Source organism: Geotrypetes seraphini, chromosome 13 (assembly GCF_902459505.1).
Source record: "Geotrypetes seraphini chromosome 13, aGeoSer1.1, whole genome shotgun sequence".
NCBI lineage: Eukaryota > Metazoa > Chordata > Amphibia > Gymnophiona > Dermophiidae > Geotrypetes > Geotrypetes seraphini.
Genome location: NC_047096.1, coordinates 2,961,467 through 3,072,553, shown reverse-complemented (window position 1 = coordinate 3,072,553; position 111,087 = coordinate 2,961,467). Strand labels below are relative to the sequence as shown.

Genomic DNA, 111,087 nt, shown 5'->3' with positions numbered 1-111,087 from the left:
ACTCATGCACATTTATATTACGTAGGTATTTAAACGTCTGTATCATATCTCCCCTCTCCTGCCTTTCCTCCAAGGTATACAGATTGAGATCTTGTAGTCTGTCCTCATACGCTTTATCATTTACTCAATCCACCTCAACCACACAATATTCACACACCCGCCAACCAAAAATGTCAAACGAAGAAAAATGTATGACAACCTACTGGCCACCAGAGCAGCGAAATTGGACCGACAACTCATCAATCTGTTGACTTCGACCACAGACTACAAAACCTTCAAAAAAGAAACAAAAACCCTACTCTTCAAAAAATTCATAAAACCAATATAACACAACCAAACATGTTCCCAACACCTCCGGCCATTGCCAACTACTCCTTAGCAAATAGGAAAATGTTCTAACCATTCCTTAAGTACTTCTTAATATCTTAACAATATGTACTTCTTATCAGCATAGCAATTCTTATGTAATCCGCCAGTACTCAGCGTGGTAATGGTGCCAGTGACAGCAGCTTGATGTGCTGTCACTGTCTGCCCACACTTCTTCACAGGTACAGATTTGGAGATCCCTGGCAACTAAGGTGTTTTTATTTGAACTTTTATGGGGGGGGGGAGATAAGAAAAGGGAAAGGAAGTGATAGATGCTAGGGAGAAGCAGAGAAAATGGGTTCTGTGGTGCCTAGTATTCCCTATGTTAACTTCTGCCTACTCACCCCCCATCCCCCCAAAAAAGTATTCAGTTCTGGCTGTGCCACTGAAGAGCACATTGTCCATAGTCTGTTATTGAGAAAGACATGGGGGAAGCCACTGCTTGCCCTGGATCGGTAGCATGGAATGTTGCTACTCCTTGGGTTTTGGCCAAGTACTAGTGACCTGAATGGGCTACTGAGCTTGAAGGACCATTGGCCTGACCCAGTAAGGCTATTCTTATGCTCTATGGAAATCTATCAGATGTAGCCATAAGATCTGTCTAGTTCTTCATTCTTCCAAGGGTTTTAAGCATCGGAATGTAACCTCAGAGCCCCCTCCCCCCAGACCATAGGGCTTACTTTGAAGTTAATTTGGGCATTCAATGGCATCTTTGTGACAGCTGAGTAGGGTCCAGCAAGGGTCCAGGAAGAGAACGAGAGTGCCAAAAGACCCAGTCAAACTGGCCATACAGAGAATGCAAAGAGCTCAAGAACGCCCAGCAAATGAGCTCCCCAGGTGGGTGATGGACCCTGATGTGAGCAAAGGACTTGAACCTCTCTAAACCTGTGAAGCAGCTTCCAAGAGCTTAAATGCCCTCATCTGCCCATGTGGGTTGACTCTCAGCTGCATCCCCATCCCCACAGAAAGATGTGCTGGAAAGCAGCAAGAAGTCCCCAAAGGAAAACTTTTATTTGTTGGCCCTCTCCTGACTTTCACTCTATCTGAGGCAGAAATGCAAATGAGCAAAAGAAAAATCCAACGACAGCTGATTTCATTACAGCCCACGTCCTGCTAAAAAGAGAGGAATTAGCCAAGATTTTTAAAGCAACACTTTGTGCGCTGGGTGGGGAGGAGGCGGAGAAGCAGGGGAGGAAGGACTGTCTTCTAGCACCTTCTTTCCATAAATACCTCTGAGGAACATGAACAGCTCACCCCAGTGACTGCATATTCCCAGCTGTTCTAATTAAAATATGTAAATTATCTAAGAAGTGATGAGCTGGATGAGGGGCTAAGAGCAAAGTGACGGATGTACCTTTACAGTCAGCAACTGTCCCATTCTTGGTTTTTCTATACAGAGAGCTCAGTATATTTCTGCCCTGGGTTGGCCACTGCTGGAAACAGGAAGCTGGGCTTGATGAACCTTCGGTCTGTCCCAGGACAGCAATTCTTATGTGAGCCAAGTATAGGATAATCAAGCAATTGTGACATCACTGATGAGGTTGATCTTAGGCATTGGTGGAATGAGGCATTATGACATCACAATAATAATAACAGTTTATATACCGCAGGACTGTGAAGTTCTATGCAGTTTACAATGTAATGTAATGTAATGTAATTTATTTCTTATATACCGCTAAATTCCGTTAGGATTCTAAGCGGTTTACAGAAAATAGACAATAGGGTGCATTAAAATTATAAGTAAGATAGGTACTTAGAAATTCCCTTACTGTCCCGAAGGCTCACAATCTAACAATGATTAAAGATGCTACAAATTGAGTAGAACGAACAAAGTTAGAAGTTAGTGACTAACAGTTCTAGAGATCAGTTGGTGTGGGAAAGGTTGTGCAGATTAGCTACCTAAGTACTTCAGGAATAGATATGTTATGAGGTGTCTCCTAAATTCCCCATAGTTATCAGCATGCATAAGCAATCTCAGATCTAGAATGTTGCTACTCTTTGGGTTTCTGTCTGGTACTTGGGCCCTGGGTTGGCCACTGTTGGAAACAGGAAGCTGGGCTTGATGGACCTTCGGTCTGTCCCAGCATTATGTGAGCTGAGTATAGGACAATCCAGCCATTGTGACATCACTGATGAAGTTGGCTCTTAGGCATTGGTGGAATGAGGCACTATGACATCACAATCTCAGCTCTGGAATGATTTTACTCTTTGGGTTTCTGCATGGTACTTGGGACCTAGGTTGGCCACAGGATCCTGGGCTTGATGGGCCTTTGGTCTGTCCCAGTATTTATGTGCTCCGGGACCCTCTGTACTTGGGAAGGAGATGATCCCTTTGCTCACTGTTTACATCCTGATAAGCAGTGGCGTATTAACGGGGGTGGGGCAGTCCCCCATCCCCCCTCTGCCCACCACCTCTTCCCACTCCTCCAGCCGCATCTCTAGTTGTTCATCACCGCAAGCAACCTCCTCGCAACCGTGGCGGCTCCCACTGATGTCACTTCCGGATTGTGGACGTATTTTTGACATAGGTGCCGTTGTGCACACAGCTTAGGTGCAAGCATATAGGCCACGAAAACCCTGTTCTAAATAGGGTGTGCCGAGATGTTGGGACACATTGTGGCGCTTAGGTGGTTCTATGCACAGTCCGATACAATGTGCAGAACTTTTATAGAATTGCACTTAGTCAGCACCAATTTTTTGGGCGCGTTAGAGAATGACATGGGAACCGAATTTGTCCCCATCCCTCTGCCCGTGACCTCCAAATGCATGATGTCCCTTTGCGTAGGGCTGCCTTATTTGGGGCTTGATATATGAGTAGAAACATAGATAATGACGGCAGAAAAGGCCCACGGCCCATCTAGTCTGCCCACACTAATGGCCCACCCCCTAACTACCTCCATGAAGAGATCCCACATGCCAATCCCATCTTTTCTTAAAATCTGGCACGCTGCTGGCCTCAATTACCTGTTGTTTAAGATTATTCCAGTGGTCAACCACCCTTTCGGTGAAGAAATATTTTATGGTGTCGCCATGAAATTTCCCACCCCTGATTTTCAATGGATGCCCTCTTGTTGCCGTGGGTCCTTTAAGGAAAAAGAGATCCTCTTCCTCCTCGATACGGCCCTTGACATATTTGAACATACTGTGGTGAGGTGGTCCGGATATAAATCTCAGTCTTTCACAGAACATCAGACAGGACTCGCATGGATGGATTTATAGGCAGCAATAAACAGCTGCAACTTCACTGCTGTTTCCAGAAATAACTTGGGCTCTTAACAAAAAACAAAATGTCAGAGGGCAGAGGAACAAACAAGAGGAATTAAGAATGACAAACAGAAAAAGCCCTGAAATCTCATTATGCAGTCTGAGATCCTGGAGATTGAAAAGAGCCCAGGACAGGCAATGGGATTACCCTGCAGTGAGAGTTCAGGGTGAATCTCTTTCTATAATACATAAACCCACAGACACAGGAAGTCTACGATCGCTAGGAAAATATGCCACCTGTCATGTTGCCCTGTGACATCAGAGTCTGTAACAAGAAATAATCGAATTTGCGCACCCCAGAGCAAAAGCGGTGGCTCTTTCAGATTAGGAAGATGTTAAAGGCACAATTTGTTGCTCAGGCTTTCTTTGCTGATTGGAGAGACGCCTGCGTGTGAGCTAGTGCTGTTTTCATAGATTTCATTATATATTACATTACATTAGGGATTTCTATTCCGCCATTAAATTGCAGTTCAAGGCGGATTACAAAAGAATTATCCAAGATGTATTACAACCAGAACTTACAAAAAAAAAAAAATTGGTCATTTTCAAAGAGAGTGAGAAATGGGTAAGGTTATTTGTTTGGGGTGGTTGGCTTTAGTGAGAGGTGGAGTTTGAGACTTGCGGTATTATTTCTTTTTTCAGAGTTTGGTCTTTATTTCTTTTCTAAAAGTCTTGTAGTCGAGGGATGCCGTCAGTAGATTGGCGATTTGGTTGTCTGGTTTGGCTGCTTGAGTGGCCAGGAGGCCATCATATAGTTTTTTCCGTTTGACCTCCTTAATATGTACACCACTTAGATTTTAGGTGGAATAGAATTTTTTTAAAGAAATAAGAGGAAAAAAAAATATGGCCCTGGGTACAAAGTAGTTGTGGTATTTGCATCTGGAATAGTTTAAATGAAAATCTCTCTCTCTCTCCCCCCCCCCTCCCTCCCCAAATGTCTCCTGTCCAGAACCCATGCAGGAGTCTTAGATGCCTTGGGCGTCCGTCCCGCTACTAGGGATGGGTGTTTTCCCCTATTGAAAAATGGTTACATTATTACTTAACATTTATTGCTGACGCTTCTGCCTCATCCAACATCCTCATAGCTATGAGTATTCTGGACATATCGGCAGTGGCGTAGCGAAGGGGACAGGCGCCTCTCCCTCACCTCCACCCCCCTTCCTATCCCCGGCACCTCTAGTAGTTCACCGCCACGAGTAACAATTTCAACATGCTCTTCGTGATGCGATCCCGGCAGTTCTCCCTCTGATATCAAGTCCTAAGCACAGCACCCGGAAGTGACATCAGTGGGAGAGCTGACGCAGTCGTGAGAAACACATTGACGTTGTTACTCGCAGTGGTGAACAACTAGGGGTATGGGGGAAGGGTAGGGGCTGTGCGCATGGTGAGGGGAGTAGGAAGAGGCGGAGGGTGGAGAGGAGGAGGAGGGGAAGCCGGCGCCCGGGGCAGATCACCCCCTTTGCCCCTCCCTTACTATGCCACTGGTATCTGGTTCCCCAAAAGTCTGCAGAGATCAGGAGGAGCAAGTGGATCAAAAATGACCAGGGGACACACGATGAAGTTACAGGGAAATACTTTTAAAACCAATAGAGGAAATTTTTTTCACTCGGAGAATAGTTAAGCTCTGGAACGCGTTGCCAGAGGATGTGGTAAGAGCGGATAGCGCAGCCGGTTTTAAGAAAGGTTTGGACAAGTTCCTGGAGGAAAAGTCCATAGTCTGTTATTGAGAAAGACACGGGGGAAGCCACTGATTCATTTCTGCTGTTTAAATAGCCATTTTGTCTCTGCCTCTCTGACTCACTAGCGGCGCCACAGATTCTCCCCGAGGCTTACTTTCCTCTCTTGACAATTAAGGACATCGTATTTTAGTCCCTTATAACTGGTTCCTGAAGAAGGGAACATTCCTGAAACTGGGCACAGTAGAGCAGTGTATCGTGCCGGGAACAATTATGGGGAGAGTTACTGCTTAGAGACCCATCAAGTGATTGAGGACTAGTGCGAGCACCTTTTGGGGTTTGGTGGGTTCCAATTTTGTACCATATTGCTAAATAATCACTTTGTAACACTTTGGTGTGGGATTATTATTATTTAAAAGCACCAGATGTATTCCTATGATGGTGCTAAAGTGGTTTGAGAAATAGCCCTTTTCACAGCGTATAAGCCTGGAACTTGAGTTTCCCAAGGCCGATAGCTTTTAATTTTGCGCTGAGGTTACATCAAAATCACCCCCCCAAAATTTCTCAAAATAGTCTTGAATGCGGCTTTTTGCCTTATCTAGATTGGACTATCTTGCAATCCACCTTTTCCAAAACAGAATAGAGGGAAACTATCATTGATACCCTGTATCGGTAGCATGGAATATTGCTACTCCTTGGGTTTTGGCCAGGTACTGGGGACCTGGGTTGGCCACCGTGAGAATGGGCTACTGAGCTTGATGGACCATTGGTCTGACTCGGTGAGGCTATTGTGTTCTTATGACAGGCACAGAGATTTGAAACCAAAATAATTGTAGCAGTCAGGGGGGGAACTTGTTGAGATGCTCAGAAGGGAAGCAGCGCCCTTCAGAAACCCTTTTTCCTACAACATCTAAGTGGACGGCATCATGGCTATATTATACTAAAGTAATATGCTCAGACGTATTTTATCCATACTTGAAGAACAGAATGAGAATAATTGACAACTGAGAAATAGTTATAATTATATGTTCTAAAGTAACCTATATGATGTCTAGAACGCCTCAGAAAACTGAGCTTGTTCACCCTTGAGAAGAGAAGACTGCAAGGGGATATGATAGAGACTTTCAAAATACTAAAAGGACTCGACAAAATAGAGCAAGAAGCATCATTATTGACGTTGTCAAATGTGACTCGGACGAGAGGTCATGGACTGAAATTGAGGGGCGACAGGCCCAGGACGAATGTTAGGAAGTTCTGTTTCACACAGCGAGTGGTGGACGCTTGGAATGCTCTCCCGGAGGAGGCAGTGACGGAAACCTCCATTATGGGATTCAGGTGCAAGTTGGATGCACACCTCCTTGCAAATCACATTGAGGGATACGGGAAAATAAGGTCTTCATCAGGGAACACCTGGATTGGCCTCCGCGTGTGCGGGTCACCGGACTAGATGGACCAAAGGTCTGATTCGGTGAAGGCATTTCTTATGTTCTTATAGCAGGGCACTGAAAACTAAGCCAACCTTCCTTCCATCTTTTTTTTTTTTTTTCTTTTCTCACTGGTCTTGGCAGTATCCCACCTATGAATGTCAGTGTGGCAGGTGGTGCTGGCACGGTTTGTGCAGTGGGTGATCTTGGACTGGGAATTTATCCGTAGGCAGAACCGTCATGCCAACGTTCAGCCCACTGGCTCAGCAGAAAGAGATGATGTTTGTGCCAACGCCGCCCCATTTATAGGGAAAGAAGCGGCAAAATGTATCTGCTGCCAAAGTAAACTCCACTCTTTAACCTGGAGAGAAGTTCCCTTGCCCTGACAAATTTCTCATTCTAATAAAAAGAACTGCATAAGCCTTAGCCCCGAAGGCCTGCACCAAGAGCTAAAATCCCAAGGAACGTAAAAAAGGATGAAAAACAACAGGTTTTATCCAGATAAGCCTGTTCCACACCCACCCAACATACTGAGTGGTTGGGAAGATGACAATATAGGGATTGCGGAGGAGATGCAAGGAGTAAAGAGGCAGGAACAGCATTTTCTAAATCTAGCTTCAATGTTGCAATATTAAATTGTCACCACTAGAGGTCACTTTAAAACCATATCTCTAGCAGCCTCTGTTCCTCTTGGGACTTTTCTAGTTCCTTTGGCTTCCTGGAGAGCATCTGAACCTTTATGTCCTGCCTTTCTTCTACATTTTGTTCTCAATAGGGTTCCAGTGGTCTTGGTGTTGAAGAGAAATAAAATTGCCTGGAGAACTGGCTCTAATGCCCGGAGGGAACCCAGAATCTGCCCTCCTAACATTGCATTTCATTGATCAAAAATGTATGGTGCTCCTCACCCATTCCCCCCCCCCCCCCAAGCTCTTATTTCTACTTCATTACCCTGATTGTGACTCTTAGTTCTACCTTCAGATGGTTTGGGAAACCAGGAAAAGCAGTAAAGTGTAGTTACTTACCTGTAACGTAGGTTCTCCGTGGACAGCAGGATAGTCAGCCACATATGGGTGTTGTCCCAACAGCTCCCAATTTGCGGATAAACTCTCCAATAGCTCAGAGAGATTTTTTTTTTTTCTCTGAGCACGTGCAGTTCGTACTTGCATGTGAGAATTCATACTTGCCTATTCCACATTCAGTCTAGGCAGGAGTGCTGGAAGACCTACTTAATCAATATCTATAACACCCTACTTGATCAGTATTTGTCGATATTTATAACACCCTACTTGATCAGTGTTTGTCAAGGCTGTGCTAGTGTTTGCTGTCCCTCCCGGGAGGGAAGAGCCACTTCCAAGACTGCCCAGCCGAATGCATTTGGAGCGTGGAATGCTATGTTGAGGCAGTAGTGCTTGGTGAAGGTGTGCATGGAGGACCAAATGGCTGCATTGCAGATGTCCCCTATTGGTGTGTGGTGCAGATGAGCCGTTGTGTTGGCTATGGTTCTGCGCAGGTGGGCGTTGGCTCCCACCTTGATGCTGCGCTTTTCTATAGGTGAAGGGGATGCACTCTTATATCCAGCGCGAGCGCCTGCGTTTGGTGGCCGGAAGTCCTGGTCTGTTTTGGTCGTAGGAGACGAACAATTGAGGCTTGTCTAATCTGCTGCATAGTCAGGGCCCGCATACAGTCCAAGAGGTGTTGCTGAGATGGCAGTGTGCCTCCCTGTGGGGAGATGTAGAGTGCCGGGAGGCACGCTGAAGCCACCTTCGGCAAGAATCGGGGGTGGGTTCTGGGTACCACCCTGTTCTCATGGTGGAGTGTGTCGGCCGACACGATGGTCAGGGTTTTCCCGGCCAGGAATACGAGATCTGCCTCCCCCAAAGGTTTGAAGGGGTCGAGGTGAGCTGATGTGGCACCAAGTTGAGGTCCCATCCGGGCGGTGGTGGTCTGACTGGTGGGTGCAGATTGGACAGTCCCTTCATGAAATTTTGTGATTCCTGGATGCCTCGACACTGGTTTGTTGTCTAGGCCAGCGTTGTATGCTGCGATTGCACTTAGGTGGACCTTGATGGAAGTGGGTTTTAGGTCCCTCTGAGATAAGCTCAGTATGTACTGCAGGATGTCCGGTATGGGGCAGTTGTAGGGGTCTCGCTGCGTGTCTGTGCACTGGTAGCGGAACCTTCTCCCTTTCAACCCATAGCGTTTTCTGGTTGAAGGTCTTCTGGCTGCCATAAGTGTGTGCTCCACGTCTTGTGGTAGGTTCATCCTCTCATCATCCATGCGGTCAGGGCTAAGGAACGCAGGTCGTGGTGGAGGGTAAGGTTCCCGCATTGTGTTATGAGAACTGCACTGATCGGGAGGGGGGAGAGGTGGGTGAACCACTATCCCTTGCCGGAATGGGAACCATGGTTGCAGGAGCCCGAACAGGGCAATCATGATCACCGTTGCTCTGTCCTGAAGAATCTTCTGCAGGACTTAGGGTGTGGCTGGTAGGCATATAAGAGTCCGTGGTTCCAACTCACAAACAAGCCGTCGGGGCTGAGACGGCGATGTTGATCTCTTTGCGCAGAAGGTCGAGTATTTTGAGTTCGGTTCGGTTGCAAACAGGTCGATGCTCGGTGTGCCCCAGGTGCTGAAGATCTTTGTAATGGAGAGCTGTAGAAAATCCGACCGATGGGAACGGGCGGAAACTAAAGGGGATTAGGGGGAAGCAGGGGGAAATGGGTGGGGCTCGGGCATGCCCAGTGGGGCCCGGGCACTGCACGTGCTCAGAGAAAAAAAAAAAAAAAATCTCTCTGAGCTATTGGAGAGCTTATCCGCAAATTGGGAGCTGTTGGGACAACACCCATATGTGGCTGACTCATCCTGCTTGTCCTAGGAGAATGGGAATACTGCTAATAACTTTCATGTCTCTCCTAGTTTATACTGTCAGCTCTGGGTCCTGGATCTCTACCTGCAACCAATAATGTTTCTTTCAAGCAGAACATCTTTTGGCCTAAGACAGTCAGTCCTACAAAGTATGTTGTGACCCTCACCGCAACCTCTTCAATGTTATGTAGGAGAAAGACATGGAAGACCTGTGGCCCATCTGGATTATTGAGTTCCTCAAGAAGTGATGTCCAGATTTTAGCTCTGGTGGACTCACCGACTCCAGCTACTTTTTTAAAAAGTGGTTTCACATCCATGTACTTTAGTAGCAGCAGGTTTACATGACAGCATTAGCACTGTGAAGCTAATTGGAGACGGAGAGGGTCAAGAATAATAGCTCATGTATTATTAAATTAAGGATAGATTATATCAGGGTCTACTCTCTGTTTATAACAGAGTCTCTGAAACTGTGTGGCAGATTTGCTTTTAAGAGAGATGAGGTGTGTATTAGAGGTCTGCATGGGAATGGTGATTGTGGGAATCCCGTAGGTCCCGCAGGGGTCCCATGGGAATCCCCCCTAACCCACGGGACTCCCACGGGGACCCCACTCTGGCCCATGGGACTCCCCCGGGGATGGAAGGCTTTGGAAGCAGGGTTCATCCATATAATATAATGGACATGTCAGCCTTAGTAAAAGAGGGGGTTTATAAGTTAATTACCTGAACAGAAAACAAAAAAAGGGTTCCACCAAAGAGATTGCACATGGAAAACAACAGCGCAAACACAAAAGAAACTGTGGAATTGATGATCCTGACTGAAGTAATTGCTGCTTTTTATGGGGACGGGTGGGGATGGAGGTAATTCCTTGCGGGGATGGGTGAGGACGGAGAGGATCCTGACGGGGACGGGTGGGGACGGAGAGGATCCTGACGGGGACGGATGGGGACGGAGAAGATCCTGGCGGGGATGGGTGGGGACGGAGAGGATCCTGACGGGGACGGATGGGGACGGAGAAGATCCTGGCGGGGATGGGTGGGGACAGAGAGAATCCTTACGGGGACGGAGAGGATCCTGGTGGGAATAGAGAGGATCCTGATGGGGATTGGTGGGGACGGAAAGGGTCCAGGTGGGGATGGGTGGGATTTCTGTGCCCGCGCAACTCTCTAGTGTGTATGTTAGGCTACAACCGCCCATGATGTGATTTGTCCTTGAAGATTAATGGCAAGTCGTTGTCTTTTTATTATGAGAAGGCAATTGTAGTCTAGGAGCAGAAGAGGAAGTGCAGCTCTCAAAAGCACCTGAGGCACTGCAGGAATGTTTAGGAACACAACAGTGTTAGATAAGAAGGGAAATGCAAACGAGCCCGAGCTGGGTGTGTTTAGCCGCTGAGCGGAGCTGAGCGGAATTGCCCTGGGGAAGGGGGAGGAGCTGAGTCATTAAGGATCAAGCGCCGCCAATCGGAGCCGGGGGCGGGGCCGCCAGCTGGGAACATTGTCCCAGTCCCCGAGCGTTCGGCTTGGCAAAGTGGAAGCCGGCGCCCGATCAGCTGAGCCCCCGCCGCGCGCATGGATCGAGCCCTCCTGCCCGGCTGCTCCTCCGCCCTCAAGAAACAGGCTGTGAAGAGGCACCACCACAAGCACAACCTGAAGCACCGCTACGACTTCCTGGAGACCCTGGGCAAGGGCACGTATGGCAAGGTGAAGAAAGCCCGCGAGAGGTCCGGCAGACTGGTAAGAAGGGGCAGGAGGCTGCCCTGGCACTGATCTGCAATTGCATTTTGAGGGGGAGGGGGTGACATCTGCAGCTGGGGCTTGCCACTCGATTGATAGGCTAGAAATGTTTGAAGCACTACAAAGAGCCCAGAGAAGCTAACTGGGTTTCCCTGGCTGGGGGGACTTATAGTCAGGTATACTAAATGCTGTGGAGCCCATTTGATTTCTCTGGGCTCCATACATTAGCACGCCTTAGTGAAAGGAACCCTGGAGGGGGGGGGGGTAGATTTTTAGTACCCAAAGTGATAGAGGGCTAAGGGGCCCTTTCGCCAAACTGCACTCCCTTACTGAAATCCGTTTTTGCACAGGATTTGAAGTGGGCTTTCCCAATTGTCAAGCCAGTGCTCTAAGCCACAGGGGGGTGTCTGGGCCCCCTCGTTTCTGGCTTGGGGGGTTCCCTCCAGTGTAATGGCTGGCAATGATGTGAGGTCTCCTCGCGAGTCCAGCCTGTGCTGTCCAAGCAACACTAAGCAGGTGCATTTTAGCCTCCGGCTGTCTCGTGCCCACTTTAGCCTCCGGCTGTCTCGTGCCCACTTTAGCCTCCGGCTGTCTCGTGCGTGCTCAGTGCAGCAACTGAACGGGAATGCCGGAATCAGAGACTGCAATGTACATAGGCAGAGCTTGCGGAGGAGACCTCTTCAGCTGGGGGGGAGAGAATAGTTGGCCCATGAGTCCACCTCAGGGTCACCAGGAGCCATGCTGGATTTGAACCCACAACCTCAGGATGCCGAGGCTGTAGCTCTACTGCATCAAACACCCTTTTCCATCTGCCAGTGTAATGTTTCCAGCTATAATGTGCAGAGACTCCGGGGGGGGGGTGGGGGGGCAGGTCTAGCCTTTTCTTCCTTCCTGGTAAAAATGGCACAAACAAGGTGTTCTATATGTTTGTCTTCCACCTTGCATAACTGGAATTGATCAGAGCAAAGGGAGGTGCAGGAGACTGTGTGCGTGTCATTGTCTAGGCTCCTCCCACAGCATGATTGAAACCCAGGACTTGGAGGTCTCTAGGGCCATCGGCGGGAAATATCCTGGAAGCTTAAGAAACAAACTATCTCCCTGTACCACAATGGCAACTTTAATTCTGAAGGCAGATAAAAACCACGTGGCCCACCCAGTCTGTGTATCCATGCCATTTCACTCCCTTGGCGAGCTGATGTGCTTGTGCCAAGTTTCTTGAATTCAGACACACTTTTTATCTCCACCAGGAGGCCATTCCGAGCATTCACCACCCTTTGCGGGAAAAAGGTAGTTTCTGAGGTTATTTTTATCTGCCCTTTCACCTTCATCCGATGCCTCTCATTCCAGAGCTTCCTTTCAAATGAAAAACTCGCCTTATGCACATTTATGGCACATATATATTTAAACAACTCTTATCATATCTCCTCTCTCCCACCTTTCCTCCAAAGTATACAGATTGAGATCTTTGTCCCCATACGCCTTATCACGAAGACCACACACCATTTTAGCAGCCTTCCTCTGGACCGACTCCATCCTTTTTATATCTTTTTGAAGGTGCAGCCTCCACAATTGTACACAATATTCTAAATGAGGTCTCACCAGTCTTATACAGAGGCATCAATACCTCCTTTTTCCTACTGGCCATACCTCTCCCTTTGCAACCTAGCATCCTTCTAGCTTTCGCCGTCACCTTTTCAACCTGTGTGACCACCCATTTGCCCACATACAATTGCACCCAAGTCCCGCTTTTCTGTCATGCACATAAGTTTTTCAGCCCCTAAACTGTACTGTTGCGTTGGGTTTTTGCAGCCCAAATGCATGACCTTACATTTCTTAGCTTTAAATCCTAGCTGCCAAATTTCAGACCATTCCTCAAGCTTCGCTAGATCCTTCCTCATGTTATCCATGCCATCAGGGTGTCTGTTGCAGATTTTGGTATCATCTGCAAAGAGGTAAATCTTACCAGTCTGCCATTCGGCAATATCGCAAACAAAAAATGTTAAAAAGTGAAGGTTGTGGGTGGCTTGTGAAGCAGATGTACTGTACATTTATGGAACCTGATTCCCTGAGCTTACCTATGTCCTAATTGAGGGGAACCTCGTACCCTGTTATGCCAAAGTACCTTATTCTTGACCTGCGGCACCTTCAGCTTGTCTACACTTCATTGTTCATGTGGTGACTCACCTGCCCTGTATCTCTCACAAAGTGTCTTTGCAAATGCATTCTGTACTAGGCTGGACCTTTTGCTATCGTGTTTCCTTGTAGTGCGTGAAAAGAGATGGGTTCGCTTCACAACTGTCCTTAAGCACCGGGGAGAGGGAAGGTTTACCTGCTACACCCAACAACAGAAATGTGTGTTTAGCTGCAGAGAGAATGAGGGGGTGGATAGAGAAGCCAGAAATAGCAACTGCCATTTCCTGGTACTGCGGTTGGCAGATGGACACGGGTGATGGGAATTTGGCACTGTGCAGCTGAGCTCTTTAACTGAAGGTATTATATCGGGTACAGCACCCCTGGAGCAGGAAGTAGTGTGTTGTTTTTTCCTGTAAAGTGTAGTTACTTACCTGTAACGTAGGTTCTCCGTGGACAGCAGGATAGTCAGCCACATATGGGGTGTTGTCCCAACACCTCCCAATTTGCGGATAAGCTCTCCAATAGCTCAGAGAGATTTTTTTTTTTTTTTTTCTCTGAGCATGTGCAGTGCCCGGGCCCCACTGGGCATGCCCGAGCCCTACCCATTTCCCCCTGCTTCCCCCTAATCCCCAGGATGTTCCTAGCTGTGGCCGGGTGGGTTGTGTGGCTGACTATCCTGCTGTCCACGGAGAACCTACGTTACAGGTAAGTAACTACACTTTCTCCTAGGACAAGCAGGATGAGTCAGCCACATATGGGTGACTCCCTAGCCGAGGGATGTACCGACTGGACCTGCGCCTATTGGAGAGCTTATCCGCAAATTGGGAGGTGTTGGGACAACACCCCATATGTGGCTGACTCATCCTGCTTGTCCTAGGAGAACCCTGAAATCACTTCTGCCCCCCCCTCCCCAAGAGTTAAAGCCAGATAGGGACTGCTATGCAGAAGACATTATTTTCATGGGTTGCCATTGGTTACAGGTTAACAACGTACATAATATACAGTTAAAATTTGCCATAGCTGCAGTACAAGTTTATTTCAATTTCTATCCCGTTCTCCCAGAAGCTCAGAACGGGTTACAAGTTTGAAAACAGACTAGTCATGACAAGAAATAGGGTACAGTAGACAATAATGAGCATATAACGCTGGTACTGAAGAGTCTCCACTGGTTGCCAATTCAATGTAGAATTGAATACAAGATTTTGATGGTTATTCACCAAGCGATCTATGGGGGTAGCACCGTGGTATCTAAAGCAAGTATTGAAACATTATATACCATCTAGAATGTTACGAGCTGAATCTGCCATGAAGCTATCAATAGAGGTGCTTGGTGAAACCCAAGAAGATGCAAGCAACGGCCATTTCTCTGGCGGATGTTTGAGCTTATTATATACGAACAAGATGCCTTTTAAGAAGCAACTAAAACCACATCTGTTTGTAAGAGCTTTTTACTAGGTTAGATTTCGATAGCCTACTTTACTGAAGTTTTACTAATTTTAGGATGTTAAATAATGTTGTCTTGATTGTGTGTTTGCTTTCTAAACCGCTTAGGTTTTATTTTTGAAATAAATAGATAAGCTGACAGTTACTTGAGTATCTGCATTTTCTATAGCTGGATCGTATCGGTGGAATTCTTCTCCTGAGTCCTTGCAAGCGGAGCTGAGTTTTTGTAGTTTTGAAAAAACTGAAAGGCTGCTTTTTGTGTAATTCAGGTTTTGGTTTTGGCCAGTTACTTGGGACCTTGATTGGCCACCATGGGAACGGACTACTGGGCTTGATGGACCACTGGTCTGCTCTTAAAGGCGAGGGTTGGTCTTGCCCTGCTGAGGCTGCTCCAGTTTGGCATTTCTGAACCCAGTTCTACGGTCTCTCTTCCAGGAAACATGAACCACTCACTGTCTAGCCTCCCTTAAAAAATCCCTTCAGAGGAGCTTTCAGGCATTCCATGCAGGAGTCCTGGGGCTGGGGGTAATGACTCATTATAGCCTGTTCAGTGCCTGTGGTGAAAAGCTTTTATCATGAGGATGAGAAGAGTTAATGAGTATCGTAAAATCAGTAGGAGTCGAGCTATTTGTAGAGTCTCTAATCCACCCATTTGCCCACATTGTTAGGGAGGTAAGGATTAATGTTTCAACCCTAGAAGAGGGAGATTATTCCCCCAGTCCTGAGCTCTGCTCTCCATCTTTCTTTCTGTTCATTTTCTTTTGCACACCTCACTTAAGCATCCTGATTCTCACTGTTCAACTGGGCGATGGGGGTGGAACACCAGTTCACATCCGCCTTGGGATACTCGCAGCTTTTTCCCCCCAACTTGTTCAGAGCGAGATAATTTTTTTCAACTTCATAGCCCTAGTTCCACTGCGTAATATAGTCTTGGAGCAGTAGATACCGTGTTGGGTACTGGAGAATAGGAAGGCATGTGAATTCTTAGGGTTAGAGCTGAAGCCTTGCCAGGGTTCTGCTGTACTGGGATTGTGGTCTCTGGGCTGTGTTTGGACCATTTGTGTTTCAGGTTTTCCACATTTGTGGAAGTGTGGAGATGTTTGCTGCAGGTCTTAAGCTTGATGTGGCCACACAGGGCCCCTCTCTAGGACTTAACTTATTTGTAATTGATAGGAGAGGAAGGGCAAAAACCCATGTTGATCAGGCAAAAGAGAGTGACTGTAGCTGGTCTGGCAACTCTGTGGTGTAGGGAAGACAAGAGACAGGCCCTGGCATCTCGCCAAGGTGACTATTTTCAGTGGTGGGTCTAGATCAGTTTCTTGAAACTTAGCTGTCTTCACAGATTATATTCTAGGTCTCCTACCTCACCTCACTCTCTGTGGTATCCCAGGTTGATGCAGCCATGTTGATGTGTTGGAGGAGCCCAAACCATATGCTCCTCTTCCCTCTCCCCAGAGCTCAGTCTTCTATAGCAGTTAAAAAGTTGGTCCTTCGCTGTCTGAGGCAGTACAAGGCATACCTGAGATGTCTCGAGTTTGGCCTCCTCTGCTATCCAGGCCTTGGGGAGTCAGTCCTCCTGAATGCAAGATTTTTCCACCACAAACTAATGTTAGAACGTCATCCCCTAGAAAGACAGATGATCAGAGATTATGTTTTCAGGTCTCGGGTCCCTTCAACTGACTTATTTCATCATCTTATTCCCAAAGTTTACGAGATTACTAGAGCCCCGATCATCGGGGTGATTGTGGTGGGCTGGGAACGGTTTTCTCTAAGGAGGAGGAAGGAGGGACTGTGTGTGCACTGAACCCTCTTCTCTTGACTCCTGGGAACCTCTTCTCCCTTTCTCTATATCGTGTCGCAGTATTTCTTTACAGGATTACCTCAGTTCCGCATTCTTGCCCCCTAAAAGAAAAGAGGCCCGAGTAGATTCATTGTAGATTGGAACCTGAATGTATTATTTTTCTCCTAGTTTGCAAATCCCTTTAGAGAGAGAAAAGGGATTGGGTGCAGTTGTCCTCTTGAATAGAACGTCTCAGGTTTGTTTGGTCTGAAATTTGAGCATGTTCTAAGGTGTTTAGCAGCGTCCTTTGTGCTGGGACTCTGGTTCAAACGCGTCACGTTCACCCTGGTTTTAATTATCAGCAAAGTACTGCAGCTGGGGCTCTGGACATCATCTTTGTAGGGCCTCACTCAGCCTTCTTCCTCTTTTGTCTGACTTCTCTCTGGTGGGAGCAGGAGGCTAGAGGGCTTGGAGATGGAATGAACCTGAAATCCAAGCCTGAGGTGAGGAAGAAATGGGTCTCATCGTAAGAGCTTGGCTGGTGCGACAGCAGTGGTGGCCCAGAGCCCGTCTACAGCTTCTGCCATGGCCTGGCTCTTGCTCTTCTATTTCAATATCGGAAAAAACACAGGCTTTATAAATACCAGATATATGTCTAAACATGCACAACCAACAAATAAAAAGTGCTCAGATCTGCAAACCTACGTGCTTTTAAATAGTGTCGTAAGCAGAGGTCGCTACCTGGGACCATCATCACGCCATTACAGTCCCGGTTTGCCTTCGTCAAACATCACGTAATGCTCAATGTCATATACATGGGTTTGATTTCAACTTAGCTGACAGACGAGGCAGATCTTTAGTCCTGCTTCCTGCTGCTTAAATTAAATAATATAGAAACATAGAAATTGACGGCAGAAAAGGGCCTCAGCCCATCAAGTCTGCCCACACCAATGACCCACTCCCTGACTTTTATTCCCCTAGAGATCCCACGAGAATATCCCATTTTCTCTTAAAATCTGACACGTTGTTGGCCTCAATCACCTGCTGAGGTAGCTCGTTCCAATGATCGACTACCCTTTCGGTGATCCCAGTCAGAAACTTTGCCCCCAAACCCTCGACTCGAGTTTCGCATAGGCGCGTCATCGGGAGGGTGTGTGCTGGGATTAGCGCATAGGGACGCACTGAAGGCTTGGATAACTGCGCTGCATTGTCGATCCACTGCACACACAGGTGGTTGGTTTTTTATCCTTATTATACCATGGACCCCTGAAGAAGGCGTGTTTTCCGAAACATGGACCGTGTTGGGTCTTTTGGTTGGTAAAAAGGTGGTATTAAGTTACCGCATTTAACACTGAGTAAAATAAACCTTGACTGCATCTTGTACATATCAGTCTGCCGTTTCTTTTTTGTTTCTTGCTTGCGGTTTTTATACCGCAGACACTGTTGGGTTTCTTTTGTTGTTTGGCAGAATAAGCAAACCATTTGTATTGGTCATCAAATAGAAAACGTAAAAATGAGAAATTACAAATATAAATACAACCACCTCTTAGGGCAGGGGTGTCAAAGTCCCTCCTCCAGGGCCACAATCCAGCCGGGTTTTCAGGATTTCACCAATGAATATGCATGAGATCTATCGGCATGCTCTGCTTTCATTGTATGCTAATAGATCTCATGCATGTTCATTGGGGAAATCCTGAAAACCCGACTGGATTCGGCCCTCAAGGAGGGACTTTGACATCCCTGTCTTAGAGCAATGATAATGATACTGAAATCAACAAAGCCATTTTGGCTCACCCCACCAAAGGATTCCACCCCCCCAAACACACACACACACATTCCAACAGTATAGAGCTGGGAGTTAACATTTTCAGCCCAAGTCCTAAAGCTATTCCGATTCTGAGAAATCAATATAACCGAACAATTGGGTAATCTTGAGGCATATAACCTAGATGGTTCCCCGCCTCCATCCCCCTAGTTAAATTCCCTTCCTATGAACCTCAGCACTCCTGAAGCCTACCAAGCCGGAGAAGACTTGGGCTCTTATAGCCCAACTGTACCAGAATCACCTATAGTGGAGCCCGAGAGCTTGTCTTGATGGGCAAAAGATAATGGGGGGCTAGGAGATCCGCATCACCCATCAAGCAAGCTGTAGGGGGGGGGGGGAGATAGAGGGAAGGGATTGGGCAAAAGTTTTCCCACTGAGAGGTTTTGAAGGGATTGGCTGGGAGAGGGGAGAAATGGGTGCGGGGAAGTTAAAAAGCATTGGACATTGGAGGACCCGGCTCCTTCTGGAGTCCTCCAGGGCGGCTTTTCTCTAGGTAGCTGGTAACTTGGGATAGTGGGGCTACTGGGTGCTGGGTCTCATCCGGCGATGAGTGGTGGGCTGGCTGAGAGCCGTGCCTTGGGTCAGGTGACCTGGATAAAGGGGTATGGAGGGACTTGCTACCCCCTGGGCTCTTGCTGGTGTGGCGGGGTCAGGGGGCCACAGAATATTTGTGTGCCTGGTAGCTTGGGGGGCGGGCTGTTATGTGCAGCGCTGCACGCGTCTGGTAACGCTATAGAAAAAATTAATAGTTGTAGTAGTAGTTATGTTAAATTTTGCTATGTTATGAGAATTGGTTATGGTTAATATCGGTCAATAAATAGAATTGCAGCTATTTCACCATTTCAGAATCGTGTGGTGATTGTAAAAGTTGGTGTGGGAAGTTTGTAAAGTGGGTGTGGGGGGGGGGGGGGGAGATGGGGAAGGTGGTCCTATCCAGATCCTACTGTTATGGAAACATGGCCGCCCTGATAGTCACCCATCCTTCCCTTCCAGCTTCTGCTGTTCTAATTAAGATTGTATAACATATGGTTAAATGCTCAGACTCGTACCCGATCGCTAACATTTACATCCCTTCTAACACGTAGAAGTCTCCGCAGATCCCCCCCCAGGGCACAGGGTAATTTCCAGAAATTCAAAATCAATAACAAACCCCATAAACAGAACTGGAAAAGCAGCAGGTGTAAGGATGGAAATGACTGTGTGTTTACCTCCTTCTCATTCCGCTGGCAAATCTCCAAACTACACAACGGCCTCTCGGAAATAAAAAGCTGGATGACTCCAAACGAGCTACAGCTAAACACAGCTACAAATTCTCATGCTATGCCGACCACACAATATTTGCCATCCCATGTCTCCCACGCTAGGTTAGCTGGACTTCTACACTATGTTTGCCATGCTGTGCTTCTGTATATAAAACCGTGGATGCCAGGCTATGTCATACAATGCTCGTCACGCTACGTCTCATTGTACTGTTTGTCATGTTATGTTTAACCCTGCTTTAACTATATTCTGCCATCTTGACATGCCGTGTTTGCCATCACCTCGCATGAATTCCCTTCAATACGTAACCCATTCTGAGCTCTCCAGGGAGGACGGGATAGAAACCCAACCAAATGAACAAATAAAAAGGGCGCCTGATCCTCAAACTGCCCAGGAGCTGCCAGGATCCAGCTATGGCACTGGCCCACGAGATGGAACGGAGTTTGTGATGTAATGTGGAAAGCTCATTGGCCCGGTGGGAGAAGACTGGTCCTGGGGGTTTCCCTGTTGGTGCTGGCTTATTCTAGCTCTCCTTTTGTCATTGTGGGTTGTGGTTCTAGGGATTCTGCCATCTCGAGTGATTTGCTACCGTTTCCTTGTACAGCGAATGAGACTGATTGGGAATTCTCTATCTCTGCTTTCAGGTTGCCATAAAGTCCATCCGGAAGGACAGGATCAAAGCTGAAGAGGATCTCGTGCATATCCGGAGAGAGATAGAGGTCATGTCCTCGCTATCCCACCCGCACATCATCTCCATCTATGAAGGTGAGTCAACTGCAGTGGGCAGAATTTGGGGGGAGGGGAAACTCACAGGGCCCTCTGAAATATGGGCTCTACCCTGTGGGGTTTAACATTGTTTTCATTGGATCCTGCCCGTTGGCAGGATGACTCTTGAAATACAGACTCGGCCATCTCTAGCCAAGTAGTGCAAGAGGTCAGTCTTTCTGGGGGGGGTTCTTGGGGTGATCCAAGACTTGGCATGGATAAAAACCCACAGAGGGTTGCCAAGCTTGCAGGAGAATGTTTGGGAATGATAGGATGGGAGCATGCTGAGAAAATGGCTCCTGGATGCCGGGACCTGGGAAGACTGCAGGTCTTTGGACCTCTTCTGCACACCTCACTCTCTCTTTCACTTGTTTACATTCTGTGATATTTGGGGCTTTTTCTCTTCCTGGTATCACTGTTGTCTCCATATGAGCTCAGGAGGAAAGAATGTGCTCTGTCTTCAAACGTTGCATCACCTTTCCCTGAAAGCACTTCTGTGGGGACTTTAGGGGAATGTCGAGATGAGGGGGGACAGAGCAAGTCAGTGTTGATTGAATATCCTATGTTGTCTTCTTTTTAATGTAGAGATTTTAGCAATGTGCTGTATTTTAAGAACATAATAGCCTTACTGGGTCAGACCAATGGTCCATCCAGGTCACTGGTCCCTGGCCAAAACCTAAAGAGCAGCAACATTCCATGCTACCAATCCAGGACAAGCGGTGGCTTCCCTCATGTCTTTCTCAATAACAGACTATGGACTTTTCCTCCAGGAACATGTCCAAACCTTTCTTAAACCCAGCTACGCTATCTGCTCTTACCACAACCTCTGGCAATGCGTTCCAGAGCTTAACTATTCTCCGATTCACAGATGTCATACTGGCAGGGGAGGCTATGTATGTAATATACACCCGGTGCGGCCACAGACTTCAGTTTCTAGGGTTTTAAACCGCTGTTCTCTGGTCTTAATGTCTCTGGTGTTCTTCTTTCTTCCTAGTGTTTGAAAACAGCAGCAAAATCGTCATTGTTATGGAGTACGCCAGCAGAGGTGACCTGTACGATTACATCAGCGAACGGCAGAGCCTGACGGAGCAGGAGGCCCGACACTACTTCCGCCAGATTGTGTCGGCCGTGTATTACTGTCACAAGGTTAGTACCCCTAGTTCCTGAAACGGAAGTATCAGTGGGAGACACGCTGGCCTCCAGTGACCACAACATGGTATGGCTCAACCTCAGGAAAGGCTTCTCTAAATCAAACACAGCAACGAGGGTCCTCAACTTTACGGAGGCAGACTTCGACCACATGAGAGACTTTGTCCATCAAGAGCTACAAAACCATGTAGAAACTGACAATCCGGAAACTATGTGGACAAATCTAAAATACATCCTGAACGAAGCATCTTGCCGCTACGTAAAAACAGTAAGCAAACGCCGGAGAAACAAAAAACCACAATGGTTCAACAAGGAAATTTCGGACCTCATTAAAATGAAAAAAGAAACATTTATCACCTACAAACATCTTGGGAAAAGGGAGGCAAAAGAAGACTATCTGGCCAGATCTAAGGCTGTCAAAAAGGCAGTCAGGGAAGCCAAACTTCAAACAGAGGAAGATCTAGCACGGAACATTAAAAAAGGGGACAAATCCTTCTTTAGGTACATTAGCGACAGGAAGAGAAACAAAAATGGAATAGAACGCCTTAGGCAATCAGATGGAAACTACGCAGAATCTGATACTACCAAGGCAGAACTGCTAAACGAATACTTCTGCTCAGTATTCACCTGTGAAGCACCGGGAGATGGTCCACAACTACAAATAAGAGACAGCCAAAATGACCTGTTTCGTGATTACGAGTTTACACCTAGTAGCGTCTACCACGAACTTTCAAGATTCAAAGTAGACAAAGCCATGGGGCCAGACAATCTACACCCCAGGGTACTCAGAGAGCTGAGTGAAGTTCTGGCTGAACCACTATCCGTACTCTTCAACCTTTCCATGCGCAAGGGAAAAGTACCCCTAGACTGGAAAACAGCTAACGTAATTCCACTCCACAAAAAGGGCTGCAGAACAGAGACAGGAAATTACAGACCGGTGAGTCTTACATCCATAGTATGCAAACTCATGGAAACACTGATCAAACAGGAACTTGACAAAATTCTAGACGAAGAAAATTTACGTGATCCACATCAACACGGATTTACCAGGGGAAGGTCCTGCCAATCTAATCTGATTGACTTCTTTGGTTGGGTGACCAGTCATCTGGATGCCGGTGAGTCCCTTGACGTGATATATTTGGACTTCAGCAAAGCTTTTGATAGCGTTCCACACCGCAGGCTGTTGAACAAACTAAAATCGATGGGATTGGGGGATACATTCACTACATGGGTAAGGGATTGGCTAGATGGTAGGCTTCAAAGGGTGATGGTAAACGGTACCCCCTCGAAAACGTCAGCAGTGATGAGTGGAGTACCTCAAGGCTCCGTCTTGGGGCCGATTCTATTCAATTTATTCATAGGAGACTTGACCCAAGGACTTAGAGGAAAAGTATCACTGTTTGCCGACGATGCCAAACTATGCAACATAGTTGGCAAAAGCAGTGTGCCTGACTTTATGACGCAGGACCTAAGACAGCTTGAACAGTGGTCATCCACTTGGCAGCTAGGCTTCAATGCTAAAAAATGTAAAGTAATGCACCTAGGGAAAAAAAATCCACACAGAACTTACACACTAAATGGTGAAACCTTGTCCAGGACCACGGTGGAACGTGATTTAGGAGTGATCATTAGCGATGATATGAAGGCTGCCAATCAAGTAGAGAAGGCTTCGTCTAAGGCAAGACAAATGATGGGCTGTATCCGTAGGGGTTTTGTCAGCAGAAAACCTGAGGTCATAATGCCACTGTACAGATCCATGGTGAGACCTCATCTCGAGTATTGTGTTCAATTCTGGAGACCACACTACCGAAAAGATGTGTTGAGAATTGAGTCGGTTCAGCGAATGGCTACCAGAATGGTCTTGGGGCTCAGGGATCTCACGTATGAAGAAAGGTTAAAGAAACTGCGGATGTACTCGCTGGAGGAGCGAAGAGACCGAGGGGACATGATTGAGACCTTTAAGTATATTACTGGGCGTATAGAGGTGAAAGATGATATCTTCAGTCTTACAGGACCCTCGGTAACCAGAGGACACTCACTGAAAATCAGGGGAGGGAAATTTCGGGGTGATGCTAGGAAGTACTTCTTCACCGAAAGGGTGGTCGATCATTGGAACGAGCTGCCTCAGCGGGTGATTGAGGCCAGCAGCGTGTTAGATTTCAAGAGAAAATGGGATATTCATGTGGGATCTCTAGGAGAGTAAGAATCAAGGAGCGGGTCATTGGTATGGGCAGACTCGATGGGCTATGGCCCTTTTCTGCCGTCAATTTCTATGTTTCTATGTTTCTATGAGAGGAAGTGGGGGTCACACTCTTATGGGAGTTTGAATCTAGAGGAAAGACGTGACTTCTTGCTAGGTCATTTGCTTCGAAAGGGTGTTTCAGACGCTGTGGACTAGTGGCCATCCTCAGCTTAACTGAGAAGCTGAAATAAAGAAAAAAATGTCTTCCTCTGGAGCCTGAGCTCATATGTAGGTCTGGCTAGGTGTCCCTGCGCATTCCTCTTTGTCTCTCAGGGGTGCGGCTGCGTTCTCTAGACACTTTTGCTTAGAAGACAGTCAAATTATAAGAAATCTGCTGGCTGTGCACCAGGGTAAACTAAAAAAACAGTCCAGTAGGGACATTCATGTGGCCTCTCCCCAGCCCAAGGGTATATGTGAGCAGAGGGCTCTGGGAAGTTAAACCTTTTTTTTATAGTGTGTCAGTAGTGGTTGAAGCTACAGCCTCAGCACCCTGAGGTTGTGGGTTCAAACCCCACCCTGCTCCTTATGACCCTGTGTGAGCCCACCGGGACATTCAAAAAATGTAAACCGCTTTAATATACATTGTCAATGCAGTATATCAAATCCCATTCCCCCCCCCCCCCCCAAATAGATAACTGAAACAGGGTGCCCTCTGGCCGCTTAATAAGTCTCCTGACCTGTCTAAATGAAATCTCAACAGACTAATAATTAAGCACAGAAACATCCATGATTTTTTCGCCTTTGGATAACTTTGTGTTGGTGGAATGTGAAGAATTGAACTCGGCACTCGGAAAATGGGAGAGTAGCTTTTCATTTATTTAGGGTGCCCTCTCCCCACTCCATAGCTCCAAAACCAAGCCAAAGCACCCATCCCTCACCCACGCAGAGCTCCTGGACCGCCCTCGCCACACTGCCAAAGCTTTAGCCCACCAAGAGGAATGAGACCCAGCCTGCTCACACCCAAGCGCATGTCTTTGGCAGGGGTAGAGGTCGGTTCTTCCTGCAGCTGCTTCATTTCTTAAACCAAGATTTATGAAATGAGGAAGGGATAGACCCTCTTGGAATAAACCCCAGAGGGGCCTGTGTCTGCTGGTCAGAGAAAGGAAAATGGTAAAACCAGAGGACATAATTTGAGGTGGAGGGGTGGTAAACTCGAGAGGAATGATAGGAAATTCTTCTTTACGGAGAGGGTGGTGGATGCCTGGAGTGTGCTCCCAAGGGAGTTGGTGGAAAGGAAAACGGTGACCGCATGGGATGAACACCGAGGATCTCTAAACAGAAAAGAATGGTTTATATTGAAGAACTAAGGCGGTCCTGGGCAATATATAAGAGAAAGGACACTTGAAATCATTAATTTAGAGAGCGTGTATGGTTAGGCAGACTGGATGGACCATTTGGGTCCTTATCTGCCGTCATTTACTATGTTATATATAACGCTCTTATCTCTGCCTGCTCATGAATTTCTACTTCTGCAAGAGCTCAGAGCTGATTAATTTTTTTGCTGTGTGCTTGTTTTTCAGAATGCCATAGTTCATCGAGATTTGAAGCTGGAAAACATTCTTCTGGATTCAAATGGCAGTGTAAAGGTGAGAGTTGTCTGTCTCTCGGCTCTTGTTCCTGGGCAGTTTTAACGTAAAATCCCTCTCTGTGCTTTTACTGTTGATATTGATACGTCGCATTTTGTCCGCTCTCCCCTCCCCCCCCTCTCCCCCCATTTAACCATAGTGTGGAGAATTTTATATACTATATTTTGCATATATTTTCTGACTAGCCAAGTTGGCAATTTTTGTCTCCATCCTTTTTTAATAAATATTTTGCTTATTTATCTATCACAGAAAGTCTAGGGTGTTCTACGTTTCATAATTTCCTGAGTGCAGCCCGCTAGGGATAGCCTTGACGTTCACGTGGCCCTCTGTATAAAGTTTGTTCACTCCTGTCATAGGATGTTAACCCCCCCTCCCCTCCCCCATCAGAGTTCTTCAGTTGCCCCATCCATAGCTGGGTACCCCCTTTCTTTCTCCATAACCATTTTCTGAACCCCTCCCTCCATGTTCATTTAATGCCATCCCTGGATCTAGTCCCCAGTGTAGCAAGTTCTCATTGGCGCCAACGCCTTCTGTGTTGTAGGTTGGATATCGCATCGGTTACATTCTCCTCCTCAGGTCTGCCTACCTTGTCATCCTATGCAGCCATATATCTGATTGATTGCTAGAAGTGTAGTGAACCTTCCGGGGGGAGGGGGGAAGGGTTGTTCTGTATATGACGACGTATTCCTCTGGTCACCTTTCACGAGGAGAATGTGTCTATATCCATGACAATATAGCATTCTTGAAATTGGGGGAGGGATTGTTCTATTCTGGGGGTCCTCAGTGAACTAGTAGGCAGACTCTCTGGGCTTTGACTAATTCGTCTACCTTCAGCTCTGAAATCGTGAGTTCTGTGAGCTGCCTCTAGGTAACTTGAAATTGAGACTTTTGGGGACACTTCAGGTCTTTGTCCTTTGTCCCAGGAAGGACAGAAGGTTCAGAGCTCTGATTTCTGAAGTCGGCATCACCTGAGCCCAGGGACACAGCCTCTGTAGGTGGAAGGGAGGAGCTGTGCTGTTTGGGGATTCCCCTTCCTTAGGAATGTCCCGAGCTGTTTGTGTTCTCAGTTTCCATTACAAGCTGCTGGGTGCAGATCTGCCCTTCAGGTGCACTCTAGAAAATGACACAGAGACAAAGTTTTCCCCCTTCTCTGCAGGAACTCAATTTTCCCATCCCGTCTCCGTGACTTTTGTTGCTATCCCTGCCCCATTCCTGTAAGTTCAGCCTTAGCCACACAAATCTCGAACACATGATTTTAAAGTGTCTGAGGCTTGTGCAGATGAGGACGGAGCTTAGGCATTGGTGGAATGAGGCATTATGACGTCACAATCTGAGCTCTAGAATGTTGCTACTTAGGATTTTAAAGTGTCTGAGGCTTGTGCAGATGAGGACGGAGCTTAGGCATTGGTGGAATGAGGCATTATGACGTCACAATCTGAGCTCTAGAATGTTGCTACTTAGGATTTTAAAGCGTTTGAGGCTTGTGCAGATGAGGACGGAGCTTAGGCATTGGTGGAATGAGGCATTATGACATCACAATCTGAGCTCTAGAATGTTGCTACTTAGGATTTTAAAGTGTTTGAGGCTTGTGCAGATGAGGACGGAGCTTGCAGGAATGGGGCAGGGACAGGAAAAGAACTTGTGAGGACAGAAAAATTAGTTCAAGTTTCAAGTTCAATAAAAATTTGATTGATCATTGGGCTAAATAGACAGCAGGCTAAACTCAAGGCAAGTTGTTTATACAGTTTAAACAAGGTATAAGGATTTATATCTAGTATTTAGGATAGGTTCTGTAAGTCCTGATGCTAAGCTGAGCCTTCTCAGTAGGCCATGTGGATCTGTGCACTTCAGATCTTATTAGAAGATGTTATCAGGGTGTTTTCTGCTCCTCCAAATAACAGCTTATATCCAAAAGACCATGCAATAGACTCGCCAGCTCTGTCTGCATGTCTTGTGGTCTAGGAAGGTACCCAGCATCTCTGTGGGCTCAACGTGAGGTTGTGCCCTATGGCAGTGTCATGTCTAGAACCAGTCTCTCTGCCGTGCAGCCTTCCCAGAAGAGATTAGCACAGCCTAGGCTAATAACCAGCACCAGCTTTGTCGTAGATTGGATGTTGGGCCACACTGGTGACTCGGTTCCTTGGTCTCAGGATTTAAGGACAAGTTCTGGCAAAACCAGAGAAGCTTCCGCATAGGTGGGGAGCGGATGGGGCAGAGGGAGGCTTTACTCCTGCCTGCGTCTTCCAGTCTTGTCCAGTGTGTTCGTGTTTTTAATTCAAGTTGATATTCCACTTTTCTGGGATCAGCACAAAGCACATTGCAAGACTAGAGAGGAGAAAAGTGGAATATCGTGTGAACCGTTCTAAGACAAATGAGTTTGAATCCTGGAATCTGATAGGGGCTTAGGTGTTAGGTTGCCGTTTCATCTGGGAGTTGCTCTGTGGTGAAGAGGGTTTTGATTTCAGTTACACGGGCATTTTGGATCTGATGAATCTCCTGCTCTGCTTCCCAGTTCCTAGATGTGGCACTCCCAGGGAGGTAGGAGGGGTGGGAGCTATGTTACTGGTCACCAGTCATTCAAAGAGCTACTGGATCCCACGCGGGGTGGATGCAGCTTATTTACAGAGCTGGTTCTGGGAGTCAGGAATTCTGTTCCAGACGGGAAGCACTGTTGGCATAGGCTGAGGTGTTTGTTTTTTTTTGGGGGGGGGGTTTCAGTTATGATCTCCCACATTGAAATGAGGATGAAGCCTAAATTTTAAAGCTTAAGAAGAAAGTTAGGATGTTACCTTACATTAGGGGCTGATTTATAATGTGTAAGATGGGGGAAGTCCTCGTCCGTACTAGATGGAAATTCATTTCTGCCTTCTGTGATGATTCTTGGTGAGAATGGGGAGGGGGGGGGGTCACTTAAGGATATTAGCAAAGTGATCAGAAGGACAGAATGTAAAGTCTTGAATACTGTTAGCTTTATACAGTCTGCTGTAATTTATGTTTGCTTAATGTTTTAATTAGATTATTTTGTAGCTGTGGTTCTGGAAGGCAGTATATTAGTTTTCCAAAAATAAAATATTGTGGATGTGAAGTCCAGAAGCTGCTGGTACAAATGTAGTCTGCCATGCAAAATACCTTCCTTTGCAAGGAGATAGTGGTTTGGGGGTTTCGTCTTTTCCTTCTGCATTGAATCCTCTTATTTTGCCTCCTAGATAGCAGATTTTGGGCTCTCCAATGTCTACCATCATGACAAGTACCTTCAGACCTACTGCGGAAGCCCTTTGTATGCTTCACCGGAGATTGTGAATGGCCGACCCTATAAGGGCCCAGAGGTGAGGATTCTCTGCTCTCCTGCCCACCTCCTTTCAAGGCAGATTAATTTTTTATTGTTTTAAAATAAATCAGGCCCTCTAGGTATTTTCCCTAAATTAACCCCTCCCTTTTACTAAGGAGCAAAGGTTTCGACTGCGGCCCGGAGTGCTAAATTCTCAGACACACTTGTAGAATTCCTATGAGCGTCGGAGCATTTAGTCCTCTGGGCCGCAGTAGAAACCTCCATCGCAGCTTAGTAAGAGAGACCCTAAATGGCTGATCAGTGCAGACCCCGCCCCACAGAAAATAGCTAGGGCAGGGAGTAAGGTTCCCATTGCTGTAAGTTAGAAACTAGAGAGTGGCACTGGGACAAATTTTTCCCTATACCCACAGGAACTCAATTTCCCTGTCCCTATCCCGTTCCTATAAGCTCTGCCTTAACTGCACAAGCCTCGGACACTTACGCTTTTAAAGGGTTTGAGGCTTGCGCAGATGAGGACGGAGCTTAGGCATTGGTGGAATGAGGCATTATGACATCACAAGCTGAGCTCTAGAATGTTGTCACTTAGGATTTGAAAGCGTTTGAGGCTTGTGCAGATGAGGGCGGAGCTTAGGCATTGGTGGAATGAAGCATTATGACATCACAAGCTGAGCTCTAGAATGTTGCCACTTAGGATTTGAAAGCGTTTGAGGCTTGTGCGGATGAGGACGGAGCTTAAGCTGGAATGGGGCAGGGACAGGAAAAGAACTCGCCAGGACAGGAAAATGAGTTTCCAGGGGGTAGGGGAAAAATTTGTCCCCTTGCCATTCTCTATTAGAAACCCCTCTGAGAATGACCTAAAATGGGCCGAGGGACCAGCTCGTCTGCTGAGGCTTCCTTGTGTTTTCCAACGCTCCAATCAGTGCTAGGAGTCTTCATTCTCCTGAAACACTTCATCCTGGATCCTTTCGTAGAGGGTTCTGGTGTGCACATTGCTGATTGGTTTAATATGCCAGTTTTCGGTGTGCTTCCTGCTGTCATGAAATAATGCCAAATATTTTATAGGTCCATCCTTGTTCTCCCTTCTCCTCCCTCCTTTCTGGACTTTGTGCATCTCTTGGTTCAGGGAGGTCTCTGATGCGAGAGGAGTTGGCGTGGCATTAACGGACATTTCTCATCTTCCTTTGGGGCAGGTTGACAGCTGGTCTCTGGGTGTTTTGCTCTACATCTTGGTGCATGGGGCGATGCCTTTTGATAATCAGGATTACAGGAGCCTGGTGAAACAGATCAGCAGTGGGGAATACAGAGACCCAGGCAAACCTTCAGGTAAGATGACCGACTGAAATCTGGAGGAGACAGAGGACCTGATGCAAAAGTCACCTGATGAAAAGGAGCTAAAGGAGGGACTTTTGGATGATGTCTGCTGCCTCTCCTATGAAATTACCTTTAGTTCATCTGTATCGGCGCTCCGTGTGATGTTAGACAGTTAACCAGCTTGACACCTTGGTCCTGTCTGCTTTGTTTTTGCTTTTTTGCACCGTTACCTGCCCCACATCTGATATCGTTCAGTACAAACCAGGATGTAGGCCCTGGTGCTGTATTACTGATCTGTACTGAAGTATGATAAGTCCCTGATCCAAAGACCTTCCAGTCTAAGTGGGTACTGGAGACAGCAGGAGTCTCTTTGAATTGCCCAAGATCAAAGTATCAGTGGGGGAAATTGTATTTTAAACCTATTTTCTAGGTCCAGGCCAAAGATATCTGAGGTCTAGGACTAACTTTTTTTTTTTTTTTTTTAAATGTAGAGAGCTTTGCCAGCGGTACATTGGCATTGGCTTGCCAACAATCCCGCACCAACATCTGCGTGCAGGACCAATGCACGCCACCGGTTCCACCACTTTCATGCTTTAATGGTAGTGTTCTGAGGGGGTGGTACACTTAGAACTGGTCGCACTCCCGTTGGGGGGGGTGTTGGGAAGTTTTTCCATTCTCTCACTGTTCAGGAGTTTTCAGTGTAGTGGGGGGTTCCTCACCACCACCACCACAAATCCTCAGAACGCTAACGGTAAGGCGTGAAAGCAGCGGAACCGGTGGCATGCATTGGTTCTGCGTGGGATTGTCAGCGCGCCAATGTCTGCGCTTTTGACGTGCCACCAATGATAATTGTATCCCCCCCTCCACAACACCCCTTTTTTACCTGCGTACAGAAAGGCTCAGAGCTGGGGCAGGGAGAGAGACTGGAGAGGGAAAGGCCGAGATGGCTGGTTTTGAACATATTATGTATCTGATTCAGAAACTAGGTGGTTCTGTTGGGCCCATTGTCTTCCTAAAGTGAAACCTTGTACAGGTAGATTCCCTGTGAATATAAAATGCCACCCGACTTCCGCTTGAGCCGTCTCCCTCCCTAGGCAGCCGCCTAATGGTTCATTTCTTGGTTTCTTTTTGATCACAGAGGCCTGTGGGCTGATTCGCTGGATGCTGATGGTTAACCCAGACCGCAGAGCCACCATCGAGGACATCGCCAACCACTGGTGGGTGAACTGGGGCTACAAAACCCCAGTGGGTGAGGTGGAGACCCTAAGGGAGAACGAGTCCCCGTTGGCGACCGTTGCCGAGTGGCTTCGGCGCTCTTCTCGGCCCCTCTTTGAGAACGGCTCGAAAGTTCGCTGTTTCTTCAAGCAACACATGGCCAGCATCACCCTCGACAGGCAGCGGTCGCTGAAGAAGTCCAAGAAAGAGAACGATATGAGCTCCAGCACAGCGGAAGGACCCTCCACTGTCGCTGCTGTAGGTCCGGTGAAGTCCATCCTGAAGCGTCCCAAAGGCATCCTGAAGAAGAAGCAGCAGCCGCCGAGTGACTGTCCAGAGATTAAAAAAGAAGAGGTTACAGCCTGTGCTAATGACCCACATCCTGGACTGTCTGCACAAATGACGCCCGTGTCCACGGCAGTCGGCGTGTCCATACCCAAGAAGAGCATCCTGAAAAAGCCCCAGCAGAGGGAGTCTGGCTATTACTCTTCATCTTCTGAGCCCAGTGAGTTTGGGGAGGTTCTGGACTGCGAGTGCGTTGATCAGAATTCCTCCGTCTTCTACACAGACACCTCCCTGGCTCAGGTCCCCCCAGAAACACCTTTCAGGAGAAAAGGGATCCTGAAATACAACGGACGGTATTCCTCCAACCCTGCTTCTAGCCATCCTGCCGTCCAGAACTATGGCTCTTTGGTCGAGCTGGCTTTCCCTAAAGTCCCACTAACCCTGCCCCGAAGCCGTCCAGCCACTGCGGTCAGTGAGGACAGCATTCTCTCCACGGAGTCCTTCGACCAATTGGATCTGCCCGAGAGCCGGGGCATGCGCAACTGCATCTCTGCGGATGATCTCCTACAGCTAGAAGAGACGGAGGATAGGAATCTCCCTCCAGGACTCCAGCGTACACACTGCTACCAGGGTCACATAGCGGACAGCTGCTTCTCCCTGACCGATTGCGAGAATGTGACGGAAATGTACAAGAGAGCAATTTGCATCAGCCTGAAGCTTAGCTGAGAAGAAGCCACAGTGGGACTTTGACCATTGATGCACGAGAAAGGAGGGACTCGTAGAGTGAGGGTCCCTTTATACAGGCAGCAGGTACAGATCCCCCAAATCTGCTGCTACAACAAGGCTTCCGGAGCTGGGGCTGTGTTTGTTGGGTTTGCAGCAGGCTGAGCGTGGATTTGAGAGGACTTTTGGACATGTTGGACGTGTTATCTGCTGTAGCTTCTCTCTTCCACGTTGAGATGGCTCGTTGGCGAGGATTGAAGATGAGCCAGTTGTATATCTGAGTATGTTGTAATGTTTGAGCAGAGTTAACTGAGCTGCATGGAAGGCGCTCGGTGAGAGTTCAGAAAGGGATACTTTTCACTTTTCCCTGTTTGTTGATATAAAATGCAACCCACTTCACTCTTCCTACTGACAGAGGTATCAAATGTAGACAATCTTGCTCCCTCACAGTAGAAACAACTCCAGGTTGCATTTCACCTAGTCTGGGATTGCAGGACACTTTATGCCATAGGAAAAGGACTGGGCTCTGGGAAGAGGGACAGGAAAGTTTGGGGACTATGGTGAGGTGGATGTGATCTGGCAACGCACAAGAGGTTATTGTTTTGTCAAAAAAAAAAAAACAAACCCACAACCAATCTGTACAGTTTTCAGTCCTGAACAGAGATGGCCATAACCAGATGTACTGGCCCAGTTAAGTGCGATGGGCTAAGGTTTGTTCAGCCCCTGGGAATATAGAGAGAGCTCTTGCTTTTGGGTCTGGATATAGTGGGGAAAGAGCTGGGCTGTGACTTCTGGGAGTTGTAGTCTAGCAGTCTGTTCAATCAAAACTAAGACTTGTCATGCTCCTGGTAAGGCTGGCTCAGGGGAAGAGGAGAGGATTGATACTTTAACCAAGAGATGGCCTTCACCAGTGACCATTCCTGCTGGTCATCTAGGAGGCCAGTGGCCAGGAGATGAAGAGCTAGGCTTTAGTGGTGTTAACTGGAGAGACTGGGAACGTGAGTGTGTACCAGCTCTTAAACTATACCACAGATGTTTGCGCTAACCCTCCGGCTGGCTACAGAGTCCACGTGGGCAATGCACCTGCTTTTCTGAGGGCAGAATTTTGCAAGAAGTTGAAAATGCCACCCGTGTGTGCTTTCCTCCCCTGCCTCAAACACGCAGCGATTGTGCAGTGTGCTCGCCTAGACTTCCAGCTGCAGGGAGGGAGAACTGACTTAGGGCTCCTTTGACCAAGGGGTAGCCATTTCCCTCATGGCAAATGCACCAAAGCCTATTCGAGGTCTTGGCAAGGGGCAATTTGCTACCATGGCTTTATCAAAAGGGTCCTTAATGACTAAAATACTTTGAAAATTGAGCCATCTTTCATTCTAAAGGGCACAAAATCCGCTGGGAGGTCCCAGCAGGTCTGTCCTCTGAGCCTTAGCCCCAAACTGTATGGAAAAATGAAATTGTTAATACCTTTTTTTCTTCAGATGTTGTCTTTGTATTTAATATTGTTCACTGTTTCTTAGTGATACACACTGTGACTGTGCAGAGGTTCAGGAATAAAAATTAGCAGCAGGTGACTTTTCTTGTTTTGCCACAATGTGGTCCACACAGGTTCACTTTAAATAAAGTTAAGTTATGGCTGGAAACATCCCACCGCCTCTGTCTCGCTCCATGTGTTCTAGGCCTCCTGGAAGCAGCCCACTAAGCTTTGGCTCTCTGTACACACCCTTTCATTGAAAAGTGCAGTAGTCACAGGGCTAGAATGACTAGCACAGGAGGGGCTTTAATGTCTGGGCCAATCAGAGCCTTTGGCCCTTCCCCAGATGCACCGAGGAGGGGAAGGATCACCATTTTGAAGAGGCAGGCTTGCTGGCTGGAGATGGGAGGCATCCCTCTGGCAAGCCTTCATAAGCTAGGATGGGAGGTTGTCAGAGGGATGGGGGGGGGGTCGGTGGGATACGATGGTGGCAGGAGGGAGTGGGCATCCCTCCTGCTGCCGTGGGGGAGATTGCTTGACGGCACCAAACTTTTCTGGCAGATCTGAGCTGTCAAAAAGTGCAAAGGAGTGGTATAGTTAGGACGGAATAAGCCCTGGACTAAAAAGTTAAGACAGGCCCCCTATCATACCCTCTCTTCCTAGAGAGTAGAGACCAGAATAGATACTTCTCCCCCAGTCCTTGATTTGCTTTCGGGAGTAATTGAGGAGTTTCTGAGGACACAGTATGTGACCAGAACGTAAGGCTAGGACAGTTCAGACTTGGAGGAAGACTTTGCTCGGAAATGTAGGACAGCCAGGTTAGGGAATCACTTGGTGCGAATGCTTGCTGAAATATTAATGACCTTGTTGTAATACGTCTGCATGGCAGAATCAGAGACTGCAGACCACAGGATGCCATTTTAATAATCCACTACTAAAACACCTGAACGCTAAGCCAGCTGGAACCGGTTCAGCAGCCGCATTCAAGGTTTGAGAATCCTCCCCTCCGAGTCTCAACTTGTGAAGAGAAACGTTTTAAGTTTAACCTTCAATTTAAGAAAGGATGTGTGTATAAGACAAAAGGACTTAGCTAGAGGAGAATTAGAAACCTTGGAAAACTCTAAACCTGATCATAGCCAAAATCATTGGAGTTGCTAAAGCCAAAGGACAAAGCAATGACCACATCCCCTGCTTTGTTAAGCTGGGGGCCTAGATCTGGCTGTTACTTCACAAATTCTCAGCCTCTGTTCCTATTAAAGAGGTGCATTTGAAAGGACTGTTTTGCTGACCTGTTGCCCCTCCTCACTTACTTAAGATGAACATTATTAATTTGAATAGCTTCTGCGTGGGGGGGGGGGGTGATATAGGAGTCGCCAGGGGAGCCTCGATCATCTGATCGCAGTTCCAAAATTGGCAGGGAAAGCTGCGATTTAGCTGAGCCAGCAGCCGCCGCTCTCCCCTCTGCCGGCCTTCAGCTGATTACGGCTCCAGAGCTGCCGTCGCCTGGGCAGAGGGGGAGAACGGTGGCTGCAGGCAGAAGGAGGAAGTTCGGGCCCCAGGCACAGATCTTCCCCTCGTTTACGGGGCTGCGCTGCAATTGATTTGCATTCTATTGCGCCAGCAAAACCCAGGAAAAGTCAATTGCTCCCAAAATGGTATTTATTAGTGTCCATCCTGCCCTCAGTGACACTGCTGTAAGACTTTACTAATGCTGTGCGTTGTAAACACTACAGAGAGAGGGAAGTCTAGCTATTGTGCTATGGTGATACCTACTGGTTAGTTTTTGGGTGTACATGTGCCAGATTGCTTTAGGATGCCCTGGCTGAGGAGGAAGAGCATTTCAATGGGCAGCTGTTTAGACAGGCTCAGGGTGCTGTGTGTTGCACATAGAACTCACCATCAACCCAGAAGAAATTAACTTATTCATGGATGGAACCCTGGAAGTCGTTGCATGTATTGAGATAGAGTTTGGATCAACCTGTGGATGAATGAAGCAGCGGGTGAGGGGCTTGCAGTGGTATAGAGGGTGAGAGGCGCCTGGGGTGGGGGCACCCCTCCCCCACCTGCCACATGCTTGCCGCTTCCCTTCCCCCGAACCTCTATAACGTTCCTGGCGCAAGCGTCAACTCTTCCTATGATGTCACGTACTAGGTGCAGGAAGTGATGTCAGAGGAAGAGTAGACGCTGGCATGAACATTAGAGGTGGGGGAGGCTGGGAAGGAGCGGGAAGGTGTACAGGCAGACGGGTGCCTGTGCCCTCACCAAGATGGCGTCCAGGGTGGACTGACTATCCTGCTGTCCACGGAGAACCTACGTTACAGGTAAGTAACTACACTCTTCTCCCCCTTTGACTTCAACGTGTTTCTTTCAAAATAGCCAAACAAACCTCATTCAGTGCATCAGTTCACACTGGGTCATGTCTCAAAATGGCCTACGACATGGGGCGAAAGTTGATCACCAGGAAGCATCCTTCGACTAAGCTCAGGCCCCAGGGGCAAATGTCTGTGTGTTTAGAGGGTCCAGAAGCTGGGGGCACTCGGGGAATTCAGGCACCGATATCACTACACCCCGAAAGAAAGAGGGCTAAAGCTTCAGCCTTCCAAAATATCTCCAGGCAACTGCATAGCATCTTAAAAGGGGAATTTGGATCAGAACCCCCAGCACCTACAATTACTACTTATTATTTCTACACGCAGTAAAATGTGAAAGTCCAACGCAAGAATCTCATTTCATTCTTCTTTGAAGGTGTTTTTATTTATTAACATTTATTGCCTGGAATGACGGAGCTTGTTTTGCAATTCCAGTGGCTACTTTTGAAAGGAAAGTTTTGGAATGTTTCCCTGTCCCAGCCAAAGGTGATTAGGTGCCCCCGCTGCTCTCACCCCCTGCAGAGAATTCCCCACATTCCTACGAAGGTCAGCCAGTTAAAATAAATCCTCAGAGTAGAGCGTTCACTGGGGGGGGGGGGGGATTGGGAAATGGGGACCGGCCAGTGATTCTCCAGCAAGCCAGATCCTGAGAGAGAGAGGCAGTCTGGCACAGGGAAAGCAATATGGTGTCAGCGGGCACATTATGGGCAATTGATTTCATGTCACTGGGGCTGAGCCATTGCATTTTGGGACTTGCGCTGGGGGTGGGGGAAAACCTGTGCCTCCTGGAATGGAATAGAGCTATCTGATCACCTGTATACTTTGGAGGAAAGGTGGGAGAGGGGAGATATGATAGAGTCATTTAAATACCTACATGATGTAAATGCACCTGAGTCTCGTCTCTTTCATTTGAAAGGAAACTCTGCAATGAGAGGACACAGGATGAAGTCAAGAGGTGATGGGCTCCGGAGTAATCTAAGGAAATACTTTTTTACAGAAAGGGTGGTAGATGCGTGGAACAGTCTCCCGGAAGAGGTGGTGGAGACAGAGACTGTGTCTGAATTCAAGAGGGCCTGGGATAGGCCTGTGGGATCTCTTGCAGAGAGAAAGAGATAATGGTTACTGCGGAGGGGCAGATTGGATGGGCCATTTGGCCTTTATCTGCCGTCATGTTTCTAAGTTTCTGCACGTCTTTGTCTCTTGATTTTGTGTTGCTCCTCTCCTGAGACTCCAGGTCTGTAATTCATTTCATGCACACCACATTGGTTTGCTTTGATCTGGTTTGCATTCTTTTTACAATATCGACAGAGGAATGCTTTGAGGTGTTTTACTTCGCCATCACTCATATACCTTCTCGGTGCACCCAGAACACCCCTCCAGACCTGGAAGCACTGGGGTGTCATTTCTACCCTGATGTGGTCTGGGGTAGTGGCCAATGTGTTATAGCGACCTTTCTAAATTCTACTTGCACATGTAAATAGTGCAAATGACCCTTAACCCTTCCAAACTGACCTCCATAATCCATTAACGAAGAATAATTATATCTCTACAAATCAAGAATTAACCAACAGCCACTACAACTAACCCCACCTGCACCAAACTCTATCACAGAGGCACCGGACTCTTTCTGAGACAGCAGGTTAGCTTTTGGACATAAGGAAGCCCTGCGTCTCTTTTGTATTTTTATCAGTATTATCAAATCCTTCGTCTCTATAGTTCTCAAGAGGAATGTTAACTTGCTTCACGCTTCCACAGCAAGGTTACTTACCTGTAACAGGGGTTCTCCATGGAGAGCAGGATGAGTCAGTCACACAATGGTGACATCATCGGAGGGAGCCAGAAATAAATCTTTAAAAAGATCCCTCTGAGCTGTGCTTTCAGCTCCCAGCCCCACCCCCCTACCAGTCCACGCACTCCATCACCTACCTGTTCTCCATTTTATCAGTCCACTTCTGGATGCTGAAGATCTCTACCATACCACAGACAATTTATGTCCTTGTGACAGGTAGTGTTAGAGGGTGTGAGTAGCTGCACATAGCAGATGTTGGCCTGAACATTTGGGCTTTGGCAGGGCCGGGCATTGCTTCGATTCACCCACCATGTAACCCCCGTCAGTGCTTGTACTCTGGACATTACGTTTGGTGCTGTACTTACTGGGTGGTTTGATTTGTCACATGGCTGTGTCCCTGCCTTCTCCCACTCTGCGATGCCATGCCATTAGGGGCAAGCTGTGACTATCTTGTGCAAGTTATATTCCACACAACCTGCATTAACCCTACAAGTGATTTCTAGGTTCTTTAGAACTGGTGACACACAGGAAGGTGTGTTAGTGTAATGAGCGGCCTAGGTGTGCCCAGAAGCTCCAGTTTGAGGCATCCTGAACGATGCTGGGAGCACTGCAGAGGTTCCCAAGCCGCTCCTTCCATTGTCACAGCTGCAGACACACTGTGCTAAGGCTAGCCATGACAGTGCCATGGGATCGATGTTCAAAGCTTATTTAGTTAAAAAAAAAATTATATTCCACTCTGTTGTACACTTCTAGGCAGAGTAAAGGGTTATGATTTAGAATGGGAGTGCAGTGGTTAGAGCTAAAGTCTCGGCACCCTGAGGTTGTGAGTTTCAATCCCACATTGCTCCTTGTGACCTTGGGCAAGTCACTTAATCCCCATTGTCCCAGGTACATTAGATAGAGTGGGACAGCTAGAGGAAAATGCTTGAGTACCTGAATAATTTGTAATCTACATAGAATTGTAGGATATGCAGAATATAAATTATATTTAAAATATATATATAAAGCAGAACAACATAAAAATAACCTAATAAAAACGGAGAACCAAATCATAATCATAGCCAACACATCATCACTAAAATACAGCCATATTCTTTTCTCCTGCCAATCATTCTACTAAAAACCAAAATCTGTCATTCAGATACCAATTTTAAATGGCTCCCAAAACAAAGCAGTTTTCAATGTGCCCTAAGCAGCTTTTAAATCTCTAATAGCAGGTACCCTCTCCGAAGGGGCATTTTCATAACTGTGGGCCTTTAAGAAAGAAGGTGGCAGAGTGGAGGTCTTGGCACTGCAGAGTAGGAATGAGGTGGGTTGGCAAAGCTGGAGGGGGTAATATAGGCTGGCAGAGCTCTGCGTGTCGTAAGGGGAAAATCCCTTTTTTTGGGGTGCTGCAGGGTAGGTGTTTGGGGGGGCCTCAAAACTGGAATAGCAAGAGGCATGGGTATTGGCAGAGCTCTGTATGGGTAGGAGGGGGTGATTGAAGACAGAACAAGGTACATTGACAAGATTGGGGCTTATGGTAATTAATTTAGAAGCATCCATTATTTTTCTCGTCATGACTCAGTCTGAAAAGCAGCAGCAGTGTCGGGGCACGAGGAAGATCTCAGCCACTCCCTTCACAATAATAATATGTTTGTCTCTGGAATTACCACGCTATTACGCAGAATTTGTCTACAAAACAATGAAGCCAGTTCACGTGGGGTCAACATGAGGAAGAAGGACGGGGGAAGAGTTCTAGGCAACAGCCAATTCCCCCCCCCCCCCCAAGACCAAACAGGTGTCTTCTCTTAAAGTGTGACCCTATATCCTACAGACAACATTAATCCTACTGTTTATCATGTCACATTTCAAGGTTCTGGTATTAACTTTTAAAGTCATTCATTATAAGATCTCTCGGTATCAAACCCAATCGATGAGGCTTTATCAGCCGAAGATCAGAGAGAAAGCTACGACTATCAACAGATGGATTAGCGAAAGTGCATTATGCCACTATGAGAACATCTGTAATATCAATTGGAACATTTAAGAAACGACTGAAAACAGCTTTGTTGGTGGAGGCATTCTCTTGATTGAGTTACAATCTTGACTGAAGACGTTTTCGATATGTTTGTCTACTTAATTGTATGTCGGTTATATGATGATTGTAAACCGCTTAGGTTTAGGCGGGTTAGAAATTTTCTAAATAATTAAATGCAATTCTGTTCTCGGGGAGAGGGGGTAACGCACCCCCACACTCCACCACCATATTCCACCCCTAGGCACAAAACCAGCCTACTCCCACTTGCACTGGTAAGGGCAGAGTTAGGTGGCACAGAAAAGGGCAAATCTTGCTCTTCCTCAAGAAGGCTTCGGAAGGCACTTTTATATACCTGGTTTCTCCAACTGTCAGACCAAAATTTCACGCAAACAGTACAAAATGGTCCTCGGATTTGTCCAACCTTGTTCTTCTGCCAAATGTACAGCTTTTCTACAAGAATGCCACATTATTCACAACGCAGGCAGTCCTCGAGTTACTGCCACCTGACCTGACTTAAGTTCGACTCATACTTAAGAACGCAGTTGCTGCTTCATTTGATTTCACTCCTACACTTCTCCTGTAGCAGATTCAGGAATGATGCAAGACCACATTAAGAACAGTGTGTGGTTGTGCGCGCTGTATCTTACAGGGAACGCTGGAAGGGACAGTTGGGAGCAGAATTTTAAAATCTATAAGTTCTGACTTAAGAACAGCTTTAAAAAGAGAACTCATTCTTAACCTGGGGACTGCCTGTATCTGCCCCCCTTTTCCACATCTGCTCTCTCCCTAATATCAATCATGAAAGTCTTCCAAAATGCAATGGTTCTGTCGCATGGCAAATGTACATAACCCCTGCATGCCTTATCCCAGGGTTCAAACATCGCAAGTCTCCACTCTTACCACTAGAAGACGTGAGTGAGGAGAAAGTCCAGAGAAGCAGTTTGCCAATGACCTGGGGAGCCCTGGGATCCTTCTCTAAGGATTTAGACCCATCTATATCACCGATTCCTCCTGGCAGAATCCCACATAGTAGCAACAGTCCATGCTACCGATCCAGGGTAAGCAGTGGCTTCCCCCATGTCTGATAGACTTTTCCTCCAGGAACTTGTCCAATCCTTTTTTAAATCCAGATACGCTAACTGCTGTAACCAGAGTGCTGCTGGATAACACCAGAACTAGTGACCCCACTGCTAACAACAGATTTTCCAATACCAGAAATGTGTGAAACTATTAAAACAAAAAATCAGCCCCTCTCTCTTAAACCTAACCCCCCTCCTTCCTTCACACCCATTATTTGGGGCCTGTGTGACTCTTAGGAGTCCATGTAACAAGCGGCTCCTGAGTGTTTGAAATGTTTCCAACTTATCATGCTTCGTTGCAATTTCTATAGTATCTTTGTTTATAAATGTATGGATTTGTTAAACTTTCTATAGCCAATCAAAACAAAACATCCATAAATCAGAAGAAAGCAACAGCCACCCATCCCATCATATTAGAAAATGTTCTGTTCTGGCATAAGAACCTACGAATAGCCTTACTGGGTCCCCATGAAGCCCAGTAGCCCATTCTCATGGGGGCCAATCCAGGTCACATGACCATTTGGACAGGGGAGGGGCCAATCTTGTAATGGACTGGCCACCCAGACATGACAGAGCAGTGGAGCACCTTTGAGGGCACTGCTGTGAACTTCACAAAAAGGGTGCCACATAAAAATCTTACCAGAACTCCCTCATAGGTTATGATGAGCCCCCCAAACCTTACTATACCCACCTGCCTACAACCCCAATAGCCCTTATGGCTGCAGGTGGCACCTATATGGCAGTACAGTAGGTTGGGGGGGGGGTCACATTTTCCCCCATGAATGCAGTGGTCAGTGGCTTATGGGCCTGGGTCCTCCTCTGTATGGTTCACTAGCCTCCCCCCCACCCCAGACTACTTAAGCCACCTCTGTGCCAGGTGCTGATGTTCCAGAGGCAGGTATGTACGTTTTTATTCCGATATTTGTAAGGGGGTCAGTGATCACTGGGGGAGCGTGTGGGGGTCTTTACATTATCTGGTCACTTTGGAGACCTTTTGGGCACTTACTCACAATGTTTACATTTTGCGATTATCCTTGCAGGACAACTAAGTCTAGGTCGGCCTCCGTCCCGCCCATATACCACCCTGACCACTCCTCCAGATACGCCCCTCTCAGCTCTGGGCGCACAGCAGCATCCCTGGATACGTCGTCCAAGTGCCCACTTAGGCGGGTTTTTAGACGTGTTTAAGTTTTATGAGCCTCAGAGTTTGTGGGGTTTTAAAAAATCAATTGTCGTTTGGTTTGGTGACCCCTGTAATTGCACTGCACCATGTGATTGAGTGAGATACCAAAATCACTGAAACATCTGGGGAAGGGGGAGATACTAGAGGATAGAAAGCCCTGAGGATGGTTTTCACCATGGGATGCAGCAAGACAGAAGGAAGGACCCTAATGAACAGACACCCTCATTTTTAACCCTTGCATATTTCAAAGTACTTTCTAGTGTGTAAAGCCAATGCATTTCCCGGGATGTCCTGGGTCTTTTTCATCTGGGGTGGGTGCATCACTTCCGGGCGTGTGTTTCAACGCTGCCAAGTTCTTTCATGTGGCAACGAAAAGGAAGCAGAGATGAGCCCCCCTTGCCATGGAGGTCCCTGACAAACAGCTCAGACACTGCCTGCAGCCAACAGCTGTTTGTCAGTGACCTCCAGGTCAGACTGACTCAAAGCATCTCATGCTGCCCCTACATCTGACCCTCCTCTTATCTCTGAGCAGAGGAGAGAAGGGGCGAACGTCTCCCACTCCCAGAGGGCCTGTGCACTTCTAACACAGGGGGGTCAGGCATCCCACTTTTCGGATCGGATTCTCAGCTTCAAATATCCTACTGTGGGCAACTTGGCCGGGTCCCCTTTGCTCCCCCTCCCCTTGCTTACCCCGGGGTACCTGGATGTGGGATCTTGGATATTGCTGGGGAGGATTGAATTCTATGGCTGGCGCACATCCATGAAGCACACCTAGCAGCTGGCACATGAGAAGTAGGCAGGGCATCTTCCTGAGAGTGCCCATGGGCCATAAAACAGCATTCCTACGAGATCACCTGACTGACTTTAAAAGGAGAGATTTTACAGCAAGAAAGAAAAACACAGGAGGACTTTGAACAAAAGCTGAAGAAAGGAGAAGCATGTGCAGGGTTATATAAGTCAGTCAGGAAAACAGAGTGAAAAGGGGCTCCTGGGAATCTGGAAATCCAGCTGTGCTTTTGTCTTGTGCCTTTCCCATCCCCCCAAGAAGCGTGCCATCACTTGTATCAGGTGGGGAATTCCAGACAGACAAGCAGACAAGCCCTAAGTCCTCAAGGCAGTGACACAGAGGTGAATCACTCACCTCTCCCTTCTTCCCCTTAAAAGCAAGGGGAGCATGCACTGTATTTAGAGACAGCCCAAAACAAATGGAGTGGATTTTGCCTCTGGTTGGCTTCAGCCATGGAGGTTAGTTTACATAAGAGATTAGGGAGTGCCAAGCAGCTGGTAGATGGTGGGCAGCAACCGCCAGGCAATTAATCTGCTTAACCACCTGCCACTCACTTTCTTGAAACTCTGATGAACTTTTGCATTTTGGACCTCGGAGAGATCCCAACACCTCCAGCTGCGTGTTCCATAGGTCCCAGCTCTGTGGGTGCAACAGAAGCTTTCAAACTCCCCACAAGAGCCAGATTCCCAGCTGCAAATATCAGAGAAGCCGAGTTACCCAGCTCCAGGCTGGAGATTTTGTGACAGTCCTGGATTTCGGACCAACCTCATCCTGTTGCATTATGGGACTTGAGGTACTGGATTTCAATAGGTAGGATCTGACACTGAGCTGGGACACGTTCCAAATCAGGACCAGCCCAAAAGTCTCCAGCCTGGAACTGGGTAGCTTGACATCTCTGAAATACCCCCATATGCAACTTAACCTTCATAGTGCACAATGGAGGCGGTACCTGAGTGGAGTAGAACGGGTACAAGTGGATCGATTTATCGCTCCATCAAAAATTCCACAGACCAGGGGACACTCGATGAAGTTACAGGAAAATACTTTGAAAACCAATAGGAGGAAATTTTGTTTCAGAGAATAGTTAAGCTCTGGAACACATTGCCAGAGGTTGTGGTGAGAATGGAAAGCGTAGCTGGTTTGGGGGGATTCCGCATGGAATGTTGCTACTACGTGGGATTTCGGAATCTTGCTACTCTGAGATTCTAGAATGTTGCTACTCTTTGGGTTTTGGCCAGGTACTGGTGACCTAGATTGGCCACCGTGAGGATGGACCAATGGTCTGACCCAGTAAGGGTAACACCACTCCTCAAAGAGGCTCATTGGCTCCCTGTTAATTACAGAATCACTTATAAATTGTGTTTAATTATCTTTAAGACTTTGATTAATAAGACCCCTGCATTTTTATATCGATTTCTTGTTCCTTATTCTACAAAGAGAATACTACGTTCTAGCGAACAAAATCTGCTATCTGTCCCTTCGTTAAAAATTATCAATACAAGGAGACAATTTATTTTTTCATGTACTGCACCGCAGACATGGAACGCCCTTCCTATTTTTTTACGAGAGGAAAAAGAACTTGGAAAATTTAAAACTGAACTTAAAACCTTCCTTTTTAAAGATGCTTTTATAACATAATTTTAGTTTTAGTATCATGTTTTCCTATATGAAGCCTGTGTTAATTATTCCCCTTTGTGTTTCCCCTCAATGTCTCTTCTTTACTTTATGAATTGTAGTTCATCCCTCCTTTCCCATGTTTATCAATGTTAATAATTACGAGTTCTTACCCATTATTTAAATAATTGTATGTACTGTATTGTTTGTTTTATTTTTATATTTAATAATTGTTAAACTTAATTGTACATCGCTTAGAATATTTGATTAAGCGATTGATCAAGTCATCTAATAAACTTGAAACTTCATATGTTCTTATGAGAGGGAGTAGGGTTACCATAGAACGCCAGAAAAAGGGGGGCTTTCAGTGGAAGTAAAACCCCTTTTTCTGGAGCCAGGTGGTAACCCTAAGAGGGTTGTTCTGGAGAAGAGCAGAGGGGCTAGAATGCTCACCCTAGGCCTTGCCTATGGATTTACACACGGCCTTATCTAAACTGACCGCAGGCTTTCCCAGCACCCGCTCTTTCCAGCAGATTTGGGTTTCTTGGGCCTTTTTTTTCCTTGCCCAGTAATGGTGTGCACCTCAGTGGTTAGAGCTACAGCCTCAACACCCTGAGGTTGTGGGTTCAAATCCCATGCTGCTCCTTGTGACCCTGGGCAAGTCTCTTAATCCCCATTGACCCAGGTATGTTAGAAGTTAGATGGAGCGTGAGCCCACCAGGACAGATAGGGCCAAATGCTTGAGTACCTGAATGTGAACCACAAAGAGGCCCATTTTCAAAGCACTTAGACACAAAGTACCATAGAAACCTCTGGTACTTTGTGAGTCTAAGTGTTTTGAAAATGAGCCCCTAGACTATAAGAGGTATTGAAATAAATAGTGCTCTGCTCTTTGCTTCTCCATTATTTGTCTGGCTAGGTTAAATGAATGCTCCTGGACAGGTTCAGATCCACCACCTTCAAGGTTGGTGCTTAGCTGCTCCTCTGTCCTTTGGGTCTCACAACAGAAGCCCCTTCTCCCCCTTCCCACCCTGCCAGAGGGCAGTTCAAACAATCCAATCCCTCTTCAGCTGAAATCTCCTTCTTGTTTTCTGCTGGCTGTTTCTCTCTCCTAAACCATCTTCATCACTGGGACATAAAGCAGTTAAATGCTGGAAACATCTTGATATTTAAAGAAAGCTATATGTGAGGTGGGGGGTTCCAGGAGTCATCTCAGTTAATAATAATAATAACAGTTTATATACCGCAATACCATTAAGTTCTATGCGGTTTACAGAAGATTAGTGGAATACAAGTTGAGTTGACGTGCAAGTTGAGTTAACTTAAGGGATGTGGGAACAATGGGGAGAAAGGGCAAGAGAGGGGAAGGAGGGAAGTGGGTCAGCTGTCTAGGTATTTCAGGAATAGGTGAGTTTTGAGGCGTTTCCTGAATACCTCATAAGTGGTGGGCAATAGGAGTTGTTCTAGGTCTTTACCCCATAGAGCAGCCTGATGTGAGAGAAGATGCTCATGGTGTTTTTTTAGTTTGCATCCTCTAACCGGGGGAGAAACGAAGTGCGAGTGGGAGCTTCTCTTGTGTTTGTTGGCTGAGAAGGAGAAGAGGTCAGTGATGTATTTAGGGGTTAGACCGTAGAAAACTTTAAAACAGAGGCAGGCGAACTTAAACTTTACACGAGCTTCCATCGGCAGCCAGTGTAGCTGTTTGAAGTATGGCGTCACGTGATCGAACTTCTTTAGACCGAAGATTAGTCTGACCGCAGTGTTTTGCATTAGTTGTAAGCGTCGCATATTCTTTTGGGGGATTGCTAAGTAGGCGATGTTACAGTAGTCGAGTTGACTTAATACGAGGGATTGTACCAGGATTCTGAAGGCAGAGTTATCAAAGTATGCTTTAATGGATTTAAGTTTCCAGAGGGTGAAAAAACCCTTTTTGATTAGAGAGTCCACCTGGTCTTTCATGGTGAGGCATTGGTCCAGAGTTACACCCAGTATTTTAATGGTGGGCTGTATGGGGTAGTTATGTTTGTTGATGTCTAGTGGAGTTTTGGTGTCAAGAGGGCGTGGTGAAGCGACAAAGAATTTTGTCTTCTCAGTATTGAGCTTGAGTTTGAAGTCTGTCATCCAATGCTCCATCACGTTTATGGCTTCTGATGCTTTTGGAATTGTTTCCGAGATGGAGTTGGCAAATGGGATGATGATCGTAAAGTCATCAGCGTAACTGAATAATTTTATCCCCAAGCCTTAATGTTTCGGCTATTAGCCCTGAAGCAGTGGACTTACAATATAGCCCACGAAACGCTGGCCGCGTCGGCAGCATAGCCACTGTATAGGCATCATACTGCTATTAAATCTTCAAGCCATAATGAAAACTGCTTAAGATAAGTAATTTAGTTGCCTATAACTTTTCTATCTCTGAGAATATTGCAATGCTAAACACTATTTAGTTATAGTAGGGTTGTAACAGTAAATTACATTCCTTAAGGTTTTTTACAGAACGATTTATGAAAACCTTAAGATTGACTATAATAAAATTTGAAATGAAGATTTTAGTACGGACTTTAAGGTTTAAACAATAATTTAAAAAATTAAAAAAATTATAAAATAATAATAAATTAAGAGATTTTATAAGTTCCAGGTTTTTCTGGCCTATGATTGGAGCGTGGAGTGGTAATACTACGCTGACAGTTCAGTCCATGATAGTACTACGCGTAGGCTCCAATTCTGAGGCCTTTTCCTGGTCTAGTATATAACTTTTGATGCACTTCTCGCATTTAGTGGGATATAGTTTTTTATATATGAGTAGTAATATGTAGCCCATCAGTGCAATATAACTTCTTGTCCTTCCATGTATTTCCCCATCCTCCTATGAACCTGAAGCCTTTTTGATGACACCAGGCTCTGAACCATCTATTAAAGTCCTCTGTGTTATTCACTCTTTGCTCTCCCTTTCCATATGCAGGCAGTATTTCAGAAAAAGCTAAAGTCCATCCTCTCCTGCTTACATTTCTGCAAACTGTTTCATAGAGGCCTCCCATAAACCATCTCTCTCTCTCCATCTCTCTGTCTCCCTCCCTCCCTCTCTCTCTTTGAATCTATTTAAAATTCTGCTGCACGACTTACCTTCACCTGTGTCCTTGCACTCACATAACCCCTCTCTTCAAGGCACTTCACTGGCTCCCTATTGCTTTCCTTATGCAGTTCAAACTCCTCTGACAAGTGCATTCATTCTGAAGCTCTTATCTCTCCCCATATCCCTCCCCAGAAACTCTTGTTTATTTGCTAGGTCATTCTTATCTGTACCTTTCTCTTCCATTGCCAGCTCCAGCCTCTGTGTGCCTGGAATAGATTGTAAGCTCTGTGTCTAGTAGCTCTATAGAAATGACCTGCCCGAAATTCAAAACAGTTTAAGTGGGCAGGTGAGACCCCCATCCTCTTAAATTGCTTGGAGCCGGCTAACTGCCCATATTCAGTAAAACTTAAGGGGGTAGTGTCTATGAATGTCAATGCTAACCAGCCATTTTGGAGCCAGGCTGCACATGGGTGTTACAGGGGAAGAATTGGGGAGGAGTCAGCACCCAGGTAGATGTGGTTCACTTGTTTACTCTTTCTAAAACTATAAGGATGAGGAGGCATGCAATGATACAAATAGTAAGTTCAAAACAAACTGGAGAAAATGTTTCTTCACTCAGTGTGCAATTAAACTCTGGAATTTGTTGCCAAAGAATGTGGTGAAAACAGTTAGCTTAGCAGGGTTTAAAAAAGGTTTGGATCATTTCCTAAAATAGAAGTCCATAAGCCGTTATTACAATGGATTTGGGGAAATCCACTGCTTATTCCTAGAATATGTAACATAAAATTTGTTTAACTCTTGGAATATTCCATTGTTGGAAATTGAATGATGGACCTTTGGTTTATCTCAGTATGGCAACTCTTTTGTTAGCTATGCAGTTTGCCAGCAATGAATATCAGCCCAGCACATTTCCAATGTCCTCCTCTTCCTCCCACCTCTCCAGCAAGATCCAGACCTCCATCCTTCCTCCAAAGTAAGAGCCTACCCCAGCCCCTCCCCCACAGGTCCAGACTCCCCCTCCCACCCACCCCAGTCAGAATAGGCCTCACTAGGTCTCCCAACTACCTGAACTCCCTGCTGGGACAGAGGCACTACAGGGGCAAAAGCGAACCCCACTCACTTCTGTCCTTCATGGCTCCATGAACCCTCCAGCCATCAGGCTTTGGTGCACGAGAAGGAATCTGAAAGCAGGAATTGTTGATGAGATTCCAGTTCAGGAAACTCTCTGTGTTGCCAGAATCATAAATTAAATAGTTAAAATGAAAATATGTAATAATAATTAAGCAAAATAAGATTTCAGAATAGGGAATGAGAGGGGCAGAACAAAGAACCTCGGTACTCCACTGAATGAAGGAAGAAACCAAAAAGAAACAACCGGTAATCCAAAAACCCGGCAAAAGCGGAGTTGATGAGCTGGAAACACACAAGTTTATTAATGATATAAAATGAAACATAATATAACCAGAATAAAACAATAACAGCAAGTGATACTGTCAAATAGTCCCAGGCTAATGCAAATGATTCCACGATATCAGTTCGCCAAAGGTCTGGTGTTGCAAATCAGCTGGCAGACAGTGAAAGTGAAATACGGACACAACTGGCAGGTGGTGAAACATAGATGGAACCGGTTAGAAAGGATCTTGGTCATATCTTTGGTTCAACTGTATCTGCTGTGCACTGCCTTGAATGAATCTCTTCATAAATAAATATTAAGGTCAGCCTGAGAGTTGGTTCTTCTGCATTGCAACCATGGGAGGCTCCAAGTCTCATAGGCCCAGACGGACACTCAGACATTCACTGCCTCCAGACATCTTCTGATCTCAAGTGTGTCATTTCTGGCTGGCTGGCCATTGCCAGTCAGCCTCTGCTGAGGGGTGATTGGAACAGAGCTGGGCAGCTGGACTGAGCCAGAGAAGCCATCAGGTCCTGGAGTTTTAACCTTCCTGGGATTAATAGCGCTGGAGCTCTAGCGCCCCCTGGTGCTTCCGTCTCAGCATTTAAAACTGCTTGTTGTAAGGAAGGTAGAGACAGTTTGTCTCCGCTACTTCAAAATGGATTAAGTTAATCCAATTTCATTCACTTTATTTTCAGCCTTTTTGATAGATTCATTCAAGGTGGGAAACAACAAATAAAAAGACAAATCCTATAACTTCTTTGTTGAACTTTATTTCTGGATAAGTAGAAACTGTTAAAATTAAATTAAATGTAAGTGGACTGACCAGACGCCCTGCTGTTAAACAGAAAACACAGCCTAAAATTGCTTAACTTGCCATCAGTTTTATAGGGAAATGATTGTACAGACATTGTCTGTCATTTAATATTTAGTGATTTACGTGCGTTGATTCTGTAAACGGCTCAATGAAATGAAATGAAACTACATGCAGAATGCTAAAATCTAATGGTGACGTCTGAGGATCTCAAGGTAGCTAAACCAGGGAAGGAGACATGGGAGTGAAGGTGCTTCAGCCCCTGTGCAAATCGTCAGTGAGACGTGAAGTGGTTCAGAGGGAGGCAACATAGGCCTGGATTCACTAACCTGCCCGAATTGGAACAATCCATTTCCAATTCAGGCAGGTCCAACGAATTCACTAACTTAAAATATGCAGATGGGGGCGATCGGAGGAATGCCACCATCTGCCTGCACGGATCGCACATGCGCAGACCCGTCCTAGCCGTGACTTTTTTTTTCTTAACTTTAAACTTTTGCGAGCCCGTGGGTTTAACCTGCTTCAGGTTAAAACCACGGGCTTGCACAGGCAGTCAGGACAGGCATGTTCGGGGCCCTCTTCCTTTCAGTGTGAGCCCGTGGGTTTAAAGCTGGCGCTGCACTGCGGTGTGCAGCCCCGCTTTAAAACCATGGGCTTGCACTGCGGGGAAGGGCGGCAGAGAGCAGGAGAGATCAGGGCAGGCAGGCAGGGGGTTCGGGGCTGACAGGTTAGAAGGCAGGGCAGTCGCAAAGGGTCCTGGTCCTGAGCAGTGGCTTTTTGCGAGCCCAGTCGGATCGAAAAAAAGTTTAGTGAATCGCGTCCCTGCCTACTTTGCATGCAGTTCCCCTCATTTGCATGCGCACACCGGAAGAGGATCGCTACACAGGTTAGTGAATACTGCAGGAGGGAAATCTAGTCACTAAGGGCTCGCAAACACGATCGGTTTGCTTAGTGAATCTAGCCCATAGAGACCTAGGAGAAAAGGAGGGACAGGAGAGATATGGGGAGGAGTTATCAACATGTGTTATTTTAGCAGTGAGACCCATTGGGTTAATAACCCATCTTACGAGCAGCCCATATCGATAACTTCCCTCCATAATAAAGAACAAAGAAACCATTGCTCTATGGAATCAAAGTGAGCCGTTGTGACATCACTGATGAGGTTGGCTCTTATTGGTGGAATGAGGCATTATGACATCACAAACTCAGCTCTGGTTACCATTACACTGAGGGGTGAAGCTAAAGTAAAAACGGGTTCCTTTTACTAAGGCATGATAAATGCTAATGTGCCCATCATAGTCCATAGTCAGACAAGGGGGAAGCCACTTCTTGCCCTGGACTGCTGTTACCATTTGGGTTTTTGCCAGGTACACGTGACTTGGATGGGCCTCTGTGAAGATAGGATACTGGGCCATACTCCCTAATTCTAGAAAGCTGTGTGATCAAACTTGGAAATAGCGTGCAGATTTGCGCATGCAAGTTCTAGAATAAACTCAATTGCATATACAAAAATGTAATAATGAGCTGTTAATTGGTCTTATAAAGCAATATCTATAACTGGCAGCAACCGCCCTTAATCGGTATTCCATAAGTTTTGTGCTCAAATCCCAGGATGCACAGCTGCAATGGAGACCTGGACGTGGGAGGAGTCTGGGTGGGCTGAGGCCTACAGTTAGGGGTGAGCACTTAGGTCGGCCATTAGGCTATCATAAGCGCTTATGATTAAAGTTCCAGGCGCAGAATTTACACTCAGAGCACATCATCCCATGCCCAACTCTAGGCAGCCTTACTGGCAGCAAATGGCTATTCACAGAGGCCTCTCTTCCACTTTTTTCTCTTCCTCCTTCATGTTTTTATAAAAGGAAACTAGCCAGGCTCTTTTTCCATCGATTTAGTTTAATTTTACTCTATTAATTTACGCTCCCACAACTCCAAATACTTTCATGCATTAATGATGCTGCCCAGTGGGCCTCTTACCTTGTAAACCGCCTTGAACCTGTACTGGATAAGTGGTCTTAAGAAATCTTGATTAGATTCGATCTACAAACTTTCATTCATAGCAGCCGAAGCTACTAAATCCTCTGCAACAACATTCGAAAAATAAGGCACAACCAACACTTTATTGCCAGATCAATCTTGTAAAGTTTATTACCTGGTCTGGACATTTATCACACTGGTATTACACAAACCTCCTTTCCTGGCTGGTGGCAGATACCCTTACCACCTGATAAATAAATAAATTAATTAATAAATTAAACCAAATTTGCAATTGCAGCAAATGAGACACTCACATTTTGATTTCAAGGACCTGAAAAGTCCCTCATACAAAGAATAGAACCATTGCGCTGAAGAGAAAAATTCTGCTTCCGAACATGAAATCCAACGTAAGCAGGCCAAGACGCTCCTTTCCCCCTATACGAGCCCCAGAACAGAGGGTCACCATCACAGATAACAAGCAGTGGCATAGCGAGGGGGAGAAGCGCCCAGGGCAGTGGTGCCCCTCCCCCCCCACCTCTAGGTTGTTAACTCCCATGAGCAACGAGAACTTTGACGTGCTCCTCGTGACCCCGTCGACTTTCCCTCTGACATCACTTCCTATGCGTGGCATAGTTGTTTCTCACGGTGATGAACAACTAGAGGAACAGGGGAAAGGAAGAGTGGGATTAGGCGGGGGCAGAGAGAAGGGGTGCCGGCACCCTCATCAACATGGCTCCCCACTCTGCCCCTTACTATGCCAGAAAAAGTCTGTGGACAACCTGAGCTAGTTATGTTCTTTCAAATGATCCTGACAGTGTCCTTTTAACCAAGGGAGGGGGGGGGGACACACTGGAGCTTGCTTTAAGCCACTTCCGACATCCCAAAAACTTACCCTCTAGGAATGGAATTTGAGAGTCATGTAGGCGCTGTTCCTTCTAAGCTGGGCAAGAGTCCTCCAACTGCATTGCTGCCAGTGGAGGGCGCTGCTTCAATATTGTGCCTTCAATCAAAGGGACAGGCAGGTTCCCTGGAGTTCTGCAGAGCTTGCCTGTCATTATTGACAATGTGATGGTGAAACAGTGCCCTCCCCTGGCAGGACTATAGGTAGATGACTCCTGTTCAACTTAGAGCAGTGGTCTTCGCCAATTTTTAAGCAAGGACTGTTTTGGGTCCAAAAGGGCTGAAGAAGCACTGACAAATGTCTTCCTACTCGGGGCTATAACACCAATCATGCTTCATGACATTCATTCCTACCAGAACACCTGGCCTTGGTCACCCTATGCAAATATAGGACCAGAATCTAAAAGCACAAACAAAACCTTAAGATACCAGACTCTGCATGCAGTACAGAACCAGAGAAATAGAAAGAAATGCATTTCTTCCTGAACAGTGCAAAATATAGACAGAAGATGTACATTTTGTAAACTGACACATTCCAATCATTAAATTGAAAATAAAATCATTTTCCCTACCTTTGTTGTCTGCTGATTTTATTTTTCTAACCATCTTTTTCCAGTCTCTGGTTTAACTTCTTTCTGTCTGTGCTCTTAACTGTGTTTCCAGGGCCTTCTTATCCATTTTCTGTTTTTCTCTCCTTCATTTTCTGTTCTATATCCATCTTTGCCATTAATTTTTAACATTCAACTTTCTTCCATTATTCTGCTTCCTCCCCCGATCTATCTACTTTTTCATGTCTTCCCTTCCCATCTATCCATGCACACTCTCTCCTCCCTCTCTCCCCTTCATCCCTGTGTACCATCTCCTCCCTCTCTTTCCCTCTCCCATGGTCTGACATCTGTAGTCCCCTTTCCCCTTCCTATGGTCTGGGATATTTCTCCTCTCCTTCCCAGAGTCTGGCATCTCTCTTCACTCCTTCCTCTCCCCCTCCCCCCCTTTGTGGTCTGGCATCTCTCTGTTTCCCTCCCCCTTCTTTAGTCTGGAATCTCTCCCTCCTTCTTCCCTTCCCCGGCATTTCTCTCCTCCCCCCATCCAGTGATCTGACGTCTCTCTCCTTCCCTTCCCCCCCTTTCTGTGGTCTGGTATCTCCTTCCCTTTCCTCCCCATTCCCACAGCCCAGCATCTTTCCAATACCCTCCCCAAAGGATTCCCCCCACACACACACGGGATCCATTCTCGTTCCCAGCACTGCTGCTCTTACGCTTCGGGCCGCCAGCAGCACGAGTGAAGCAAACACGCTGCCTTCTGCCCAGAAGCTTTCTCTCTGCTACTGCTTCCTACCTATGCTGGGACAGGAAGCGGTAGCAGAAAGCAAACTTCCGGCCATCGAAGGCAGTGTGTGATGGATGGATGAAAAGATTATTCTCATGGAATGTAACAGCGGTGGAAATTATGTTTTGAGGTCTTTCTGGTGTTGGCTAATACACACAGACCACTTAAAGGATTCATTTTCATTTCATGCTGATGAATTCTTAGAGCCATATGGCTTAAATTTCTCTAATTGTTCTGAACACAGGAAAATTAGGATCATCCTTAGAGCCTGTCACTGGTACTTGAAGCATACGAACACAATAGAGATCTGTGAAAGATGGGCAAGTGATGACCGGAAATATTGAGTCCAAAATTCAAAATAACATATCATCAAGAGACTGGCACAACCTGCTCCAGCTAGCACCATGGCTTTAAAAGCCTTTCCCAGACCATCCGTGCCTTCAGACCAACCAACACAACGTTTTGGATGCCACTGACACTGCATGACTTCACTTCTTACAGCCTAAAATAAATGAACGTGTCACTGATTAACTCTATGCTTTCCAAACTATTTCCAATATGACCTCTTTTTAACAACAGCAAATTCACAGGACTTTAGATGATGATGCAAACAAAATAGCAGGTCTTCATCCCATCAATGGCACCCAGAGGTTGTGAAAGCAAATCCTGGTGCCGCTCCTTGTGACTCTGGGCAAAGTCACTTAATCCTCCAGTGCCCACCGCTTTGAATGCCAAAGACACAAAAAGGCCCTTTTCCCTCCTCCCCCTCATCTAAGGCATGAATGGAGAAGTCGCAGGGCCTGTGGGTCAGCAAGCACTCTCTGTATGGTTTCCTTTTAAAAGGAAGCCTCCCTACGAGGGGCCAAACCCCCACCCTGGCTTGTCATAGCATTAGTCCAGAGAGAGGGGGAAGGGCCCTGTTTCTGTGATCCCCCTCCCATCCACTGACATTGTGAGCCCATTTGAGGTCCCAGCCCCCTATCTGAGAAGCTCTGGGTTAATGGCTTCCTTCTCCCCATCTCTTACTCGTAAGTTTAATTCAGTTTCTTAAAGAAAATGCAGCACTTCAATAACCATAAAAGTCCCATTGAAAAGGATTAATTACCTCACTTAACATCTACAGTACTTGTAAAACCTTTTGCGTTTCCTTTCCAAAACAGACAAGCAGGCTGTACAAACCCTCATTGTACCAGTTCATGCAGAAAGACACACCCAGAGACCAACAAAGCCAGCACGTTTTCAAACAGCAGAACCAGCGCAGAAAATGTTCTGTTCAAGTCATCGGAAGTTAACATAAAGAAAAAATCATTACAATCCCCTCCAGACCTTCTCTCTTTTTGTCAGATATTAGTATTTTGAAAACTCCACCTGCTTCTGCTCTACAGGTGTCAGACAAATAAAGCTAAAGCATGAATACAGCACAGACGGCTGAAAAGCAGATCTTCATCAAAGCTCCCTACAAGTGCCACACTGATGCAGTTCAAGTATGAATACAGCACAGACGGCTGAAGACCAGATCTTCATCAGAACTCCCTACTGATACATCTAAAGTATAAATACAGCACAGATAGTGGAAGAGGGGACTCATAAATAGAGACTTATATTATCACAACCAAAAAAGGAAGCAACAAACCAGATGTTTCTGTGAACTGCAGCTGTGCTGGTGTGCAGAGGTTCTTTGAGAAATAGAAAAAAATTAAAAAGAAATACAAGAAATGTTCTGTATATCCCAAAAGACCAGCTCAGAGTGCACTTCACAGGGGCCTGAATGTGGCTCCCAGTCGGTCATCTGTGCAAATTTACATTCAAAAGAAATCATTCTACATCTGGCCAGAAGGTTTTCCGGCATTGCACTCACATTTTTCTCTTATTTGATCAGATTTTGTGTTCCTTGTTACATGGCCTTTGAATTTGAGACACACCAGCTGCTTTTTGTTCCTTGAGAAATTCTTCGTCTGTCATTTGCAAATTATTGAAAACAAACTGACAAAAAACATGAAACAAATTCTCCACCCCAAAAAGTCTGAAGTGGCAGGTTTCTTCCATCATCAATCCTTATGAGAAGCAAAAATCGCCTCCCAAATTACAGCATAAAATAAACTGATCTATCAATGACACAACAGTTCCACCTAGTGGCTCCAGTTGATAGCGCAGTATACAAGTTCTAGAGGTGAAGGTCTTGTTTTCGGCTTCAATTACCTCACGGACTGGCTGCTCCCTCTCCTCTGTCCCACATGAGCATCCGTTACAAGCAATGAGGGAAGGGAACCAGAACTTTCTCATCTTTCTGGATAGGAAATACAGGCTGAGGGGTACAAGCCCCTCCCCCTCCTCCTCCCACCAAGCGCCTGTCAGCCAGGAAGCAACACCTGGTCCAGTAGGTAAGAGATGGTGTCCCAGTGTTTCCACAGGAAGGCAAGGAATAGGAGCAGGAGAAGGGACCCGAGGAGGCGTAATCGCGTCTTCATCAGGGGTGTGACAAAGTTGGCGATGGTAGAGACAAAAACTAGCAGAACAGCCATCAGAGCTAGCAGGACATTGATGAATTTGCCCAGGAGGGCTCGGGCGTTGGCGTTCTCCACTCCCTCCAGCTGGACCACCTGTTGCTGTTGCTGCTGGAGCTCCAGCTTGGTGATGCGGGTCAGACAGGACTCAACTGCTTCCTGGGGACACAGAAGGAAGAAACACTTTAGCCATGGGTGTCAGAACGGGGTGGCCCCAGGGGCCTGGCCCCCCCAAAATTAGCAGTCAGTCAGAAGAGATGGCTCAACCTGCCTCCTCCCTGGCCGTTCTCATTTTAAATCTTCGGGCAGTGGCAATGAGTGAACCTGCTGTCGTCGGCGTGCCCCAGTGTCCAGTTGCTGCAGAATGAAGATTTCCAGGGCCGGCTGATGGCAGCATGTTCATTCGGCTATTTAAAATGAGAACGGCTGGGGAAGAGGTAGGTGAGGGAGCCAGAGAGAGAGGTCTAGGGCGCAGCTTTTGGGCCCCCTCCAAACAAACTGCCTATGACTTTAGCCAGTGACCCCCCTAATATCAACAGGGCAGATTCGATGATCACCTCATCCTCAGACAGTGAAAAGCTGTACAGAATTCTCAGCCAGTCACACACTGGCTCGGGGATCACCATGTGCCAGTATTTGGGGACCCTGGGTTCACTCACAAGGGTAGTGAGGTGCCACTGTGTCCAATACGTGGCCTCATAGGAGTATTCCTGTTTGTCCCAGGCTTGTTGACAGGACTGCTCAAGGATCGCTTTGTGCTGGTACCTGGATGTCTCGGGCTCGTTCGTAGGACTGGTAGGCTACTTTCTCCTCCATGCTGGCCAGCTCCTGCTTCAGGTTTGTCATTTCATTCTGGTGCAGCTCCGTCAGGTCATTCAGCTGCTCCTCCAGGCGCTCGTACCTTTAGAGAGAGGGGGCACACGGGATTAGGGAGGGTCAGTGTATGAGATATATATTTTAAACCTTTATATCCCGCACGTCCAAAGTTCCAAGCGGGTTACATAATTAACATACATTAAAAAAGTCATAACATACATCAAGTCTTGAGTCCCTGAATAAATTCATGTAAACCATTCTGAGCTCCCCGGGAGAGCGATATAGAAAATTGAATCTACAAAGCATGTCATTTCTTCAGTTTTCATCAAATCTACCACTTAAATATGATGAAAAATAAGCTTTCAAACTCTTTGGAAAAGTTACTGATAATTGTGTCTCAAAATCTGGTTCTCAAGGGCTGCAAACCCGTTGGACTTTCACGTTATGTAAATCTCCTTTTCGCATATTCATGAGGAAATACCAAAAACCCAACTGGTTTGCTGCAGCCCTTGGGGACTAGAGCATGAGACCCCTGTGGTTTTGGTCCCTGGGACACACCAGAGACCAGTTTGTACCACCAAAGGATCTTAAAGACACCTCGTATACCTGTTTGTGAAAAGAGGAAAGTTAAAACTTTCAGATCGACTACATCAACACAGCCGATAAATCAAATTGTAAAAGAACCACAAAATGCTTTTTACTTAAGATATTTTGAATCTGAGATAAACGAGAAAGAAATAGCGTCTCGGTGCTATAACATGGACGAAAGCCATGTTGAAATAGATGTAATAGTGAAAATTTGTCTAAAAAGTCTGAAAGTTATTTTCAAACTTTGATTCCAATAACTTGGTGGTATAGGGATGTTAGCGATTGGATGATAAAGGGTCTATTGTACTAGATTTCATTAGTGGGGTAAGGAAAAAAAATCCATGATTTAAAAACGGATTCGTGTTAACTAATGCGCAGACTTTATAGGTAAATTCTGAAAACAGTAGCAGGATACGAGTCCAAAGGACAAGAAGAAAGGCTCAATCTATCAATGAAACAATTTGGGGTTCGGCAGCATGAGAAAAAGAAGTTCAATATTTATCTGCAGGAACAAAATCATTATTGGCTGAATATAAAGAGATAGAAAATACATCTTTGGATAGTTTTCATCTTTTCCAAGAAATAGCTAAATCATTGGCATTAGGAGCTTGAGGATGTTGTTCATTCTTTAAAGGAGCTGAGAAAGATCTCCAGATTTTAAACAGAGTACATCATCCGGGTATGACCCCCAGTTAGTGGCATCATCTGGGTATGACCCCAGTCAGTGGCATTATCCAGGAATGACCCGTCAGTGGCATCATCCAGGTATGACCCCAGTCAGTGGCATCGCCTGGGTCGCAGTATGTCCTGGGCAGATTTGTAACTCTGAATATCAGGTGGGAAGTTTTTGCTCAGGGTACAGAAGCTCCTATGTTCAAAATGAATGCCCAGTCTGCCCTGGGCACAATGTTGGTGGGGGCACCAACCCCCCTCCTCCTCTCCGCCCCTTGTCTCTTCCCTACCGCCGCACCTCGAGTTGTTCACCGCTGCGAGCAACAACTTCATGCTCCTTGCGACTGCATCGTCTCCCCTGCTGACATCACTTCTGAGTGCCAACGAGGTTGCGAGGAGCACGCTGAAGTTCTTGAACAACTAGAGCTACGCCCCTTACCATATGCCCCCTCCTCCGACAAAGGAATAGAAGAGAAGAGGGAAGCACAAGGTTCTCTGTGGTCAACAGAGCCATCCTTTCCCCCCCCCCCCACCCTGAGTCATCCTGCGTGGGTCTATGAGCCCGGATGACACCATCGCTGTGCTCCAAGGCTCCAGGATTCATCCCGCAGTCCCCCACTCACCAGCTCATTCCTATTCGGGTCGAGATCTCTGCATGCCCGGGAAGGGAGTGTTCAGCCCTACGCTGGCCATGTGACACTGTGGTTTGTACACACTGTGCGCTGACTCTTTTCCCACCAACTGCACTGGGTTTTCTCTGCTTTACTTCTGCCTTATTTTGACCACCCGCATATTTTTATTTTAAAATGGCACTTTTTAAATGTTGTGTCTTCAAGGGCCTGATGCTACCATTCAAAACCTTGCTACGTGATGGCTACGCTTCCTGCATACGTCCGTTCCCAGGATGAAATGCGCCTCAAAACACCCCCTGGTCGTGCCCTTCAAGTGCAAACCGCCAAACGACGTTCCTACTCCCACTTCATACCGAGCCACTGGAACCAACTGCCCCCACAGATCAGATCCCTCGAAGGACTCCTCAACTTTTGGAAAGCAATAAAAACATCAACCGATAGATTCCAAAGAAATATTAACGTATATCGATTGCACTGTGCAATAGAGGTTTTGGGGCATGAATTGTAGTGATTTGCGGGTCGCTCAATTCAAAACTGATCTTAATTTTTCAGTATAACCATGACTTTTGGCAAAAGAGCATTATAAGCAAAAATTAACACTTTCGCTATACTTTCTAAGCTTGAAATAAATGTTATAACAATCTCTGAAATATTAAAACAGTTTGCCTCAAATTAGATTTTTTCCCCCTGATAATCTTGGTAGTGTTGGTGATGAGCACGGGGAAAGGTTTGACCAGGACATTGCTACAGCGGCGAAACGATGTCAGGGCAGCTGGAATTCATCAACGCTGACTGACTATTGTTGGACATTAATTGGAGATGCTCCTAATCTCATTTATAAACGCACTTCAACAGCAAAACGATTCTAGAAAATAATAACTCTTCAATTGGCACAATGCATTACATTATGACTTCTCATGCTATAAATATTTGCAATTTGCTCAAAAACTATACGTGACAGGAGAAAACTGAGGACATTTTCACACACAGGAGCTCAAATTCTATAAAGTGAACCTCATTTTCTTCTTTAAAATTTGTTGTGCAGTGTTATGTGCCATGTTATATTGAAAAACCTTACACTGGAACTATGGCAAATTGTAACCCGTTCTGAGCTCTTTGGGGAGGACAGGATTGGAAATGAATGAATTGAATCAGATGCCTTAATCGCAGAAGGAGTCCTAAGCAATCACCTACCCAAACTGCAGAGTAGAAACGGTTCTGAATTAATAAGTAACAGAGGCAAGGATATTTATAAGTAAAGTGAATTTCAATACAACACCAGAATAGTAAAAACTGAAGTAATTATCTTATTTCTTGACTGCCCCTTGTAAGACGTTTACCCTTCCTAAGGGACGTTCCACGGAGCAACCTCATATTCCCAGCTTCCTGCAAATGCCACTGACCCCTGGTGAAGACTCTGGGACCCTCCGTAACTTCTGTAGGAAGGAAAGCAAAGCTATTTGTTCAAGAATTGACTGGTTCCCTTCTAAAGAAGCCAAATAATCTTCTATGCTGGGATCATGCAACTCCCATTGGCTTCAATCTCATCTCGTATTCTTACGTTGCTACCTCAAATTCAATTGCTCGTACCTTATACACCCTCATGTGCCCTTCCATCCCAACTGCAGCGTCTTCTTATGGTCCCCTTGTTCAGGCAATAAGGTTTCATAGAATTTGCTCATCCATATTCAGCTTCACTAGGCTGAGCCTGCAATAGTTAACCCTTCTTATGGCTTGGACTTTGTTTCCAGAAATTTAAAGGCTGTGTGGATCTGGAAAATGTAAGGATTAAAAACTTAGAAGTCGATTGCTTTTGGCTGGTTATATCTCTTGTGGTAGGCTTTGTGGCATAGTAAGGGGGGTCAGGAGGGGCAGACAACCCCAGGTGTTGGCACCTCACCTTCCCCACTGGACCTCTAGCTCTTGACCGGTGCAAGTAGCAGCTCGCTCCGGCCTTGGCTTTACCTCTGAAGTCACTTCCTGGTCACAGGATCAGGAAGTGATGTCAGAGGGAGACCCGAGGCTGGCGTGGGCAGCAGGTTGGAGGTGCTGCTCTTGCTGGGGAAGTTAGAGGTATGGGGGAAGGGAAGGGGCATGTGTGTGCGGCGGGGAGGTGGAGAAGGGTGTAGGGGTGCCAGCACCCCGCGGTTCATGCCACTGAATATCACCACACACGGCTAAAATGAAAGCTGGTTAATTTTGAGGCAATCCGGAGGCGCAGGTGGCACTTCTGCATTGGTTTGGTGCTTCAATTGGATTGCGTAAGGGACAGTCCTCTCTTTAGGTGCTCAATTTACAATGAACCGGATATTCCATGCTGATGCTTGGATATGTCCCGGCATGGAACAGCCAGGAATAACACCGCTGCCAGCCAAATAGCTACTCCTTTGAAAAGGCATTTGGATCCTGAAATCTTTCTAGATGCACGGGGCTTAAAGTTCAACCTGAATGCATGCAATGGAAAGTGTTTGCCCCCTCTCTTTTGATTTGTCTATTCCAAGATTTTTTCTGTGAACAAAACATTAGTTTCTAATCCACATAGATCAGTGGTTCCCAACTCTCTCCTGGAGGACCATCAGGCCAGTGGGGCTTTCAGGCTAGCCCTAATGAATATGCATGAGAGAAATCTGCATATAATGGAGGTGCCAGGCATGCAAATCTGCTCCATGCATATTCATTAGGGCTATCCTGAAAACACGACTGGCTCCTGCTTGTGCCGAGACGCTGCGTCAGGACCTGTAAGGAAGGCAGCAGTTAGTGGTTAAGCGCCCCCTGGAGTTCTCACCTGTATCGCTCCTCCTGAAGACACTGAGTCATGTATGTGTAATCCCTTTGCAGCTCAGTCTTCAGGTCTTCCATGGAATCATCCAAATGAGACTGGCTGGCCTTGATTTCCCGAAGCTCCTCCAAGATCGTGTCAAAGTTATTGTGGTGACTGTCCAAGGTGTTTGACTTGGGGCTGCCCATCCCCACAGGCCCTGCCCCTGAGTTACTGCCCCCTGCTGACCCAGAGGTGGCACTGGAGCATTCATCATCGCTGCCGTATTTGGGGCTGGATACTAGAGTGGCACTCCCACTCAAAGTCCGTGAGGCCTCTTCCGGGTGGGGGTCTTCCAGTGTGTCTTTCATGTGAGCAATGTTATCAGCACTTCCGAACTTGTTCCGGATCAAGCTGGCAAACTCCCGGGGCTTAGATACAACAGCTGTGTGGGTGACCTGGGAGAGCCCTGACAGCCCTCCCTTGACGCCTTCCACTACACCGCCACCGAAGCCACTAATTCCGGCCCGGACGTTGGCGCCCACATCCTTGAGGCCCTGCTGCATATCCCGGAGCACATCCTTGGGCTGCCTCGAGAGGCCATTCTGCTCGATCTCACGCAACTTGCGATGGTAATGCTCCAGTTTCTTGTGCAGGTGGGAGATGGTCTGGGCAGACTTCTGGTTCTTCTTCTCAAAGACCTGCTTGATGCGAGCACTCTGCTGCTTGTCTGCATTGTTGGCCAGTTTTAGGTACTCTGCTACATTGTCGTCTCGGGCCTCTTGCTCCACTTTTATCTGCTCCGTGATCCTCAGGATCTTCTGATGGAGGTGATCAATGGCAGCCTTTGTCCTCTGAGGGTCTGGGGCCCCTTCAGGAACGTCCAAGCTGATGTTGCCATCTGAGCCACCATGGGTGGTGCTGGGGGGAAGGCCAAGAGTATTCACATCTCCTTTATCAAGCTGTAAGAAAGAACAGAGAAATAAAAGTGCAAGACCTCCATAGTCAACCTAGTAGCAGAATATTATGAAAGGCAGTGGATCAGGAATCTCAGAACATACAGATAAAAACCATGTGGCCGATCCATACCATCAATTTAGGGTTTCCAGATTTTACTATTGGACCCAAGGCCCTGCCCCATTCTGCTCCAGCCTCGCCCCCCTCAACCTATTCTCATGCTCAGAGCTATGTCGGGAGGGCAGGTGTGATGCGTGTGACATCACTGCATTCAATCCGCACATCCGCAGATGCTCTTGCTCTCCTGACGTGATCCTGAGCTGGAAGCTTTTCAAAACCCGGACAAAGTGCTGGGTTTTGAAAAGCTATCCGGATGCCCGGACATGTCCAGGTAAATCCAGACATCTCCTAATCTCTACGCTCCCTTTCTACATGCCTGTCCTACGCTTTCTTGAATTCAGACCCAGTCTTTGTCTCCACCACCTCCACTGGGAGGCTGATCCATGCATCCACCACCCTTTCCGTAAAGAAGAATTTCCTCAGGTGATTTCTGAGTCTATCCCCTCTCACCTTCACCCAAACATCTCTCCAGCTTTCACCATCGCCTTTGCTATTTTGTTTGGTCACCTCAAGATCATCAGATACGATTTCCCTGAAATCCCGCTCCTCTTTTATGCTCAAAAGGTCTTTGCCCCTAAACTGTACTGCTCCCTCAGGTTTCTGGAAGCCCAAATGTAGGACCCTGTATTTTTTAGAATTAAATCTCAGCTGCCAAATTTTGATTTTGGTATCATCAGCAACAAGGCAAACCTTACCGACATCCGTTCTGCGATACCACTCATAAAAATGTTACAAAGAGCCAGCGCATCATTGGTAACGTCCTTTCTTCAGAGGGAGCTCCTTTCCCCACCACCAGTTCCTAACCCATACCAAGGGCGCTTGGTTTATTTAGAAGTCACCTGTCTTCTCAGTCATGCCACTTCCCACTTCTTAAAGCTGCCAACAGCCCTTACCCACCTCCGGATCAATGAAATCTCTTAAGCACACCGCTGCAGCTTTTTACCACTACAGAGAAAAACAAAGTAGCTTGGACCACAGACTGCAAACAAAAACAGGAGATCCTCTACAACAATCAATCAGTGTCGAAAAGTGATGAGATAAGATGTTTAAAAAAAGAATTTGGTAAATTAGCTCTGGAGATGAATGTCTGGCACTTAAAAAGCAATACAGGGAAAAATAAATGAAGACCACAGAGATCCAAGGATGATCAAGCAGATGCTTTAAAGCATTTCCTTGTGGGGTAATTCCCCAATAATGCAGGGAGCATAGCAGGAAATTTATTTAAAATATTTATATCCCGCAAAAATATAGACATAATCAAAAACCAAAACAAGACAAAATCACAAAATCTACATAACAAAAGCGAAAAAAACAATCAATTTAAAACGTAATAAAACTAAAACCAGATCATACAAGTAAAATGAAGAACATGAAGCCGTAAGTAGAAAAGAGCTGTACAAGGGGCCGCTGAAAAGTTCTCAGCCCAACCAACAAAATTGGGGCCGTCTCCATCGAAGGCTATACACTTAGGCACGCTGACACGTCCATAAACTATAATGGATGCGTAAGCGTTTAGTGCGCACTAGAACGGCGAATGCACCTTAGACCAGCGATTTTCCACTTTTTTCATTACCATATTTTTCTGACGGAACAAAAAAAGCGGAAAATCACCGGACTACGTGTAAAGCCCTCGATGGAGACGGCTGAGAACGTTTCAGCGACCCCTCGTATCTTTAAACCATTTATAACCCATCTGTATCAAAAGTTCTTGGCCAAGACCAAACTCCACACTACGGAAGCACCACTTATCATTTCTAGAACGCTACTAGGCGTTCGCAGTCTGTGCACGTTCTACGCAGGTACTTTCTCTGTCCAGTACAAAACAACAGTCCAAAAATAAATACCAGCAAAAGGACTAATCCCCTGCTCACAGCTCCGTTGTCTGTCTCGCTGCCTTTTCAGACTCAGTCCATTCTCAGAGGAAACATGTAATTATTTTTCGGTTATATTTTAACAATATTTTATTTCCCTGGTTTCCTTAACATTGCCAGGATTAAGCACCTTTACTGATTTAATTCATAGGCTAGAAAGACACTTTTACCTCAGTCTCTCATCATTCTCCTCAGAGCATTAACAGACTGTCCCGAGACAGACTCATATGAGAGACAGAAAATAGATCCACGGCACCACTCTGACCTGATATCAACCTCTTATCTCAGGAAGAAATGATTTTATTTTTTGATCATGCATCAGGGGAGGGGGATTGATATCTTCGTGCTGGGTGCTGGGCTTTCCTTTTCACTAACCTGCTCTATTCTGATAGCCAGCAGGGGCAGGTCTCAAGCCACTATTAGGCTAAGAACTGGATTAAAAAACCCAATCAACCTGCTCAGTGCTCTGAAAACTTAGATAGGTAGGAGAGACAAATGAGCAAGAAGGACACGGTACTACTCAAAAGGATCCAGAGAAGAGCAACTAAGATGGATAAGGGGCTGGAGGAGTTGCCGTACAGCGAAAGATTAGAGAAACTGGGCCTCTTCTCCCTCGAACAGAGGAGATTGAGAGGGGACATGATCGAAACATTCAAGGTACTGAAGGGGATAGACTTAGTAGATAAGGACAGGTTGTTCACCCTCTCCAAGGTAGGGAGAATGAGAGGGCACTCTCTAAAGTTAAAAGGGGATAGATTCCGTACAAACGTAAGGAAGTTCTTCTTCACCCAGAGAGTGGTGGAAAACTGGAACGCTCTTTCGGAGGCTGTTATAGGGGAAAACACCCTCCGGGGATTCAAGACAAGGTTGGACAAGTTCATGGTGAACCAGAATGTACACAGGTAGGGCTAGTCTCAGTTAGGGCGCTGGTCTTTGACCTAAGGGCCGCCGCGTGAGCAGACTGCTGGGCATGATGGACCACAGGTCTGACCCAGCAGCAGCAATTCTTATGTTCTTATGTTCAGTCTGTTCTACACAGTGGATTCACATCTTCAGTTTATCTGGACTCGGAGAAGTCATGAGCTCGTCCCAGGCTGCGAGAAGCCCAGTCCTGCTACAAAGTGTTCAGGGAGTTTCTCAACAAGAAAAGAAGCTGACCACGGAGTAGTGAGGACGGATGTTCCTCATTATCAAGCGCCAAGTTTTTTGCCCTATGAGTTAAGACTCTGAGGAGGGAGAAAGGCAGGAGGAGCCCCTGCTAGCTTTTCCATCCAGCCATTGACATGTCTGTCCAAGGAGTAGAACGAGCAGGGGCTTAGCCACGGGTGGGCTGGAGGGGCTCAGGCCCTTCCTATTCCCCAGCCTAACCTTAGTCAGAATGCATTATCATGGCTGGCACCAGAATCCCAAAGGTTTGCCAGCAGTAGATATCTTCAAGCCATAGTTTTCCCAGTGTTTGACCAGCTTGACACACTCGTTATGATCTTACAGGTGGCACATCCTGGTCAGGATTTTGATGTGCTGCCTGCCAAGGCTTTGAGGAGCACACGGTGCACATTGGAGAAGGAAGGCAAAGGGGTGACACGATGGAACCCATTGGTAACATAGTTATATAGTAGATGACGACAGATAAATATATCATGTCTTCACTATCATTCTTGCTATGATAGATTCAACGTCTCCTTCTCCAGTAACTACCACACACGAATCTGTTTTCCTTATGTTTACTGTTACACCTCCTAAACATTTTGTGAAACTCTTGTATTGTAAGTCGCCTTGAACCTTGATAGGCAACGAGAGACCCAGACATTATAGATTAGATTGAAGACCTCCATGGTCCATCCAGATACTCTTGAGCTGTCTTTGCCCTTTTCAGGATGGTGCAGACATCTTTCTGGCACTAAGTAGGGCTCCCAAACATCCGGATTTCCCCAGACATGTCCTCTTTTTAGAGAACATGTCCAGGCGTCCGGAAAGCTTTACAAAACCTGGCACTTTGTCCAGGTTTTGAAAAGCTTCCAGCTTGGGACCCCAGCGGGAAGGCATCTGCGCATGCGTGGATGAAAGACGGAGATGTCCTGACATGGCTCTGAGCACGAGAACTGGTTGATGGGGCGGGGCTGTTCCACTCCATTCACTATTTTCTACACCCCTATCATACTCCCTCTCAGCTGTCTCTTCTCTTCATTGCCCTTCTGTTGGGGTATATTAGCAATTCATAAATATTTATGTAATGTGACCTGAAGAGCCTGAACCTCTTTGGCCTTCCCTCATATGACAGTTATCAATGCCATATTTTGATGGTGGGGAGAAAAGACATTCTAGACTTACTAACCTCCATTTTGCTAAGCAGCGGTAGAGGTTTCGACCACAGCCCAGATGCTCATTGAATTCCCATGAGCATCGGAGCATCTAGCGCCCCGGACTGTGGTAGAAACTAGAGAATGACACGGTGACAAAATTCATCACCGTTCCCATCCCCGCGGATAACCGCGGGAAACCATCTTCATGTCATTCTTTAAGGAGAGAGGGAAGAATCAGAGTATGAATGGCCACAACCACTGACCCGCAAGCTTTGCTTTGAAGAATGCTGGTGTAGAAGGATTGAGGTTGAAACAGACACTACAGAATGACAGTCTCTGGTATCCAGAGCAGATATTGTGATGTCATAATGCCTCATTCCACCAGTGCCTAAGAGCCAACCTCATCAGTGATGTCACAATGGCTTCATTATCCTTGACTCACATAAGAATCAGAGCATGAATGGCCACAACCACTGACCCACAAGCTTTGCTTTGAAGAATGCTGGTGTAGAAGGACCGAGGCTGTAATAGACACTAGAAAATGACATGGGATTATTTCCCGCGGTTATCCGCGGGGACGGGGACGGTGACGAATTTTGTCACCGTGTCATTCTCTAGTAGAAACCTCTACCGCTGCTTAGTAAAAGGGTACCTAACATGGTTTAACCAAATGCCTCCAATCCAGCTTCTATAGTGTGTGGGAGTCTTACAATTGGAAGGGCAGAGCTGCACATGTGTGTGGGATGAGGGTAGGGAGTAAAGCACCAGAACAGCAGGGGGTGCTGCAGAGCAGGAGTGAAGTTCGTGTGGTTGGGACAGAGGGTGACTCAGGACTGGAACAGCATGGGGTACTGCAAGAGTGAGGGGGGGAGCTTTAGTGTTGGAACAACATAGGGTTCTGCAGGGCAGGAGTGAGATATGTTAGTACAACTGTGTGATGGGGTGGGGGTGGGGGTGGGGGGGTCAGTTCATTACTGGAGGTGCTCTCATAAGATTTTGAAATTTGAACCACTCCAGCAGTCTTGTTATGCTAAACCTCATTGGTTACCTGCGAGAGGACACAGTTCAGCTTAGGTGGAACCATCTTAAAATCGTAAGAAGTGATGCGTCTACCTACACGTTAGATTTAAAAACTTTGTTACAAGGATCTGCTGTAAGATATCAAACTCCAAATCTCTTTCAACTGAGATTTCCAGTGTTCAGCAGGTTAAAATCAGTTAGACGGCTCTCTCTTCCTATTTAATATCAGGTGGACAATTCATGGAACCAACGTCCACTTAAGATCATGTGTTCACTATTTTAAATTTAGAAAGAATCCGATGGCTTTCTTGTTTTGTAGGTTAATTAATTGATACTGTGGAATGTTATAACTCTCATTATAATCCCCAGATTAATTGGTTCAGTTTTTTGTCCTTGAACGGAACATAAGTACAACCACAACATAACACAACCTGTAAGTTTGTGGTGGGGGGTAAGTTTATGATAAAGATCTATGCGGATTACAAAGTACATGCAAATAAAATAAAACAAAGAAGCAGACATTAAAATTACAATTAAAATTGCAATAAACACCAGAAATACGTTTTTGTTGTGCACTTTTCCCTTTCCTACTTTAGTAAAAGCTTCCTGGAAAAAAAGAAGCCTTCAAGGCTTTTTGAAAAGAGAGAGACAGTGGGATCTGACCTATCACAACCCTGGACCCTTAACGCTAAATACCCTGGATCAGATTGTAGCTTTTGTGATACTCCGCAAAGGTGGAACTTCCAAAAGATGCTGGAACATAGATCGCAAAGAGCGAGATGGGACATACAGCCTCAGGGCCTTCGGTCACATGTCTTCAAGAGCCTTAAATACCAACACTAAGATTTTGAGCGTAACTCTCCATAACATTGGAAGCCAATGGAGCTCAGCCAACAATGGAGTTATATGCTCAGTGCGAGGAAGAGCGCCAATTACCCTTGCTGCTGCATTTTGTGCAACCTGTAATGCACGCAACGCTTTTATGGGCAAACCACAAAACAATGCATTACAATAGTCCAAGTGGGGCAGCACAAAACACTGCCGACAATTTTCTGGAGAAAGTAACTTGCGTAATCTCAGTACCAGACGAATCTTTAAAAAGACTGTCCTGACTACTGAAGCAATATGTCCTCCAAAGGATAAAGAGGAGTCCAACAGAACTCCCAAACTCTTGATTTCCTTTTGCAAAGGAATTGTGACTCCGTCATAGATAAAACTCACTGGAGTGTCAAGTATTCCAGCAGATGATAACCACAAGATTTTCGTTTTTGCTATTTTTAATGCGGCCCTCCAAAAGTCACCTGAAACTGTTTGAGTCCAAATGCACCGCAGATGGTAGCCACCAGCAAGCACTGCCATGGCTTGTACCCAGGAGTGAGGGGCGCTGCCAGGAACTGTTCCATAGAGCAGAGCGCTCCCTGCTATCTACCTCGGCCACCTCCCAACATATAATGTGTGCTGGGGGAGACTGTGGTTCTGTACAGGAACATTTGTTTTCAGCAAGGAAGAGGGGCAGGACATCACATACTTACAAAGAGGCTCAACAGAGAGTCTAACAACACAATCCTTCTCCCTGAGCAGCTGTCAGAGGGAGGCATCTCGGGCACAGGAGGAGAGCTGGCGCCAAGAGTCTGATTGATGAGTCCTCCTTCCACCATGGATTTCAGGTCATTAAGGAACAGTACATGCAAAAGAGGTCCAGATTCTGGTCTGTTTCAGGGTCTGGGAGCTGAGTGTTACCAGCCCAATCTCATTCCACACCCACAGATAAAGGGGATGAGCTGTGAGTCCTGGGGTAGGTGAGTGTCTGTCTGCATGTGTGCATGTTTAATTGTAGATTTATTTAACACATGAAATAAATCTTAAAAACAAATCAGACCTTGCAGTGAGTCCATGTGAGCAATAGGAATGATGCCAGACTCTTCCTTTCCATGGGTTCAGTGAGTTGGTGCTATCAGATGTATTTTATGGGTGATCAAAGGGAAAGGAAAGTGCATGAACCCCTTCCACTCCACGCTAATGAAAACATACTAGTCACTCCCCATCTGCCTTTTCTATAAAACTCGTGCGTCCCAAAATAAACTCTCCCTCCAATCTGACAAAAAGAAACACTTCACGAATCATATCACTAAGGCCCCTAATTCCTCCGCTCTATATTCTATCCTCAAATCCCCTCCCACCTTGACTCAGTTACCAGACGCAACCACTTTACCATCAGCCCAAGATCTGGCTACATTATTTCTTAATAAGGTCCTCAGTCCACTCTGCCTTCCCCACCTCAAACGTAACCATTTGTACAGTCCTTGGATGAAGAACCAATACCCGTGACAAGTACTCTCGCCACATTCAATGGACCATCCCTTGCCAAAATTGCCGCAGTTCTTTTGAGGATGAGACCGAAAACTGCCCCGCAGGACTCTTTCTGTTCCCTGCCCTGATCCATAAACGTTCCCTTTCGGTACTTGGTCCATATCTCCACACCATGTTAGTCTAGCCCAGGGGTAGGCAATTCCAGTCCTCAAGAGCCGGAGCCAGGTCAGGTTTTCAGGATATCCACATTGAATATGTATGAGATGGATTTGCATGCACTGACTCCTTGAGATGCAAATCTATCTCATGCATATTTACTGTGGATATCCTGAAAACCTGACCTGGCGCCAACTCTCGAGGTCTGGAATTAACTACCACCGGTCCAGCCCATGGTCTAGTTCCATCTTCAAGGAAATCCTCGATCGTTTGACCTAAACTGAAAGGCAGCAAACTCTCCACAGCCTCCTGCTCGAACTACTACCCTATTGCTAATATCTTTCAGGCCAAGATTACTGAGTGTATCTTCTTCTTGCATCTACCTGACTTTATTGGGAAAACCGATGTCCTTCGCCCAAATCAAACCAGCTCGAGACAACACTACTCTACGGAACATTCACGTTCACACTTTACTATTTAGATCATCACAATCCAGTACTTCTCTATCTTGGCCTCACAGCTGCTTTTGGCACTATCCATCACCCTCTTCTTCTTGACAGGCTTTGTCAAATCGGTATCACCAATACAGCATTTAATTAGAAACATAGAAACATAGAAATAGACGGCAGATAAGGGCCCACGGCCCATCTAGTCTGCCCAACTTTATGTCCCTCCCCTACCTTTGCCCTGTGAAGAGATCCCATGTGCCGATCCCAATTGGTCCGCTTCTTAACTGACCCAACGCACCTGCTAAGTTTACTTTCAAGGAACCTACTCAGATAGCTACTCTCCCCCAGTGGAGACCCTTAAGCCTCAGTTCTGGCTTTTCTTCTTTTGAATATTTTCTCTGCACCACTCCTGACGCTAGCACTGGGATTTACCACATTCACCTGCACCGACGACATCCAACTATTCCATCCCTTCGATCCCTCCAGCACCACCAACATTCTGCATATTAACTAATCCTTAAGCCAAATCGCTGACCGGCTCTAAGACAACAAAGTATATCTAAATCCCTCCAAAGCCCACCACCATTGACACTAGCAATGAGGTGGTCTTTAGAGCAATTCTCCTTAATGCGGTAGCAGTCCCAACCGTCTGCAGTCTAAAAATCTTGGGTGTCGTACTGGATGATAAACTAAACTTTCAAAGGCAGGTCTCTGTTATCCAACACTGCTTTCTAAAATTATGTATGATACGCTCTATACAACTCTTCCTAGAACCAGCAACCCTTAACATATTCATTCATTCACGTGTAATAACACACTTAGACTACTGTGAGTCACTTTACCAGGAAACAAGACAAAAAGATCTAGAACGCCTTCAGCTTATACAAAATACTTCAGTGAAACTATTTATTTATTTAAAAAATTTCTTACCTGCTTAACACCTAGGTGGGTTACAAAAAAAACATACACAATTAAGTCTTAATAAAACAACTTACAAACATACAAAAAAAAAAAAAAGTTTCATATTTAGTATCACATTCTATCCTTCTTTCTTAATGTCTGTAGTCAACTGAAGTGCTCTGAAAACCTTGCAAATATGATCACGTTGGCTTCCCATAATCCATAGAGCCACCTACAAAATTTGCCTATTTACCTTGCTCGTTTAATTATCCCTTACACTTCTCTTCACTCATCACAACTAAATCTTCTCGTGGTTCCAAACAACAGGCAAATTGCCTCTGATACCACTCGCTGGGCAATTTTTTCAGGTGTTGGCCCCTCCCCCACTTTCAAATAGAACCAGCGGCATAGCGAGGGTGAGAGCACCCCGATGTCAGCGGGAGAGTTGATGCGGTCGCAAGGAACACGCTGAAGTTGTTGCTGTGGAGGTCCGGGGGAAGGGAAGGGGGTGCACTTGTGGCAAGGGGAGGAGTGGTAAGAGGCAGAGGGGTGCTGACACCCCCACCAACATAGCACCCGGGGCGGCCTCCCCCCCCCCCCGACAAATTCAAGATTGCCTTAAAAACCTCACTACATCTTCCTTCAAAGCTACGCTTAATTGCTGCTCTTTGACTCCTCGCAATCGATCTGTGGTGCCAACCCTTTCTCTCCCTTCCCGTTCACCTCTTTCTTATCAATTGCACTTCTCCCTCCGTATTTGCTGTGATAGGAGATTAACAGAAACACAGATACAGAAAAACCGCAAATAACTTTTTCAGATGTTATTCGCTGTTTTCTATTAAAACCCATCGTGAATATGGCGAAACCGTAAATAACATGGTGGGAGACCTGGCCTGTTCCGGAAGGAGAGGCAAAACACGGTGAAGTAAGTGCCGGGAATCAGCGATTTTCTCTGTAAATGCTTGGAATTAGCGATTTCTCTAAGCAAGCTGACGTAATTTGGGGGGAGGAGCCAGAAAGCTAAAAACCGCAAATAATCGAAACTGCGATTGCTGAAACTGCGAATATGGAGGGAGAAGTGTATTGAATTTAATTCTTCAGCCTTTATTTTGTCCCTTACCACATTCTCAGTTCCTTTATTTGTTCTCTACCTCCCCCATTAATTATATTTAATGTTCACCATTTAGTATGTCCACAATGAGCATTATATTGAGTATCAATTGTTTATTGGATGTTCCTATACTGCTTCTTATGACTGGGGAGTCAATTTGAAGCAGTTTGCGTGAGCTTCAGCGAAGGTGTTACCTGATGGGACATGGAAGGAAAGAGATTTAGCAGGTCAGTCTTCTAAAGGCCTTATCGAAATAACACATCGATCTTCTAGCCATTAATTTTCAGCAGCACTTGACTGATTATGTTCTCTGACTGCTCTGCTACTTTCTGTTTAATGCTGAGAAAGAGTGAGAACATTCTGCCTAACTGTGGATAGCGACAATATTCACCTGCTGTCTGTTTAATGAAACAGTCCAGGTTAGGCCAGAAAAAAAGCCATCCTAACTTAAACCAGTTTACTGTATTGACATCAGCTGAATGTCACCACTGTTCACATAGTTGCCAGCAGAGAGCGCTGTTTATTCACAGCTTTTTTAACTCTGTAACTGGTATATAAAAAAAAAAAAAAATACCCCAAAACAAAACGCTTGCTATCCTAAACTAAACTAAACCTTAAGTTTGTATACCGCATTATCTCCATAAAGATAGATCTCGGCACGGTTTACAGGTAAATTCAATAAATGAGGGAAGGACATAATAAGAAATTAGAGCATAAGAATAGTCTTAGTGGGTCAGACCAATGGTCCATCAAGCTCAGTAGCCCATTCTCACAGTGGCTAATGCAGGTCACTAGTACCTGGCCAAGCAGTAGCAATATTTTATGCTACTGATCCAAGGCAATCAGTGGCTCCCCCACGTCTTTCTTAATAACAGGTTATGAAGAGGATAGCTAGCTTTACATTTTAAATAGATAGCTTTATGTTTTGGAGAAAAGCCAGGTTTTCGGATGCTTTCGGAATAACTGGAATGAGCCCAGCTGAATATTGAGCTGTAAATGTCCCCAAAAGAGGGATCTAGAGTAGAGAATGACACAGGGACAAAGTATGTCCCCATTCCCGCCCCGTTCCCCCAAACTCAGCCAGATCTCATCTGCACAAGCCTCAGTTATGATTTGATATTTTAATCATTTTTTAAAGTATAAAAAGAAACAATATTCTGTACATCTGTTGTTTTATAAATCACAAATACAGTACTGAAGAAGGTTCAACAAAGCCTGTCTCCCCTCACAAATGGATTTTGCGATCAAATCAAATATTTTAAATAAACTTGAAAACTGAACAAGCCAAATTACTACAGAGTGCTAACAGAGCACTTCAGTCACACACAGAGAACACAAATGCCAAATCCATAATAGCTGACCAAAAATGAGAAACATAAATTAACCCAATAGCCTAAGAAGCCACACCTTCCATGTAGTACAACATCAAAGAAAGATCCATTTCCTCCTATACTGTGCAACATATAAAGATTACACATGCAAGGGATAGTGTCATGAGAATGCAACTACAACAAATGGGAGACCTCATTTAGAATATTGTGTACAATTCTGGAGGTCGTACCTTCAAAAAAATATAAAAAGGATGGAGCCTGTCCAGAGGAAGGCTACTAAAATAGGTCTTTGTCGTAAGGCGTAGGGGGACAGACTTAAAGATCTCAATCTGTAGACTTTGCGGGAGAGGGGAGATATGATAGAGACGTTTAAATGCCTACGTGATGGAAACTCTGCAATGAGAGGGCATAGGATGAAGTTCAGAGGTGATGGGCTCAGGAGTAGTTATCTAAGGAAATACGTTTTTACAGAAAGGGTGGTAGATGCCTGGAATAGCCTCCCGGAAGAGGTGGTGGAGACAGAGACTGTGTTTGAATCCAAGAAAGCCTGGGATAGGCACGTGGGATCTCTGAGAGAGAGGAAAAGATCATGGTTACTGTGGATGGGCCATTTGGCCTTTCTATGCCATCATGTTTCTATGACTGAAACTGCAATATTCCTGTAGATTTTCAATGGTAGGAAAGCAGGTGGAGGACCCTGTGTGTCAAGAAGGAATGTCGCTGGCCATTGAGATGGGGGTAGGAAAGAAAGAGGAGAGAGAGTAGGAGCAGGGAGTGGAGGGGAAAATACTGGACATGCTGGAACCATGTGGGTGACAAGCAAGTTAATGAGAGGATGATGCAAAGAAAACAGCAGAAGAGAGGGAATGAAAGAACCTGGGCCAGAGGAAAGTAGATGAGGGCAGGGAAGAGAGTGAGTCCAGAGGATGGAAGTCTAATCGAATTGAATGAGGATTTCTTAATCCCACTTCTCCAGAATAGCTCAAGGCGATCTACAAGGTTAAGAGGTCCATGCGACATCCTGGGGAAAAGTTACATCACAAAGAAGGAGAAGGTAGAGCTGTCAGAAAAGGGATCATCCAAATGCTGGAGAAAGTCTGAGAACCATCCACAGCTCAACACTCAGGGCAAATAAATGGCTTATGGGTGTCTTACCAGCTGGAGTTCATGTGTCCCCTGATCTGCCAATGCCTTTAAACTCACAGCAAGGATCCTGCACACTCCCAAATCCCCCCCTGCCGTGAGCCAATTCCTTCAAAAAGGGGGTCCATAAATCCTCCCTGCCAAACACCCTTCCACATCTCCCAATGCTCTCACACCCAAAAGGATACTGCAGAGTTACTCCGTCTGCTCCACTCACAGATTCCGGCTTTTTTTCCACAGACGAATCGGAATCAGACATCCAGCTCTCTCTGTTCCTTCTGACAGCAGTTCTCCTTCCCTTCCCCTGCCAAATGTCCCAGGGAATGCGCCTGCCCTTTCCTCCCTCTACCGCTCTGAGCTATCAGGTCTCAAGTAATGACTACAGGGATCTCCAAAGGGCTGGGTCACAGGATCATTTTGAGAGCAGGGAGGGATCCAGGGCCTGCTCCTGTGACTAAGCCGGGTTTCTCTTTCCATGTCATCCCTCCCTAGTCAACTTTGCCCTCGTTTTAGAAGTGGTTTACATTCAGGTAGTCTAACATTTGTCCCTGTCTGTCCCGGCAGGCTCACACTCTATCTAATGTACCTGGGGCAATGGGGGGATTAAGTGACTTGCCCAGGGTCACAGGGAGCAGTGGGGATTTGAACCCACAACCTCAGGGTGCTGAGGCTGGAGCTGCACCACACACTCATTTAGAAATAAGAAAATTTTAAAAACCTGGACTCTGAGAAGGGGAGAGAGCTAGGGTGGAAGTGCAAGTTCACGTTTCAAGTTTCTTTATTTGCGATATACCATTTATCACATAGGTATCTAAACGGTTTACAATAAAGAAGAGATTAAAACAGAAAATAAAGGAGGAGATTGCAAGGACCGATGCACACGAAACGAAAAGGGAAAGGGGAGGGTAAGTTATTAAATACTTTGAGATAAAAATAAAAGGGAGGAGGGAGAGGGGAAGGCATGACTGGCATCTGGCACAGCCTCTGCTGTACCATGTGCTTTTCTGCCCCCCCCACCCCCCATGCAGCCAGACTGGGGCTCAGGGAGTGTGTGGTGCAGTGGTTAGAGCTACAGCCTCGGCATCCTGAGGTTGTGGGTTCAAATCCCGCACTGCTCCTTGTGACCCTGGGCAAATCACTTCATCTCCATTGCCCCAGGTACATTAGATAGAGTGGGAGCCCACAGGGACAGGGAATAATGCTTGAGTACCTGAATAATTTGTAATCTGCATAGAATTGTAGGATCTGCGGAATATAAATTAAAAAGTAAAGTCTTGGGGACTTTTCTAGTACTGAGTGGCACAAGTTTAAAGTTCCAAAAACCTGAGTCCAGCTTTTGAGCAGGGGGAAAATCCAAACTCAAGGCCTGGTCTCTGAGCAGATAACCCCCCCCCCCCCCCCCAGGGACATCCCGCAATCCCTGACTGGTGTGGGGGCACTGAATCAACAGCTCCCACCTACGTAAAGCTAGAGTCCACCATGCCTTGCACAGGGGAAGTCATCAAAGGATGATGGAGACGGTGGAAGCAGAAGCAAGGCAGCTCTGTGAAGATCCTTAGATGTCGAGAAGCAGAAAAGATGGCGACGGCGTCCTTTAGCTCCCGCTCTGCGAATACAGCTAAAGAGAAGGCATTCCAGAGAAGGAAGTTATGGGCTGTAACCAGTAGTTTGTCGCCAGTCCTGTTACTCAGTTTTTAGTGCCTACCGCCTTCTCCAGTGCCCTAAGGTGGGGGAGGAAAGGAATCAGCTGCTCCTGTCACTTCTCCTTCTGTAATTTTAGCCTGCCAGGGCTGCATGGAAGCTTACCAAAACATTTCAACCCTCCAAACCCACGCCAGCACTGCTCCAACAGAAGTGGATACAGACACACAATGCCTTCCTAAAGAGCTTAGTCTGACCCTGGGCACTGAGTGTGTGCGGACTCAGTTACACTGGGGGATCTCTTGCTTCATCCAGACAACCCTTTGCTACATCTCTCTGCATCCACAGGTACCAGGACCATCTCAGTTGAACAAAACAGAACTTTGTTTTCCTACATGTGGCATCCCCTTAACTCTCTTTAAAAAACTACTTTGAGCCATCTCCTTCAGACTTGGGCAAAGTGTGGGCAGACGTGCCAGGCACTGGGCAAGCCAATGGAAACACAGCCAGTAGCTGAACCACCTATGGCCATCCCCAAAAAATCATGATTGTTGCAGTTGTCTGGGAAGGTCGAACTGACGTTTCAGCCATCATGCCAAGGCTTTCTTCAAGTGGCCATCAAAATTTACAAAGACTAGTCTGCTATTGAGACAGAAATGGGGAAGCCATTGTTTGTCCTGGATCGGTAGCAAAGAATGTTGCTTCTCTTTGGGATTCCGGAATCTTGTTACTCTTTGGGATTCTGTTTGGAATGGTGCTACTATTTGGGATTCTGTTTGAAATGTTGCTACTATTTGGGATTCTGGAATCTTGTTGTTCTTTGGGATTCTGTTTGGAATGTTGCTGCTCTTTGAGATTCTGGAATCTTGGTACTCTTTGGGATTCTGTTTGGAATGTTGCTACTATTTGGGATTCTGTTTGGAATATTGCTACTATTTGGGATTCTGTTTGGAATGGTACTACTATTTGGGATTCTGGAATCTTGTTATTCTTTGGGATTCTGTTTGGAATGTTGCTACTCTGAGATTCCGGAATCTTGTTACTCTTTGGGATTCTGTTTGAAATGTTGCTACTATTTGGGATTCTGGAATCTTGTTATTCTTTGGGATTCTGTTTGGAGAAAAAAGTCCAAAAATTAGGTGGAGAAAATGTCCATTTTTGAACCCACAAGATGTCTAGGTTGTTTGTTTTTTTTGCCATTATAAAAAATAATGGCCAAATTAAAAATATGCAAAACAAGCTATTTGCATGTAGAAGGGTCCAGCATTTTTAATGGACTGGTCAAACAGACATGGTAGCAGAACTTAGGGGGCACTGCTGTGAACGTCACATTAAGGGTGCCAGATATGGTGAGCCCCCCCCCCAAACCCACTGTACCCACCTGTCTACTACCCCAACAGCCTTTTTGCCTGCAGGTGACACCTATATGGCAGGACAGTGGGTTTTGGGGTGGGTTTTAGTGGGCTCACTACAAGGTGGCATCTGGGTCTGGGTCCCCTTCTCTGACCACCAGGCTACTCCAAAGACCTGCTTTCAGCTCTACTAGGGATGGCCATAGTATCTGCAGCTGACATAGAGACAAATACGTACTGTTTCATGCAGATATTTGGAGGGGGGATGAGGGGTCAGTGACCACTGGGGGAGTGTATGGAGACCATGTTTTCATGCCTCCATTGGTCTTCTGGTCAGTTTGGGTACCTTTGTGGCCCTTATTTCTTTTAAAAACAGGCCAGTCTAAAATGTCCAAATTGTGCCCTAGACATTTTGCAAAATATTTGATTATCATTGTAAAACGTCCAAGTGTTAATTCTGCCCTAATCCCCCCTCCCAACACACCCCCTTAACATTTAGTTGCACTTGAGACAAAATGATCAGAAAGACATCTAAAAAATCTGTTCTGAAAATGCCTACTTTTGACTAGTAAAATGTCTAAGTGCTGGAATATACCGTCTTTTGCATGTCTATCTTTTTTGAAAATAAGCCTCTATGTGACCTAGAGGAAACCAGCCTTTGAGCAAGGAAAGCTGCCAGAGCCCAGGGACAGGGACTCCGTTTGCCACCAGCGCTTCACAACCAAGGCAACGCCTCTCAACACCAGATATCCCTCGGGGAAGAATCAGCTGTGTGACATGAACCAGAAATCAAAATCCAGTGCAAGAGTAACAGAGCTCCTCTTCATTCCAAGCATTCCTCCAGCGTTCCATCCGTCTTCTCCAACAACACAGTAGACCCAGGTCCAGCCACAGTCCTTTGCTCAGATGATGACCTGGAGGAGGGAGCAGCAGGTTCTAGGATGTTTCACAGTAGAGAATGACACAGGGACAAATTTATGCCCATCCCATTCCTGAGAGTTTTGTCACTGTCCCTGTCCCTGCCCTATTCCTGTAAACTCGAACAAGCCTTGAACACTTATGATTTTAATGTGTTTGAGGCTTGTATAGATGAGGACGGAGCTTAGGCATTGGTGGAATGAGGCATTATGACATCACAATCTGAGCTCTAGAATGTTGCTACTTATAATTTTAAAGTGTTTGAGGCTTCTGCAGATGAGGACGGAGGTTAGGCATTGGTGGAATGAGGTATTATGACATCACAATCTGAGCTCTAGAATGTTGCCACTTAGGATTTGAAAGCGTTCGAGGCTTGTGCAGATGAGGTTGGAGCTTACAGGAATGGGGCAGGGACAGGAAAAGAACTCACGGGATGGGAAGGGAAAATGAGTTCCCATGGGGATGGGGAAAAATCACAGGTAGATGTTTCAGTGGGTATAATCCCCTTGTATCAGGCACTTAAAGTATGGAGGGATTAGCTCTGAGGGCAGACTCCAGCTGTTGCTGCTATTAATACTTCATTGGCTATCTGTCACTTGCTGTAGCTGAATCAGAGCCTTTGGTAGGAGACAGGACCGCGGTAAGGGTTACTGCTTTCTCAGGTTTTCGTGTATTGGGGGAGAGGGGCCCTCATCTACTCACTATATTATACTATACCATCAATGAGCTTATATTCTGCTTATTTTAATAAAATTCTAAACAGATCCCAATAACAGAAGACTTCAACAATTAGAGGGAAAGGACAAAGCAATAGGGTCCTTTTACTAAGGCGCGCTAGAGGGGGAAAATTAATACACAGGTAAAAACCTTCATAAAATTAAGCAAAACATTTAGAAAATAAAAAAAGAATTCAAGCTTAGTGAAACATAAAGGGCCCCTTTTATTAAACTGTGCTAGAGGCTTTTGGCGTGAGCCAGTGCAGTAAATGCTCCGACACTCACAGGATTCCTATGACCATTGGCGCACTTACATAACCGTCCAGCGCTAAAAACATTGATAAAAGTGGGGGGGGGGGGGGAGAAATAAAGTAATTCTCTAAGAAACGAGGGGAGTTAGTCCCCTGAAAGGAAAAGAACTCTAATTGTAACCTATATCCAATTTTTTTCGTGATGGAAAATTAAGTCTCATTTGGTTAATGCAGTGCAGGACTGTAACTATGTTCTCAGAATTTTGACCTTGGCAAGACTTAAAAATCAATTTTAAACTTGATTCATAAGTAACTAGAAGCCATTGCAATGACTTTAAGAAAGGAGCTCTTTCACCCTTGCCCAAAATATAAATCAGTCTATCCTTTCTCAGCTGACCTGAAGAATGTCTCTAAACTCACAAAAAAGTGTCTTAATTGCTATCACACAGACGCAGTAGAGGTCAGAATTCAGAATTACCTCAACCCCCCCCCCCCCCCCCCCGTCACTGAAAAAACATCTGGTCAGAGATGAGAACATCTTCTTCCACCAGTGACTCCTCACAGAGCTGCTAAGTTCCCCATCCTGATGCATTATGGGACCTGTAGTACTGATTTCAACGTTTCATTTATGTATTCAATTTTCGATATCGTTCTCCCAGGAGAGTTCAGAATGGTTTACATGGATTTATTCAGGTACTCAGACATTTTTCCCTGGGGCAGTGGAGGATTAAGTGACTTGCCTGGGGTCACAAAGGAGCAGGGGGGGATTTGAACCCACAACCCCAGGGTGCCGAGGCTATAGCTTTAACCACTGCACCACACTCTCTCCAGGTAGAATTATGGACTACAAATCCTACATTAAGCTGGGATTTAAGTGCCAAACCAGGACTGGCCATAAAGTCTGTCTCCTGGAACTGGGAAACTTGGCAGCTCTGCCCTTCCTTATCTCATTGCATGTTTCCAGACAGAAAGTCTAGCTGCCCATTCCAGCCAGTCACTGTTTGTGTCTGTCTTGAAGAAATGCAAAACAAACATGTGAATCGTGGAAAGTGAGGGGGGGGGGGGCAAGAGGACTGCTGTACTTGGATGTAACTGGCCTTGAACTTTCAATGAACGGGTGTGAACTAAGTCTGAATCCCCCCATAAAGGCAGTTAATAAATACCAAGAGAGAAAAAAAAAAATAGATCAAGGGGATCCAAGAAGGCGCTTAACTGAAGAGCTTGTTCTGTCCGTTTCCCTGAAGTTCCAAAGTCTGAGTCTATCGGTTCTCTCTTGCCAATATTATGGCCAAGAGGAAGGGAACAGGGAAGGCTCGAGTCCCGGTGGCCAGCCAGGCAAAGCGCTTTGGAGGATTTCCAGTCCTCGGTCTCTCTTCTGCTCAAGCGCTGCAAACTCAGGCAAGCAGCGGCAGGATCACGCAGCACCCCTACAACCCAGAAGGAATCCTTTGGAGGGAGAACAGCAACGAAAGAGTTCGGAGAAAATTCGGACCTCTTCAGGAACTTCTCTCCGATAGAATTGTCCCCACCCCCCACCCCCCTTTGAAGGTATAACATCGAAGGTGTCCACTCTACAAGAACTCTTGCCATCTAGAATTGTGAGTGATGCATGTTGGGGGATTGAGAAAGCAGCCATTATCACTCTACAAGAACTCTTGCCATCTAGAATTGTGAGTGATGCATGTTGGGGGATTGAGAAAGCAGCCATTATCACTCTACAAGAACTCTTGCCATCTAGAATTGTGAGTGATGCATGTTGGGGGATTGAGAAAGCAGCCAGTATCACTTTACAAGTACTCTGGGAGGCCATACAGAATCTAAATTCCTCTTTTTCGAGAACTGTGGATAAAATGGTGAATTAAAATGTTTATCTGAAAAAAATTGCTTCCCAGTCCCAGACTCAGTTCAACAATTAGAGAAAGTATCCCTCTAATTGTTCCTGGAAGACAAAGGGATTGAGGGGTACAGATAAGAGCAGTGGAAGGTTTAGAGATAAGTGTAGAGGTAGGCATAAAATTAGTCAGGGACCGCTGACCAGGCAATATGCCTGATGGGCCGCCGCGTGAGCGGACCGCTGGGCTGGATGGACCTCTGGTCTGCCCCGGCGGAGGCGACTACTTATGTACTTATGTATCATCTTTAGAGCAGAAAGGTGAAGAAATATAAAATCTTGCAGTGGCTTTAGTGAAAGATAAGAACTTAGTTCAAAGGAAGACTGAATATCTGGAAAACCAGTTAAGGAGAAATAATTTACGCTTTTTGAATTTTCCCAAGTCCAAGTGGACTTGGTAAGAAGATATTTTAAAGAGGTTCTCAATAGGTTTCTGGAAGATCTGACCGGTTGTAGATTTAACTAGCTTTCTTGAATCTTCCCTCAAAATAGTAACACAGAGACTAACTTTAATTGTAACATTTGCTTTGGAACTTATCGCAATAATATTTCCTGATTTATCTTGTGATATGCCAATGAGGTGGCAGGCATTCGTGACCTATAGACAGACCAATTTTGTACTGAAATTTCCTTGGATTTGTGTTATTCTTTTGGAAGGGGTTTCTTACAATTTCTTTTAGCTAAAGAAGAACTTAAAGTGACTGTATAACTTTTCTAGAACTCTTAGAAAATGGGCTGAGGTACATGAGTGGGGTGGCAAGCTTCCAGATTTTTCTTTTTTCCTTATTGAATATTTTCATGGATCTTGGATCCTATTTCTTTTTTACAGTGGACGGTTTAGGATTCTATTTTCCTAATTTGGATTATTAACTGAGTTAGTTTGCTGAGCTTTCTTGATCCTGGATATATTGACGTGATTGAATTAATAGAAAAATAAAAGTAAACAAACAAAGGATTTAGGGTAGCCTTTTGTGGCTTTCTCTTTCTTCACCACCAGAGGGCCTGCTCACTGCCCTTTTCATGATCCCTCAGGCTCTGGAACTTATGGGAGTCTATTTTTATATCTCAAGAACATAAGAAAATGATGTTTTCAAATGTTTGAATCTATAATTCTTCCAGTGATCTATAGGAACTTAGCAAACTATCTGGACCTTATGGTTCTTATCTGCAGTCACATTGTTTTTTGCATATATATTCAATCTTAGAGGATAAGAATTTTGTTGGGGCTGAATTTATTTAATTAAATACTGGAGACAGCACTGCAGCCCAGAACTTCCAGTTCTCTGGGGACCATCCCCACCCCCACTGGGTGCTTAACCTTTAGCTTTCCTTCAATTATAACCTCTTTAGCCAAGGAACTGTGACATATGTGATACCGTTTCTTCGGCTTTATGTGTCTTCTGAAGGCTGAACACTCCGGAAAATGTCATCCCCAAACTCATCCAAGAAAGGTAGAAGAGCAGAGTAAGCAATCCAGCAGGAATCACCCATTATAGTTCCATCAGCTCAGCAAGACTGAGCAGTAAATGCACATTTATGTTGCACCTACATAGACCGAAATCCACACAAAAAAATGTTCTACTGTGCTGACATTCTAAGGATCACATTTCTGTAACACACCGCAAATGTTCTTCTGTGCTACTTCCTTCACACCCTGAGCAGCCAGAGTGTCCTGTACAATCTGTAGAAATCCAGTGTGACCAAAAGTCATTCTTATACCAAAAACTGAAGTCCCCTGGTGACAATCCCAAAACACACGCTGAGGAAAGAGCCTACGCAGTCCTCCAAGCTGAACCCATGAAGACCTGCTGAGTAAAGGATCATTCCTGCCTCGCCACCTTTCATGGCTCTTAAACTAGTATTAACTAGGGAAAAAAGCATCCACTGTCATGGTTACACTTTCTAATCCTTCATGCCCTGTTTGTTGTGTTATTTATTTCGGACTGGACGGGGCCCGTATCCCTCTGGGATTGAAGGCGGTATTGTCCATCACATCCTATAACGACAGTGCAGACTCCCATCCACGATATCCAACAGATTGTAACATAGTAGATGACGGCAGATAACGACCCGAATGGTCCATCCAGTCTGTCCAACCTGATTTCAATTTAAAATTTTTCTTCTTAGCTATTTCTGGGCAGTTTGTAAAGAATGTTCTGAGCATCCTGGGAGTAATATCCTACTTATGCTGTAATGCCAGAATTAAATTACAGATTAGTTGTGCAGGTGTGCTGATGCCGGCTAGATGCTACACTATTCCAGAACTCCCAGCATGATTTTAGGGCTATTCAGCTGTCTTCAGACAAGGCAATCACAAAAGAGGCTGAGAAATGCTTGAGTACCTGAATAAATTCATGTAAACCACTCTGAGCTCCCTGGGGAGAATGGTATAGAAAATTGAATAATTAAATAGTGTGAAAAGTTTCAGCCTCTGGTAACCAGAGCTAGTATTGTGACATCATAATGCCTCGTTCCAGCAATAAGTGATGTCACAATGGCTTCATTGGCCTATACTTGGCTCACTTTTACAACACTTTGATTTCTAGAGTGGTGCAGTGGTTAAATCATGTTGAGGTTGTGGGTTCATATCCTACACTGCTCCTTGTGACCTTGGGCAAGTCACTTAATTCCCCATTGCCCCAGGGACATTAGATAGAGGACAGACAGGGAGAAATACTTGAATAGCTGAATATACACCACTTAGATTATAAGTGGTATATAAATGCTAAGAATAAATAAAAATTATAAATAAAAGGTAGGACACTGAAATTCAAGAAATCTCCTCAAATGGGAAACCGTGAATTCTGATTGGCTGGCTCAGCTGCACATTGCCAGTTCCACATTCCTGTGACAAATGAAGTCACTTCTCAGAGGAGAGATATGAGACATCTTATCCCATCTGCTCAGTCCGCAGAATCAATGCTAGCAAGGCAACGGAAGACCGCAAAGACCGGCTGATAACCTAGGTGGTGACATCTTCCAGTGCATGTGGCGTCAAGTCTCCAACTCTGGAGCAATCATCAGATTAAAAACAAACTTCTCTCGCAATGCATCTCCGTTAATGCACCTTGTCCTCACACCTGCCTTCTGCGGATCCAGCCCCGAGATTACTCCACACATTCACAGCTCACTTCTTCTCCACAGTGCCTCCTGCTGGTCACCCACGTCTGCCAAGGCATCTCATTCCTGCTCCTTCTTTTCCCTGTCTCATAGAAGGTGACTTGATCCTATACTGAGCCTATCATTTCTAGGAGACTTCTGTCCGGCCCTCATTCCCTACCCTTAAGGCAGAATGCCACTCACGTGTCCCATCTCTTCTCCGCTTCCCTACACTCTCTGCACAGCACAGCCTGACAGAAGGGGAAGAGGAGGAAGAGGCAGACGTAGGAGGGAGGTTTGAGCACTATTCTAAAATCAGTCCTCAGTCCCTGCATAAGAGGCAAATGGTGCTGAGAGGGGGCAGCTGTCTTGCTGAAAAGGTAACATCTGCTTTCAAATAAAACAATGACGCAAAGTTTGCTTTTCTGTGTGTTCGTTGCAGCCTCTGGCACTGCTATGCAAAGCACCTCATTAGTATTAAAACGAGGTCATTGCTATTCAAACCAGCACACAAATCGATGCCCTAACAAGCTGACTTTCTAACCACCCCAAATAACTGACAGGCAGTGACGTAGCAAGGGTGGGTGGCGCCCCCTCCTCACCTTCTTCTCCGCCTCCCCCTGCCACGCGTGCGCTCCCTTTCCCTCCTACTGCTTTCATTTTCCCGGCACAAGCATCATGACGAACTTGCTGCCCGTGTCACGTCAGCTCTACCTATGCGCGGGACCTGGAAGTGACGTCAGAGAAAACCAACACCAACACTTTCCCAGTGAGAGCAGCAACTGGGAAAATAAAAGCGGTACGAGGGAAGGGGAACGCACGCGTGGCAGAGGGGTTGTGAAGGAGCGGAGGCAAAGAGGAGAGGAGCTGGCGCCCAGGGCGAACTGTCCCCCCATCCCCTAACTACGTCACTGCTGACAGGTCTAGACCAGTCGTACGAGTGTGTTACTTACAGGTATGCCCTGAAATCAAGATATAAAATTTATCACCATATGCCCGTGTGTTATAGACACATTTTAAGTGCGTATATTGAAGGCGCCGAAAAGATGCGCCCCCAACCACAGAACTTGAAAATTCCCATTCACTGGTTCAATCCCGAATGAAAAATGAACGAGCCGGGGGCCAATATCTTTTCAGCGCCCCCTCATTTATGTTCTGCAAAAGCAGTATTGGTACCTCAAAATTCAGAAGTGAGCATTAATCTAACACAGACTAAGAAAATTTTGTCAGATACAGTCTGTGAGCAAAGGTCTAATTTCAAATTTAGGACAAACAATTTCAAACAAGAGAATTGAATGACAGAAAACTTAAAAGACCCCTGAGGCAGGCCAAGTGTCGAAACACTGCCAGTGTCGGGTCTTTGACTTAAATAAAGAATTACTGCTCCCAGTTCTGTAGGCGTTTACACTTCTTTGTGGCTGGTAAAACCTCAAAATGACCAGAAAAAAATAGTGCAATCCCTTTTGATAAAGGGCACACACCTTCTGAAACAGGGCATACTCTTTCCTCATGAGTGTGCCATTGCGCAGGTGCAAACAATGCACCTGTTATCAGCAAGGGACGGTGCAGTGTTTGAAAAAGAGTTTGCCCTTTTTCCAAAGAGTGTGCCTTCAACGACCTAACTCCTGAGGCCAAAAAATAGCCAATCAAAACAAACATTGCCAGAAATGATATGGAAGCAACTCAAAACGAAAATGTTCTGGATCTCCATCCCCCGCCGGCTACAGTAAGCTGCAGAAGATGACTTCAAACGAAAAGTGCTGGTCCTCAGTTTGGGACTATGATCACTTACAGTAGGAACGGACAAAGTATTTATCACGCTTTCATCTTCAAAGGTTTATTAAAACCATCCGGTATCTTCAACTATTTTAAAAGTACAGTGAAAGGAATAAGTGTCAGTGTGTTATCCACATGCTGAGTTTTAGGCAGGATAAAAGCCCTGACAGCACAGGAGTGAGGGAGAAGAGACTAGGTTCACTAAACAGAGGCCGAGGGTTGGATACTAGGGGGCAGGAAGGTATCCGCTAGGCTACCTCCTAAATCCGAATCAAGGGGAGAGTTTTTCTCCAGTCCAGCATGGTGTAAGAAGGTGGAGACAAGAAATCAAGAAAGCACGGGACAAGGATGGAGGAAATGTAGAGCTCTGTAGCTGATGTTTTGGGGCCACATGGTCTGTCTTTGACAGGTCTCTGAGATGCATCTGTAAAGTTGACCTCAAACTGCTCTGATTGTTACCAACTCTTAATCTTGCACAAAGTGTCCATTAGAAGAACCTCCCTCCCCTCCCCTCCCCAGCACAGCACAGCACAGCACAGCTCCTCAACCTCAGCACAGCACAGCACAGCACTGCTCCTCCCCTCAGCACAGCACAGCACAGCACTGCTCCTCAACCTCACCACAGTACAGCACTGCTCCTCCCCTCAGCACAGTACAGCACTGCTCCTCAACCTCAGCACAGCACAGCACTGCTCCTCCCCTCAGCACAGCACAGCACAGCACTGCTCCTCAACCTCAGCACAGCACAGCACTGCTCCTCCCCTCAGCATAGCACAGCACTGCTCCTCAACCTCAGCACAGCACTCCCCCCCCCCCCTTTCTTTCTCAGCATGTCTTAGTGCCGCTTCTTCAGGGACACAATACTCTGCTGAGATATGGGAGTGTTTTCTTGGCTAAGTCCCGTTCTTACTAGTTTGTATCTATTGCACTCTGACTCTAGCCACAATCTTCAATCCCTGGTTGAGTCTTTCTTTGCCCCAGGGGGCCAGAACCTACCTAGAAACCCTCATTTCAGTGGAGTTGTCAAGGGGTTGAAAAAGGACAGGGAAAGGTCACTGGGGGTCAGAGTGGGGAGGCTGGAGAAGAAAGAGAATCAGGAGGGGAGAGAGGTGCAAATCCATTCTTGCTTCTAGCTATGGGCTGTAGTCATGTCCTTCCTTGCTCCAAGCTGTCAGGTCTTATCCCAGCTAAGGCTCCTTCCCACCCGGCTCCTATCCTACACCCCTGACTTCAATCATGTTCCTCCTTGCTCTGGCTCTTACCTTATCAAAGCTTTTCTCGGTTTCATCTGGCAGCAGAGAGCTGGTTGCAATCTCTGTAATGAGAATACTCGTGTCTGTGGTAGAGGAGGACCGTGGCCTGCCCTGATGCTGGTGCAGGATGGCTGTGAGGTTGCAGTCCTGGGGGGTCTTTCGGAGCAGGTGGGGGCTGCTCCCTCTCTGGGGTTCAGAAGGCCCACTCTTACTCCTCCGACTGCTGCCACTATAACTGTACAGGCTGCTGCCTCTCTTTATGGACGGGCGGGAGCGGATCTGTTGCAAGACCCTGTTGAAGGCTGTGGGCCGGGCGGGCAGATCGTGTAAGGACATGGCGTAGGACACACGGTGCATCTCTGGAGAGCGTTCTTTTTCATCTGGCGAGTCCCGGTCTGACATCCCAGGGTGCTGCTGCTGCCAGATGTCCTGAGGGTTTGGTTGTTCCCGCTCTCGAGACCGCCGGCGGCTATGGAAAAGGTGCTTCAGACCATGGCCGAACATAGAGCCCTCCGAGAGCTGCTGAATTTTCTTTCGGTGGGGGAAAAAGATTTTAAAAAAGATATGTTATATAACCAGTGCACTCCACTCCAGGACACAGTTGTACACCAGATAATATAATACAGGAAGCCTTACTCAGCCAATCAGTAGCTTCTCAGCATCTAACATTTGAATCGAAGATAAGACTAGACCATCAGTGTCACAATTTGCTTGTCCTCCAAAATCTCTACCTCCTCCAAAAACTGGACATCAGTGCTTGACAGATTGGGAAAATGTCTTAGGCTCAGTCTACCTGCATCAAACTAACTACGCAATCAGCCCCCATCTTGAATTTAGGGATTCACATCTTAGTTATAAACTGCTTTTCTCCGTTAAAAGCTTGAATACTTTGTATAACGTCATCTTTTTCATAATATTCAAAAGGAAACCAGTACTTAGTTTTCCTATGAAAATGAGCTACAAGCGCTGAGGTACTTTAGGATTATAGGAAAATGCACCCTTGCAATCTCCTTTCCGGCTCTGCATTTGTCCCTGTGGATCCCAAGGAATTTATTTCATTCTCTAAGATCTACCATAAACCAGCCTTGGTTTGAACTAATTTGGGTCGCCTTAACTTACGTTCGGTTTTTGGTTTATAGTTATTTCTCACTTTGTACAAAGAGGGTTCCAAATGTTACATACATGATTAAAAACAGCTTCACAGACAACACAAACAAAGCAATCAGTCAAAACATATCAGCAACCAGCTGGAAAACTTAAGAGTAATTGATAGAGGACAAATATCATGTTTGAACTTTTCATGTTTGGAGGTGAAAAAGAGAAAGTGGAGGTTTTTTTAGACCTATGAAGACAACTGAGGTCTTTTGTCTCCACTTTCTATTTTTGCCTTCAGGTCTTCAGATAAATTAATTATCTAGAGTCTTAGGCTCCCTTTAGTGTGGATTGTGGAGGGTCCAGCATCCTTATCACACAACCTGAGCACATATTGATCTCATGGCTATGAATGTAACCTTCACCTTGGGTAATCATCAGGTAGACTGCATGCCAGGAAAGAAGTCCTAATTCCAGTTTTTCTTCCTGTCCTAAGGGGCTCCCATGCTACCCCGAAACACTGGATTCTTCTCTTCTTTGATCAGTTTGGGCAAAGGGATTTTTTTCTTCCCATGGCACAGCTTGAAAATACTCTGGAAAGATTATATCCATTCTTTAGAAGCACAGTGAAAATGCCTGCTCTCTCTGGATCACTTATATATTATTATGTTATTTAGATTTTAGTTTTTAATAGTCTGGGTTGAACTCCTTCATATGCAGAGAGTATTTGCATTCTGTGAAGGGTTTTGTCCCCATTGCACTGTTTATAATTATTCTTGCAGGATAAGACTGAGATGTCGTGCTCAATGCTCCCTCTAAGGAGTGGCCCAGGTGCAAACTTTTGTATCGTGTGATCAACAAGTTTTAAAAACCAACTACAGTATTTGTCATCCCAGTATTAGCCAGTGCATTTCTGTATATAGCACAAAAAGCCACCATACCTATGGAAATGCTTTAGTTTAGTTTAATTTTGTTTGAAAGTTGGGTGGAGTCAGTATTTTGGTGAGTGACCACGTAATGACCATGCAAAATGTAAGGGAGCTTGCTCACGCGCTCCACTTCGAGGGAACATAGGTGGTGTTATCAACTCCTGGAAGTCAAACAACATTTTAGCTTCAGTGAATTTTGCCATCACCTTTGGCAAGATAAACCTGGCTTAAAGAATGGTTCATGTTGACATAAATTAGAAAGGTACCACAATCCCCTATATAGCAGGGCATGCATTTGCCCTCCCCCCACCCCCCAATTTATCAAGTCGTGGCATCCATAGGATCAGTGGCAGAGTAAGGCCCCTCCCCGCCCTCTTCCCCCATCCCCCACCCCCTGCTGCACATGCGTGCCCCCTTCCCTTTCTTTTTTTTTAAATACTTTCTTTAATATTTGTTACAATCAAAAATAACAAAATACAGGAAAAACCCACAGTGAAATCAAACGAAAATAAATCTTTTTCTTCCAAAGGCATAGTCCACATTATTGGATTCGTTTGACACGCCAGCATAAAGCAAATATATGAATTAAATCATTTCTCCATCAGGACTAGGCATAAATTGACCATTTTCTTTTCTATCTGTCACAAATTATCCTCAACCAGAAAAAAAAACACTTCTATGAAACTTTCAATAAAGGTTTATCTTTAAGGAAATCTTCTAACTGAATGGGATCCGTAAATACATGGCAACTTAAGAAAAAAAGTTGTTCCCACTGCTATAACCTTAGGTTTAAGCTGTAGGAACACCCCCTTCCCTTTTCCCGTACCTTTTTACGTCTCCGGTGTCTGCAGCATGCTCAAATTATTAATATGAACGCTGAATAGCTCTACAAATGCTGGGCTTTCAACAGCTGCTGAATCTTACCTGTCCCGACAGCTTATTCCAGCTACAGAAAACATCTCAGATTATGTGGCTACATATCTGACATTTCCTTCTGTAGTCTCATGGCACCCGCTATTAAAGACACCTGCAAGCCTTCACCCAGCCCTCCCTCACTATTGCACTGGAATATGAACCTGGGTGTCCTGGATTAAAGTCCACTGCACTGACCACTAGGCTGCCCCTCTGCTCTGCAGGGATAGGGTTACCACACCCGGACATGTCCTCTTTTTCAAAGGAGGGATTTCCAAAACCTGGCGGTTTGTCCAGGTTTTGGAAGTCCTGAGCGCGGAGGCTGCGTCTGGAAGCCTTTCCGCATGCACGGATGATGTTATACGCACGTGCGCATGCGTAAAGGCTTCCAAATGCGGCCTTTAAGCTTGGGGAGGTTCGTGTGGGGGCGGAATGGGACAGGAATGGGGGTGGAAAGGGGCGGGGACAGGCATCCTTTTTTTTTTCAAAGAGGAAATCTGGCAATCCTATCCGTATGGCTCCAGAAAAAAAGAGGACGGATTGAGACATCCAGGTTTTACTTCCACGGAAAGCGATGTCTCAATCCATCCTTCTTTTTCTGGATCCATATGGTAACCCTTTGCAGGGACATCTGTGTGGCCATTTTTGAAGAAATACTGCAACACAGATATCCTTGTCCCTGTTTTTTTGGGCATTCATAATTTTTACATTTTATTTTGGAAAATGGTTATTCATTTTGGACATTGTCACATATTTTCAAACAGGAAACCCCAACATTTTTCCTGTTCAAAAATGGTTGTAAAATGGTCTTTTTTTTGGCCTTTTTTTTTACACTGCCCCTCAAAATTTTATTTTTATTTTTTACACATTTGATGGTTGTATAGTTCTATTGTTTGTTCACGGTTTTCCTTTTTTTCTCCTTTACTAAACTTCAGTAAAATGTATAAACTTAAAAAAGGCTCACATCTCCCAAAGAAAAGCCTTTTTTGTCTGAAGAATGTAAGATAGTCTGTGATTCTCAACACATAAGGTCTTTGCAGGTCCATTTTCCCCTGCCCCCCTTCACAGGGGTATATTGAATATTCTTACACCCAAGTACCCTTGCATCCACCCCTCTAATAAGTCAGTCACCTACAAGGGATATCAAATCCAGTCCAGATCTGGTTTTCAGGGTTAACTGAAAAAGGCACATTAAGTAAATTGAAAATGAAGTAGGAAGAAGTAGAAAAACAGTGGGCAAAACTGAAAGGAGCTATTATAAGGGCAACAAACCATTTTATAAGTAAGTAAGAGAAAAATAAGACTGTTTTGGTTCTCAAAAGTAGTAGCTGAGAAGGTAAGGAAAAAGAGATTAGCTTTCATAAGTACTTGTGCACCATAGTATGGCTGAAAAACATGTGTCACCAAAGCTGCTGCTCAGGTTACAGCTTCTGTCTCTGTGCAGACAGAAAATGTTACCCAGGCAGAGGGAGTGGTCCACGTACAAGCTGTCTTCAGCTTGAATCCCTCATGAAGGAAGTAAAGGAACTGAGAGAGGAAGTGGCAAGACTGAGAAGCATCCATGAGAATGAGCGGTACATCGATGAAATGGTTCATGAGAAGTCAAAGTTTTCCAGCAGTGGGGAAGAAGAGGCTGTGCTGAGGGAAGGCAGCTGGACTCAGATTACAGAACATTGTAAGACTGATACTATGACTCCCCCCAACCTTGAACTGAAGAAGTGATATGCTGTCCTGGAAGTGGAGAAGATGAGAGCATCCCAAGGAGAGGATCCCAAAGCTTGAGATCCCAAAAATTACTGGATCCATGACCACCAGGAGGCGTAAGGTAGTGGTAGTTGGCAATTCCCTTCAAAGGGGTACAGAAGCATCCATCTGCAGACCAGACATGATGTCACAAGAGGTATGCTGTCTACCTGGTGCCAAAATCCAAGATGTTACGGAGAGCTTGCCGAGACTCATGAAGCCTGATGACTACTATCCAATGATGCTCATCCATATTGGCACTAACGATAGTGCCAGGTACCCCTGCGAACGTGTCAAAAGTGACTTTGTGGCTCTGGGAGAGAAGGTGAAGCAGTCAGGTGCACAGGTGGTATTCTCATCCATCCTCCCTGTCGAGGGTAAGAGCCAAGTCAGAAAAGCATGCATCCTGGAAATGAATGCTTGATGGTGATGGTGTCGTCACGTTGATGGTGTCGTCAAGAGCGTTCTGGCTTCCTGGACCATAGGATGATTTTCCAAGGGCTGCTGAGCAAGGATGGTATACATTTATCAACGAAGGGAAGAAGTGTCTTTGCCAGCAGGCTGGCTAATCTACTGAAGAGGGCTTTAAACTAGAGGTGATCAAAGCTCCCAGGTGAGTATAAGCCCTCAGGTATGTAAATCACTGAATACTTCTACACAGATGGAAAAAGGGGGCATTGTCTGGAAAGCAATATATACCGTACTAATGCTCAAAGTATGGGAAACAAGATTCTGGATTTAGCAGCTGTGATGGAAGAAGAAGAGTTGGATATAGTGATGATCACGGAGATGTGGTTCAGAGACCCATGACTGGGATGTAGTTATACTGGGCTATAATCTGTTCAGGAAAGAGGGTAGGAAGAAAAGGAAGGGGAGTAGCTTTATATATTACCACCACTACTACTATTAAATATTTCTATAACACTACCAGACGTACGCAGAACTATACAGAGTCACAAAGAAGACAGTCCCTGCTCTAAAGAGCTTACAATCTAAACAGACAAACAGGATGTCATGGATACAGTTAAGGGGAACGGTTAATCAGCTGGCTGGGTTGGAGGGCAGAGGAGTAGGGTTAAGGATTGAAAGCTATATCAAAAAGGTGGGTTTTCAGTCCGCTTTTAAACAAGGGAAGGGGCTTGACGGACAAACTCGGGTAATTTATTCCAGGCATAGGAGGCAGGAAAATGAAAGGAACGAAGTCTGGAATTGGCAGTGGAGGAGAAGGGTACAGCTAAGAGAACGGAGTTCTCTGGGAGGTGTAGAAGGAGAGAGAATATAAGGAAAGATATTGAGGGGTAGCAGAATGAACACATTTGTAGGTCAGCAATAGGAGTATGAACTGTATGCGAAGGCAGATAAGGAGCCAGTGAAGTGATTTAAGGAGAGGGGTGACATGAGCGTAGCGAGGTTGATAGAAGATGAGTCATGCATGAGTTTTGCACAGATTGCAGTGGGGAGAGGCGGCACTGCTGGAGATTATATTAAAACCACACAATTGCTGGATCTGCAGGGCAAGGAAGAGGCACTGTGGATCAATATGGAAAAAGGGAATGGTGAATATATTTACATTGGTGTGATATAGAGGCCTCCCTCACAGTTGGAAGAAGTGAACAGAGATTTAATAGTAGGCATTTAGAATACATCTAAAAAAGGGGAAGCCTTGCTAACAGGTGATTTTTAACATGCTGGATGTTGATTAGGGTATCCCTATTGCGGGGTCTCTAGAAGTAGGGAGATTCTGGATTCTCTACAAGGAGAACTGTTCTAGCAGTTGGTAATGGAACCCACACGGGACTCAGTGCTTACAAACGGGGAAAGTGTTTCTGATGTTACAGTGGGTGATCATCTTGGCATCCAGTGATCACTGCATGGTACGGTTTAATATTAAGATGGGTATAGAGAGGGCTCATTCAAAAGCAAAGATTTTAGACTTTAAAAAACTAACTTTGTTCGAATGGGGGATTACGTCAAGGAATTGTCTGGATGGGAACGTCTGGAAGGAGTGGAAATGCGGTGGGCAAAACTGAAATGAGCGATTGTAAAGGCGACAAACCTTTTTATGATGCAAGTAAGTAAAACTAAGGAAAAGAAGGCCGCTTTGGTTCTCAAAAGTAGTAGATGAGAAGGTAACAAATAAGAGGTCAGCTTTCATAAACTACAAAAGATCGCAGAAAGAGAAAGACAGGCAGAAATATCTAGAAAAGTTAAGAGAAGTAGGTCGAGTAGTCAGGAAAGCAAAGATTCAAATGGAAGAAAAAAAAGCTGACACGGTAAAATGGGGAGTCAAGACATTTTTTTTAATATATCAATAATAGGAAGAAGTGCAAAAGTGGCATTGTGAGACTCAGAGGTGAAGGGGAAAAATATGTAGAAGCTGATAAAGAAAAGGCTGAATTGTTTAACAAATATTTCTGGGTTTTGTTCACGACTGAAGCGCCAGGAGCAGGACCGCAGAAGACAAACATGAATAGGGATGGAGAAGTGGTAGACCCTGATCGATTTTCAGAGGGTTGTGTTCATGAGGAGCTAGCTAAATTAAAGGTAGACAAAGCGATGGGGCCGGATGGTGTACATCCGAGGGTGCTGAAGGAACGTAGGGAAGGTCTGGTGGCTCCACTGAATGAACTTTTCAATGCTTCTCTAGAGATGGGAGTAGTGTCTTAAGGCAAATGGGGATAGACTTAAAGATCTCAATGTTTGGAGGAAAGGCAAAGGGGAGGACATATGAAAGAGACATTTAAATACTTACTGTACATGGCATAAATGCACATGAGGCAAGTCTCTTTCATTTGAAAGGAAGTTCTGGAGTGAGAGGGCATAAGATGAAGTTAAGAGGTGATGGGCTCAGGAGTACTCTAAGGAAATCCTTTTTTACACAAAGGGTGGTAGATGCGTGGAACAGTCTCCCGGAAGAGGTGGTGGAGATAGAGACTGTGTCTGAATTCAAGAAAGCCTGGGATAGGCACGTGGGATGTCTTAGAGAGCGGAAGAGATGATGGTTACTGTGGATGGGCAGACTGGATGGGCCATTTGGCCTTTATCTGACTATTCATTGAGGATATCCTGAGAACCAGATCTGTTAAGAGTTTTCTGTTTTTTGGTATGCACCACTTGCTCACTCATTTCCATCCTGGGAGTGGCTGCATATTTTGCTGCTAAAATGCTTGGATCTTTTCTGTAAACTTTAATCTCCAATTGGCATCTGTATCATCAAAACAGAACATAAAACCATCACATCTGCTCATAGCAAGCTCTTTGCTAGCGGCAGCAAAGCAGGACAGGAGAGAGACTGAAGAGGAAAGCTATTTCCTGGCTCCTCTCCACAACTTCAAGTTTCTGCTATTTCTGGCATCTCTATAGCAACTGGAACACTTTGTTAGATAATAAGTGGAAACCCACAGATTCTCATGTCAGAGGAATAAGTGGAATTAAATATCTTCTTTTTTTTCCCCTCCACCCTCCTGGAAATAAAACTGCAGGACTTTTTCAGGAACAAACTAAAGGTGTTGAGCATCCTGGGCTGTGTCTGGGAGAGGGGGATCCCTTCAAAGATCCAAGAGTAGGGAATGAAAAGCCTTTTCAGGGGCTGGGAGATAAGTACCTGGCAGAGTCCCCAAAAGTAGCATGATTCCATGCTATCTATCCCCAAAGATAAAAAGTGGCTTTCCTCAGCCTACCTAAATAATGGTTTATGGAGTTTTCTATGAAAAAAAGACGAGCAGAGATGACCAGGGTGGTACCTGCCCATTTGGTGAAATTTCCATGTGATCAGAATTAGGATTAGGTTGGGGTTTAGGAAGCTTTTGAAACTATTGCAGGTAGTATGTTGGGGCTTTTCAAAGTCCTTTTCTTTCCTTTGTATTGGGTTGGGTTTTCTACTTAAATTCTCTTTTTATCCTAGTGATGTAGGCTTAAGTATTTCCAGTTCTTTTCTGTTTTGTTATTTTCCTTGTCTGTGATGTGAGATGCAAATTAATAAATGATAAGGAAAAAAAGAGTAAACTGAAAGTGTGATTGCCCCCCAGTAATTCCTTCCTCTCAACCCTACTACGAATCCTAGGCCTGAGTGGGGGAAGGTGTTGGACAGGCCTAGGATTAGGAAATCCTGTTTTAATGTAGTGGGGTGAAGCATAATTAGCGCTACCCACCAAGCAGAAGATGATGTCATCAACTGAGTGACGCTTTATTTCCTTATTTAGAAGAGGTAGCTAATTACGAGGGGGTGCTGAAAAGTTTTCAGCCCAAGCAATTCTGAGCGTCATTTTGACACTGTGGTTGATTCATTAAGTGCCAATTTGCAGAAACGAAATTCTCTCACGTCATTCTCTTCTTTGTTGGTTTGAAACCCTTTCTGAGATTGTGATGTCATAATGCCTCATTCCACCAATAAGAAATGAGCTCATCAGTGCTGAAAGGTTCTTTGCCCAACCAACCAAGCAGCTTCCTCAATTCTGAGCGTTATTTTGCCTCTGTAGTTGATTCATTAAGAGACTTTTCCAGGTCACCCTAGCACCGATGCAGCGGGATCTCTTACCTTCAGATCCGGGGGCTTGCTCCGGGGGAGGGCGGCCATGCCCGGCTCTGCCGCTGTCTCCCAGGCCCGGGAATCCGCCGCCGGGGGGTTGCAGCCATCCTCGGCCCCGTCCTCCTCGGGCTGCAGCTCGTCCGACTTGCAGCGCTTCATGGCGTCGGGGAGAGCCCGGCCTTCTCACCGCCCGTGCAACCGCATTTGCCCCGACCCCAGCCCGCCCGCTTTGCCCCGATTGCCGCTCGCGCTCCTCAAATCTCCCGCAGCCCGATCAGCTGCAAGGTGCGAGCGTCAACCTAGCCTGAGCGAGGGGCGGAGCAGCGGGGCTGGGATTCAAGTTTGGTTGAGCTGCGGCCCTGGGAGCTGTCAGTGGCGAATGGTGCTGCAGAGGTGCCCGTCCGCGCGCTCAACTTTCCCAAATGATTGCAGACTTGGCACCTCGAGGCCATGTGCGGTCCATATTGCCATGGAAACCTCCTCTCTGCCAGCCGCTTCCTTCAGCGTCGGTTGCTGCCAGCAGCAGATCTGTCCATATGTTTGGCCGTTGCTCAAGGGACATAAGGAATAGAAATGAGATTTTCAACCAGAAACCAAATGTATCCTGGAGAAGTCTAAAAGTGTTCTTTGGAGTTGAGCCCGCTGCAAACTTAAAAATAACAATCACAGGGTGTTTCATGCTCCTGGCCTCATTGAGGTCAAACAGCTACAGTATGAGGTCATGTGGATGGGATCAGAATGATAAAAGTGTTCCATGCCACTTTACTTCATATATTTACATTTATGTCACTTTTTTTAAAAAAAATTCTATACCACCTTTCTTCAAGGTCATGCATTTGATACACACACACACACACACCCTCCTTTTGTGCATAATAATGATAAGTTTAAAGGTTTGATCCTCCACCTTTCAGTGGTAGGACTGGGGTGGGTGCAAGAACTGTGATGTTTTAGTCAGGTGAAGTTGGATCCTGTAAGTTTGCTGCTTGTGAGGGGTGCTGAGGCTCAATGGAAGAGGTCTGTAGGTGATGGATGTGGTTTAGAGTGACTTCATGGGCTTCTGTAGCCCCCTGATAGTCCATCATTTAGTAAGGAAAAGAAAAACAATCCACCAAAGTAGTTCCACAAAAGGCAGAAGTGAAGCAGAAGCAAAAACTGTGGAACTGATGATCTTGTTTGAAACTTTATTTGAAAATGGTGCAAAAAATATACAATAAGAAAAAGCATAGTATAGAAATGTGGCATAGACCCGATACGGGCTGTATTTCGGTCATAAAAACAACCTTCTTCCGGGGTCCGGTCCTGCTATGAGCCACAAGCTAAAAAACGAGAGACACCGCAGCGAAATACTGATCGACTGAGAAAAAGATGCCTGTCACCACGTCATCATGATGTAACATTCACGTTTTTCTTGCAGTACATTTCAATCTGGCCTAACTAAGAAAGAAATAAGAAGACTTCAGATTATACAGAACATTGCAGTAAAGATTATATATAATGCAAAGAAGTTTGACCGTGTCAACCCCCCTCCCCCTACATGAAGCTCATTGGTTGCCAGTAGAACACAGAATCACTTATAAAATTCTTTTACTAACTTTTAAAACTAGACAAAATAACCAACCCAAATTTATTAATAATCTTCTTATCCCCTATAGTCCTAAGACTCTAAGATCGTCTGCCAAAAATCTTCTTTCTATCCCTTCTCTGAAGTATATCGACACAATGAGGTCTACCATTTTCTCTGTTAACGCTCCATCTCTTTGGAATAATATTCCGTCCCATCTACGGGAAGAATCAATTCTTAATAATTTTAAGATGAAGTTAAAAACATTTCTTTTTCTTGATGCATTCGAGACCTAAATGTCCTTTTCAGGGCTATATAGCTTGATTTTATTTTTAGCCACCCTTCCTTTTGTTTTCTTCTCTCTATATTTTTCTCTCTACTTGATTATTGTTGTTCTTGCCCTTTTCCCTTTTGTTCCTGTTTGTCTTTGTTTATAAAATGTTTTTAATCATTATTATTGTTTTTAATGATGTTCTGTCATCTTAAATATGGCTTTTTTGTCAATACATGTTTTTATTACATTGTACACCGCCTAGAAGGCTGATTGAGCGGCATAAGAAATCTTAAATAAACTTGAAACTTTTCCTGCGGTGTCTTTTTCTCAGTGCGGAGTCTCGCATTTTTTAGCTTGTGGCTCATAGCAGGATCGGACCCAGGATGAAGGGCGTTTTTATGACCGAAACACGGCCCGTGTCGGGTCATGCCACATTTATATACTGTGCTTTTTCTTATTATACATTTTTTGCACCATTTTCAAATAAAGTTTTTAATAAGATCATCAGTTTACCTTTAGTAAAGCCATGTTGCCTCAGATATTGGAATCCATTTGATTCTAAGGAATTCACTATTGTTTCCTTCAGCAATGCTTCCATTATTTTTCCAAAACTTGAAGGCTTACCGGCCTGTAGTTTCCTGCTTCATCTCTGCAACCACTTTTGTGACAAGGGACCATATCCATTCTTCTCTAGTCCCATGGGCATTGTCAGTGACAGTCCTGGAGTCCAACCATCTAGGATGCAGGGCTTCTTATACTAGGATTACGGTCTGGTAAAGCTTGGCGGTTCAATCGGTTGCCCACTTTGAGGATGATGGGCATTATCAAGGACTGCCCTGGAGTCTAGTTGTATAGGATGAGGGTGCTATGTGGCTCTCAACAGAGTAGACTGCATTTACCTCCACATTTCCATATTTAGATCAATGCTGTCTTGTTAAAATGTTTATTTTATTTTTCCTCTAACTCTACTTTTCACTTCTCTATTACCCTCCAGGTACTTTAGTTAGATTGTGAGCCTTCGGGACAGTAAGGGAATTTTTCAAGTACCTTTCTTATTTCTAATCTTAATGTATATTTTCTGTAAACCGCTTAGAACCTAACGGATGTAGCGGTATATAAGAAATAAATTACATTACATTACATTACATTTCCCTCTCCCAGGACACTTCTGTGTCATCAAACTGGTTCATCAGTATTACACAGAAGAGATAAACAACTTCTGCACTTCTGTGACCCACCACTCGGTGTCACTGCATTTGTCTCCTGACAGCGGTGGAGGTAGTTGTGGCATTTTATTTTGGAATGAGCCGGGCACCCAGGTCTAGCATCTGTCAATACTTTGGACTCAGTTTTGATTTTTCTTTCTTTGACAATGTTGCTTTTCCTTCAATAAGTTTTCATTTTTTAATATATCCTTGTAGAATCAAAATTAGCATTTAAAATTACACGTGTAAGCTTGAAACCCTCAGTTCAATGTGTAGCGGCAGCTAAGAAAGCAAATAGAATGTTAGGAATTATCAGGAAAGGAATTGAAAACAAAGAAGAGAATGTTATAATGCCTTTGTATTGCTCTATGGTATGCTAATTCTTATATTCTTATGTGATGTTTTTGTGGTCCCCAGAGCTTTTTCCTGACCACTTTGTGGCCCTTAACATGAAAAAGGTTGGCTGTAGGGTCTCAAGGACTGGGTTGAGAATCGGAGCTTTAGTTTGACGATGCTTTGCAGATACTGTAGTTAATTAGTACTGTGGCATAGAAGAATATCTAATGTAATACACAACTTATTAATCACACTTTACCAAAAGGGTTCAAGGCGATTTACATTGAAAGCAGCTGTAAAATCTATGGGAGAATATAAAAACAATCAATAATTAAAATATCATCTTACCATGAATATTACAACACATAAGAAAGTTTTAAAATTTTTACGAAATCTTAAGTAATTGATATCAGTCCTAATGTGAACATCTGGATTATCCCAAATTGTAATGGCAGCGTAAGTGAAAGAGGAGTTGAGCGGTCGGTTATACCGCACTCCTCTAATCTGTGGAAAATGTAGGCCTAAAGTACCACATAATCTGGTGGGAGAATAATGCAAATGAGAAAAAAAGCAAAATCAGATGATCTGAAGAGTCATATGATGAACTGTGCAAGCTGATTTAAAATTAATTCACCTCTCAAGCGATGACCAATGAAGACTCTTATATGCTAATGCAACACTTTCATCCATTTGTAGACGAAAAATTAATCTAACCACAATATTGTGAAGCAACTGAAATTTTTTGAACTTCTTGTCTTGTAGTGAGGCTTCTATCACATTATTTATTGGGTTGACTTTGGATCCACTGACAGTGGAGGAGGAACAGCAGAAAGAGACCCAAACTCTCTGATTTCTCCCGATACTGCTGTTATTACTCCCAGTTCTCCCAAATGGCTATGGGATTCCAAAGACAGATTTGGGAAACCCTAATCTTGGACCATTAAGAAATGGTCTTTCCCGTACACAAAGTCCATTTTTAACACAGCCCAAAAATAGGACTTTTTTCTTTTGGCACACTCATTCCCTGCCCATGAGATGCCCTCTCCCCCCAAAAAATGTCAAACATAAATAGCACACAATTAGCTCACGCTGGCAGGCAAATTATCACAAAATACTTTAACAGGTTTTGCTTGAAGCCTTTATTCCTCAATTAAGAGGAGTCCATTAGCACTTAACATGGTTTGGTCAAAAGACCCCTAGTGACTTGTGCTGGACTGAGTGAAGTTCATTTTTTTAATGTATTGCCGTGTGGCTAGTATTAAAGTTCGCTACAGGAGGGCAAGTCTGTAGAACCTTTGACCTTGCTGCCCTAGACAAAGTCAGTTTGCAGGACCAGGCGCTTCCCTTGGTCATAAATTATTAACATTTCTTCCTTTTGTTACTCAAATACTTGACAGCTACACACAATGTCAATTAAATATGCATCAGCAACACAGCAAACACCGGATGGCTTAGCTCTGTGGAATAAATACACTTTTCCTGCCTTTACTTTTTGAAAACGGAGTTCCTTTCTGAATTTTAATTTTGCAAACTGCTTTGATGGTAAAGCGAAGGGTGGTCTATAAATTTTTAATAAACATAAACATTAAAACCAAGAGTTGGAACTCTGCATTTTAATTGCTTTCCTGAAAGTGGGAGAAAAGAAAGGTCATGATGAAATGATGTTGGAAGGCGTATTTAATAAGAATCCTGAATTGTGATGGTTGTACTTTATTTGGTGTAAACTCGTTGAGCTTTTGACATCATTTTAAGTGGATTAAATGACGATGTCCTTGAACTACTGTGAATGTTTTAATTGTTAACTGCTTAGTTATAGGCGGTTTAGACATTTTATAAATAAATCATTTCATTACTACTAATTACTAGTTAAAATAGAACTAAGGGTTTGGTTTCCCTTATTACTGTCTGGAGCAGAAGGAAGAGGGAAAATATGAAAGCTCAGTTTTGCAGCTTTAATGCTCTTTGACATTATTATTAGCCTTTTGAGGAATTCTTTCAATTTTACCCCCTCCCCTCCCTTTTTACAAAAGCGTAGCGCGGCTTTTAGTGTCAATTATGGAATTCCTATGAGCATATGAGCTGTTACCGCCACGGCCAGTGTTAAAACACACTCTACGCTTTTGTAAAAGGGGGAGGGGGTGTTAAACGCTTAATAGGACATTTTTTTCATGAAAACCTTTGTGTGGATTTTGGAATCTTGGAAACCTAGGCCCCCCTTTTATCAAGCCTCATTATGTTCTATGGGCATCTTAGCATTTAGCGAGCGCTAATTAGTTAGTAAAAGGACCTCTAGGATTTTTTATCGCCAGCCGCTTCAGTAAAAGCTCCGACACTCATAGAATCCCAATTTTTTCATAAGCTATTTTTCCTCCAATATGAAAAAAACTGGAAACTCGCTGGACAATATTGTTTAACTTACCTTTTTACCAAATTTTTCAAACCACCCTCATAATGAAATTATAAATGGTTACGTGGCAATGAATTGTAGCTATTTGCTGAGTAACCCATTGCCAAACATGACCTACATAAAGCTGCAAATTCTGTTCTTTGTGCCTTTCATGTTTCTCTCCACGTTGCAAACCCATCATCCCTGTACTAGAAGGGTACAGATAGATGATTACTACGCAGGTCCTGGACATGATGGCCGCCGCGTGAGCGGACTGCTGGGCGTGATGGACCCAGCAGAGGCACTGCTTATGTTCTTTAGTGCTGACAACTCTGAAAACAGACGCTGTAATGTAATGTAATCCGCCTTGTAAAGTCAAGCAATGTTATACTTAGGCTTAGTTTTGCACCACTGCTGTAGCTTATCTGCTTATTTTGGAGGCAAAGGATAAGAAAGTCATAATGCGGTGAGGGGAGGAGGGATGCCACCCCCAGGCCCAATCCAAACTATGCATATGTTTTGCACTGCCCTAAAAAGTCTTATGTGTTTGTGTTAATGGAATAAACATGTCTCAATGGCATTTTTTTTCTTTTCACCTATCCCAGTGATGATCATATACTTCAGGATTTTTTTTTTTAAATATTAAATGCTTGAACTTCATCTATATCAGTACAACTGTGCTTAGATTATTAACGCCTTGCCTCTACCATTTTTTTGGGATCAGTCACTGAAACCCAAGATTTTCCAGCTGGCAACTTGTCAGCCAGTGTTTAAATATGAATGACTTTAACCTGCAAAGAGTGGCAGGTGCAGCTTTACCTTTGCTGGACAGACTGGATGGACCAGGCAGGTTTTTAACTGCCGTCATTTACTGCATTACTGAGTGACTGAAATCAAATGCAAGCAGCAGATGCTAATTCCTGATTTGTTTTTAAAAAATCTATTTCCTTGTTCTACCTTTAGGCAAAGTTGATCCTTCAATAAAAAAAATTCATTCTAGAATATGAGAGGCTGCTGAAACGTTCTCAGCCCAACCAAGAAGAGAATGACATGGATATGGTTCAATCAATGATCTGAAACAATGTCAAAAACAGAATTTAATTTCTGCAAATTGGCACTTAACGGACTAAGATGACATTCTTTTCAGCTAAAGTAGAAATATAACACTCAGAATTTAGGAAGTTGGTTGGTTGGGATGAGAATTTTTCAACATCTCCTCGTCTAGGGCAATGAAGCCATTGTGACATCACTGATGAGGTTGGCTCTTACTGGTAGAATGAGGCATTATGACATCACAATCTCAGCTAGGAGGGGCTGCTGAAAAGTTTTCAGTCCAACCCTATGATTCAATCAATGATCTGAAACACAGAATTTTGTTTCTGCAAATTGACATAATGACATAAGACTCTCTTCAGCTATAGTGGCAAAATAACACTCAGATTGGACTGAGAATTTTTCAGCACCCCCCCTCGTACTATCTCTTCTGTGGTCCCACACTGTTTATTTAAGATGTGAAAGAGGGAGTAGAGAATGACACGGTGACGGTTTACCCGCGGCCACCGCATTTAAGCCGCGGGTCACCGCCGAAAACGGGGAAGAAAACTAGCAGTCGCTGCGGTGACGGGGACAAGGCCATTCACCGACTGCGGAAACGGTGAACAGGTTTGTCCCCGCGGGCCAATGTACCCCCTTCTAGGAACCGCTATTTCACCGTGCTCCTCATTTGTCATTTCAACCCTTCCTGCCAATCGCAGCAGAAGGGTACCCAACCCCTCCTGCCGGTCCTCCCAATGGCCTCCCCTAAGATCGCCGGCAGGAGGGTACCCAACCCCTCCTGCTGGACCCCCCCCCCAACGAACCCTCCCACCCCGGAACCCCCTTAGTCTTACTTTTCAAGTTGGACCGGACAGCTCCTCGCTCGTCTGGCCAGCAGGCCTGCCTCCGTCCAAATGAGGCGGGCCCGCCCCTCCCCTCCCCTGCCTAACCCACAGGATCCTAGGGCCTGATTGGCCCAAGCACCTAAGGCCCCTCCTATAGCGGGAGTGGCTTTAGGTGCCTAGACCAATCAGGCCCTAGGATCCTGTGGGTTGGGCAGGGTAGGGGCGGGCCCGCCTCATTTGGACGGAGGCAGGCCTGCTGGCCAGACGAGCGAGGAGCTGTCCGGTCCAACTTGAAAAGTAAGACTAAGGGGGTTCCGGGGTGGGAGGGTTCGTTGGGGGGGGGGTCCAGCAGGAGGGGTTGGGTGCCCTCCTGCCGTGATCGCTGGGGGGAGGGGAGACTTGCAGCCGTAGCAGCATTTAAAGTACATGTCGTGTTTGTTTTTGCATTGCTAGCCCCAGGGGTGGTGGAAGATTAGTGATTGAAAAACTGTATGAAAAATAACTATTTTAAATTTAGTGATCAAAATGTGTCAGTTTTGAGAATTTTTATTAATTAATTTTTTCTCTGCGTGTTTTGTTTTTGTATAGTTATTAACTAATATTTAACTAAGTTTTAAAGTTTTAAAGTTTTAAAGAATGTTTCCTTTATACGTAAATAAAGAAAAGTGAATGGGATTGCAGTGGCGGTGACGGGGCGGTGAATGGGGTGGCAGTGGCGGTGACGGGGCGGTGAAGAGGATGGTGAGACGGGGACGGGGCGGTGACGGGGTTGGTGAGACGGGGACGGGGCGGTGACGGGGATGGTGAGACGGGGACGGGGCGGTGACGGGGACCAATTTTTTCACCGTGTCATTCTCTAAGAGGGAGCTCTGGAAAACCTATCACTCGGTTTCCGGTTTATTCACCACAGGAGTCAGAGTGTGTTGAAAGAGCAGCAGAGGAAAGGAAATTTGTTTGAACGTCTCCAGTCTGTATAGCATACTAACAGCCAGGAAATGGGTTATTTGGTCATTCTCTATCCTCCTGCTTTCCTGTGCTTCTAAATGTCTACCAGTTTGTATTGCAACAAGATTAACACAAGGTTTTCCATTAACACTATGTAGTGAAATCATTGTTGAAATGACTTCATGAAGGATATTGGGGTGGTTTTTTTTTTCTTCATTCAGAAGCTATAGAGACAGTAGGATATAGATTTCTGCGCTGAAGAATTGTGGTTAATTGTCCTCTATAGAAAAGAGATATCTCAGGTGACAGAAGACTGGTCATTTCAAGATCTGTTGAAGACCATCGGCTTCACTTAAGCAGAAAGGTTTAATCAGAGAGCATGGCTAGCTTATCAGGTTCCCACTTTTCCACCCTTTCCAACAGTTTATAGGGGCACTAGCCTGAATCCAGGAAAGCCTCTCCACTGTCAAGAACCAGCAGAACAAAACTTTTAGACTATGGGCTCCTTTTATCAAGCTGCGGTAGGGGTTTAATGCGTGGAATACCGCACGTTAAACCGCCTGCCGCGCTAGTCGCTAACGCCTGCATTGACGAGGCGTTAGTTTTTTGGCTTGCCGCGGGGGTTAGTGCGCGATGAAACGTCCGACGCGCTAACCCCGCTAGTGCACCTTGATAAAAGGAGCCCTATGTTCATTCAGCCCGACCAAGAAAATAATGTGGAGTCATGAGACTTACAAGTTATTCCACATTTTTCTTGACATTTTTCATTTCAATAATATGAAATGAAATGAAAAGTGAGGAATAACTTGTAAGTTTCACGGCTCCACATCATTCTCTTCATGGTTGGGCTGAGAACTTTTCAGTGGCCTCTCATAATATTATCTTCTCTCACACTTTGCATGCAAATTAACATAAGAACATAAGAATAGCCTTACTGGGTCAGACCAATGGTCCATCAAGCTCAGTAGCCCATCCCCACAGTGGCCAATCCAGGTCACTAATACCTGGCCAAAACCCAAGGAGTAGCAACATTCCATGCGGAATCCCCAAAGAGTAGCAACATTCCATGCGGAATCCCCAAGGAGTAGCAACATTCCATGCGGAATGCCCAAGGAGTAGCAAGATTCCATGCGGAATCCCCAAAGAGTAGCAACATTCCATGCGGAATTCCCAAGGAGTAGCAACATTCCATGCTACCGATCCAGGGAAGCAGTGGCTTCCCCCATGTCTTTCTCAATAACAGACTATGGACTTTTCCTCCAGGAAATTGTCCAAACCTTTCTTAAAACCAGCTACGCTATCTGGCTACAACCTCTGGCAATATGATTTTGTGATGGGAGACTAAATTTTAAGAAAATGTTGAAAACACAATTACTGTATTTGTTAATGCCTTCATGTGCTAATGCTATTTGCTGCTGAAGCCTTACCGTCCTGTAAATGTTCTTATGCGATTTTGTCTTTCCATCTTGGATGAATTTGAAAAAAAGATTTTAAAATTATGATACTGTTAGTTAATTTTTATTCTGTTTGTTCTGTCGAAACATGTTTTAGTATTTTTAATATGTATGCATGTAATTTTGTAAACCGCGTGTAGTTTTTATGCGGTATGTAAAATTTTAAATAAATAAATAACTATTCTCTGAGTGAAAAAATATTTCCTCCTATTGGTTTTAAAAATATTTCCCTGTAACTTCATTGAGTGTCTCCTAGTCTTTGTAATTTTTGACAGAGAAGGGGAATGAGGGATTAGTATTTTTGGACAACATTGATATAGAAGATATTATCTGTACTAACTGTACCTTTTTGATGCATAATGGCTCACATTTCTGGTTTGTATTATGGATAATTGGATGCTTATACAGTATATGTGATGTTGAAAGTAATTTTTAATAAAAAATACAAGTTAAAAAAATTAACACACAATATATTGTGTTATTTATTTATTCAATTTTCTATACTGTTCTTCCAGGGGAGCTCAGAATCTATCTAATGTACTTGGGGCAATAGGGGGATTAAGTGACTTGCCCAGGGTCACAAGGAGCAGCATGGGTTTGAACCCCCAACCTCAGGATGCTGAGGCTGGAGCTTTAACCACTGTGCCACACTGTTCTTAATGTGATCTGGCTTTGATATTACCCATTCCTCACCTGGATATGTCTTTCACATGCATCTGCAGCTGTCATGGACATTGCATATATCTAGCTATATAGGGCCTTTTAACTAAAGTGCAGTGACATCTGGGCTTAATGTATCTTAATGTGGAACTTTCCTGCATCCTAAGCCCAGATTTAACAAGGCACTTTTTAGGGTGTTTTTTTTATTTGCCATTACTGTGTGTGACCTGCAAAAAATTAATGCAAGAGCAGTCATGGCCTCCTAGTTAAGAGGTGCTAGGTGCTCCCGTTTACAAAAGAACCCAGGAGACTGAAATCCTTTACAACTCTGGGCTCTTTTGTAAACAAAGAAGCAACTATCAGGGAGGAAATACGCAGAATAGCACTTGGTCGCTTTTCAATGAAGGCTCGTGACAAAGTATTCAAAGGCAAGAAGGTAACACTCCAAATGAAGATCAGACTTGTCCACGCACTCATTTTCTCAGTGGTTCGTTATGGATGCGAAAGCTGGACGAAGGATATAAATTATAGAACTAAGGCCGGTATTGGACAGACCTTCATGGTCTGTGTCCCATATATGGTGATTTGGTGTAGGATGGGCTGGGGTGGGCATCAATGGGAACTTCACAATATGGAACATGAGGATGATACTGGCCAGACTTTACAGTAGATATCCTGCAAAGAACAGGATGGTTGGATAGGCTGGAGTGAGCCTGGACGGCAACTTCAGCATTTGGAACCTAGGACAATACCAGACTTTACAATCTATGGCCCAGAAATATCAAAGAAGAGAAAAGTTAATTTAATCATGTATTTTTTAATGGGTATAACTTATGGGCAGACTGGATGAACTATTCAGGTCTTTATCTGCTGTCATTTCATTTACTATGAAAGACAGAAAGAAGATTTTATGCTGTGGACCACCAGAAGAAGTAACAAATCGATTCTGGAAGAGATCAATCCGGCAATGTCACTGAAAGCCCAAATGATAAAGTTACGACTGTCTTATTATGGTCACACCATCAGAAGAGAAAGATCACTTGAGAAGGACATCATGTTTGGGAAGTTCGAAGGAATCAGATGAAAAGAACCATGGGGGTGATGCTGGAGGACCTTTCCAGACTAGCAGAAAACTGATTTATTTTTAGATTTGCAAGTCATCAACGTGCCTCTTTCACCTCCACGTGCGCGCACTGTGTACATCCCTAGAGGATTGACACCCCCCTCCCCCCCATTACGCCTCAACTGGCAGTGCCTGGGGGGGAGCTTCTTCTTGTCCTCTAGCCTCCCCTTGCACTTCTCTTTCATGAGACTTAACTCCCCCCACCCCCACCCTCCAGAACGAGTCGAGGGCACCTAACAACAGCAACAGGTGCTCCCATGTTAACTCTGCACTATCTAATTAGTGCACACTAACATAACTTATTAATTGGATAACGCAGGAACACCACTCTCTTCCCATTATATGCCTCCTCCCAAAAAATATATTTTAATAAACCCACACAGAGTGGCGTAGTAAGGGGGGTGAGGGGGACAGTCTGCCCCGGGCACCATCTTGCTTAGGGCGCCAGCACACCTCCTCCTTACGCCCCCCCCCCCCTTCCCTTACCTCATACCTTTTTAATTTTGGCACAAGCAACCACCCACTTGCTGCCCGCATCAGCTTCTGAGCTCTCTCCGATGTCACTTCCGGGACCCGCACCTAGGAAGTGATGTTAGAGAGAGCATCAAAGCCGATGCATGCTTGCGCTGAAGTTAAAAAGGTATGGGGAAGGGGCACGTTCACGCGCAGGGGAGGGGCAGCGCTTACTCTTGCTACACTACTGATACATACATGGGGTTTACTGAGTGGAAACAGATAGATTACTGCAAAGTGCTTGAGCATTTTTTGTAGGAACCTGTTTTTGTGTACTAACTCCAGCTTAAGGGCCTAATGAATAGCTTCCCTTTCTCAAGCTTGGCTATCGGTGGCCGCCAATCACGTCAATCACGCAACAGCGGTGTTTGTCGAATGGTAGCTACCTCAAACAGAGGCGCTGGAAATGTACAGCAGGGTTTTCAAGGCCTAAGGTTTTCCTAAGCCACGCCGATTGACTTGTTTATAACCTCTCTATCTCCTTCTTGCGTGCTCCCGACTCGCTAAGTTATATTGATTGATTGACTTATTTGTAAATTTCGCTGTAGATGTACAGTCTCTTGTCATGTAAACCGCTCTGAACTATTCTGGTACTGCGGTATACAAAAATAAAGTTATTATTATTATTACTACATTTCTGGTGCACAGGTTTGATGTGAGTTGCGTCTAAGGCGCCACCTGAGGTCATTTCTGGAGTTAGCCACGCCTATTTTGACCTAGACGCAATCTAGGTGCCTACATTTTTAACTATTGAAAAATTGATTTTAACTGACTTTGCCACTTAAGTTAGGCGCCTACTTCAAGCGCAGTTTATAGAATATGGGCCTAAGTACTGTTCAGTTGACCAGACTGGAACAAATGAGGAAGCAAAGCTATTTCCT

General features: G+C 45.4%; 2 protein-coding genes across 5 annotated transcripts; one reads left to right on the top strand and one right to left on the bottom strand.

Moving 5' to 3' along the window:
* Positions 1-11,047: 11,047 nt before the first annotated feature.
* On the top strand, positions 11,048-33,973 carry NUAK2 (NUAK family kinase 2). The gene is made up of 7 exons (XM_033919039.1): positions 11,048-11,326; positions 20,412-20,532; positions 21,527-21,678; positions 25,444-25,509; positions 28,716-28,835; positions 29,989-30,121; positions 31,248-33,973. Exons 1-7 carry the CDS (start codon positions 11,162-11,164, stop codon positions 32,333-32,335), a joined length of 1,845 nt encoding a protein of 614 aa, XP_033774930.1. The 5' UTR covers positions 11,048-11,161; the 3' UTR covers positions 32,336-33,973.
* Positions 33,974-53,973: 20,000 nt separating this feature from the next.
* On the bottom strand, positions 53,974-98,059 carry TMCC2 (transmembrane and coiled-coil domain family 2). 4 transcript variants are annotated; one of them, XM_033918915.1, is made up of 5 exons: positions 97,876-98,059; positions 88,672-89,193; positions 62,122-63,056; positions 57,394-57,529; positions 53,974-56,787 (listed from the first exon to the last, which is right to left on the bottom strand). In XM_033918915.1, the coding sequence occupies exons 1-5, from the start codon at positions 98,023-98,025 to the stop codon at positions 56,476-56,478; spliced, it is 2,055 nt and encodes a 684-aa protein (XP_033774806.1). In that variant the 5' UTR covers positions 98,026-98,059; the 3' UTR covers positions 53,974-56,475. The 4 variants fall into 4 exon arrangements, with proteins under 4 accessions (XP_033774806.1, XP_033774807.1, XP_033774808.1 ...); XM_033918916.1 differs by lacking the exons at positions 88,672-89,193; positions 97,876-98,059 and adding exons at positions 69,898-70,021; positions 75,954-76,653; XM_033918917.1 differs by lacking the exon at positions 88,672-89,193.
* Between the last annotated feature and the right edge of the window lie 13,028 nt (positions 98,060-111,087).

Bases quoted from the DNA above. Each gene is read 5' to 3' on its own strand.
- NUAK2 (XM_033919039.1), top strand. From the start codon at position 11,162: ATGGATCGAGCCCTCCTGCCCGGCTGCTCCTCCGCCCTCAAGAAACAG. The intron at 28,836-29,988 runs GTGAGGATTCTC...CCTTTGGGGCAG, and splicing joins GACCCTATAAGGGCCCAGAG to GTTGACAGCTGGTCTCTGGG. The intron at 30,122-31,247 runs GTAAGATGACCG...TTTTGATCACAG, and splicing joins AGACCCAGGCAAACCTTCAG to AGGCCTGTGGGCTGATTCGC.
- TMCC2 (XM_033918915.1), bottom strand. From the start codon at position 98,025: ATGAAGCGCTGCAAGTCGGACGAGCTGCAGCCCGAGGAGGACGGGGCC. The intron at 89,194-97,875 runs GTAAGAGATCCC...CCCCACCGAAAG, and splicing joins GCAAGCCCCCGGATCTGAAG to AAAATTCAGCAGCTCTCGGA. The intron at 63,057-88,671 runs GTAAGAGCCAGA...TCTTTCTTACAG, and splicing joins CCGAGAAAAGCTTTGATAAG to CTTGATAAAGGAGATGTGAA.